Below are 142,906 nucleotides of genomic sequence, written 5' to 3' on the forward strand. Positions count from 1 at the left end.
AGAGGCAGGGCCCATTTCTCTCCCTGGGTCTGGGATGTCATAGATGTGACACCCAGGAAGCTTGAAGAAGCATTTGCCTTACTTTTTGCCCCTCTGCAATTACCTTAAAACCATGGCTGAGCTCGCCTGTTGGAAAATGAGAGGACCCAGTGACCCTGTCACTCCAGCCCACCCCATGACATGTGCATTAGGCTATCTGAGACCAAAAGAGCTGCCAGTCAAGTCCAGCCTAAATTGCTGACCACAGATGCATGAACTAAAGAAATATTCGTTGGCGTTCGTTTATTTCATTAGTTTGTTTTAATGCAACATCTCATGGCACTAGGTAAATGAAACAGCAGCAACCCCAAAAGACTGAATGAGGGGGCCACCCACCGCCAACTCCACTGGGTTCCCACATGACCGAGCAGTAAGCTTTCACTGTGCTGTCACATTGAGACTCTGGGGTTTGCTTGCTACCTCAGCAGAGCTGGCCCTCTCCGGGCTGAGCCACAAGGAACCAGGATCACGGGCCCCCTCCCAGACCCTGTGCCTCAGAGGCCCCAGCAGAGGGGAGGTGGTAGACAAAGCCAACTGTAGGAATAGCGACTAGCCTCCAGCTCATGGAGGAGAAGAATTGGTGCGTTTTCTGGAAGCCCATGTGCTGGTAGAGGGCCCGGGCCGAGTGCTGCAGCATGGAGGTGATGAGGATGACTTGGCTGTACCCGTGGTCCCGTGCGAACTGGAGGGCAGTCCTGACCAGGGCCTTCGCTATCCCCTGGCCTCGGTGCTCTGGGGCCACACACAGGTGAAACAGCTGCAACTTCTCCTTCTGCAGGGTGGCAGGCAGAACGCCCATAATGCCCACCACCTGCCCCTCAGCTTCAACCACCCAGAAGCAGGAGCCAGGCTTACCCAAGTAGGTCTTGGTGATGTCAGACATATCCGTGCGCAAAGACATGACTATAAACTTGGTCCAGGGGTATCTGGAGAGGAATCTCAGGGCAGCGAGGAGGATGAGGCTGGCTACAAAGGCCAGGACCCAGGAGCCAGAGAGCAGGAAGAGGGTGAGGGGCACCCCAAGCAAGAGCACCAGGGTTCGGGGTAGCTTCAGGATGTGGCAGAAGGTGGTGGGGATGTGCTCACTAATTCCCTGGGAGAACACTTCCAGGACCCGTGTGCGGTCGTTCTCCCGGTATTTGCGGATGTGATAAGGAGCCATGGAAGACTGCTGAGCCTGAATCTCAAAGTCCATGAGAGAAAGAGAGAGAGCTAAGTGTCCCTGCACACCTTCTGGGCCACCCTGGGGAAGAGAGAGGAAGTCAGATGAGTGTCCCATCTCTGCCACCTCCCAGGAGTGGGGGAGACCCCTGCTCATGGGCATTTCTTTCTGCTTTTGCCCAAAAGGATGTAGGCCACAGCCACTGGGAGAAAGCGTAGGGTCAGGACGATTTGCATATGATCCTGGCTCCGTCCCTTTCTAGCTGTGTGACCTTAACATATCACCTAACTTCTCTGAACCTGTTTTTTTCACCTGTAGAACCGGATCAAGTAAAAACCTGGCTTCTGGGATTGTTTTGAAGATTTAATAAAGTAACATACAAAGCTCTGATATACAAAATACCCTCCTCTCCACCCTCTTTCCCCTTTTACTGGCTCACTTAGCTTGTTGGCACTTTGGGGCGGCACCATGCAGCAGCCAGACCATGTGTCCCCAGACCTTCAGTCCCTCTCCAGGAACCATACATTGTAGGAATCCTGTGTTCCCAAGTAAAAGTTTCAACAAAGACTCCTTCCCCCTTGATTGCAGATTTTTAGGCTGCTGGGGTTGTGTAAGAGTCAATCACCAAAAAAGAGGCAGCCTGGACATCCAGAGGAGAGTCTGGGGCTCCAGGCCTCTCTCCAAACACTGTCCTTTCTACCCGCATCCTCTCACCTGCTACCACAACGGCCTTGAATGTCCAGAGCAGCCTCGGAGTGGCCTCCGCTCTCAGCCTCTGCCTGGCATCCAGGAAAGACTGCCCAGGGCCTGCTCCACCACCAGGGACCAGGCCCTCCCTGGATGGCCACCTCATTGGCTCGTTCTTGCACCTGAGAGGCTGGGCTCTGACCGAGCAGGAAGTGCATTCTCCGCTCACTCTTGTGATCATCAGAGACTCAGCCTGGAGTGGGGAAGCGGAGTCTGGAACAGCTCAGGGGGCCTTGCCCTTGCAGATGGCCTTCACTCTTCCTCCCGTGGTGGTTAAGGCCTGGAGTTTCTCCCAGCAGGCACCTTGATGTGCTCTGGTGTCCACCCTCAGCCCCTCCACACAGCTCCTAGAAGCCTGGGGTTGCAGGCCTCACCGTGTGCTGTCTTCATGAGCTAGAGTCCAGGCTGAGCACGCAAGGGGCGCTCTCCTTGCCTAGGCGTTACCTGGTCTGAGGAAGACTGACCATGGGCAGTTCCCTGCACTCATCTCACTAGGCTCCATCTGCGTTCGTTCGTTCGTTCCTTCGTTCATTCATTTATTCATTCACAGTACTATTACGTATGATGCAACTACTAGGTGCCTAGCGTCCTCTTCAGCTATGAGCAACAGTGATACACAGCGACGGGCACCAGTACCACGTGCAACTGGTGTGTGTCCGATCGTTAGAGCCTGTGCCATCACAGCTGTTAAATAGTTTGCGTTGAGGTGAACTAAAGCAGGGAAAAACAGAAAATCCCTTCTCCGTGGAACGGATATGCTGTCGAAGGGGCTGCTTCCCTCCCCAAACTGAGTTTGCTCCTCTCCCCACGTGCCCTCACCCTGCGGCCCAGCTAAGCCCCTCCCTCTATATTTTCACCTTTTCCTGAAGCCGAGACCACAGATCTATCTACTCAAGCATTTGTCGGTAGTGTCATCAAATGCTGATCCGGCCACGCGCCGTGGGGGCGATTGGGCTAGGGCACAGCGCCCGGCAGACCCTGGTTTCCCGTCCTCGAAGCTCCTCGCGAGATTCCGGGGATTGCGCGGCCCGCGCCACCTCTCACACCTGTGACGCGCGCGGGGCGGAGAGGTGCGGGCCGCAAGAGAGGATTAATAAGGGTTCCCGAGGAAGGACACTTGAGACGAGACCAGAAGGAGAGGTAGGCCTGAGCAGGGCTGAGTGAAGGAGAGCGTTTTAGGCTGAGGGAACAGAGGCGTGAAGACCCTGAGGCAGAACAAAGGCAAGGTTTCCAGGGAAAGGTGGCCAACATGGCCACGGAGAGAGGGAGGGAGCGGTGAGGATGGCAAGGGCCCGTGCGTGTGAGGTCTGTGCCCCGGTTGTGGAGTTTGGACTCTACTCCGAAAGCGACGGGAGGCCATTGGTCTGCTTTTAGCTGAGGAGTAACCTAGGCAGGCGCGTGCACCTGTTGCTGTGGCTACAGGTGGAGAGTGAATGGGAAGAGACAGTTGAAGCGCGCAATCCCTGCCCCCCACGGGCTAGACCGTCACCGCAGCTGATAAAGGAGCCTCGGGGTAGCGATATGCAGGATGCAAGCAAGAGCTTCTGACCAAGGAGGGCTAGTGGCAACAAAAATAGAGCCCTGCTCCACTCACCAAGCCGTCAAACCACCCCCCTCCCCCGCCCCCCCAGAGCTGAGTCTGGCCAAAGGAGAAGGTACCTATTTCTTACTTGCTCAAAGACATGACTCCCACTGAACTGTGCATCCAACGGGCAGCATCTGTATGAAAGGGGTGCCTTGTTCTGTGTTCACCAGGAAGCCACGTGGGCTAGCAGAGGCCCTACAAGAGTAAGTGGTGACTTGGACCAGAGTGAGGCAATGGTGAGAACCAGCCCACCTGTAGGTGCATCTGGGGACAGAAATGGCAGGAGTCTGCTATTAACCAGTCAAAAACCTCATAGTCAAGCTGAAGGGTCAAAGGTCTGTGGTCTGTCCCCACATTCTCTTTCTCTGTATTCTCTCTGGTCCTCTGTAGCATCCTCAAAACCCAGTGACCTTGGTTTACATCCAGGCTTTTCATCCTCACAGCCATGAACAATGATCGTGAGGATTTATTGACATGAAAAAAAAAAAAGTCAAAATGTAACTGCAAGAAATAAAGGATTATAAAGCCGTAGGTTTTAACTCATTTTGGTGAAAATGTAACCTGAAAATAATGTACGGACACAAGCATGCAGAGAGAAAAGTCTGAGTGATCATACCAGATGCTGGCAGCATCTGTCTCTGGATGGAGGGCCTGTGGCTCATTCTCTGTGTAAAAGATGAAGCCTGGAGTGGGCTGAGGCTCCAGGCTCTTGCTTTCAGATGATTAAACAGAGGCTTGGGAATCTACCTGGCTCTGCCTCAGCCGGATCTGAGAGCCTAGAGGGACCTATCTAAGATCATGAACTCCTAAAGGTAAGGCAGAGGTGCTTATTCTATTAGTTCATGTTTTAATTAACTTTTAGTGTATATAATTCAGTGGCATTTTGTACACACACTGTGTCGTACGGCCACCACTTCTGACTCCAAAGCCTTTTCACATCCCAAAAGGAATTCCCTTGCCCCTGTGCAGTCACTCTCTCCACCTGTTCTCTCCAGACCCTGGCAACAACTACCCTGCCTTCTGGATGTTTCATTGAAATGAAATCATGTGATATGTGAACTTCCGTGTTCAGCTTCTTTTACTTTATGTCTTCAAGGTTCACCCATGGTGTAGCATATATCAGTACATCATTGCTTTTCTATGGCTGAATAATATTCCATGGGAGGGATAGACCACATTTGTTTATCCATTCATCCAGTGATGGACATTTGGGTTGTTTCCACCTTTTGGCTGTGGTGAATAGTGCTGTTAGGAACGTTTGGGTACAAGTTTTTGTTTGAGCACCTGTTTTCAGTTCTATTGGTTGTATACCCAGTAGTGGAATTTCTGGGTCATATGGTAATTTTATGTTTAACATTTTGAGGAACTGCCAACATGTTGTCCAAAGTGGCTGCACTGTTTTACTTTTCTACCAGTAGTGAGCCCTATTTTATTTTACTACTTGCCTCAGCAATACTGCCTGGTACATAAAAAGGGAAGAGATTGTTGTTATTCACTGAGAAATCAGATGCCTGACACTGTGACGAAGCTATTTTCCTATGCTCTGCTATTTGATATTCATGACAACCAAGGACAAAGGTTGGTATTAATGTTCCCATTTTACAAATGGGAAACCAAGGCCAGAAAAGCTGAGAGATGTCCCACCCAAGACCTCATAGAGTCACTGTTATTCCAAGAGTTGTGGATTGGAGAACATGTCACTAAAACCCCACACTTACATCTATGACACACATTCCCTACTACACCAGCGCAGCCCAGAAATGGGCCAGTGAGATGGATGATGGTAAATGAGTGGCATTACATTTTGGAAGTCTCAGGGAGAAGAGAAAATCAATTCAATTACATTTTAATTGAGTTGGCAGAATCTCCTCTAACCTCTCGTCGGGGCTCCCAGTAACCCAACATCAGGCCAATGCCCTGAACTTTTACTGAGAACTCATCACTTAAAGGAGACGAGTGAAAGAAAATAGTAGCAAATCATTTCAAGGGGAAAGAAGTAGGTAAGAGCATCCTTGGTAAGATGCTCAGAAATCCTAGGTCAGTGATTCCAGCTCTACAGAAATGTTCTGTAACCTTTCAATTCTCTGAGAAAGTGAGAAGGTCTCAGGCCCCAACACTCAAATTAGGGTAACTCCAGCAAATTTTATGCAGATGATGAAAGGGACTAACTCTGAAGGTGTGGGTGGGTAGAGGGGGATGAGAGGTGGTGTGGGAGCCAGGTATGTTATTGCCCAGAGGCCTGAAGCAAGGTAGGAGGGTGAGGTGACAGGAGCCTGACCCAGGAGTTGAAAGGTTCAGGGACAAAGCCAGTGCACCTGACCTTACAGGGAGGGGTCAGGTTAATAAATACCCTGGCCTCACTCTCTTCCCCTCTCCAATCTGGGCCTGGCCTCCCAGTGGCCAAACCCAAGCAGAAGCCAAGAGACCTCTTGCTGACATACAGGTCAGCCACCTGGAACACAGAGAAGAGGGGGTAAAGGTGAAGAGAGATCTGGAGGGGAACATGGGAGATCAGCGGCCCAAAGGACTGTGAAAGCATCAATGACAGGCAAATTCGATGACTACAAACTGCTTATTCTAAGACCGGCCTAACTAGGTTATGCTTTCCTCATTATTGTGATGTGACTGCAGAGTGGCTGCCTTCAGCAAAGCCAAGAGCAGGGAAGTGGCTGCAACGGGGGGTGTAGAATGGCACCTTTCTGCTCTGAAGCCTTTAATGAGTTCAACTCCAATAATTCCACTGTAGAGAAGCTATGTTAAAGAGAACCATGTACAAATGTTTATTTGCAAGTGAAGTGAAACATTGAAAGCAATGTAAGTGCATAAAAATAGAGGAAGTATGTATGTGATGTATTACACATCAATAAAAAGAATGTGAGCACGATGGCAAGGGAGGGACAGTGGACTGAGGTGTTAGGATCTGGGGTCACATAGATTGGAGTTTTAATCCCGGGCAGAGGAAGAGAGGTCTTTGCAATGGAGATGTCTGGGGGAGCACCAACCACCTTAACCGAGGGACCAATCTTTGTATCACCAATAATAGGGCCAACTGACATTGCCTCCTGATGATATGCAATGGCAAGGACACAAAATCTAAAATATTTAAGTTGACTTAAATCATGAACAAATCCAAACTGTGTGGAATTTTGAAAGACATCTAGGGTAGGTACTCTTCAAAAAATGTCAACATCATTCTTAAGATTGTTGTAGATTAGAGACTGAGATGACAGATAAACACTATAGGCTGAAGAAACATGTCTGCAACTCACTTTCAAATCTTGCAGCAAAAGTGTGTGTGTGTACACAAACCTGAGCTCAGGAGAGCACTAGCAAGCAAATGTAGCAAAATGTTAACAACAAATAGTGAATTCACATGAAAGGTACATGGACTTTCACTGTATTATTGTCTGTTCTGTAGGTTAGAAATGGAGTTCAGAGACTAAATCTGTTTTCTTGCTGGTAAAAAAAATCTCTTGGGATTGTAGTAAGGACTAAATGAGGTAGTGCATATACAATGCTAAGCACAGTGCACACAAGAAATGTTAGCTATGTACATATGTACTTTATTATTTATGATCATGATAGAAATCACTAAGTACTTCTACCTCCCTGCTTTCCAGCATGGGGCAAGATCACACTTCTCCGTTCCTTGTGAGGTTGGCAGGGCCATGTAACTGGCTTTGGAGAATGAAACATGAGATAAGCAAACTGGGTTCCTGAGTCACTATCCTGACTGTTTACAGATTCACACAATCTGGCTATGTAGACTGAACAAGACACAAATTTTTGTCGTGTGAAGCCAATGAGCTTTAGGGACTGTAATCAAAGCCTAATCTAACCCAGATATCCACAAAGCAAGGCCCTCAGGTCAAATCCTGTCCACCACTTGTTTTTGCCCATAAAGTTTCACTGAAACACAGCTATACTCATCATTTATGGTCTGTGGATACCTTTGCACTATGATAGCAAGAGTTGAGTAGATACAATGGAGACTTTATGGACTGCAAAGCCGAAAATATTTACTATCTGGCCCTTCACAGAAAAGTTTGCTCACCCCTGACCAAGCCTGTCTTGACTGCTACGATCAAAATATAAAGTGAAAAAAGAAAACCCAAAGCATTTATAAAACATGGCTTTATACTAGCTCTATGACCTTGAGCAAGTTACTTATTGTTTCTATAATCTTTTAGTTTCCTGGGTGTAAAATGGTGGTAATATTAAGTGTTTACTTTATAACATTATGATGAGTAAATACTTGGAACCGGGAGGCTTGGAAGGGAAATACTAGATTAGCCGGAAGTAAGGGCAGGAATATGAGCTGATGAATATAAAATCACTAAGGCAAGAACCTAGTAAAAATCCAGTTATTCCAATTAAATAAAAATAAACCTGAATAGAAACAGAAGACTAGACAACAACAACAAATAATAGCAACAGTGGTTATCTTTCAAGATATTAAGAAAGAGGACTAGGAATGGTTTGTTATACCATTCTGTGTTTTAAAATTTTCCATAATTGAACACGTTTTATTTTTTTTAATTAAAAAAATTTTTTTAACATTTATTTTTGAGAGAGAGAGACAGAGCATGAGCAGGGGAGGGGCAGAGAGAGAGGGAGACACAGAATCTGAAGCAGGCTCCAGGCTCGGAGCTGTCAGCAGTCAGCACAGAACCTGACGTGGGGCTTGAACCCACGAACCGCAAGATCATGACCTGAGCCAAAGTCAGACACTTAACCAAGTGAGCCAACCAGGTGCCCGTTTTTTTCTTTTAATTTTTTAATGTTTATTTATTTTTAAGAGAGAGAGAGAGGCAGAGTGCAAGTGGCGGAGGGGCAGAGACAGAGGGGTAGACAGAATTGGAAGCAGGCTCCAGGTCCTGAGCTGTCAGCATACAGCTAGATGTGGGGCCCAAACCCACGAACTGCGAGATCATGACTTTAGCGAAGTCAGACACTTAACCGACTGAGCCACTCAGGTTCCCTGAACATACACATTTTATAATCAAGAAAGAAAAATCAATGTTTTCTTATGAAAAATCTTAATATTTCTGTCATTTTACAAAACATCTTTTGTTGACATTCTACAAATGATACCATCCAACAATGTTCCAATACTTTCTTCTTGTGAAGACAGTTTATATATCTGTGAAAATAAAAGATGAATTATGACATGCTAATATATTCATGCACTACTAGTTTCCATTATACAAACATATATAAGTGAAATTATTTATCATTCAACTACTGGGATAATGACATGAAATCACAAATCACGAATGTGATTAAAATATGTAAAGTAGATGGCAATTCATCATTTATGTCAAAAGTTCCCTTTAAATTAGTTATGGTAATAACCCTCTACACAGAGAAACTGAATCTGTACCAATTTTTAAAGCATACGACAAGATATTAAAGATCAAGCTTACACAGTATATTTGAAATGTAAAATAAATATAAAATGTATTCTGCACTTTTTTTTTTTTCTTCAGAGAGACAGCACGAGCGACAAGCAGGGGAGTGGGAGAGAGAATCCCAAGCAGGCTCCATGCCCAGCACAGAACCCAATGCAGGGCTTGATCCCATGACCCTGGGATCATGACCTGAGCTGAAATCAAAAGTAGGGCACTCAACCAACTGAGCCACTAACGTGCCTCTGAAGTTATTATTATTATTATTATTTTTAATGTTTGTTTATTTTTGAGAGAGACAGAGCAGAGTAGGGCAGGGAGAGAGAGGGAGACACAGAATCCGAAGCAGGTTCCAGGCTCTGAACTGTCAGCACAGACCCTGACACAGGACTCAAACTCGGGAACCAGGAGAACATGACCTGAGCTGAAGTCAGAAGATGAATTGACTGAGCCACCTAGGCATCCCTGAAGTTATTTATTCTTAATTAAAGAATGCTTTTATCAACTAAATTTCTAACTAAATTTTACATAAACCAGCATCTTCTTTTTTTTTAATTTTTTTTTAATGTTTATTTATTTTTGAGACAGAGAGAGACAGAGCATGAACGGGGGAGGGGCAGAGAGAGAGGGAGACACAGAATCCAAAGCAGGCTCCAGGCTCTGAGCTGTCAGCACAGAGCCTGATGCAGGGCTCGAACTCAACGAACTGCGAGATCATGACCTGAGCTGAAGTCAGATACTCAACCGACTGAGCCACCCAGGCGCCCCTATAATCCAGCATCTTCTAATTCTTTGCATCTGTAACTATTTTTCAAGTAATTTTTAATTACATTAACCTTTCTTAAAGAAAAACAAAAACCAGAAGGATCAGTGATCAACAAGCAAACAACATCAGTATTATTCTTCATCTATCACACTTTGTAAAAATACAGATTTACAAACCTTTTTGACTTCTGTAATATTTGTTATGTCAGGTAGATTTTTCAGAGAAACTTGATGACCTTCTACCTGAGATATTAAGTCTTCTTGATTTATTTGTTTTTCTCCCTCTTCAATGTAAACAATTAGAATTGAAGTGTCATTTGCTGAGATACCAAATTTTTTCAGAGCTTCTGAAATCTAAGGAAAAGAACAACAACAAACAATAACCAGTAGCTTCTGTGTCTGAAACATCCCCCCACAGGCCTCCTTTTTCCTTGGTCAGGTTCTTATTTTTCATATCCTAATGATTCTACCTACAGTGTTTCTCTTCAACAACCCTTCTTGACACCACCACATCTGCCTCTAGAGTACTCTCTGCTCAAAACTGAACCTTATTCCTGCGCAATCAAGCCTACTTCTTGGCGTATCTTAACATCAACACTCCCTCCCTCTGGCCCCAAGTGACCCTCTAGCCATGCACACCCACCTTCTACCCAGACTGGACCATATGGGTGTCCACCATTTCATACATTTTTTCCTATGCTCAAACTTTGTCCTCAGCCTGGAGTGTCCTCATCCCTCAAGGTCCAACACTAATGTCACTAATGTCATCCTTTCTCCTTACAGGAGTTGCTTCTTTGCTGTTTCCATTGGTTTGAAGTATTATTCCCATTATGTCACTTATCTTAGTGCATTTGGATTTCTGTCTTGTTTACCTGCCTTCCTCAGGAACATATTTCTCCTGCCCTAGAACTGTAACCGTAAGAGGGACAAGCCCAGCAGATGTTTACTGAAGTGAAGTTTCTCAAATTATTTCAAATGATGTCAAAGAAACTATAATTATCTGATAATTTTTTCTCCAGGTACCGAGGAACTCTATTATCATGCATTCTATAAACTTTATAAAATTTCAAACATTATTTTAAACCATGCTACGGGTTTCCTAATTGTCCTTTGGATGATGTTAGTACCTTGTTGTGTTCTTAATAGTAGTAGTAATACTAAAACTTCATCAGCAAAATTTAAGTTATTTTTTTCATGTGCCACAGGTAGAATATCTTTAGCTCAATAACTTTGATTACTACCAGTATTTCAAACCACAAACTCTTCCTGAGCCCTGGGTATATGAGTAAGCCTGTGTTAAAGGCTGTTCCCAGTACCAGGCAGGCTTCTGGTATATGGAAAAGACATGGATTCTATCCTTAAGGAGTTATAGGGAGAGTAAAAGATGTGCATGGTAACACACAAATATCCATGCTTAATGTTTTGCCATTTAAATTTATATATCATTTAGAGGGATCTTCCTGACCCTATATGGTAAGAAGGACAGATAAAACTATCCTCATCTAATGTAGCTAAATTTTTCTTTACTCCTATGTGAAGTGACTCCAAAGCTTATTTGTCTAGGAAGAGGCAGTGCTAAACCTCAATCTTTCCAGACACTCTTCACTATTACAGCCCAACACTGGGGAACACACATTAGCACAACACAATCAACATAAATAAAGTAAAATCCATATTAATTACATTGTTATTTGGGGAAAGGTTGAAAATAATTTCAGTCGATAGAGTTTTTGTCTTCATTTTTCCCAGTCTGTAGAGATGAACTGCTTTGTTTGAGGCCACAAGTATCTGAAATGGATCAACAATCTACCAAAGAGAACATAAAGAATTACACACGGAGAATCTGGAGCACTTGGGAGACACATGCTGCCTTCTCTCTTGGTAACTCCAATGTCAGGCTGTTTGACTTCATCACAGTTTCTATGGACTATATTTTCAAAATTGCTGGGTGTTCAGTAAATCATAGAATGTTAAAGCTGCAAGGAACTTAAATAGTAAAAATTTAAAAAAGAACATTGGGGGGCGCCTGGGTGGCTCAGTCAGTTATGCGTCCAACTTCAGCTCAGGTCATGATCTCGTGGTTTGTGAGGTCAAGCCCCGCGTTGGGCTCTGTGCTGACAGCTCAGAGCCTGGAGCCTGCTTCAGATTCTGTGTCTCCCCCTCTCTCTACCCCTCCCATACTCATGCTCTGTCTCTCTCAATAATAAATAAATAAATATTTTTAAAAATTTTTTTAAAGAACATTGAGCACTAATATGGGGAAAGGCCATAGTCTAAACATTTTACCTGTATTATTTTAATTCTTAAAACTACCCTATGAAATCAGTATTATTATTCACACACAGTAGATGAGGAAGCCAAAGCAAAGAATGTTTGGGTTTGAATTCCAGCTGTCACTTCCTACTGAGGGACCTTGGGCAGATCCCTTAGTTTTATCTGTTAGATGCAGATAATCATAGTAGTTACTTCATAGGGTTGTTGTGAAGATTAAGTGAGTTAGTATACGGAAAGCACTTAGAACAATGGCAGGAACAGAGCAAGCATGGTACAAAGGTTGCCTACCACTTGCTCAAAGTCATAATAAGTGCCAGAGCTGAGATTAAGTCCTAGTAACATGGTTCCACAGTGTGTGCTCTTAACCACTACAGATGCCTCCTGTGCAGAGATTTTTCTAGTTCAAATGAGTAAATGAAGCTCCAGGCATTTGCCATTACATCAGAGCCAGAATACAACCTTTCATATCTCCTGGGAAGGGCCTAGCACTTTGGCTTCTATTCACTATTAAATTCAAGGTTGGCTCAATCTGACTCCACAGTTTAGACAAGAACTATTTATCCAAAGATGACAATTTTAGGCTAACCTGTAACATCATGAAAAATTAACATATTATTGGAGTGCCTGGGTGGTTCAGTTGGTTTGGCATCCGACTTTGGCTCAGGTCATGATCTCTTGGTTTGTGGGTTCGAGCCCCACAGTAGGCTCTGTGCTGACAGCTCGTAGCCTGGAACCCGCTTCAGATTCTGTGTCCTCCTCTTTCTCTGCCCCTCCCCCACTCATGCTCTGTCTCTCGGTCTCTCAAAAATAAGCATAAAAAATTTTTTTTTAATTAACGTATTCTTAAATGCCCCTTTATAGCTCATTTGTTCTTACTTGTACTTACCACTTTAGGGTTTATTAATGCACCATCAATAGCACCTTCCATGGCCTTTTTTCTCAAGTCTCCAGCATTTTTTACATCTTTAAACAACAGAAGGGTCACCCTGCATTCGGGAAATAGGTCCAGCTGATGCGTTAACTGCATTTCACAGACAAGCACGATTCTAAAAGACCAAAAGACTTCATCTGTTTAAAAGCTAATGGTATAATTCAACTAATAAACATCCTCAGTAACAAATATAACAAGATGACAGAACTGTTACACTAGAAGAATCCATCCCAAAAGCACATTTGGCATCCCCATGAGATGTCTACCAACCCTGCTGAGTTGTTCCTAGCTTCCTTTACTGAAAGACCAAGGTTGCTGCCTGCTTCTCTGGTTGTGCAGGCAGGCAGGCTTTGATGCATGGCTGAGGGGCAGCTTCTCTAACAGACAAGTAGGAGCAGAATATCAGGAATTCTTTAGGCCACGGATTACTTATGGCGTTAACGAACCGTCACTCCAACTTAGCCTTTTTAGCTTTCTGATCTTCCCATTTTATGTATATTTTAGCAGAACCTAGACACAAATATTAAGAAAATTTTATTGAAGTACAACCCTTGACTCAAAGATACTCATTTCACACATGACATTTAAGGAGAGAGGGGGTACAATTATTTTTAATGTTTTATTTATTTTTGAGAGAGAGCGTGAGCATAAGTGGGGGAGGGGCAGAGAGAGAGGGAGTCACAATCTGAAGCGGGCTCCAGGCTCAGAGCGGTCAGCTTACAGTCTGATGTGGGGCTCAAACCCTCGAACCATGAGATCATGACCTGAGGCAAAGTTGGATGCTTAACCAACTGAGCCACCCAGGTGCCCCAGGAGGGGGTACAATTATTAAAAAATCAATACAGGCCTTTTCTTAGACATAAGTTTAATAAGGACAAAGACATAAAAGAAACATAAAGGACAACTTGACTAACTAGAAAGACAACCATATCCTTGAACTGAAAATCTAAGTATTGCAAAAATTTGATCTTTAAAACAATTTCAAAGTGTTAGTAAGTTATTTGGGGGTGGCAATTTGGTAAGTTCATGTTATCCTTTTACTTGGTAGTTTCCATTTCTAGCACTCTTTTCAAGGAATAATTAAAAACCTGAAAATGTACGTAATAAGATGCTCCTCTCATCATCCTAATAGCAAAAAGTTGAAAACAAACTAGCAAATAACAGATTTGTTGCAACTAAACAAGCACTAAAAACTGTCATCTTGGAGACCAGTTAATTTGTGTGAAATAGCAATAAATAACATTAAGTAAAAACATCTGATTGAAAAACAAAACACAGGAGCACCTGAGTGGCTCAGTCAGTTAAACATCTGACTTCAGTTCAGGTCATGATCTTACAGTTCCTAAGTTCAAGCCCCACATCAGGCTCCTCCCTGGCAGTAGGGAGCCTGCTTGGGATTCTCTCTCTCCCTCTCTCTCTGCCTCTCCCCCACTGGCATGCATACTCTATCTCAAAATAAATTGTAAAAAATACATAAAAAAAGAAAGACAAAACATAAAATGTGGCATAAACTGTGGGCTTTTCAAAAAGGAGCATAAAAAATATTGAAAGGAAGATACACCAAAAAGTTATCTCAGACTTGGTGGAATTACATCTGACTTTTTGTTAGGATAAAAAATATATGTGTGAATAATATCCTGGCACACAGCAGTTCAATCTTTATTGTCATAGTAACATCCAATGGGGAAAAAAATGATACAGAAAAATATAATGAATACATTCCCAATTACACAAAAAGATGCACACAGAAAACAAAAACATGAAACACACCAAAATATGGCCATCTTGGGTGGCAGGATTATTGGTAACGTTTATCATCTTCTATAAAAAAAAAAATTGCACTGAATTTTCTACAGTAAGCACACAAAATAAGAGTACAGATAATCAGCAAGGAAAAAAACTTTCCATTATGTTTTTATACTAGGGGAAAAAAGGTCCCCTTGATGAGGTTTTGGGGTGATAGTGGGGTTCACAGCTGATGGTCAATAAAGAATTCATGAAGATGTCTTTGGTACAAAAGTGATTTTATTAAAGCATGGGAACAGGAATCCAGGGCAGAAACAGCTGCACAGGGGTTGTGAAGAGTGGCTTGTAACATACTATGAGTTTAGGGGCGGTAAAGTCAGAAGGGAAGTTTCCAGAGACTTTCTTATGCTAAAGACTCACAGATTACGGGAGGCCTAGCTATTGTTAAACTAAGTTGTTGTTGTTGTTTTTCCCCTCTAGCAAATCATTAACATTAAGACAGCAGGGAGTTCCGGGACTTTAGACTATTGATGGGATTACGTTTCTTTAGTAAACTGGTACAGACTCATCAATTTAACCATTTGTTTTCTGTCCTTTGTTCTTGGGTAGACAGGGGTGTCCATAGAATGTCACACAGATCCCACTGGGGTGGGGGTGTGCTAGCTTATATTTTGCCCTCATCCCGCCTTATGGTCTCTCATCAGCCTAGCAAAAGTCAAAACATAATTCCCTCACTTGGGCCAGAAACTTAGAATCATCGTTGCTCTCAACCACAGCAAATCCAGAGTCATACTCCTAGCTCCCATAGTTACTCTCTAGTCTTGACGACTTTACCTCTTAAGTACCATTTTGACCCGTCCACTTCTCCCCAATACCCACCGCCCCCAGCCCAGGCCGCATGTCTCAACTACAGCTGTGGCCTCCTAGGGGTGGTGGCCTCGCAGTTCCAGCCCTCCTTCCATCCAACTTCCACCTGGCAGTAAGAGCGATCCTTTCAAAACGTAAACCATATCTCGTCCTTCCGTCTCTCTTGTGATAAAGCTCCCACTTAATGGCAGGGAGTTTCAAACCCTCCAGTCGCAGCCCTCTCGCCTGGTGCTGCTGCCAGCGCACCTGTCTCCGGACCGCGGTCTTTCCGCTACAGCCCAGTGGCCTCCCCAGTTTCAAATGCCCAGGCTCGCTCCCCAACTCTGCCCCTCCGACAGGTACAGCTCCTGACTTCTTCCTCCTTCCCTTCAACTCCGTTTAAAAAGTCCATTTACCAGGGTCCCAGGTCCTCTTACACGTGCTCCTCAGCCCTTTTCATCGGTTTGGTGAATCCTCCTTCAGCTGGGTAGCACTCAGAGAGCATGAGCTTGTCACTGCCGTACTGAGCCCCCGGGGCTGGCCCTCAGCCCGCCCTGCCAGAGAGGACTCACCTGCGCACTCTCGGTCCTCCCGGAAGGCCTTCCCCTCGGAAACAAACCCCTCACTTTGCGGAAGCTGGGCCGCAACCACGCAAGTCCCTCCCCAGAAGCTCCTTCCCCAGCTTGAGAGACGCCAGCGGACGCAAATGGGAGCCAGGGCCCCATCTGTCACTTCCGGCTATGGGGACGGTAAGGATCCGGGGACCAGACGCTGAGGTTTCAGGGCGCGACTCAGCCTTTCTCCAACGCGTTTTGGGCGTTGGGGGAGACATCGGTTTCTTCTTGTGCAAAGAGCAGTGTTGGCCAGGATGAACTCCACATTCATCTCAGCTACAGTTCTTTTCGGGGACGGACGGAACTTGTTTCCTTCTTGCAACGGTGCGGTCATTTAGGAAAGCTCTGGAGTGGACCGCGATTTGCTTCGGGTACTTAAGAGGTGACAGTACGTTGATGAAATCAACCTCTTCCTGCTTCTAGCAGGCTCAGAAATTTGTCATCTCTAAGTGTATCAGCCTCCAAGAAAGGAGGTAATCCCCTAAACAGGCTGCAGATAATTATTTTCCATGTTTTTTGTGGTTCCGGTTCATCTTGGTTCATACTTTTCTTTACACAGGAAAACAGGTAAATTTACACAAGTAAATAACAAATATACCGGTCGGGTGGATATGTGCTATGGTGAAAAAATAAAGGAAAGGGAGGAATGCCTGGCCGAGGTTATTGCTATTTCAAATAGGATGGTTAAGAGCTCACCAGAAAGGGCCCTTTGAACAGTAACTGGAGGAGGTCTGTGTAACTGGGAGAACAGCATTCCAGGCAATAAAGAGAGTTCAAAGGCTCTGAGACACATATGGCCTTCCCCCATTTAAGGGATAGTAAAGAGAAGCATGGGCTTGAACACAATGGGAATATATAGATGTAAAAGATATTAAAAATTTTTTTTAATGTTTATTTATTTTTGAGAGAGAGCATGAGCTGGGGGGTGGCGTGGGGCAGAGAGAGAGGGAGACACAATCCAAAGCAGGCTCCAGGCTTTGAGGTAGAGAGGCTCCAGGCAGAGAGCTCGTGGTGGAGTTCAAACCAACCCTGAGATCATGACCTGAGCTGAAGTTAGACTTAACCAACTGAGCCACCCAACTGCCCTCTAAAAGATATTCTGACAAAAGACTGGTATCCAGAGTACATAAGGAACACCTACAACTCAGTAAGAGAAAACAACCTAATTAAGAATGGGTGACAAATTTGAACACTTTATAAAGGATCTGTGATTCAGGCCAATAAACACATGAAAAGATGCTCAACATCATTAGTCATCAGAGTAATGCAAATTTAAAACATAATGAGCTACTACTACACACCCACACAACTAAAATTTAGAAGACTGATAGTATAAGTGTTGTCAAACATAATTGGTATCCTCATATATTGCTGATCTGAATTTTATAAAATAGTATAACCACTTTAGAAAAGAGTGTGGTAGTTTCTTAAAAAATTAAATGTAGATTTACTTTGCATTTCATTCCTTTGCATTTTCCAGGAGAAAGGAAAACACGTACCTAACAAAAGTTTAATACATGAATGTTCATAGCAACTTTACTCTTTTCTTTTTTTTTAATGTTTATTTTTAAGAGAGAAAGAGTGCAAGCAGGGGAGGGGCAAAGAGAGGGAGACACAGAATCTGAAGTAGGCTCCAGGCTCTGTGCTGACAGTACAGAGCCAGATGTGGGACTCAAACCCACAAACCATGAGATCATGACCTGAGCCGAAGTTGGATGCTTAACAGACTGTGCCACCCAGGTGATCTGCAACTTTACTCTTAATAGCAAAAAACTGGAAACAACCCAATGCCCAAGAACAGATCAGTGGACAAACTGGTAAATTCATACAATGAAATAGTAACAAAAAGGAATAAATTACTGATGCTTGCAACAATATTTGCAACATGGATGAATCTAAAAACCTCTGAAAAAAAAAAGCAAGAAACTAGAATATAATATATTACTGAATGATCCCTTTTCTACAAAACTGTAGGAATTGCAAACTTATTCTAGACTGACTGGAAAGCAAAATAGTGGTTGTTGGGAATGGAGGAGTGGGAGACCTGGATGGACTGGAAAGGACGCCAAGGGAATCTTTGCTGTGAAGCCTGTCGATGTTCTGTTTCTTCAAGTAGTGGTAGTTATAAAGGGAGTATGACTTTGTCAAAATTCATCAAACTATGCACTTAAAAAATACATTTTATGGACAATAAATTATGCATTATGCCTCAATAAAGTTGATTAAAAATAGACATTTAGGGGCGCCTGGGTGGCGCAGTCAGTTAAGCCTCCAACTTCAGCCAGGTCACGATCTCACGGTCCGTGAGTTCGAGCCCCGCGTCAGGCTCTGGGCTGATGGCTCAGAGCCTGGAGCCTGTTTCCGATTCTGTGTCTCCCTCTCTCTCTGCCCCTCCCCCATTCATGCTTTGTCTCTCTCTGTCCCAAAAATAAATAAACGTTGAAAAAAAAATTAAAAAAAAAAAAATAGACATTTAAAGAAAAGTCGCTCCGTTTATAGCAGCTTATTTATAACCACCTAAAGCTGGAAACAACTCAAATATTCATCAAATGAATGGATAAACAAATCATATATCCATACAATGGATTACAACTTGGCAATAAAAGGGAACCAACTATTGTGCCATAACAATAACATGGATGGATCTCAAAATAATCATGCTGAATAAAAAAAGTCAGATATAAAAATAGTACATACTATATGATTCCATTTACATAAAACTACAATGATAGAAAGCAGATCAGTGGTTGCTTGGATTGGGGGCCTTTCCATCAAAGGAAAAAGGAAATTACAAAGCAGCACAAGGAAACTTTGGGGTAATAGATAGGTTCTATATTAATTGTGGAAAGGGTTTCATGATTATATACATATCAAAAGTATCAAATTGTACACTTTAAATACTAAGTGCTCGTAGGGATGTGAGCAACTGGAATTCCTATACCCTGCTGATGGGGATGTAAAATAGTACAGCCATTTTGAAAATGGCTGACCTCACAGCAGCAGTCTCCCTCCAAGGGAAATAAATGCAGATGTTCACACAAAAACCTCTATACAAATGTTTATAGCAACTTTGTTCAAAAGTCAAAAACTGGAAGTCCATCAACTGGTAGATGGATAAACAAACTGTGGTATATCCATACAATAAAAAACTAACTCAGCAACAAAAAGGGAATCAACTATCCATCCCCCTCAATGACATGGACAGATCTCAAAGGCGTCATGCTATTTGAAAGAAATCAGATCCAAAAGTCTACATGCTGTTTGATTTCACTTACATGACATTCTAAAAAAAGGCAAAAAATACAGAGACAAAACAAATCAGCAGTTGTCAGGGCCTGGGGTTGGTGGGAGAAGTTAATTACAAAATGATATGAGGGAAGTTTTGGGCATGATGGCAAGGTTCTCAACTGTGGTAGTAGTTATAAAACAGTATATTTGTAGAAACTCAGAACTGTACACGAAAAAAGGATGAATTTTACTGTTAAGTCATCTCAGAGATAAAGATGATCCCTTTACTACAGTTGCAGGGGAAGAGATCACTATGTATCATGAAATTAGTTTAAAAGACCTAATTTGGTGTTGGTTAAATGAGAACTTTCACAAGATTATCAACCTTGTTCTCTGCAGTATATAAATATGCATATCTGTATGTCTTGTATAAATAGGTATATCTGTTTCCATCTGATAAAATGATTCTAATCTTGGAAGTGTTATGTGAATAAATGGGTTTTGAAGACACCAAGACTTCAAAAACTATTCCCAAGGCATGTGAAAATTACCTCCAAAATGAATGCCTACCTATAAGTCGGTAGACTATCCTTGCTAAATTGTTAACTTGAATATAATTGACATTTCTCTATTCCTAAAGATAGGATCTCAATGTCACATCAGTGGAAGAGCTCTGGTACTTCCCATTCTCATATGTATGGTTGAACAATAGTTAAAAACTGTGACTGCCAGGCAGTCTGTGTGGCTCAGTGGGTTAAGCATCCAACTTCGGCTCAGGTCATGACCTCACAGTTTGTGGGTTCGAGTCCTGCATCAGGCTCTGTGCTGACAGCTCAGAGCCTAGAGCTTCCTCCTCTGCTCCTCCCCCACTTGCACGCTCTCTCTCTCTCTCTCAAAAATGAATAAATGTTAAAAAAAAAATTAAAAACTACAGAAACTGTGACTGCCAAATTTATTAACAAATGCTTGAGTATCTTACCTAGGTCCTCTGGAAAGCAAAACCTGAGGCAAGGATTAAAGTGCTGATGTTTTATGTGGGATATGTGCGAACAGACTGTTAGGAAAAAAGGGAAGTGAAGCAAGGAGAGAGGCAAAGCAATGTGAGGTAATGGACTGCCTTATAGGCAGGCTTCACGGTGAGCCAGGAAGACACACAGGTTGTTGGCATATGTGTTCACTCCGTGGGCTAGAGTTCTCTGGAAGGCTTGAAAGGAAAACTTTTCCTGACGGTAGTCCACAGAGGAGAGAAAGGAGGGGGAAATTTGCTTGCCAGGCTCCCTCCTGCCCTCTGTGTTCCATTAATTAAGGCTCCCCACAGTGGGAGCTGACTCCTCCACTCTTCTGATCATCCCTTCAGTGGCAGCTCAGAAAGCCAGATCCTGTGGCCTGCAGTATAGCATCTCCTGCAACTCTAAAGTAGATAAATGACATAAGAGAGAGGGCTGGTGTAGAGGCTGTAAGGGCCATGCAGGCCCAATGTAACTTGGGCTCTTGTAGCTTAGGGAATGCAATAAGGTTTGCTGGCAAGGCAAAAAAGGAGAGTGTGGGCCAGGAGGGAGATGGCGCCTTCTTCTTCTTCTTCTTCTTTTTTTTTTTTTTAAGTTTGTTTATTTATTTTGGGAGAGAGAAAGCATACAAGCAGGAGAGGGGCAGACAGAGGGAGAGGATCCCAAGCAGTCTGCACCGACAGCACAGAGCTGACACGGAGCTTAAACTCATGAACGATGAGATCACGACCTCAGCTGAAATCAGGAGTCAGACACTTAACTGAGCCATGCAAGTGCCCCCAGATGGCACCTTCATGAAGGAAGAGGGGATTGAGGGAATCTGAGACTGTTTGGAACCTGTGTGTCATGTAACAAGAGATATAAATGAAATGAATGCTAAATAGTGATACAAGATACCTTGTAGGAAAAGGAATGATTCAATAGTGGGTAGAGTTGGGAGAGAAGACTTTACTGAGATGGGCTTCAAGAAAGGGAATGATTTGCTTATAGACGCTGCAAAGCCATTACAGGCAAGGGAACAACCTGGAAGACAAAGACATGGTACCCATAAATGTTCAACAGAATGTACTCAGGAAATTGCCTGCACACTGAAGAATGGAGTAGAATATAGCAGAGTTGTGGTTTTTTTAGTGTTTATTTTTGAGAGACAGAGAGACAAAGCACCAGTGGGGGAGGGGCAGAGAGAAAGGGAGACAGAATCTGAAGCAGGCTTCAGGCTCTGAGTGGTCAGCACAGAGCCCGATGTACGGCTCAAACTCACAAACTGTGAGATCATGACCTGAGCCGAACTCAGATGCTTAACCGATTGAGTCACCCAGGTGCCCCTAGCAGAGGTTTTAAAATCAGCTCGGAGTCAGATCACAGAAGGCCTTGACAGGGAGTTGGACATGGACTCCAAAGGCCACGACCATCCAAAATTTCCAAGAGGGGAATAACACAATGAGCTTGTTTTCAGGACATAATTCTGGGGGCAGTTGTTAGAACTACGTTAGAAAGGTGGTTCAGACAGGTTCCTAGATGGGGTCTCCCTCCACATCAAGAGTGCTTGTGGCTGACATTACAGGGCCAAATCATGACTTAGGACGCTCAATAGCCCATGCTCCTGGACATAATGCATAAAAATCAAGCTTACCAGACTGAGGATTAACCCCAAACCCAGTTTTATTGGCAACAGAGGCTCATTATACTGGCTGGACTGAACTCCTATCTGTATCTATACTTCCTACCCAAAATGAAAGTAAAGAAATTTTTACTGATTAAAAACTCACAAGAGAATGGGAGAGATACCAAATGGTAGATGAGAGAGAGAGAGCAATAAAATTATTGTCAAATGGAGAAAAATAAAATCTAAATGCGTGTGGCAAGGGGTAAGTAAACAAAAAGCAAATTGACATTATTACAACTCCACCATGAGACAACCAGAGCTGCCATCAGTTTTGAGGGCTTCAATCTTTTTTTTTTTTTTTTTTTTTAAGTAGGATGCATGTCCAGCACAGACCCCAACAGGGGTCCTGAACTCATGACCCTGAGATCAAGACCTGAGCTGAAATCAAGGGTCAGATGCTCAACCAACTGAGCCACCCAGGTGTGCTAGGGCCTCAATCTTAAGTACAAAAAGATGGGCAAAGGTCACCAAATATTTCAATAACACCTCTAATATGAGAGACAGGCATCAACAAACAGACAAACAAAAAGAAAACAGGTGATTCAGGAAACAGAAGGAACCTAAAAATAATTGATAACTTTGGAGAGAGAGAATACGTTCATTTAAAAAAAAAGTGCTTGGAAAAAAAGGCATTCAGAACATAATATATGGAAGGTAGAAAATAAAGCTGAAGAAATTCTCCTGATTTAAAAAAAAAAAAAAAAGCCAAAAAGTTAAAAATGGAAAATAAGAGGAAAAGAATAATTAATTTGGAGGTACATTAAAAAAAAATCCAATGTTCAACTAATAGAAGTTCCTGAAATAGAAAGGATAAAACTGAAAGAAAATTTCCCAGGACTGATATATACAACTTGCCAGGCTGAAAGGGCTCACTAAGTATATAGTGTTGCAAATTTTAAAATACCCACATTTTTAGACATATGAAATTTCAGGACATTTGAGGTAAAGATCCTAAAGTTTTCACAGAGAAAAATTACAAGTCACAAATGAAAGTTCAGGAATCAGAACACAGGGTTTCAAGAGCAACAACAAAATGTGGGAAACAATGAATAAATGCATTTAAAAGTGCCTACATACAAGTCCATAGCCTAGCAAATTATCAACTGGGGTTGAAGAATAAAATAAAACCCATTTCAGACATGCAAAAGTCTTGAAAAATTTACATCCCATTAACTCTCCCTGGGAAGCTATAGAGGGATATATTCCCCCAAGCAGGGAAGTGCACCATGAAAGTCTCAGCTATGGGACCCAGGAAATAAAAGAGGGGTATAAGAAATGACCAGAGTGACAGTGAAAAGAAATCCCAGGACAACAGCTATGCTCCAGATATAGAGAACTATCAAGCTTCCCATCATGGGCTGAGTTGTGCCATCCCCCCATTCCCAACAAATTCAAATGTTGAAGTCACCCTAACCTTCAGGACCTCAGAATGTGATTTGGAGGGTCTTTATTATTATTTTTAATGTTTATTTATTCTGAGAGAGACAGAGTATAGCAGGGGAGGGGCAGAAAGAGAGGGAGAGAGAGAATCCCAAGCAGACTCCACACTGTTAGTGCAGAGCCCAACACGGGGCTCGGACTCATGAACCAAGAAATCATGACCTGACTGAAATCAAGAGTCAGATGCTTAACTGACTGAGCCACCCAGGTGCCCCTGGAGATAGGGTCTTTAAAGAGGCAATACGTCAGGGCACCTGGGTGGCTCAGTTGGTTCAGTGTCTGACTTCAGCTCGGGTCACGATCTCACAGTTTGTAGGTTCGAGCCCCACATTGGGCTCACTGCTGTCAGCCTGTCAGCACAGAACCCACTTATGATCCTCTGTCTCCCTCTCTCTGTTCCTCCCCTACTTGCGCTCTGCCCAAAATAAATAAATATTTAAAAAAAAATAAAGAGGTAATACGTTTAAATGAGGTGGTAAGCATGGGCACTAATGCAATACCACTGGTGTACTTCTAAGAAGAGGGAATCTGGACAGTCACAGATGGAGGACCATACCAGGACAAAGGGAGAAGACTGCTGTCTGTAAACACAGAAGAGACCAACCTTGCTGGCACCTTGACCTCAGATGTCTGGCCCCTTGAGCCGTGAGAAATAAATTCCTGTTGTTGAAGCCACCCAGTCTGGTACTTTGTTAAGGCAGCCTGAGCACACGAATATAGCATCCAACCTGGAAAAGACCAAGAGGGCTCCAGGAAAGTTTTCAAACAAAAAAAGATCTGCATCTATCATATCCGTATGAGAACGTTACAGTGGTGTTGGGATTTGGGGGATGAACCAGTAAGAGGTGCAGGGAAAAGAAGCAAACAAACAAGGCAAAATGAGGACAGAAGCTATAGAAGAGAGGAACAGAATCCTGGCATGCTGTGGCTCAGAGGTGAACAACAGCTGCCTAGTAAACATGAACCTGGAATACTGACTGAACCATAAATTGGGAAATATACTGAAGGGATGAGGGAATAGAAGTGTGCATGTGGGTAAGTGATGTGCACAAACTAAATCTTCATCTTCCACAGTGGGAGGGTAACAGGTAGCATCACAAATGGAAAAATCAACAAGTGGCTAAATAAGCGTAGTATTTAAACATGGAGGCAATGTGCTTGCTTCGGCAGCACATATACTAAACATGGAGGCAAATACTAGAAGATAATGCAAAACTACTCAGTGTTTGGGGAGTGATAGCCGGGGGTAGGGCAGACAGGGAACTATCCTTTTCCATGGTAATCTCAGTAGAACTATTTGAATTTTTTTTTTTTAATTTTTAAATTTATTTATTTATTTTGAGAGGGAGAGGACACAAGAGGGGGAGGAACATAGAGGGAAGGAGAAAAAGAATCCCAAACAGGCCCTGTGCTGTCAGCATAGAGCCTGATGTAGGGCTCAAACTCACGAACCGCGAGATCATGACCTGAGCCAAAGTCGAGAGTTGGATGCTTAACTGACTGAGCCATCCAGGTACGCCAGAACTATTTGAATTTTAAACTACTCATACATTTTTTAAAAATAAAAATGAAAACTCTAAAAGCTTAAAAGTTCCCTGAAGACCTCTGAAAAAAAAAGGGAGTCGCTGGTCCCTTTTGCCAGAGGTCTTAACGATGGTGTGGTGCGAGTGGAAGCCACAACTCTAGTGTGGTGCAGAATGAGACATGAGATAGCAAACGGAGACTAATTTTTTTTTTTTTTAATTTTTTTTTTCAACGTTTATTTATTTTTGGGACAGAGAGAGACAGAGCATGAATGGGGGAGGGGCAGAGAGAGAGGGAGACACAGAATCGGAAACAGGCTCCAGGCTCTGAGCCATCAGCCCAGAGCCCGACGCGGGGCTCGAACTCACGGACCGCGAGATCGTGACCTGGCTGAAGTCGGACGCTTAACCGACTGCGCCACCCAGGCGCCCCTAATTTTTTTTTTTTAACAAACCATGTTGACAACTGAAAGGGAAGGGGACAGAGGGCATGATAGGGTCACATGTTTCGAAGGTAGCAGTACTTATAATGATGGCACTTGTGCTGGCAATGTCCTCCTTAGAAACTGCTTGCCAAGGAAAACTATCAGCAAAGCTGGATTCCCATACCTGCCCCTGCTTGTTCTTTCACGCCTCACCAGTTGTCTTGCTCCAATTTCAGTCCAAGTGAGCCTTCATGATGTATCCTGGGGAACAATTTTGCAAGAGCAACCTTTTAGCAAGAAGAACTACATGTGTCAGGCACAGGAACCTGTCATGAGCCATCACTTAGATGAAGGGTAGCAGCCTGACTGAGCTAATTAGACATGGACCAGGGCACTGGTTGAACTAGAAGAGCACTTCCTGAGAGTCAGGTTCCACACGTTGGTATGTAAAAGAGCATAAAGAAAATACCTATCACATGCAGCACAAGACATTCTAGGATACAAATCTTCAAAGTCAGAGGCTTTAAAAAAATGAAGCCAGGTTGCCCAGGTATTCACCAAGTGTCTACAGAAGCTTGGATGTCATGTTAGTGAGGCACCTTCTTGAGCAAACTAAGGTCTCTGGCTTCTTTGCAACTCAGAATATTTAACACCTCCCAAGTGATCCATCTGCATGTTCCAGAGGTATACCAGCGGAAAAGAACTTAGAAGTCAAGATCAAGGCACCACTCTGCTGTGAGACAAGTGGAAAAAGATCCCAGTAGGTTTATGTTCAACAGAGAAGCAATAACACAAGGAGCCATGCTTGTCGTCTACAAGTTTTCCTATATCTCAGGCTTTAAATGTTGTATCCTCTTCTGTTCATTAAAGAACTTTTATGGTCTATAAAAGTTTTCCAGTTTTCCAAATAGTTCTACTCAGTAGATAACAATTACCCTGTCAGGCAAATTCCCCAGCATTCTGGTTTCTCAATCAGTTTCTCGCCCAACTGATAGTCAATTCCTAAAAGTTTACCCATTCCTGTGTTAGATGGCATATCTGACAATTCAGTGAAAGAAGCTGGTCAAATCCTACAACAGGCTTCCAAAGAAAGAAATGTCTAATCACAAAAATACAATTACTAATTTCAAGTAGTGATTAGGCTCTAAGGAGATGGTTGGACTCTTAGGTAGATTGTAACAGAAATCTTGAACAGTTAGGGGGAAAAAAAGATACCCTTAATGATTGGGTCATTAATAGAATATGAGAAGAACACTAAAAATTTCTGCACATACACTCCTATCACAAAATTGGTCAGAAGGAAATCATGGATAAAGAAGACAGCATTTTAAGTTTTACTTAATTATTTCGAGAGCGAGGGCGTGAGAGGCGGGGGGGGAGGGGGGGGGAATCCCAGGCAGGCTCCACACTGTCAGCACAGAGCCCAACGCACAGCTTGATCTCACAAACCGTGAGATCATGACCTGAGCTGAAATCAAGAGTCAGACATTTATTTTTTTTTTTTTAAATTTTTTTTTTCAACGTTTATTTATTTTTGGGACAGAGAGAGACAGAGCATGAACGGGGGAGGGGCAGAGAGAGAGGGAGACACAGAATCGGAAACAGGCTCCAGGCTCTGAGCCATCAGCCCAAAGCCTGACGCGGGGCTCGAACTCACGGACCGCGAGATCGTGACCTGGCTGAAGTCGGACGCTTAACCGACTGCGCCACCCAGGCGCCCCAAGAGTCAGACATTTAAATGAACCACCCAGGCACCCCAAGAAAACAGAATTTTTGAAAAATAATTCACGAGGGAAATTCTTTATTACTTTATCAGTTCTAAAATATCATCTTCTTTAAAAAAATTTAAGACTGAATGACAGATTATTTCCTTTACTGTTGTAAATACTGCAAATTTCTCATCAAAGAGGTAAGTATCAATGTAATTTTTCCTTAAGTTTGAACACATGAGGGAGGAATGAAGCAGATTATAAACCTCATTTGATCTGATCTTATAAAAAGTCACTCCAGCTGTCTTCAGTCTTGCTCTATCCACAGAGAGATTTCCAGGATAGGTTTGTGTCATTCGGTCCATCCACAATAGGCTGGATAGGATAGTCCGTAGTAAGTGCCAGGATACCACCTTTTATTCTGGGCTACTTGACTGGCATTTGGCATTACATTCCAAGAGTACCTCAATTGTGAATAGTCCTCTCCAGGGGGCCCAGGAGGAGGGATATGGCCTCTCTGGGAAACGTTTTGATTCTGTGAAAATTTTCTTAAACAAACAAACAAAAAAGCAATTAATTATTATTAGTTTAATAAAATATATAAGCTTTATAAAATAATACATAGATATTCTGGCTCTACTGTTTTCTACCTGTATAACCTTAGCAGATAAGTTGCTTAATCTTTGGATTTCTTAGTTCTTTATAAAATGGAGCCAATACCTTCCATCTTCATGGGTTGTTTTCAAGGTAAATTAAGACAACATAATTAAATTACCTACCACAACACCTTGGCACATGGTAGGTTTCCAGGAGCCATTCCACTTTTCCCTACACAGATAAATGCCCACACTTTTCTAATCAAATAGTTTCTCCCCAAGTCTGGCAGAGTTGACATGAGACAGAATAAGGTATTTATTTTTAAAAACAGGAAGCTGCTTTCACTTTAAATACATATGTAAATTAGTTATAAAGTATAGAATTCTAATTATGGGACATGTAACAAATTTGGAAAATTAAGATTGAAGTTTAATTGTTTCAAAAGCAAGATCAGTAAATATATCATACTGGAGTTTCACTACTTTCTCTATAATCTGTATTTACTCTTAAATAAACCCTTCCTTATTCTGTAAACTTTACCACTATTAATGCAGCCTAAGAATGCAAGATCCTTTTTGGTAATCACATCAAATTGTTGGCTTAAACTAAGTTTAGAATCAATGAAATTTTCTAAGGCATTTTTCAACTGCCTCTGAAAAGTCACATATTCCCCCATCTTGTACTTGATTTTTCAGCTCTAAATGCAAAATATGGAGCAAATGATACCTCCTGGTTGACACTGATCACCCAGAAAACGTCAATTCCTCACCATTGCTATGTGTTTGCACTAAATTATGATATAAATTTCTATTTCAATTCCAGAAAAGTAGACAGAACAGATACCTTACTGACTGCTGCAGATCTTGGGTCTGGCTGTGGAAATGCCAAGAAGGTACTGGATAGCCTTGGGTCTGATGTAGGTTATACCTCTGTCCTTGGTTAACAGACTTAATAGTGGTGTGGACTGGTTCCATCATATGTGTTGCAGCTTCAAAACCACTTGATCTGGATACACTGGAATCCCAACTCCTCAAAGAGAACATTTCCACACGGTATTACTGGTTTCCAAATTTAGTAGCCAATTTAGTAACTACATTTTGGTCCATGAAAATAACAATGCCATCCTCCCCCACTTCTCTCCTTGTTTAGATTCCCCAAGCAAGTAAGTAAGCCTCAGGGAGAGTGGATATGTACAACTGAAATAATCTACAAACATATCTCCCTAACCACAAACCTCACATAAAAAATGCAACGTACCTTCTGATGGGGCCCTTCTGAAGGTCTTCAATATAGTTTTGTCTTTCCAAGCAATGTCCACGGCACCTATTGAATACTGAGGAGTGGATGAACTGTTAGAAATAACTGTACAAAAAGCAAGTCTTTTACAGAGAAAGTAGATCAAAGCTGAAATCCACTGACGAATTATTCAAGCTGTTATACCTCACTATTTCCAGATACATCCCTTTATAAACTTTTGGCAAAAGACTGTATTATGTCACAGCAAATGAATTACAAACATTTCTTTTTTCCAAAATTTGAGAAATACATCCACATTTCCCCCTTCAACTTTTATAAAAAGGGAAAAATAGTGACAACACTCATACTTACATTCAATTGCATCATCTGGCCTCATGCCTTCTACATCAATCAAATATCTAACAAAACAACATAACTGAGTCATTTATATGTAAGAAGAAAGAAATCAAGTTTATTCAAAAGAGGTCCAATTTCATTTACAAGTACAGATATAAAAACCCTAAGAAAGTATCAGCACATCTAATCCAGTAATTATTCAAGAATGATATACTATGACCACAAAAAGACTTCATTCCAAGGATGCAAGGATGACCCAACTTTAGAAAATCTATTAATGTAATTAACAATTTAGTTAGTAAGTGAAAGAAGAAAATACAGGACCAAATTGGTACTTGTTAAAAAGGCATCTGATAAAATACAATAGTCCTTTTGATCAAAATGTTTTATATACTAGAAACAGAAGACTTACTTAATGTGACAGAGTATTTATTAGGAACCAACAAATAGGAAAAAACAAATTGGGAAAAATATTAACATCGTATCTAAACAATGCTATCTAACCAACTGTAAAGGGCCAGAAGCTTAGGAGTCACCACCACTGTCAGCCATTTCTTCCTCACCCTCATCTTCAACCCACAAATCCTAAAAATGATATTACCTGAGTATCTCTAGAATATGTCCACATCTTTCTACCAAAATGACCACCACACCCTCGTCCAAGTTACCATCATGCCCTGATTTCTACAAAAGCCTAACCTATCTTCTTGTTTCCACCTGCAATGTAATCTCTACTCAGCAAAATAATCACTTGAAAATCCAAATTTGATTACATTCTCCACACCCTTAAAAAAAAGTTCAATGGTTTTCGATTACTGTGAAGATCAAGTCTAAAACCTTAAACACAGACCTGCGTGATCTAGTTCCTCCCCACACTCCATTTTAAACCTTTTTTTAAGTAATCTCTACATCCAATATGGGGCTTGAACTCACAAACCCAAGATCGAGTTGTATGCCCTTCTGACTGAACCAGCCAGATGCCCCTACAGCTCTATTTTAAACTTAAAAAAAAAAAAAAAAAAAAAAAAAAGTAACCTCGGGGTGCCGACGTGGCTCAGACGCATAAGCATCCAAATTTCAGCTCAGGGTCACGAGATCAAGCCCCACGCTGAGCGCCCCAGAGTGTGGAGACTGCTTAAGATTCTCTCTCTGTGTCTCTCTGCCCCAACCCCTGCTTGCACACTCTAAAATTAAAAAAAAAAAAAAAAAAGTGAAAGTAATCTCTCTACACCCAACGTAAGCCTCAAGTTCATGACTCCAAGATCAAGAGTCACATGCGCCTCTGAATGAGCCAGCCAGGTGCCCCTCCAGCTCAAACTCATGACCCCGAGATCAAGAGTCACTTGCTCTACCGACTTAGCCAGCCAGGTGCTCCCCGCTACCTTTTTTTTTAAACTTCAGCTCCATTTTAACACCATACTTCCCATGGCCCAGCCTCTCTGGCTTGTTCCTCCAACACAGCATACGCTTTCCTATTATCGGTCCTTGCTGTTCCTTATGCCCAGAATTCTCTCCCCAGAGTCCCTAATAGGTTAATACCTCATCATCCTTCAGATATCAGCTCCAACATCCCCACAGAAACTTTCTGTAATCTCCATGCTAAAGTCAAATCCTCCCTATTAATATGCCCTCCATGAACCATGTCCCTCTCCTTCTTGGCATTTGTCAGAGTTGTAATTCCACATGCATTTGTGTGATTCTTGCATGTCTATTCTCTCTCTAGACTTGTTAGAGTTCCCGAAGGCCAAGTCAAGTCTCTCAAGTCTTACTGCCAGCGTCTAGCACAGTGCTTACACATAACAGATGCTCAGTAAGTGTTTTCTGAATGAACAAATAGAAGTCAGTCCAGTGCAGCAGTCCTCAAAAAGCATAAAAGCATCAACTTCTGATTCAGAAATTCCATTCTAAAATTATCTCAAAAAATAGCATATACATTCAAATTTGTTCGTATAGGAATGTTCAATAATTCAATGTTTTAAATATCAAGAATTTCTGACTTTTATGTTCATCAGTAAGCAAAGCAATACAGCCTTTAAAAAAGAATGAGGGGCACCTGGGTGGCTCAGTCAGTTAAACCTCCGACTTTGGCTCAGGGCATGATCTCGTGGTTCATGGGTTCCAGCCCAGTATCGGGCTCTGTGCTGACAGCTCGGAGCCTGGAGCCTGCTTTGGATTCTGTGTCTCCCTCTTTCTCTCTCTCCCCCTCCCACACTTGTGCTCTGTCTCTCTCTCAAAAATAAACATTTTTAAAAAAATTTTAAGAATGAGGTTCCCAAATACTTTCACAGGAAGATGTCCACCATGTTATATTATAAAACAGGATGTCTAAATATTATACCGTTAAATTACACACATATGCTTATTATCTGTCTGCATTTTTAAAGTCTGAAAAAATACGTATTCACTTATTACTGGTGGTAATCTTTGGGTGGGGAGCAAGACTTCTTTCTATTTCATACATTTCAAAGCTGACTGCATTTTTTGCAACTGGCTTGCACCTACTGTTGTACACGAAGCAACCTAAACACAGTCTGTCTCTTGGGGTTGGCAACTCACCTGCAGATGAGATAGCCAGTCCTGTTTAAACCATGAGTACAATGAACACCAATAAGTTTGTCTACAAAACAAGGAATACAGAGTTAAATAGGTGATGTAGATACACTAAAAACAAGTTCTCCAATTTTCTTTAGAGTACCATTTATTAGTTACCATAGCACTACCACTACCCTGAAAAGGAATAGCTGATGAGAAGTGAGTTATTTTAGGAACACACTAATAAAGAATCATCTAACATAAAGTCAAAATTCATGGTCTGGGAAATTTTGCTTCACCCCTCTTACATGCAGTTGTGTAAACTGGAGACGGCCTGGTCAGGTAAAATGGCACCGAGACGAACCCAGCTGTCTTAATCTAGAATGCCTATCAGTAACTGATTAAATATAGAAAACGGGAGTGAAAAAGAAAACAGGCCACAAGAAAAATGAAATTTGTTTCTGAGTGAAATGAATGGAATGCTTTACTTTCGATGCTGAATATTAAAAAGAATAGTTTTGGTGGGACTCATGAGTTCCCAAAGCGCTTCCATTCCTCTGTCATTTGCTGCTCCACACATGCCACAGGCTATGTGCCCGTGAAGCCCCCGGTTGAGCAGCACTGTCGGTATTTTACAATGAAAAAAGCAAGAACGGGGGTGCCTAGGTGGTTCAATCGGTTAAGTGACTGACACTGGCTCAGGTCATGACCTCATGGTTCATGGGGATCCTGCGTGGGGATCTGTGCTGACAGCTCGGAGCCCAGAGCCTGCTTCCAATTCTGTGTCTCCCTCTCTCTCTCTGCCCCTCCCCTGCTTGTGCCCTGTCTGTCTCTCTCTCTCTCAAAACTAAACATTAGAAAAATTAAAAAAGAAAGAAAAAGTGAGAACTGGAGACGTAAGGCCAAGCTGCACAGCAGGCAGACAGAACAAAGACTAGGATCAAGTCAAAGATTTTTCCAACTGTGCCACAGTATTTCTTAGTCCATCATTTAAAAAATTATATAAGGGGGTGCCTGGGTGGCTCAGTCGGTTGGGCGGCCGGCTTCGGCTCAGGTCATGATCTCGCGGTCCGTGAGTTCGAGCCCCGCGTCGGGCTCTGTGCTGACAGCTCAGAGCCTGGAGCCTGTTTCAGATTCTGTGTCTCCTTCTCTCTGACCCTCCCCCGTTCATGCTCTGTCTCTGTCTCAAAAATAAATAAACGTTAAAAAAAAAATTTTTTAAAACTATGTAAGAAGTTAAATAAAAAACAATCACGTGTAGTTGATCTTGGCAAAATTTATGTCTGTGACTAGGAAGTGTCTGGTAGGAAAGCACATGGCCTCCCCTGCCTGGGTGACCACCTCCCTACCTCTAAATCTCATCTATTTCAAGTGATTCTCCATATGGAAGATGTTAACTTAAAATACAAACTCGTAGCGTTGCTCCCTTGCTGAAAAACCTCCATTTAGCACAGAATAAAGCCCAAACTTTTAACACAGCATTTAGAACTCTTCATAAACAGTACCATCAACCTGGCTCTCCAACTGAACTGTAAGCCCACAAGTATTTGAACTAGGACTTACAAGGACCTACGTGACCCACCTCTTCCTGCCCCTGCCAACCTCCCAGATCCCATTTTCTACTGCTCTGCCCTCACACCTTCCACATTCCAGCTACACTGGCCTCCTTCCTATTCCTCAAACATGCTGGGCACAGTCATGCCTCAGGGACTTTTGCACCTACTATTCCCTCTGCTTTGGAATACTCTGTCTCCCCCACCCCCCAAATATCCAATGGCTCCTCACTCCTTTTAAGGCTCTACTCAAATGACATCTTAATAGAGAGGCCTCCCCTGATCACCCAACACATTCCCTCACTTCTGTGTCCTATCTGTTTTTTTCCAAAGCACTTCTCACCATCTGACATTTCAGAGTTACTTATTTATCCCCCTCCCCCACTAGAATGCAAAGTATAGAAGAGCAGGAGCTTTCTTCTGTTCCTGCTTCCTAGAACAGTGCCTTCAGCTTTGAAGGTGTCCTCTAAATACCTGTTGAAAATGAACATATGAATTCTACACCCTTTCACACGACCCTCTAGTCACACCAGAGGCTGCCGCTCCCCGGCACAAGTTCACGCCCTGTGCCTTTTGCACTTGTTCCCCAAACCTGGGCTGTCCTTTCCTCATTCTGGCAAAGTCCTCTTCCCCACAGCCCAACTCAAATGCTCCTGTCTCCTCGGTCAGGCCTTCCTCAACCTCTCCTCCATATTCCTGTTGCACTTAATTCTTTTGTTATAATTAATCCATTGTCTTAATTACCACATGTTTATCTTCCTAGGGAAGTTTCTAATGAACAGAGAATGCTATCACCTCTGTATCCCATGCCCTACCAACAAACCTCAGTGTTTACTGACTCCATTTATTTTCTGAGTCTCTACCAGTTCTAGGGAGTGGACAGTGTAGTGTCCTCCTCTTCTTCAGGGAGCCTGGAATCTGTGGGAGGGGATGCTTAGAACAGAGGTAGACAAAATCGATCATAAACAAGGTCCCCAGACTGCTACAGCAGAGAGCACAGTGAAGTCAGCACCATACAGGCAGAAGACCAACATGGTGTAACACGTGAACAAACAAGATTTACAAAAGTGTTCACGTGTACTCATACGGATCTTCTAACCCTCGCAGAACAGATGGAATACTATCTACAGTTCCACACAAAGGAGCCCTGAAGCAGCGAGTAGGCTGGCCGCTGCACCCTAACATCTTACACAGTCATGTTTCTGACACAAGTTAATATAAATCAGATTATTTACCTCCTCCATAAATGACGTGGCTGTCAGAAGCAAGGCCAAGCCCATGAAGTTTTAAAGTTAAAGTACAGGGAAGACCTGGGAACAAGGCTTAAGATATTTAAGTGCTAATGCCTGCATTAGGCAACCATGTTATAGTGTGAAAAATTATCTTAAAATTCTTGCCTCTTTCTATCTGTCATCTCCCAGCCCCTATCTTCTCACCTGCATCTCTATTCTTTCTCCCCTACTTCCTGTTTGTGTGTGTATGTGTACATATGTGAAATATTTACTGTCATATTTATGTAATAAAGCATACACTCCTCAAGCTAAATTTAGAAAGAGAACAAAATGAACACTTTTTCCTGCAGGTCGGAGGCTTTTCAAAGACAAAAGATTCCTCAGTCTTAAAATATAGCAAATACCACATTCTTTCTGATGGCCAGGTGCCGGAAATAGTTAAGTGGATCCTTAAAATTAAGACACTAATAGCTTAATAAGATCTATTTTCAACAGAGTAAGGTAGATCTTAAAGCAGAAATAAGAAACACCAGCCTTTTAAAGTTCTTCCTGTCTGAATAAGAGGTGGTAGTGTCCTTCCTCAGTTGTACCCAAAGTGGAAAAACAGCAGAAACATCTTAAATACGCATGATGAGGATGCCACTGCACTGATGCACTTTGCTTTGCTTTGCTTCTAGGGGTCTGTCTCATTCCAAACCTTTTCCTTTTGTTGTCTCTTTTATAGACCCTAAGACGTTGAGATTTTTTTCCCCTTGTTTTCAGTGGAAGGTCACACAAGCCACACTCCCATACGCTCTGACGCAATACATCAGTTCTTAACCTTTCCCCTGTAACTCTCACCTCTGAACCAATGAATAAAAGAATGTGTTTATTTTATTATGTATTTCCCATTCAAAAGTTTTAAAGAGATGAGTAAGCTAGTTCACATTTCTCATTAAAACCACTTTTCAAACTAAACTGTTTGTGACCATACAAGGAAAAACTCACTCTATTAGCACCATCTGACATTTCTACCTTAACATTATCAAATGCAACAGGCCTAATGTTAAAACTAAAAATTCCAACCCCATTCAAAATGCATACCAATGTTCAAGTAAGAGGGAAAAAAAACAACAACAAACTCACCATTGTCTTTATTTTCTTTCAAAAACTCATTAACAGCACATTTGAATTTAAAAATAGTGTCATCATCAGGCACCTGATGCCCAGTTGTATAAATTTTTAAGTAAGGAATAGTTTCTGGTAAGTCCTATAAGGCAAAACCATGAAAATGCATATTATTTCATTTGTAAGTAAAGAATTAAAAATTAGAGAACCAGAATATAAGCCAAGAGGTTACAATAAACATAGTTTGTCAGTAATTCTGATAAAAAAGACATTTTTTCCCAAGCTGCTTCAACCAGGAAGCATCATCTGATTTTTAGTAAATCTACAGAATGAGGGGGAAAAAAATGAAATCTACAGAATGGGTAGTCAATAGGATACAAAACTGAAAGCCAAGTCCATTTAAATGAATGCATAAAAACTAAAAATTATATGAATAGTTCTACTTAATATTTTATATTTTGAGAGTCATAAAGCCGCTGTGATTTAAGTAGAATAGTAGAATAGAGTCAGAAAAACTTGGATTTGAACTGTGAGACTGAGCAAATTTCAGGCACTGTTGAGAGCTGGTATTCTCAGGGGCAGGAGAAATCAGACACCAATAAAAGAAGAGGTTAAGGGGCGCCTGGGTGGCTCAGTCGGTTGAGCCTCCAACTTCAGCTCAGGTCACGATCTCACAGTACGTGAGTTCGAGCCCCGCGTCGGGCTCTGGGCTGATGGCTCAGAGCCTAGGGCCTGCTTCCGATTCTGTGTCTCCCTCTCTCTCTGCTCCTCCCCCGTTCATGCTCTGTCTCTCTCTGTCTCAAAAATAAATAAACGTTAAAAAAAAAAATTAAAAAAAAAAAAAAAAAGAAGAGGTTAAGTGAAAATCCTATGGTTCTGAATTTAAATGGAAAGTACCAACATGAATCTATGACTTATTTATATTAAAAACAAACACATATTTCCTAGCTCTGATCACAGAAAAAGCCTACAAACAACTGATGTCATATTCAGGAGCCATACTCAGAAGCTCCAACCGGGCAAAGATAGGTAGGGCCTCAATTTGTGCCTCAAGGAGAATAACTTCATTGAAGTCCAAAATGATACAAAAAGTAAATAAATAAAACTCATTGGTCACCATCAGAGGATATTAGTGGATCAACTCATTATTTTGACACCTGTTAAATAAAAGGAAAGAAGCACATGCCTCTACAACTAGGCAACCAAACAGATGATGAGGGAAGCTTCTCTCGATAGAAATATGCCCAGCTAATAAATGAACAAGGGACAGAATTCACTATTTTTGAAGCCCCAAATGAATTAATGGATGTGGGTATCAGTCATCAGTGACTGTAATACCACAGAAAGAGATAATCACTTACAGGTCTCCACAGAAGAACACATCAAAACCTATGAAACTGTCTCACAAAAAAAAAAAATTAAGTCTAATCTGGTCAAGCCTCTGGGTCCAACTACCAATTTACAGGAAATAAAAGACTGAAGAATATGTTAACACATGGGGAGGAAATCATCAAATCTAGATAGAACAAACTGGTTTCTTCAAAAATTAAAACTCAAGGGGGGAGAAAAAAGTATGTGAGAGAGATATGGAAGGAGAACTTACAGATTAAATAAGACTTCAGAGACCTAATAATCAAAGGCAAAGGGTGAATCTTATTTGGATTTAATTCAAACTTTTTTTTCTTTTTTTATGTTTATTTATTTTTGAGAGAGAGAGACAGAGAGAGACAGAGTGTAAGCAGGGGAAGGGCAGAGAGAGAGATAGGGAGACACAGAATCCAAAGCAGGCTCCAGGCTCTGAGCTGTCAGCACAGAACCAGATGCAAGGCTTGAACTCACAAACCATGAGATCATGACCTGAGCTGAAGTCAGACGCTTAGCCGACTGAGCCACCCAGGCGCCCCTTAATTCAAACTCTTAAAAAACATTTTTTATAACATTTAGAAGAACTGAAAATTTGAGCACTGACTGGATATTTGATGTTAAATAATGACAGTAAGGAATAAAAGTCGTATATTTTAAATATATATACAAAAAATGTACAGGTGAAATTATATGCTATATAATACATGGGATCTGCTTCAAAATTATATGGAATGGGGTGAAACCAGAAGGTGTACAGATGAAACCCGACAGCATCAATTAATAGAGATTAAAGCTGGATGAGTTCATGGGTGTACAATGAATGCCCACAGTATTATGCCTACTTCTGTGTATGTTTAAAAGTTGTGGTAATTATTTAAAAAATGACACTGGAGGGGTGCCTGGGTGGCTCAGTTGGTTAAGCGTCCAACTTCAGCTCAGATCATGATCTCACAGTTCTTGAGTTCAAGCCCCACATCAGGCTCTGTGCTGACAGCTCAGAGCCTGGAGCCTGCTTCAGATTCTGTGTCTCCCTCTCTCTTTGCCCCTCCCCTGCTCATGCTGTCTCTGTCTCTCTCTCTCTCTGTCTCTCTCAAAAATAAATAATAAAACATTAAAACCAAGAAACAAACATGCAAAAAACGACACTGGAAAAGTCTGGTGGTCTCAAAGGTTTCTAAACATAGAACTACCATATGATCCAATAACTGCACTCCTACCTAGACATGTAAAGGAGGTGAAAGCAGGAATCTGAACAACTATTGGTACATCAATGTTCACAGCAGTATTATTCACAATAGCCAAAAGGTGGAAACAACTCAAGTGTGCATCAACATGTGAAGAGATAAACAAAATATGGAATATTACTCAGCCGTGACAAGGAATGACATTTTGTTACATGTATGAAACTTGAAAACATTATGTTTAGTGAAGTAGGTGAGACACAAAAGGACAAATATTGTATGATTCCACTCCAGAGAGTAGCATACAGGTTACCTCCGCAGGAAGAGGAAATGACATTATTGTTTAATGAGTGCAGTTTTTGTTTACGATGATGAAAAAGTTTTGGTTATAGGCAGTGATGATGGTGACACAATGTTGTGAATGTATTTAATGCCACAGAATTGGACACTTATGAATGGTTAAAATGATATTTACGTACAACTGGCCACACACACACACACAAAAACAGGAATAACTGAATTTAAGTGTCAATTCTTCCTTTTTTGAGCCTCAGATTCATCATCTGTAAGATAAGCAGTTGTGATCATCTATCCTCTGAGCTTAGTGCAGAGCAAGCACTCAGGAGATACCAGTACTACTATACTTCATCAGCAAAGGACTGTTGTGAGGATTAACTATGATAAGGTATGTAAAAGTACTTTTTAAATGGCAAACTGTTTTACAAATCTATTTTCTAAATTTTTTTATTTATTTTGAGAGAGAGAGAAAGAGCATGAGCAGGGGAGGAGGGCCAGAGAGACAGAGACAGAGAATCCCAAGCTCCGCACTGCCAGCAAAGAGCCCGATGCGGGACTCGAACTCACAAAACGTGAGATCATGAACTGAGCTAAAACCAAGAGTCAGACGCTTAACCGACTGAGCCACCCAGGCCCCCTACAAGTATTAATAAACGTTTAGTGTTACTGTCGTCCAAGGCCATGAAATTGGTCAGAAGGATAATTCCCTCACACTGATATGTCACATGGGCCAACAGATTATATGGGGTTCTGTTTTTTATCAGAGATATTAGGAAAAGGAAAGCATAAAACTTAGAGCTAATAGTGGTCGTTTACCATGATGTTTACATGCTCAGTCAACTGCTTAAAATAAGTGCTAAAGACACAGTGGATATTTACTTCTATTCTTTTAGGCTGCTACTATTCTTACTAAAAATTTATTTCATTTTCAAAATATGGAACATGGAAGCTTATAGAATTTCTTAAGTACACACAGAGCCAACATTACAGTTCAATTCATGTCTTTAATCTCATTTTGAGACACCAATTAGAAATATGTACTTAAGGAAACCGTTAACTTCCTTTTTTGAACTATTACCCGTGAAAATAAGCCAGGATTCACCTTAGTGTAAGATGATAACTACTGAATTACTAAGAATTATTATCGTATTGGAAAGTCGGTCCTTTTCAGTTAAAGGTTCCATTTACCTCTGGTTTATAATAGCGATGAGTGTATGTTAAGTCAATAATCAGTCCAAGTTCTTCATTCTGTTTTTGGAGTTTGTTAAAAAGATCCAAGGGGGAAAAACGTTCTTCTGGAGCAAGGTGCTTTTCAAAACTCTGTTAGAGAGAATGAAAGAAAAAGCAAACATGTGCTTAAAATCCTTTTCCATGTATTCCAGCCCTGTGATGCTAACACAAAATGAGATTCAAAGAAAAGTTTCCACTCTGCTGGAATTTATAAGCTAGATTACAATCTTTTCTTCCAGAGATGAGGCGGGAGAAAGTAAGCTCATTTCTATGTATTTATTTCTGTGTTTATTTGTCTCATGTTGATCTCCTAACCAGACTGCAACTGCCAGAAGGCAGAGACTGCATCAGTTCTGTCCAGCAAATCTTCAGCTCCACCTGGCGCATCTATAACTACTTCTAAATACTTCCTGAATACTTCTCTATATGAAGGGTGGCTTCTATTGCTAAATATTCTTTTACATATTTGGCTTATTTACCTACTCTGCTCATTGATCTGTTTGGTTATTCAAATGTCCGCCACATACTTTTTTTAAATTAATAGACTAGTTTTTAGAGCAGTTTTAGCTTCAGAGCAAAACTGAGCAGAAAGTAGTTTCTTCTTATACCCTCTCTCCTGTACCCCACACAACTTTCCCCACCATCGACATTCCATACCTGTAAGGTCCATGTGTTACAATCGATGAACCAACATGGACATGTCGTTTTCAAAGTCCACAATTTACATTACAAATCACTTTGTGTTGTACAGTCTACTGGTTTTGACCAAAGAATAACGACACGTGTTTATACTTACAGTATCACACAGAATAGTTTCCCTGCCCTAAAAATTGCCTGTGCTCAACACTTTTAACACAGCTTCCTATTTGACAGGGCTCCATGATCCCCTTCTCCCAGTATTCTTCTTTTTCAGAATTTTCCTGGCTATTTAGGTTTATTTTTCTCTATGAGTTTTAGAATCAATCTATTTGAGATGACGTTAAATTTATAATAAGTTAACTTAGGAAGACTTGACAGTTTGATGATATTAAGTCTTCCATGTAAAACTGTAAAAGTGTTGAAGAGTATATTAATTACAATGAGGCATACAATCTCTCCAGTAAGCTTCTTGCAGACTTGGAGCTGATGAATCAAATATCCTCTCCAGTCACGTGAACAACAACTAACTTTAGGAAGCCTTCCTGTCTGTTACCATTGCCCCCTCCTTTGAATTCCTAGTTATTTCTTGCCATGGCATTCATGTGACACTTGACATACTCTATTTCGTATTCCGGTATGCATAAGAAGTGACTGTCAAGTGACTGCTTTTCTTTGGGTGACTTCCATAAAACACACAGGAACTCAATGTCACGTTTTGCTTCCTAACTCTACAGCATGAAAAGGAACTGCACTGGCGGGGGGGGGGGGGGGGGAGTGTTATGCAGCTCTGTAATCCCCTGTACAGTGCCTAAACAATCCCAACGCTGAGCCAGATAACCTGAGTATACAGAGCTAGGAGGAGGCTTTTTGTCATGACATCATACAGGAAAGATCTGTGGCTGTGTGGAGGAAGGGAAACGGAAGAGTCTTCCTGTTGTCTACCTTGCTGGTGTACTTTCAGGCAAGGGGCTAAGCAGGGGCCCTTGTGGAAGCTCGGGAATCCACTTTTAGAGACCATTGGGTAAGGAGTTGAGGAATCAGGACAACTGCACAGAGAAAAGGAGGAATATAGGAGATAATTCGCACAGCTCCAAATGGGGGCTGGGAATGTCCATTCAATAAATATTTGTTAACGTTTACTATATGCCAAACATTATGCTTGGTGTTGATGGATATGAATAAGAGCCATAAGATTATCTTTATGAGAAGACTAGTTTTTAAGTCCAGAGATGCAGAAGAACTGACACAGTACATGAAAAAGGAACCCTGACCTATGAGTCACAAATTAAATAAAATCTCAACACATTCAAAGTGGCTTTTCCAGATACCAATCCATGCTATGCCGGGCAGTTTCATGAGTCTCTTCTTACCTTTTTTATATTGGTCAAATGCTTTCCTCACCTATTCCTTCCTCAGTTCTAACAAAGACACAGTTTTCAGAGTTTCCATGGTGAAATCGCGACCTTGCTAATCAAGGGCTTTTTATTTTTTAGTTATGATGATGGGAGTGAAGTAGTCTACCATTTAGTAAATGGGAGTCACAGATGCTAGAAATCTTGCCAAATTCAGAACAGTCCTACAAATGTGTCTCACACCTGAATGACTTTTGAATGTCCTATTCAACACCTCATACAGGTGAAAAACTGCGCATAGTTATCTAAGCCTTAGAACCTAACTCCATTTCACAAATAAACACAAGAGGTTTTCTGCAGAGTTTTAAAGTACATTGAATTTTCCAAGATAGTAATCATGTTTCAATCACGTAAAAATTGTACTTTGTTTTATTTGAAAATCTACTAAGAGCTGTTCACTATCATGGAAATTTCTGACAGGCAGTAAAACCCACCTAGATCGGTCTGCATTTGCAGTGTTTGTATTCATGCTGCAAGTAACCAACTACTTTTTTATTTCTAATATAGTCATGCCCAAACATTTACATATTGAAATTAATTACATATTACTTTATTGTAAGTTACTTTATCTTATTTAGTGTTTACATTATAATTAGAGCATAGGTTGACCTTTTTTCTTTAAATTTAAGTAGCGAAGTGGTATTTAACTATAACTATTTCAGGATACTAAAGGGGATACACAACGTACTTGTTATTAAAAAGGGAAAATGAAGGGGCGCCTGGCTGCTCACTCGGAAGAGCAAGAGACTCTTGACCACAGAGTCATGCATTTGGCCCCTGCACTGGGTAGATTACTAAAAAAATAAAAATAAAAAATAATGAATAAAAACTTTAAAAAAAAAAAAAAAAAAGGGAAGATGGAGCATGTCAGGGTTGAGAACCAGCATTCTATATCACGAATTCAGATTTGTGAAAGAATACTGAATTAACTTTTGCTTACCTTTTTCAAAGGAACTTTGAAAGCAATGAAACGAGTCCCAGGCATCCGTTGTCCAACTGGAAGATAGTCTTTCCACCTATTAATACATTTTTTGTTAGCCGAATTTTATGTTAGCCTGTACCCCAGCATAGAATGATGGCTCCTTGTAAATGGACACCATAGCCCACCCAGACGTTCCCCTCTTCTCCCTGCTTTGAATTTTGCTGTTCCATGTACTCAACCCCACCTAGTAACAACTTATACTTTTCTAGACACAGGCAACAAAACAGTGCACAGGTCTCAACAAATAAGGAACATCGAAAACCAGACTTGTCCAGTATTTTCGTATCCCCGATAAAACCTAGCCCAGTCCTGAATACTCCGGTGTCATTACTGTATACCTGTTGATTAAAAGTTTAAATTCAATTCTTTGACTTGACAGTTTATTTTCAGTCCTTACACAACTGGTGCCATCAAATGCAGTCAGTAGGGAACTTCAAGTTCACATTTTAAAAGAAAACCTGATAGAAAAGGGACTGTGAACTTCACTTAATAATGTTAGGAGTCACAGTGAAGTCATATTTGAGCTGACTTCTGTAGGATGAGCTAGTTAACTAAGGTGAATTCAGTATAGCTGAAGCATAGAAAGTGAGGACAAAAGTGGCACAAGATGGGGCTGGAAAAGCAAGGGAAGAGTCTAGTCTATGCAGACTCTTAAAGACCATGGTAAAGAGTTTCTTTTTATTCTTAAAACCATGTTTTTGATTGATGTTTACGGGCAATAGTCCAACTAGTCTATTAAAAAGACTTCCTGTGGGGTGCCTGGGTGGCTCAGTTGGTTGAGCGTCCAACTTCGGCTCAGGTCATGGTCTCACGGCTCACGAGTTCGAGCCCCAAGTCGGGCGCTGTGTTGACAGCTCAGAGCCTGGAGTCTGCTTCAGATTCTGTGTCCCTCTCTCTCTCTGCCCTTCCCTCGCTCATGCTCTGTCTCTCTCTCAAGAATAAATTAAAAAAAACATTAAAATTAAAAAAAATAAAAATAAATAACAAGACTTCTTGTGTGAAGAATGGATTGGAAAGAGACAAGAGTTAGATATATGTACACTACTTAGGACCTAACTGCAATAGGTCAGGCAAGTTCTGTATTAGGATGCTGACAGAGTAAAGATATTCAGGAGATAAAATGAAGGGGAGTTGATGTAGGAGATGGGAGGAAAGGAAGATTTCAAGGAATAAAAGAGTTCAATGTACACATGAGAAAAGTCTTAAAATTAATCATTTGCACAGGAGCTATCTCAGATGAAACGTGTTAGGAAGCAAACCTATGCCCTCTGTGATTGCTGGAAACAATATAAATCAACTTTTTCGGAGGAAAGTTCGGATGTACTGGTGGTTTTTTTCCCACTCAAACTTGGTCCTCATTACTCACGTTTGCTGTGTCAAAACAACACAGCTCGAGGAACCGAGGGAGACTCCAATTTGGTAATTAAGGGGTGTCCCCGACACTGGCAGTCAGTCCCATCTTAAAAAGCCATTCCTGTGCATTTTAACAGAGAAGCAATGGCCAGAGCCTCGCTTTTAACGGAATGGGGAGAAATCAGAACCCAGCTGCTGTGGGCGGAGCAGCGTGAGGATCCATGCCTCCCAGCTTGGGTGGACGGGCCAAGCGCGTCGCGGGGACAGATACAGGTAAGAGACCACAAGACAGGAGCCCAGGCCGCCGAGCGCCCAAGTGGAGGGCCACGCCCAGGGGCCAGGGCAGATTACCTTTCCGGGACGTGGTTTCCGCCCCTCTTCTTGGTGGAGCGACGTCCAGAGTACGCGCGTCCTTGGCCCCAGGCGCCGCGGGCATGATGCCACTGGCTCATGTAGGCCCCAAGATGCCTCCCACCCAACAGCAAGAGAATCAAAGCCGCCAGTCCAGCGCCTACGGTGCCAGAACAAGATCCCGGAGCGGAAGCGCCTAGGCAGCAACCCACGCAGTTCCCAGGCCCCTTGCAACTGCGCACGCGCCACCGACAGTCGTGATGACGTCAACACGCTGGCTGACGGAGAAGTTTGATTAGTAAACAGGAGTCAGAGAGCGACAGTGCCCTCCTAAGCTGGGGGTCGGTAGCGCAGGTTCGATGAGCATGTAGGTACACCAGAATTCAAATAGTACAGGACATGGAATGAGGGTTAAGTCCCAGTGCCCCAGTTCCTTGTGTGGTTCTTCCAGGTATTTTCCAACTGCTTACATTCATACTTATTGTATATATATATACAATACAATATATATATATATATATTTGTAAATATATGGATATCTTTCATTTTGTTTTTTTTTTTAATTTTTTTTTTCCAACGTTTTTTTATTTTTGGGACAGAGAGAGACAGAGCATGAACGGGGGAGGGGCAGAGAGAGAGGGAGACACAGAATCGGAAACAGGCTCCAGGCTCTGAGCCATCAGCCCAGAGCCTGACGCGGGGCTCGAACTCACGGACCGCGAGATCGTGACCTGGCTGAAGTCGGACGCTTAACCGACTGCGCCACCCAGGCGCCCCGGATATCTTTCATTTTGTACAAAAGCAGTATAGTATACATATCCTACAGTATATCTTGGGTACTGATTTTCCCAGTCAGTTTATGCATACATCCACTCTATTACTTTTAATGCCTGCTTTGCATAGTATTTCATGGATTATAAGAGCCATAATCTATATAACCAGTCCAATAATTGTTTTCAGGTTTTGTTTTGTTTTGTTTTGTTTTGTTTTGTTTTGTTTTGTTTTTGGTCCTCTGTAACAGGCTGCAGTATGAATGCCCTTATATATGTATACAACTATATCTAAATCCCTAGAAGTAGAATTTCTGGAATGAATGATATGTTGGATTAAGATTTGGAAGGATACTTCCACATTACCCTCCAAAAATATTGTATCAACCTACACTCCCACTCACAGTGAAACTTTTATTGGGTTCTTATCATACACCAGGTATCACATTAGAGGTTGACCTTAGGTCTGTAGGGTTTTAGAAAATACAACAAACAAACAGACTGAAAGACAGGAGTGGGAGCTCAAGTCTAAGATTTCCACACAGTATCAGGCATAGGGAACTGTACCTGCTAGAAAAAGTCTGAATTCTGCTATAATTTAAACAGCAAAGGACAGCATGTCCTACAGTAGGTATGGAGACAGACTAGAGTACTAATTCCAGGTTAAACTGTAGATAATTATAATAGCTAATTTTTCGTTATTTGTATTCATTAGTTTCTAACTTGTGAAAGTGTCTTACATACACTTAGTAGTCTGGTACTGGGTAAACTGAGGGCCAGAAGGGTCAGAGTTATTGAATAAATGATCAAATGAATGGATAAAAAGATCACTATCTTTAACGTTTCTGGGACAGTCATATTCTAACCAAGTTTAAATCCACAAGCATTTACAATTCGGAAAACTTACACATAATTTAAAACAGGTCAATATTAGCAAATTGCTATTTGGAAAAAGAAAAGGTGTAAGTTAGCACAGCGTATTTGCAAACTTACAAATAGACACATTCAAATTTGGTGCTAAATCATAAAATATTCTTTTGGAATTTATTTAAAAAAAAAACAATATTCAATAGGCATTCAGTGGCCAAAAAGTATGAATGGTACATATATCTACAGACATGAGAATATATAAAATGTGACGTAAGCCTATCAGAAACCATAAGGTATATTGGTCTTGCACTTCTTATTTTTTAATTTTTAAATTTTATTTATTTATTTTGAGAGACAGAGAGAGTGAGCAGGAGAGGGGCAGAGAAATATGGAGAGAGAGAATCCCAAGCAGGCTATGCACTGTCAGCATGAAGCCCAATGTGGGGCTTGCACTCACGAACTGTCAGATCATGAACTAAAGAGAACCAAGAGTCAGTTGCTCAACCGACTGAGCCACTCAGGCACCCCTGGTCTTGCACTTCTAATTTGCTACAAGACACAAACTCAGTTATAGTTCACGCAAGAAAATCCAGATGTAGGCATAACAGGATTTCCAGAAAATATGGGAACTAGAAAAGAGTAGGCCTTTGGATGGGAGTAGGTCCAACATGAGGTAAAAGAGTACCTTGGGATGCCTGGGTGGCTCAGTCAGTTGAGCATCTGACTCTTGATTTTGGCTTGAGTCATGATCCCAGGGTCGTGGGATGTAGCCCTGCATCAGGCTGTGCTGAGCATGGATGCTGCTTAAGATTCACACTCTCTCTCTCTCTCTCTCTCTCTCTCTCTCTCCCCCCCTCTCTCTCTGTCTCTCTTTCTCTCTCCCTCTCCTTCTGCCTCTCTCCTCCACTCGCTCTCTGTCTCTAAAAAAAGAAAAAAAAGAAAAGAAAAGAATGCCTTAATAGATATGTAGTATACTGGAACGGAAAATATAGGAGCAAGGGATATTTGGAACACCAAACAGCTGAGTAGTTGACACTAACAAAATCTACTAGTATCTGGTAGGGCCCCAGGTACCAAACCTCAGGTGTTTGAGGGATTCTAGTCTTTAACCCAGTCAAAAAGTAACAAAAGGGGAAGTAAAGGAGAGCAGTAGCAGTAGCAGATGGAATGGATATGTTACACCAAGACAAGTCCTATTTATCCCAATGTCTGCAAAATGCAGGGAGAGGGTCTATAGGATAAGACCATACTCTAACCACAAATATAAGACTTTAGGTCAGGATAGGGCTTGATGCTAAGTTCCAGAGTGTTTGACTAAAGCTTTTTAGGTTATTCCTCCTCCATTTTAGAAATTAAGATGATTCTGTAGGTTAAGTCAAATGGCTGAAAATCTGGAGAGAAGATAGAGAGGCTGGGAGCCAGGAAAGGCCTAACTAAGGGTCTGCCTAAGTAGAACTGAATGTTGGAACTAGATATTTTAATATGTAAATATTTCACTGCTACCACAATTTGTGTTACTACACTTCCTCCAACCTTACAGCACTCACCCTAACCTGCAGTAGCTATAGATTCCCTTGATTTCCATAGGAACATAGAGAAAAGAGAAACTGGTCTGGCTTGCCTATTATTTCCTATATATTGTTAGCCTCACATTATATGCTAATATCATAGAGGTAGGCTATTTGAGGTATGAGTCTTAGAGAAAAAAACGCTGGAAAACATTTATAAGCTTAAGCCATATCTCTATGCTGCAACACCCCTCACAATTTCTTCTCAGATAAGCATCATCCCCCATCACTGAACAAACTCATATCTCATAATAGGAAAAGTAGGCCTATAAATGAAACATTGTCTCTGGAGGTACCACCTGTGAGCTATCTTCTTGTGGGCTCTTGGCATCTTCTATCACGTACCTCCTACTCTTTGGCCACAGGTACTCTTTGGCCCAGAAAAGTCCATAGGTAGGCTGATCTGGGCACTCCTAAAAGCTTACCACTGAGGAAAATGACTTGATCCATAGATTTCCTCCCCCAAACCAGCTTACTTCACATAAAAAGCATTGGCAGCTCAGAACTAACTCACTTCATCACAGGGACAAGAGTGGTTAGTAAGAAAAGTACCAACCCGGGGAACAAAAACAGAGGTAATCCAGGCCAGTTCCAGCTGGCTGCAGACATCTTCCTTATGCTTGGGTGCACAGTATAACTCACCACAGGGCCTTTCTCATGGACCCTTTTTAAGTGTCCACAAAATCCAGCAGGTTGATTAGTTCATGATGCTTCAAAAGAATCATCAAGAGAAAAACATGCGATATGTCTTACAATGCTGGATACCTTAAAAATACAAGGGAAAAAATATAGAAAAAATGGAGCATTTAAAAACAACTTATATCCTGTGAACATACCGATCAATGATATACATGAGGTAATATGACACAAAACAAAGTGAAAAAATATATTTAAGATTATTCTTTTTAGTGTACAGTATTCATGGCAAATGCTGCACTATCTAGTTGCATAAATAAATGTATTTATTTAACAAATATAAGATATTAAACACTAATATATGTTATATAAGTTATATTATAATCAATATATTATATATGCATTGATATTATCATTGTTATGTCAATATTATGTTAATATATAAGTACAGATTTACACTTATATGTATATAATTGCATGTTCTGTTACTATAAAATGAGGCCAAAATGTGTCAACTTGTTTCTCACAGAAACCCAAAATCCACACGAGGCTCTTTTTTCCTGTACCCTTTCACTTTGCATGTTCCCTATTCTCAATGAATGTCCTCTTCTTTGTGTAAACTATTGTACTCTTCATTTTGCCCGATCTTGCACCCAAGCATGGCAGGCTTGGCAGAGAATCCTAGAGGCCCAAGATTCCACAGTGGCTGTTTGCAAGGGGGGAAGAGGCTATGGTAACTGCCACACTGGATACACTTACGTGAGAATGAGAAAGGGAAAGTACCCTGAATGCCCGGAATGCCTCTCACATATAAAATAGCTGGATGGGATTTCAGGATGCCTGTGTGGCCCAGAGATGGAGGGAGCAAATTATGGGCAAAAGAATTGCAACCAAATGCTGGAAAAGGAAAGATTTGCAATCATCTGTGTCTTCCAACTCTCTGGTATTTGCTTCTAACGGGCAGAATTCATTCTGCAAAGCATCAGGCACTGAACAAAAGACTCCTGCTGCTGGAGGTTGACAGGAAGTAACATCCATGAGTGTAAGAATGCAAGATCAAGACCCCTCCCACAAACAATGCCTATGATGAAGGAGAGGAGAAGAGAGATCTAAATTCAACCTTGCCCAGCACAGCCCAGTCCAAGGAAGGTAGGATTCAAGGAGACGAGCCTTGCACCACATTGTTCCCCACAAACTTCACTGAAGCACTGAACAAACTTCATCCTACTCTTTAACCAAGTTACAAAAAGAATTCCTTAATTCCTTCTTTTGCTCCTTAAAAGCTGCAGTAAGTTTACTAATCGGATCCACTAATATTATTTCAGAGCCCCTCTAATTGTTCAACCTAGATGTGCCTTTCCTTTCTAAGGATGTTAGTTAACTGGATATATAATTGTAAATGTAGAATACAGATGATAAAATATAATCCATAGACTATGAATAACTATTAGTTCGTTATATTAATGAACACCTCTAAGAAACATTGAGATGATTTCCCTAAGATAAGAATGTAAGAGAAAGTGAGACTATCACATCTGTCTTATAGGATTAGGTACCACTTAGGTGTTGTTTTAGTTCTCCTGCCACTCCTTCCACCAATCCCGTCTTCTTGTTGGGAATCTGACCTCCCTATTGGTTACCTCGTACCTTTAAACTGCCTGCTTTGTGACATCATTCTCCCACCAAACCCCCACCACCTGGTGGAATCTTGGGGTTTCCATGGAGTCACCTGTAAATAAATTTGGATCATCGCAAGTGACCAGTGACCAGTGACCGGTGACCGGTGACCTTCGTACTGGACACATGCACTCTTCGGCTTCAGCCACTCAGACATCCTCCAGTATCGTCTCCTCATCCCTTGTATCCGGAGTTGATGTTTCCTCTTCTCTGACCATGTCTGGTAAGGAAAGAAACTTAAAAGTTTTTCATTAGATTTTACTTTTGCCCCTAAATGTATTAGTAGATTCAAAATAGCATAGAATCATGGGAGAAAGTATTGAACTAAAACTCTGGAGACCTCACTTCAGTTTTGACTTTGGCATTTATTACCTGTGTGACTTTGGACAAGTCATTGACTCCTGAAACCTGTTTTTTCTTCATCTGTTATATGAGGATGTTAGATTGGTTGTTCTCTCTGGTCCCTTTCTTTTCTAATACTGAGTCTTAAAGGGCACCCATGTAGAAAATGAAATCAGAGGCTTGTTGAAGAGTGTTTCAACAGAAAGAGAGAAAACCTAGGTTATGTAGAAAACTAGCAATATTTACCAAGATATTTCATCTGTTAACAGTTCCTCCACTAATATTTTGACTTTAGTATTTTTAATTTAGTGCTGCTCAAAAAGTCAAATTCACATGTTTTCTAACTAATGTAGGTGTAAAGGGAAAACAGGAAAAGAGGATGGAGGAGAGTGGGCTCTAGGGAGGCAAGTCTTGAAAGGTAAGGAAGTTTAGGATTGTTTCCCTCAGCACAGGCTACCAGGAACCAAGGAGGAAGGGAAAATGTAAGAATGAAAGGAAAGAGCATAGAGGAGCTCTCAAGGGGAGAGGGTGGGGGAAGAGGTAGTTTAGGGTGGAATATTGAAGGAAACCAAAGTTTTTAAATTAAAGCAGAAAGAGCATAAAATGAAATCTGCTTAAAGCAGGGCAAAACAAAGTTGATTTTAGCTAATACTTACATTAAGAGACTAGGAAGGAAAGTAAGGCCGGAATTGGGCATCACCAGGAAAAGCAACTTACAGAAAGGTCGTACTCAGTTGTTGTTTGCTTGCTTTTTTGTATTGCCTCTCTGAACACAGATGGCACTGAAAAGTTTTGAATGTAAACATTTTAAGAAATATGCTTTAGAAATGATGCTTCTTAAAAAAAAAAAGAAATGATGCTTCTTATCCAAGAAATTAATAAAAGTGGCTATCTAAGGGGCTGGAGGAAACCGAATATTAGGTTTTATTTCATTCTGCTTTTCTAAGCCATGTAGGTGTTTTGCCTATTAAAAACAAGACTCAGTTTATCTAAAAATTGGTATCTCCTAGACTGAATCATAAGGACTAATTCCTTTGTGTGATAAGTAGGTTCCAAGTCAAGGCTTCCTTTCATCTTTTCAGTTACTTTCTTCCCAACATGGAGCACACATCTGTTTTCATATCTCAGCAACCTAAGAAGAAAAGTCAAGCCCCACATCCCTAATTCCACATTTATCTAAAACAGTTTTGTAGAGACCTTTGGGTTTTCTTACATTAAACATTTTTGTCTGTCTGTTTGATTTCAGCAATGGTGTGTTTTTATAGGCTTTGGGGATGACATTTTCCTGAATGCTGAAGATGATTAAAATATATTTTTAGATAAATAGAAAAACCTCCCTGATGCTTTTTAAATGTTCTTCCTTTTGTTATATGATTATATTGAAATATACATTTGTATTAGACTTAGTATCTGTTACTTGCTGGGTAATATTGGGGAAAATGGGACTGAATGCAGTAACAATTCCTTTACACTTATTTTCCTCTCTGCTTTGTACCAGATTTCATTGTAATACTTGTCTACAAAAGTTGTGGCTACCTATTCATTCACATTTATGGCATTTGCTTCTTGTTATGCAGTTTTTACTGATCTATCCTTGTCTGTATGTCCTGGTTAGGCATTCATTCAAAATCACCTTCTGTTTTTGTGGGCTCCATTTTGTTTAGTAGTATTCAGCAAAATTGGGTAGGCAATATTCACTTCTGTAATATTGTATGTATGATAAAGAACTTGTTATATCAGTAAACTTATTATGCCTTGATGCTTGCTACATATCCCAGTTTTCATTAATATCTATATATTTCTTCTTAGTTCTGTAATGTGTGTTTTTCATGATTTTTCTGTCTTTTCGGAACATATCTTCCTTCATATAAATCATATGTAATGTATCACTTTTATTCATGTGCGAATTATTACTACTATTACTACTATTACTACTATTACTACTATTACTACTACTGTTGTTGTTACTATTACAACCACTTTATAGATGAGTAAACTGAAGCACAGAGACAGCTTAAATAACTTGATTCTATCAAAAAGCACTTTTTGAGAAACTTAGTTTCAGGTAGTCATTTTGAGGTAGGATCAAAAACCAGGCTTAAGAAGAATGACCCTTAAAAAAAAAAAAGGTTTTATTTTTAAGTAATCTCTATACCCAATGTGGAGCTCAAACTCACAACCCCGAGATCAAGAGTCACATGCTCCTCTGACTGAGCCAACCAGGAGCCCCACGAATGACCCTTTGAATTTACCAGCTGGACTGAGCTGTATGCGAACTGCACAAGCAAAACAAGACCCTGAAGATTACAATGGTAATAGCTGTATCAGTTTCTAATGCGGGAGGAATCTACATTCATTGTATTTCTCCTGGTTTCTGGCAGCATAATGCTCAGAGTAGGGTCCTGGCAAGGATGTCACGATTATTAGTTTTTATAACCTGGTAATGAGACCTAACATAATGGGAGAACTTGAACAAGTCAGTCTGACCTCCCTGGCCTCAGTTTCCTCACTTGTGAAATGAGAATATAGAACAGAGGTTCTCTCAGGACCTCCGAAGACGGAAGTGCTTCACTTCTAGGAAACAGTATGTGAGTGGATGCTGGTGTAGGCTCAAGGGAAAGACAGGGCAGGGAGAAGGTTGCTTCTTGCTTATGGAATGATGTACGAAGCACACCACCTGGGTCTTCCACACATCTGTGCCCAAGTTGGGAGCACAGGCAGTTAATATAGAAGAGTACCTACCAAGCTACTTCAGCCCTTACAACCATCTTAAATGGTTTGATTTTTGGTATCTCAGCAACTATTGGTATTAGAGGCTTCTTGGTAGCAACAACTTTAAGATAATGTGTTTCCTCAAACATAGTGAGAATTGATCCATCTCCCTGATTCTTCATAACCCTCTTGTTCCCTACAGAAAATTTCCAAAATCCATCTTTACTTGGAACTCCAAACTCTCTGCAGCTCTCTCTCCCTGTGGTGAGCAATGCAGCTTCCCTAGCAGGAAGTGTCTACAGCTTCTCCAGAGTCTCTGCTCCAGCAGTCAGTTCGGCATGGCTACTGCCATCAGCTTCTGGCACTTCTTTCCAGCCACTCATGGGTAGTGCCTACCTTTACCAACATTCCAGTACAACTATGTTGTCTGGAGTTACTGCCCAGAGCCAGATCTCCACTTCAGCTGCTTCCTATCCAGGTATTTTTGAGTGGGATAGCACAGGGAGCACTGAAAAGAAGTCATCTTCACTTGGAGACTTCACTGTGACTGTCACTGACCAGGACACGGCTGTTTCTTCCATATCTATGGCAGCCCAGTATGATAAAACTTCAGAGGCCAATAACATGGTCCCTCTGTATCCATCACTTTCTGCCAGCCTTGTTCAGGGAACACCATCTCAGATTCCAAATCAGGGACACAGCCTATCACTTCCCTACCAGGAAGGAAGCCAGGTATATTACTATAATCAAGGCACACTGGGACCTCTACTGTCTGGAGAACTTGGTCCCTACCTGCAGTCCTATGGCTCTGTGTCATACATGGGAAGTAAGGCCTCTGCCCCCCAACCAGAAATGGTCATGGTACTAAAGGAGGTTCAGCCCACAAATGTCCCACCACCAGCCTCCACCTCTGGAATCTACTACTCTGTATCTGCTCAACCCATCACAGAAACAAGTTTTCAAGGTGAGTAGAAATAGCAAGAGGGAAAGAATTAAGGTCGGCATTCAAAAACAGGGTCAAATCTTCAGCCAAGTAGTAGTGAATCCACAGAGAAGCAGAATTTAAGTCCTGAGACTTTAATAACCACTACCCTCACTCAGTGCTCTCCATTTTCAGACTCTGTATAAGAGCACTAAATAGGGGTGGGAAGGTGGGAACACTGAAATGGCCATCTATGCTACAGGTACAAGGACCCCAAGTGCATACACAAGGGCTACCACACTTTTCACTGCCCTAGCTGATCAGTCCCCTGTACTACCACACTGTGATGAACTCCCTTCCCTGATCTATTGCTTCAGTCTCTTTGGAAAGCATTTCAGAACTCTTATTGTGATAGTGCCAATTTAACTTTCCCTCACTTCCTTAATTTACACCAGGATTTAAGACCTTGTGTTCCGAGATGCTGTCCAAAGCAAGCAGGCAAAGAATCTATCCTTATATATTTTATCAGAAAGAGCTCCATTCCCTCTCCTAGTCCATGGTGTGAAGTGTTCTTATTCTCTAAGGAAAGTGGGGAGAATTGCAAGGATTCTATAGGCTTTGTAGAAACATTTCATAATTTAAAAACCACTTTAGCCTCTTATTTTACTTAAACTTTGTATAAAATACAAAGAAAAGCAAGAATCAATGACATCAAATGATCACTGGTAAGAACTAGAAGTCATCTCCTATCTCCTAGCACAGGGTTCTGTCCATGATCCTTAAGAAGAGCTGGTAGAACCTCCTTGCCTATTGCTGGAAGGTGCATGATTTCTGTCTGGTGTCTGGGGGAGCATCTCACTTACCAGGGAATGACTTCTTCTTTGATTTCTTTGTAGTGATGGAGACTTCCCTGGGGATGGAGACTTCCCTGGGATTGCAATCTCCAAGTCAGACATTTTGTCTGCCACAAACTCCAGAATTCCCCAAGTCCTGCAGTAGCAGAAATATCCAGGTACTTGAAAGCAACCCACCTCCTGAGCTTGGAGACATCTCAGTGATAGCTCCTGTCCAGAGTTCCAGTAATCTGCTGGCACTGCCTCCAGCTCCAAGCCAGGAACAAACTGAGAATAAGAATTTGAATGATACTAAAACCAAGCTTTCAAAGCCTCTGGATGCCTACCAGATCCCATTAGAAAATCAAGATCCTCCACTACTTCCTTTAGAAATTCCTGATATTCACCAGCTCCTGGCCTGCATTGATCCCCTTGGCCAAGAGGAGCAGTCTGGTTCTGAAAACACTGATCTGGGAAAAAATGGCATGAGTCTTGAGGACCAAGGGACCCTTGAAAATGGGATTGAATCTAGTGGTGGTTTCGCAGACATCACTACTCTAGTGGATGATATTCATCTTCCCCAGCTCTTTAATTCCTTGAACGACCTTGATCAATCCAAAGGTCCCAAGGTGATCAATGCCAAAGATACCAGAATCATCAAGTTGAATGAAGTGCAAGAAAAGTCAAGTGTCATAAAGTTGTCCTCTGATCAAGCCAGGAAGAATAAACACAAAGCTGCTGAGACTATCAATGGTGTTCCCAAGACCAAAATCCAGTCAAAGGACCCAGGATGCCTGTTAGGGGAAGAAGTGGTTATTTGCAATGCTGGAGATAGTGACAGGGCTCGTGTGAATGCAGCCAAGCATTCCAACAGCAAATCTCAGAAAGCTGCATCCAGCAGGATCAGCAAAACTAAGAGCCATGGGCAGGAAAAGACCAAAAGGAGCAGAGAAAACAACCCCAAGAAAGCCGAAGAGAGTAAGCAGTCAGGGAACACAGTCAAGGCAGAAGAGAAGCCAACCATTCCCAAGATGAAGCGGAGGAGAAATCAACCTGAGCTTAGCCAAGAGACCTTTAAAAAGCCTCGAAGCTGCCTAGGCATGCACATGTTGGAGTCCGTACAGATTTTTCACGCGCTGGGGAAAAAGAATGATAAGAAAATCAGACTCTCTTCCTCGTGGGCCCTGGGAAACTCCAGCAACCCTAAAGTTACCCAGCCATCTCCAGTTATCAAACGATGGCTGGACACCCCACGTGAGGGTAAAGGTCCTGAAAAAAATAAAGTCAAAGTCCAGAAACAAGACAGTGGTGCTGACACAGAGTGTCCATCTCCATCCCAGTATGAGCTGCCACCTCCTGGGAAGGTCAAGTTGGTGCCTTTGCCTTTTCCAACCTTGGAGAAGCCTCAAGCTCGACCTGTTCTTCGGAGGCCACACTCTCTGGCCTCACGTCGGTCTGCTGTGGCTTACCCTGCCCGGCCAGGGTCCACTAGCTCAGCTCAACCTATTGCAGTCAATTCATCCCGGCCAACCCTTGTCTCCTTGACAGGTCCTGCCAGACCAGCTCGGCCAATTTCAACCAATCCAACCCGACCAGGTTTGACCAACCCTACCCGGCCTAGTGTCCCTCATTCTGCTGCATCCAGACCTGCACCCTACAAAACGTCATCCTGCACCTCTCTCCAGCAGGAACCCATTCCTACTGCTGTGACCAAACTCCAGTCCCCACCCAAACCTCACAATCAATTTCTACTCCAAGACTTCCGCTTTCAACCTATTCCATGGAGAAAACCCAATGTTCCTGAGCCAGTAATGTCGAAGCCCATCACAAAAGAACAGAGGCCAGAGCGAGAGGCCATGAAGTGGCAGGCTCAACAAGAGCGTGAGAATGCAGCCAAATACACCTCTTTGGGGAAAGTGCAGTTTTTCATTGAGAGGGAAAAAGATATGGAAATTTCTCGATACTATGGCTATGCAATATAAGAGCTGCTACGTTTGTTGGTACCACTCTGGGTACCAGCCATTTATCCATATATAGATAGATAGATATAAATTTCTCTATTTATTCAGATGTATTTTAAAACTTAATAAAACATAATAAACATAATTAATAGATGAGAAATAAAGAAGACTTTTTAGTTCTGAGATACTGTTAACTGGGGGTTTTCTTTGGTGGGGGTCGGGATAAAAGTCTGCATGAGAAAGAACCAAAAGTTGGATGGGAGAATAAGGGAAAGGGGATAAGAAGAAAAGAGGAAGGAACTTGGTCCAGGCCACGAAGGCTGAAAGGGGAGAGATTTTCTAGGTTTATAAAAAGCAGGAGTGGGGGAAATGGCAGAAGCAGGGTCTGAGGTTAGGGTTAAAAGAATAAATAGAATTGAAGATGACAGGAGATGAATCAGTCTAGGTTGACCAGAATAAATGTAAAGCCTTTTGTGGAGGCTGGCCTTACATCTCATGTCCACCCTATAGTATTTTAGAAGACAAGAGATTCAAGACATACCTCCAAAATGTTTGGGTTGTCCTATCCATCTATGACTATAGCTGGGTAAGGTAAGTACAAATCATCCATCTACTGGATGGATGGCAAGGGCTCACATTTATCCTGGGGGCAGCTGATCACTGGAGCCAAGCCAAGCCAACTGCTGTAGCAGGAGGTCCGCCGAGAAGCAGGAGGCATGCTGAGAACAGGGCCTGGGATACAAATCACTGTTTATTAAACACCTACGCACCAGGCCGGTGAACGCACTACTTCAGTTAACCAACACAACGACATGCAACGCTAGTACCACGGTGCCACTTTACTAGTGAGATTCAGCAATGGGCTTAGGTCACACTGCGGGCAGAGGAACGAGGCTTCAATTGGAGGCTTATATATGGCTCCAAAGCCTTCAGTATTAGCAAGCGCCAGCAGATGGCCAACCTGGCTTTCAGATCAGAGCATCCGGAAGTCACATGGTGGTCGAGAGCAAACTTCCGGAGGGACTTAAACGTTAACCAGGGGGGCCTGCCAGGTCGTCCTCCATCGACGCCGGTGTGCGTGCCCCTTTCTCTAAAACTGACCAACCGAAGCGCAGGAGGAAAATCCGCTGGAGGGGTCCATTCCCACAAGGTAAGAGCGGTGGGCACATGAGGGAACTCAGTAGCGCTCCAACGGCTGTAGCACGCAGGTGCCAAAGGTCTAGAGGTGCTCCTTAGGACTTGGTGGGACAGCTAGAAAGAACTGGGGGGTAGAGAGAGTGAGGGCGTGGAGGGGGTGGGGCAGGAAAGGGAATGGAGTGGGGGGAGGGGAGGGATGGGGACAACGGAAAATCACCATGGAAAAATTGGTAATTTGCTTTTTTTTTTTTTTGTAATTTGCTTTTTAAAAATTATCTTGTATTGAGATATAATTAACATAACATACAATTCACCCTTTGAAACTATAAATTCAGTGTCATTAGGACATTTACAAGCATGTACAACCATCACCATTATCTAACCCATAACATTTTCATCACCCCAAAAAGAACCCCCCTAGACCATTAGCAGTCACTTCTCATTCTCTCCCCCCCTCCACTGGCAACTGGCAACCACTAATCTTTCTGTATCTCTGAATTTGCCTTCTCTGGACATTTCATAGGTGTGAAATAGTACAATATGTGCCCTTTGCGTCTGACTTCTGTAATTAGCATTATGTTTTCAAAGTTCATCCATGTCCTAGTGTGCCCACTTCATTGATTTTATGACTATAATATTCTATTGCATGACTCTGCAACATTTGTGTATCCACTCATCAGTTGGTGGAGATTTGGGTTGTTTCTGCTAGTATTTTACATTTATTGAGAGTTTCTTCACTCCACTTCACAGATAATGACATAGGCTTGGAGAGTGTCAAAAGTTTGCCCAAGATTAAGAGCTAGCAATTGGGGGTGTTGGGGTTTGAACTCAGGCAGTCAAAATTCAGAGGTAATAAAGTCACATGACAGAACAAGCTACAAAAGGTATTCAATGGAAATACCCAGCTGCCCATTTCCCTGCCCCCTTAGAGACATCTACTTTTGCCACACTGTATGTGAATCCTTCTAGAGATACCATTTGTCTCAACATGAATGTATCACAATGTATTGACTAATTTGCCCCACTGATTTAGAATGTCACTTTTAGAGCATACTAACTTCTTGTATGTATTTGTATTACTGTCTTCAGAGTTGTCCTGACTTTTTTGCCTACCTTTTATATTTGCCATTTCTCTGGAATTCTTTTTATCTTCTTTTTCATCTTTAAAAGTTTCCCACTTTTCTTATTTGTTTCTCTTAAGGCATTATCCATTACGTTCATTTACTCTTGTATTATTTTTAACTTAAGTCTTTATTTCTGATTTTTTTCTTTTATTTTTAATTCTGTCTTGAGCTCTATCATCCCTCCTAATTCTGATTTATGTTGGTCTTTCATCTTTTTTTTTTATTATGGTAAAATGTACACAACACAAAATTTACCATTTTTTAGTACACAATTTAGCTATTTTTTTTATAAAGAAATTAATTTTTTTAATGTTTATTTATTTTTGAGATACAGAGAGAGACAGAGCATGAATGGGGGAGGGTCAGAGAGAGGGAGACACAGAATCCGAAACAGGCTCCAGGCTCTGAGCTGTCAGCACAGAGCCCGACCCGGGGCTCGAACTCACGGACCGCGAGATCATGACCTGAGCCGAAGTCGGCCGCCCAACCGACTGAGCCACCCAGGCGCCCCACAATTTAGCTATTTTTAAGTACACAATTCAGTGGCATTAAGCACATCCATGATGAGGTGAAACCATCACCACCAACCACATTTAAAATAATTATGTCAAAAAATTGAACAGGACTCCAGAAAGATGGAAGCAGCAGCATGGTTTTTGGATGTCCCCAGCCGTCTCATGGAAATATATCAAACAAAAACCAAATACCATTTCCAGAGCTTTTTCATCACCCCAGACAGAAACTCTGGAGCTATTAGATAATAACTTACCTCTCCTTCCCTCCTTCACTCCACATTCTTTCATCTTTTATGTTGTTCCTTCTAATATCTTTTAGCTTGTTGTGAATTTTTTTCAATGTTTATTTTTGAGACAGAGAAAGACAGCATGAGTGGGGAAGGAGTAGAGAGAAACAGAGAGGGAGACACAATCTGAAGCAGGCTCCAGTCTCTGAGCTGTCAGCACAGAGCCCGGCGTGGGGCTCGAATCCGTGAACTGCAAGATCATGAACTGAAGTCAGACACTTAACTGACTGAGCCACCCAGGCACCCCATCTTTTAGCTTGTTTTGAAATAGCATGTTCCAATTTTGATCTGTTTTGTGGTCCTGTCTTTTTGGACTTGCTTTCATTTTCTGAAGGGATGCTATTCTGCTCATTTTCTTATGCTACCTTTAGAGGCCGCTTTTAGACAACAGGCTTGAGTGATGGAATGTAGAAAGGGCCCACAGTGACCACCTGGTGAAATAGAGACAAAAGGGCCCACAGTGACCTCCAACCCCTGGGCCGAATACAGACTGGCCCATCAGGTGACCCACATCAAAATATCCATAGGCCCTAACCAACATGTGGGCTACTTACAACCAAGCACAGTTAGCAAAAAGGAAAAGTTCCATATGTCTCCATACCTCCTCACCTTCCCCTTTTAAATACAGCCCCCACACACTGTCTCCTTGCAGACAGTCTCTCCTTTGCTGTCCTGCCCACTGCTCCCTTGTGATGTGTTCAATACACTTCTATCGCCTTTGTTCTGCCTCAGGGGAATCCTTTCACCTCCAGTGCCACCGGCTTCCACCTGGTTGTTGCCCCACATGTGGAGACCCCCCCCCCATTCTATTGTGTAGGACTTGATCTCAATCTCATTTCTGTTATCCACTTTTTAAGTGAAATCAGTATTAATGCACTTTGAAAAGGAGTTGTGGTTGAGGATCACTTTCCTAACTTCACAGAATTTGTTTTTTGTTTTTTGTTTTCTCCAAACGTAGCGTTCAAAAACGGATGGCTTCTTTCTGAGGTTTCCTGGCTCTGTTCCCTTCTCCAGACTTTTATAAAGACATTTCTCTTTGTGTCTGTTGTTGCTGTGAGAAGTTTCTCCTCTGGGGGGGTCACATCTGGAAGGGAGCTCGGGCTGCTCCGTTTCAAGACAGAGGTGGGGCGGGGCAAGAGCACCCCCAGTCCTTTAGACCCCCTCTGGGGCTCCTTGTACTTCCTCACTTTGTGGGTGGACAGGACTGCACCACCGGGTCTCAGCTGCTGTTCTCAAATTGCGAGTGAGTACCTGCTGGCAGGTTGAAGTCTTCCTGCCCTCAAGGCCATCAGATGCTTCCTCCAGTCTGCGACTGCCTCTGGTGCAGACACCAGAAGCGGGCAAGTCTGTGCCTCTTGATGGTACTCTTCCCCACTGTTGTGTGTGGGTCTCAGCCTGTCAGTAACCAATGTGGTTGAACCAGTCCTCTGGTTCTTACTATGATTTCAAGATGTCCTTTAGCAGCAACCACCAGGAATGTTTGAAAAAATAGAGGTTTATTCCTTACACAGTACACCTGGGGCCACACAGTGAGGTCTCAGGTAGAGACAGAGCACTGGGACCAGGGGTTCAAATCAGGACCAGGATCAAGGGTGGGGGCCTGGGGTTTCAAGGGCTCAGTCCTTAGTGGTGAATTTAAAATAGGAGTGGACGGGCATGAAGCCTACTTAAAAAATGGGGTGCCTGGGTGGTTCAGTCAGTCAAGCGTCTGACTCTTGATCTCAGCTCAGGTTTTGATCTTAGGGCCATGAGTTCAAGCCCTGGGTTGGACTCCATGCTAAGTGTGAAGCCTCCTTAAACAAAACAGAAAACATGGGAGTGGGGATTTAAAACACAGGGAGAAAGAAAAGACAAGTAGCCTCAAAGGTCAGTTATTGAAATTGACCGAGATTTCTACGTCAAAGAAGCCTCAGTTAGGGGAAAGTGGCCTGGCTATTTATCCCATGTGTGGCTAGCACTGTGTTTACTGGGGTAGCTGTCTTTGAAGTGGATGCCTCTTTGAAATGAACTGGCAATCAAAGCTTAAGCCAGGCATTACAAAAAAGGAAAAAAGCAACTGTTAGGGCTTATGTTACACCCACCCTCTTGTTTTGGGGAGTTTCTAATTTCACGGTAAATGCTACCAGTGGGCCTTTGGTTTTGATCTATTTCCATGAAAGCCTTTGGGGAGATTCAAAAACTACGCTGCTGCCTCGTCTTTCTGAAATTCCACTCCATCATTTGACATAACTATTTTTAATTTGGGGGTTCTGTAATTTTCAGCTCCTCAAAGGAGAGCCCAATTTGCCCTATCCTCTTTAGGATTCTGGCTCGGACAAGGCTTTCTAAGTCTCCTCTGTCTAACATGGAACCTCATGTCTGTATTTGCTCAGTCCATGTTTGGAATTAGAAGTCAAAACATGGGTGGAGGGACATTTGACCACCATGAGAGTAGAATAAGCAGGTGGAGGGTCTGGCGGCAGGCCCTAGTTGGGAATGCACGTATTTTCCTTCCCTTTTTTCTTTCTTTTTGTATTACTTCTCTAAACATGTACAAAATGGAACCACCAGTCTGCACTCGTCCCCAGCAAAAATTCTGGTCCATGCACTGCTTTCTTCATCTTCATTTCTGTTTCCAGAAAAAGTATAAAGACACTTTGCGGTCTCTCTTTCCCTTCCAACTGCACATCCAGAACGTCAGCACACTCCATCTGTCTTACCTTCAAATTGTATCTAGAACTTGTCTACTTCCAACCGCTTTTCTCCATTGCCACTCAAGTCCAAGCCCCCATCATTCCCTGTCTGGATTATTGGCAGAGCCTCCTAATTCAGAGTTCTCAAACTTTATATATTCACAGAGCCCTTGGTGTCTCACCTATAGGCTCAACGAAACACTTAACAGTCCCATTTATTAAGTAGTTAGGTGCCAAAAAGGTAGTAAGGATTTATGCCTGTAGTAGGCTAGATAATGGCCACCCAAGCTGATCAGGTCATAATCCCTGAAACCTGTTAATATCACCACCTTATTTAGAAAAAAAGATCTTTGTGTATGTGAGTAATTAAGGATCTTGAAGGACGCCTGGGTTTAGCGGTTCCTGAGTTCAAGCCCCACATCGGGCTCTCTGCTGTCAGTGCGGAGCCCACTTCAGATCTTCTGTCTCCCTCTCTCTGCCTCTCCTCTGCCTCGCACATGCTCTCTCTCTTGCTCTCAAATGTTCAAAAAGAAACATTTTTTAAAAAGGATCTTGACATGGAGAGGTTATCCCAACTTAGCAAGGTGAATCCTAAATGCAATCGCATATGTGCATTTATATATGTATGATGTCTATGCCCAATGTGGGGCTCAAATTCACGACTCTTGAGTTTAAGAGACACATACTCCACCGACTGAGTCAGCCAGGTGTCCTTCACGTGTGTCCTGAGAAGATTGAGGCAGAAGGAGATTTGATACAGATAGCAGAGGAGAAAGCAAGGTGACCATGGATGCAAAGATTGGAGTGTGACAGCCAACAGCCACAAGAAGCTGCAAGAGGCAAGGAATGAAATCTTCCCCAAGAGCCTCTGGAAGGAGTGTAGCCCTGCTTACACCTTAATTTTGTCCCAGTGACACTCGTTTCAGACTTCCGACCTCCAAAACTGTGAAAAAATTAATTTCTGCTTTACGAGGCACCGGGTTGTGGCGATTCATTAGAGCAGCCACAGGAAAAATGCTCCAGTAACACAGCACATTGTACAATAAGACGATGCTCCAACAACCAACTAGACGTCTGAAAAATAATAGCTGTAGGAGAAAAGAAAGATATTCTAATTTCACTCTTAAATAAGCACATTTACTTGCTGATGGAGGGTGTGTCACTGTTGGGCACTGCACAACATCTCAAACCTCGGAGTTAAGTCGAACACCGCCAGCCTCATCTCCTGCTCCACACTGATTTTCAAAGATTTATTACAGGTACTGCCGAAAACCCAGCTTCAGAAAGATATGACAGCACTGAAAGGAAAATAGTATGACCTAATGTTGAAACTGTGAACCACCCATTAGCTGGAAGCTCACATGGTGTCTGACAGATGTCAAGTATTGCTGTGAACCCTTCAAAAATTTAGAAAATCCCGCTACACCCTGATGAATTTGCTGTGGCATCCTGGGGGCATCCCAGCATACCTTATGAACACAGTCCGTACTGGCTTCTCAGCTAGCACCCTTGCCTCTCTAAAATTTGTCAACACAGTCACCTTAATGATCCTTTCAACACATAAGTCAGATCTTGTCTTCCTTCTGTGACAGCCCTCTCATGGCTTCCCATTTTTCTCAGAGTCAGACCCAATGTCCCCACAATGGCCTATAAGATCCAACCTACATCAGGGGTCAGCAAACATCTTCTATAAAGAGCCAGACAGTAATGTTTGTCTTTGTGGGCCAGATTGTCTCTGCCTCAGTTACTCAACTCTGCGGTTGTATCAGGAGAGCAGCCACAGAAAATATGTGAGCAAATGGGCATGGCTGTGTCCCAATAAAACTTCATTTACAAAGATGAGTCACAACATAGTTTTCTGACTCCTATCCTACAGGACCTACTGCTGTGGCACCTTTTGCTCATCTCCACTCCAGTCACTCCGAGGCCTCACTGTTCCTTGTGTACACCAGCAAGCTCCTGGCCCAGGGCCTTTGCACTTGCTCTTTCTTGCCTGGAATGCTTTTCTTAACCTCCAAGTCTTCACTCAAAATTTTTCAATGAGGGTTTTCCTGACTACACCATTTGAATCGCAACTGCCTCCCTGTGCTTCTCTTTTCCTTCAGTCTGTTCCATTTTCTCCCATAGCGCGTAGAATCTTCTAACATACAATGTAATTTACTTGTTTGTCATGATCATTGTTTATAATCCATCACTCCCTCACCTATCACTAACATGTAAGATCTTTGAGGGCATTGATTTCTGTTTTTTGTCTGCTTTATTCACTGATATATGTCCAAGGCCTTGAGCAATGTTTGGCACATAGTGAGTACACAATAGATATTAGTTGATTGACTGAATGGATACTTTTCAGAGTATAAACATAGGGGCATGCGCTTTTTAATCTCCCATTCAAAGTTATAGTGCCGCTTATATGGCAGTATTTTTGCAAAGAAATGTATAAACCAAATACAAAATGATAAAATCCCTCAACCTGAAGTGTCCAATTCAAATAGCCCTATAATTTGTTATGTGATTTAGCCTTAGTTGAAATTTATAATCTTCAGACTGTCAATCTTAACCTAAAACAAAAGGCTTTGGGTTATTAGGAACCAAATTATATAACTCACAGCTAACTAACAAATACCAAAGGAATAAAATATGTCTAAAATTGATCCCTTCTGTATAGATTTAAGCATTAATTATAACCACACACACACACATTAAAAACCTTTTCAAGCATGCATAAAACTCATTTTCCCAACTAGACATTTTTCTTGGCAATGAAGATACCAGTCTTCAAACAAACTATAGGTGGAGCTCCAATCCTGATTCAGCTTGATGTTACCAATTTTACCACAGCTGTCTTCTCAAGGAACAACACTTCATCAGGTGACTCCAACTTCAGCTCAAAAGGAACACAATTCGCATGCATGTGCAACGTTGCATATGTTGTAATATATAAGCGTTAAAGATCCCGGTACACTTTCTGCATTCCACCCCCCTTCTTTGGGAACGCTTCTTTCTACATTCTACATCTTTTTTTAAAAAAGTATTTACTTTTAAAATTCTGTTTGCCATTTTATATCCCCAATGGGTTCACAGCAAAAATTTTAGCTGTGAACAATTTGTCTTTAGTACACATTCCATTTCTGCTTTCAAAGCACCCCCATTCCCTAGCAATGCTCAAGATAGGCTGCTTCAGTGTTTCAGTGCATGGAGTTCACCTAGAATCCCCTCGAGAAACTTAATCTTTTAAAGATTTTTTTTTTCTCTTCTGATGGCTTTGGGCCCTCATCCATGAGGGCCTTAAAACAACAGAAACTGAGTTTTTCTTGTTGTTATTGTAGACTCGTTGCCTGACATAAGATCCATGAACATGATACATGCTCAATAAATATTTGCTCAATTAATGAAGGTGTCTAGCCTTGGAGGTTTTCTGTTCCTAGTTCTTCTTTGATGTTTATTTTTGAGAGAGAGGGATAGACAGAACATGAGCAGGGGAGGGGCAGAGAGAGAGGGAGACACAGAATCTGAAGTAGGTGTCAGGCTCTGAGCTGTCAGCATAGAGCCCGATGCAGGGCTTGAAGCCACGAACTGCGAGATGATGACCCGAGCTGAAGTCAGACGCTCAACCGACTGAGCCACCCAGGCTCCCCTCTGCTCCTAGTCCTAACTGCCTTTTAGAGAAGACTTGGTCCCAAGAGCATAATGGCCACTGTTTTTCATTGTTAATTTCATTATAATTGGCCACCCATCCTTGTAATTAATTTTGGGGACAGTGAGACAACATTTATTTTAACAATATTTGAACATTCAGCAATCTTTCTTGAGTGTCTTCTGGGTCCCCAAGCTATTCTAGGTACTGGGATTACATGTGCGAACAAGTAAAAAAAAAAAAAAGCTCCTATCTTTCTGGAGATTATATTTTAGGGGGGAATTAAAGACAATAATCAATCCAGACCATAAAAGACCAAAGCAGACAGTGGTAAGGACTACAAAAAGAATTAAAACAAGAGTGAGTGGTAGAGGGTGATTGGGTGGCTACTTAGAGTGTGTGGTCAGAGAACATGACATGTAAACTGATAAGTGAATGTTAAGATGGAGTCAGCCAAGTGAAAATCAGGGTAAGAGCAGTCCAGGAAGAGGAAACAGCTGTGCAATGGAACGGCAGATGTTCAGACAGTGTGGTGGAGAGCAGTAAGCAAGAGGGAGAGTAGAAGATGAAGTCTGAGAGACAGCAGGGACTAAGTCACTCTATAAACCAGGGTGAGGAGTTTGGATTTTTTTAAAGTAGGTGCCACCCAGCATGGACCCCAATGTGGGGCTCGAACTCACCACCTTGAGATCAAGACCTGACCTGAGATCAAGAGTCAGATGCTTAACTGACTGAGCCACCCGAGTTTGGATTTTTAATTCCAAGTGCCATGGGAAGTAATTGGAGGGTTTTTAACCCAGGAGCAATAGAACCTGATTTTTGTTATAAAAGCGTATTAGCTGCTTCTGTAAGATTGCACTGAAGTAGGTAAGAATGGATGGCATTCCTGTATTAGTGAGATTGCCCCTCTAGGTATGTGACTCACCACAGAGGTAACAAGGAGGCAAGTGATACGTGCCTAGAGTCTTCCTTGTTTTTATCTTTCCCAGAAAGCCCATCTGGACATTTTTCTCTCTACCCTGAAGCTATATATTGAGGTAAGAATTTTGCCTTTTAGGAGACTTTTGCTGCTACCCAGGAATGAGCAGTTAGGAATAAACAAACAGGAAGGCAGGAGTCTGTGACACCGAACTTTGCACGAGGTCATATGGAGAATGTTATATTCAGGGAAAATGTACTGACTAGGTACATCTGGGCACCAGGAAGAAAGACCACCTCACTTCCTAGTTTGGCCTTGGCCCTCCACGTGAGCTGCCGAAGCCTAATTGCTGACAGAATAGCTTGATGCTTAGCCTCCAATCTTTGGGGCAGGAGTCCTCCTCAGTTTTGCCAAGAAGCAACGGAATTCTTGTAGCATTAATTTCCTGGATGCACATACAAAATCGTCCAGTTTGTAGCTTTTCCCGTTAATCAGGAATGTCATGAAGAATGTCAGATGTTCACCTTGGCCAGGGTTTACTTGCTGTTTCCGATACCTCTAAAGCCAAGAGTGCTGACCAGTTGCCCCAGAGGCCAAAAATTGGTCAATATTTACAGATTCCCTTCCTGAATGAACGAGATCCTGCTTACTACATCCTCTCAGCCATTATCTTAAGAATTGCCATCACCTGGGTATATCTCCTTTCTAATATCAAGGACAACCTGTGTGTGGTGGTTGCTGTGTTTGTGATTGTGCACACCCCTCTCTTATGTGCTTCCCATTCATGGCTTCTTAAAGGCTTCTCATCATAGTCTTAACATATAGCATGTTTGTAAACTCTGTTAACTTGTTACATTAAACATTACAAAGAAAAACCACCACTTGGAGACCGTGCTTAATGGCAGCAGCTGCCCCTGTTCCCCACCCCACCAGCTCTGCTTCTGCCTGTACTTGCACCATAACAATATCCACCCACTGGATTTGTTCACTGCTGTATCCCTAACAACCAGAACAGAAGCTGACACATAGTAGATACTCAACAAATATTTACTGAGAGATTGAATGTGTTGGATTTTGTCCTGTGTTCGCTCCTGCCAAGAGTCCAACTGCACTGTATGCCTTCACTATGACCAGCACCCTCAGTGCCTCAATTTCTTTAGGCTCTACCCACTATGTTTACATTCTGAAAGGAAAGAGTCAGTAGAGAAAGAGTTTTGAAGACAGAACAGAGTGCCCTTTACAACTGTCTTCCCAGAGTTATCTTCAGAGGATCCAGGAAAATTGATAGTGGATCCTTGCACTGACATGCCTATTTAATGTTTATTATTTTTGAGAGAGAGACAGAGAGACAGAGAGCAAGCAGGGAAGGGGCAGAGAGAGAGGGAGACACAGAATCAGAAGCAGGCTCCAGGCTCTGTGCTGACAGCACAGATGCGGGGCTTGAACTCACAGACCATGAGATCATGACCTGAGCTGTAGTCAGCCGCCCAAGTGACTGAGCCAGCCAGGTGCCCCTGACATGCCTATTTATGCTTTAAGGGAGAAAGAATCTGGCAAGTGCTTTCAGCCCTAAGTCTGGAAAGCCAATGACCACATAGAATCACTTTGGGAAAATCCCAGACACACATACACAACAGAGGGCCAGAGAAATTAGAGATCTGGACACTGACCTGGTGGAAGGGCTAACACCCGTGCAGGGGCTTTAAGCTAGACTTTTGAAGGATAGGTCAGGTCATCACATTAACGAACTTACAGACAGGGTCCCCAAATTTGGTGGGTAAAGTATCCTCAGAGAGCACAAAGTTTCAGAGCGGTGATATAAAAAGTCTCCTGAGAGAAAATGAATAGCAGGCTTGAAGAACCTCTTGGGAAAGAGACTGTGCATATATTCATACATACACACATCTGTATACAGAATATGCCACTGTTTGGTGTAAATAACTATTTGGTGTAAATAACTGCCTGTCCTGGCTGTAGGGGCAGGAACTGTGTCATACAGATCTTTGTGGCTCCATTGCTTTGCACAGTGACCCTTGTAAACTAAACACTTGATTTCAATAAATTGTGTTCTAACATTAAAAAGTTAGTCTTGGGGTGACTGGGTGGCTCAGTTGGTTAAGCAACCGTCTTCCCTTCCAGTCATGGTCTCACCGTTCGTGGGTTCGAGCCCTGTGAGGGGCTGTGTACTGACAGCTCAGAGCCTGGAGCCTGCTTTGGAGTCTGTGTCTCCTGCTCTCTCTGCCCCCCACCCCCCAAAATGAATAAACGTTAAAAAAAAAAAAAAAGTTGATCTTAAGGTTTTTTTCTAGGCAGTAGAAGCCTGATACCTCACACTATCAATTTTGTGCAGGTAGTGACAAAAGCAAGCTGAAGTTTTAAGGAGTTTTTCTTTCATGGATTTAGAAACCCTGGTCAGTTTAGCCAGGTACTTGAATCAGTAATTCCTTCCTTGAATGTTGATTTGTGAATTTGTGTGAGTGTGGTATAGGGGCTATCTGGCAGGAAACTCGATCCCAAATCATTTTAATTCTAAAAACATAAGTTAGCTTGGCCATTGGTTCCTTTAATTACTTGGCTTTCCCTTTCTTCCTTGTTGCTTTTCCTTTACCAAGATGGCCGACGTGGAGCCCTCTTCTCATTGGTCGTATTTTCGCAGGTGGCGGTTCTAGCCCCGCCCACCAGCTCGCCGCCCTGGATCCGGTGTTCCTGAGAGTATAATGAGTAGATCAGCGGGAGTAGGAGGGGCGGGCGCCGGATGTGACGTTTCCGGAAGCTCCGAGTGTCGTCCGCGGGGACAGGTGGGGAAGGGTCCTGGGAATGGGGTGGGGTTGGGCCACTGAGCTTGTTCGGACTCTGAAAGGGAACGGCCGCCGTGAGTGTGGGGCCTGCAGCCTTCTCCCCCCGCGCCCTCTGCCCGGTCCGCCGCGCGCGAGACCACTGATGGCTTCTGTCCCAGCCAGGCCCAGTGCATCCCCGCCTGCCGCGCTCCAAAGACCCGAAAACCTTGAATAATTTTGCCCTGGGTTGACAGCTTGGGTTTGAGGGCCTTCAAGAAGGGGGCCTCAAGCAGGTGTCAGGAGGTCCCTCTTTACTGAATACACCACCTCTGCGCACTCCTGCTACTTCCCTAGACCTCCTCCTCTCTTCCCCCTTGTTTGCGGGTGCCGCATTTCCTCTTTGGAGGGTTGCTCAGCCCTGTAGTACTGCTGGCCTCGGGAGGGGGTTCCATCCGCCTAGAGATCCTCTTCTCAAAGCTACTGAGGCGCAACAAGCATCGTCTGCTTCAGTTAGTTTTAATGGGCTCTGGACTGAGTTTACTAATGAGGCAACCTAGGAAAGTTTTAGCAGCTTTCTGAGCCTCTAAAAAGGCTTTGGGGAGATGGAATGCCTCTGCATCCTTGGTCGTCCGCACAGTTTTTGGACTACTCGTAAGGGTGTCTAGATAGGAAGCTTGGGGGAAGTGTGACCTAGAGATAGAATTGGCCAAGAGAGACCTCTTGGGAAGGGACTGGAGTGGAAAACAGAAAAGCAGTGGCTAGACAAATGAAACAAATGTGTGGATTTCTGGACAGAATCCAGGACAGAATCCTGACTGGAGGAAAAAGATCTCTGTTGGGAAGGAGCAAATTTAAGATCGAAGACAAAATGGGTTACAGTAGACTTAGGGCCTTGAATTCTAGTATATACAGTTTGTATATACCAGAACGTGCTGGCTAGGGTGTGCTGTAACTCAATGTGTAACAAATACCCAGATTCTTTTTGAAAATGATGGTAGAGTGTTATCTGATTGGAAGTTGGAATCTGATTCTAACAGCAGAGTGTCTAGAAAGATTGTAGAATTACTGCGATTTGAAACACAGGAAGGGAAAACTCTTAGGGTTTTTGTTGGTTTGTTTTTTGCATTCCCAGTTACCTTTGTGCCTGTTTGTTGTTTGAAGAATGCTTAGTCTTTGAAGATAGATTTGAGTAAATTGTTTTGTTTTGTTTTGTTTAGATCTAAATTCCTTACCCTGATGTGATGAATGATGTTGTGGATTGACTGGAATAGTGGTTTAGTGAGCAGAACTAGGATTGTGAGCATTTGTTCCCAGACCAGTTCCCCTCACCTTGTATTCAGATGTGAAAAAGTACACCATAGAAAAATGTCAGTTACTCTCATTAAATACAAATGATCAAAGTTGAAATCAGTTAAAAATCTTCATGAAAGTTCATTGAGCATACAATGTCAGGTACTGGAGTAGATGGAAATGGGTAGCTGGTAGGAGAAATAATGCCAAAAATATAAGATACCATCCTTCCTTTTATGGCAGGGCCACCTAATGGTAGAGAGAATGATTAACTTGAAGAGTAGAACCGAACACCCGTTATAGTTTACTCCCTGTACCACGTAATTATGGCACAGAGATTGTAGGCTTTTGAGTCTGCCAGTACTTCTGTCATTGTGATGTGGGCTTCCTTGAGGGTCTCAGCTTTCCTGTAGGAAGGAGACTTTCTTCGATACAAGCCACAGCATATGGTATTTTTCTCTTAATTTCTTCATAAGGTAGAAGTTTGTGGGATAACCAGTTACTGTGTACTAGGCTGTGATGGGGACCATGGTGCTGATGCCACCTGTTTTTTCTGTCTCAGAACTTCTTGGTCCTGATGTCTGACCATGGAGACGTGAGCCTTCCGCCCGAAGACCGGGTGAGGGCTCTCTCCCAGATGGGTAGTGCAGTGGAGATAAATGAAGACATTCCACCCCGACGGTACTTCCGCTCTGGAGTCGAGATTATCCGAATGGCATCCATTTACTCTGAGGAAGGCAACATTGAACATGCCTTCATCCTCTATAACAAGTATATCACGTAAGACACCTCCAGGTTCCTTTTTCTTTTCCGGTGACTGATGCCTCACTCATTCTGCTCATGTGCTCATTTATTCTGCCCAGAATTGCTAAAAGTAGAGAACTTTACAACATCATTAGCATTAATCATTTTTGCAGGCAGCTCCTACATACCGACTGTCCTTGACATAAAGAGTCATGAGTACTGAAAGTGTTATTTTCATGACTCAGTGATTTCATGAGTAAGAGACCTAGCTTTTTTGGCCTGTGCCCACATGGCCCAGCTGTTAGACAAGGGAGATGATGGTTAAACTACACATGTTTTGTATTGATGAGTGTTTTTCCTGTCCTCTATTGAGGCAGCTAATCATAGCATTATTGCTGAGGGGTAGCAGAGCCAAAATTCCTCACCTCTACTTATTTTGTCACAAAGTGAGTGATTCAGGAAAAAGGGTTCTCTTCTTAACCTTTATTATAGTCACGCAAATCATCAAATAAGTATTGACCGCCTACAGTTCATGTGACTCATCATAAGACCTTTCCCTTGAGGTACTTAGCTTCTTAGGGTAGGCAGCATAAATAGATGTCAGTATAATTAACAGGGACAACTTCTAAATCCCCAGTGATAATGAAATGATGTGTAATTTAGGAAGGGAATACTGTTAAAGGATCTCATTTATAATCTCTGGTCTTGTTCTTTTATAATAATACCAAGGCCTTTAAAAAAATAATAACTATAATGTGTGTGTATGGCTCTTCATAGTTCCTAAGGTATTTCACCTGCATTATTCCATTTGATCTTCATAGCTGTGTGTGCATTGAAAGGATACATTGTCCTTCTATTCTACATGTGAGGAAATATGCTCTGGGCTTAGTGATCTGCTTTGTTCCACACTTTAGAGTGACAAAACTCAGATTTCCTAACTCTTTTTTTCAACGTTTATTTATTTTTGGGACAGAGAGAGACAGAGCATGAACGGGGGAGGGGCAGAGAAAGAGGGAGGCACAGAATCGGAAACAGGCTCCAGGTTCTGAGCCATCAGCCCAGGGCCTGACGCGGGGCTCGAACTCACGGAGCGCGAGATCGTGACCTGGTTGAAGTCGGACGCTTAACCGACTGCGCCATCCAGGCGCCCCACCTAACTCTTAATTCAGGATTCGGTCTACAACGTAGGCCCTGTTTTTGTTTGTTTTCTTTTTGGTAATGTTCTGTGAGTTGAAGCTAGAGTTGAGACCATAGTGTTGAGCCACACTGACTACTTTTGGTTATTTTTAGGTATTTTTTGAAAAGGTAACATGTACATATGGTGGAGAATTCAGAAGGCACAAAAGGATATATATATACATTTAAAAGTGAAGTCTCCCGATCACTTCTCTTTTCCCCAAAATCTCAGTGCCCCTCCCCGGAGATAGTCACCCTTACTAGTTTCTTATATGTCCTCCCAAAAATAATCAATGTAATTCAATTGTATCATGTTAAGTTTTTGATCCCATACTACTCCGCAGCAGGGTTTGTCAACCTTGGTATTATTGACATCTGGGGTGGAATAGTTCTTTGTTGTGAGTACTGCCCTGTGCATTGTAGAGTGTTTAGTAGCATCCTTGGTCTCTATCCACTAGATGCCAGTAGCACCCCTCCCCCTCACTGAATTGCGGCAGCAGAAATGCCTCCAGACATTACCTGATGGTCTCTAAGGGGCAAAATTGCCCTGGTTGAGAACCAGTACTCTAAAGAAAAGTAGCACAGAAGCAGACTTCCTGGGATTCGTACTGTGATTTTAGAGTCCCTTTAGTAGAAAAGGGACTGCTGTTGTCTATTTTAAGTTTAGAAGTAGTGCCTGTGTCCTCAGAGATCGTGCAGTCCATCCATGCCATCGTGCCCTGTTGTGTGACCTCAGTGTTGATAAAGTTTCATAGAGTTATAATTGTATGTAATAATAATATATAATTATAAATTTTGCCTCTCTTTTGCTATTATGAGTGTTTTTATTCCTTGGCACAGTGGGCACAAAATTTATTTTCCCGAGAAATCTCCTTGACTACTGTCCCTTTCTTTTGCTGCTAGTAGAAATAATATTCCTGAATATTTCCAGTAATCTTGTGGAGAGTTCTTCCAGAATGAGGCCCCTGGGCACAATTCTTCAAAGAATCATAATTGAGAAAGTTAATTAGAATCACAGAATCACTCTACCAAGTATTTTCTGAAGGACCTTCTGGATTCTGTTGCCCCTTGCCCTCAGGCCATATTCATTCAACAAATATATATTGCATACACCTGCTACCTGCTTGGCACCGCTCTAGGTCTTGGATATATAGGAAGTAACATGGCCCCTGCCTTTACTGGTGTACCTTTCTAGTTATAGGAGAAGACAGTAAACAGGTAAGCAAATAAACATCTAGTCTCAAAGTAGGGCAAATGCTGTGAAAGGAACAAAGAGAGTGCTGTGACAGAAAATAACCAAGGGTGTCAAATAGAGTAAGGTCTGTCTGAGAAGGTAAGATTTAAACTGAAAGTTGAAGGTTGCCATAGAGTTGGTCATTCCAAGAGCATAGACCAGAGTGGTTAAAGCAGGTGTAACTGCATTCAGAAGCTCTTGGGTAGGAATTACCTTAGTGTGTTCTAAGGATTGAAAGAAGATCATCATGTTTGGAGGGTAGCAGTTGAAGGGGGAGAATAAGATGAGGCTGAGGGCAGGTGGAGCAGAATCATGCAGACCACAGTAAGGAGTTTGTATTTTATCTTGACAGCGTTAGAAAGCCATTGCAAAGTTTTAAGTTTTAAGAGAGGTTATGACCTAATCTTACTTATATTCTGAATATATAAATTGGGGCTGCCATGTTGCAAATGGTGAAGGGTGTGTTAAGAGAAGGCAGGGAGATTAGTTAGGATACTCTTAATGGCAATTCAAGAGAGAGGCTGATGGCTTGGTGGAGTGTGGCAGCATGGAAAGAAGCAGGTGGATTTGTATTCTGGAGGTAGAGTCTATGGGACTTACTGACAGTTTGGGAGGGATGATGGTATCAAGGTTGATCTCAGGTTTCTGCCATGAGTAACTTAGGATGTGCTGGCCTATTCACTGAGATGGGGAGAACGGTGTAGAAAAGGGGTTGAGTAGAGAGGATATTCAAGAATTCAGGCCTGGTTTTCTTGACATGTTAAGGTGTTAAGTTTAGGAAGCTGGATGTACCAGTCTGAAGTGAGGAGAGGTCTGGGTTGGAGATACAAACCTAGGAGTCCCCTGCATATAGACAGTTCTGAAGCCGTGATAACCGCTGAGATCTTCTGGCATATAGGTCTTAATCTGGGGTCCTGGAACCCCACAGGGATTCAGAGGTAGAATCTGGACTCCATGAATTCGGTTGGGAAAAACTTTTCTTGTTTCCACTAACCTCTAACTAAAATTCAGCATTTCCTTCAATTTTGCACAGTAATAATAATATTCACAATGTCACCAATAGAAATCACTATTTTTATATCACATTACAATTGATGCTGATATCTCGAAATAGCGTTTAACACTTGCCACTGCTTCTGAATTACAGTACTGTTATTGAAGCCACAGTTAGAGATCCTTTTTAAAATGTATTAATAATATATTAATAAAGAAGCACATGTTACAATTTTTATATTTTGAAAACTGTATTTCAGTAGAATTGGCTTCTTTTGTAATCCTTTATGTTTTGTATTATATCTTTAAAAAATTATTCTGTGGGGTCCATGAGCTTCATCAGATGCCAGAAGGATTCCTGACACATTCAAAGATCAAGAAAGCTTAATAATAAGACTGTAGAATAGGGGCTCCTGGGTGGCTCAGTCGGTTGAGCATCTGACTTTGGCTTAGGTCATGATCTCACCACTTGTAGGTTCGAGCCCCGCGTCGGGCTCTGTGCTGACAGCTCAGAGCCTGGAGCCTGCTTTGGATTCTGTCTCTCTCTCTCTCTCTCTGCCCCTTCCTAGCTCATGTTCTGTCTTTCTCTCTATCTCAAAAATAAAAACATTAAAAAAATTTTTAATAAAAATAATTAAAAAAAAAAAAAAGACTATAGAAGAGACCTGAGGTTGGTTGGGGAGGGAGGGCGGGCCAGCAGAAGAGACTCAAAGGGAGGTTTGAGAGGCAAGAGGAAATCCAGGAGAGAATGGTGCATTTGCAGGAGAGTGACCAGGCTGTGTGAGAAAGGGTCAGATGGGATGGGTGAAGTTTTGGGTTTGGTGTCGTGATGTCATTGGTGATCTTCGTAAACAGTTTCACCACAAGGACTAAGAAGACATTAGATTGGAGTGGGCTGAAGAGTCAGGGGACAATGAGAAAGTAGAGACCGTGAGTCCCGTCCAGAGGTGGGCAAATATTTTCATAAAGGGCCAGATAGTAAATAGTTCTGGATTTGCAGGCCATTTGATCTCTGTCACAACCTCTGTCTTGTAGTGTGAAAACAACCATTAGATAACACATGCACGAATGGGTGTGGCTGTGTTCCAACGAAACTTCATTTACAGACACAGATGGCAAACCAGATTTGACCTATTAGCTGTATTTTGCCAAGCCCAGGCATAGATAACTCTTTCGAGGAGTTTGGTAGGAAGAGTGAAGTGAAAAAATGAGGAAGTAATTGAAGGGGGACAAGGAGTATGTGAATGTGTGGTGTGTATTTTAAGATGGGAGATTCTAGAGCATACTATTTGCTAATGGAAAGGAACCTGTGAAGAAGGAGAGGCTGATAGTACAGCACAAAAAGAGAATTTAACTGTCGCAGTAAACTCTTGAATAGGCAAGAGGGGGTAGGATTAAGAGTACTTAAACTGATATTGTTCTGTGACTTGGGGTTGCTTTGAGTGACACGAATATCCATGTTAACAGCAAGATCAATATGGGGAGTCTGTCCCTGTACATGGTGCCCACTTACAGGACCATTTAATATGATGAAGTAGGCCCTGGAGGAGAGCTCAGTGAGAAGATGGTGGCATGAAGCAGCTCATTTACTTAATTTGCTAGATTCGGAGTTTAATTTGGGACTTTGTTGGATTGGCTTGACCTGAAGCGAAACGTGTAGCTACCTTCATTTTTCTTGCAGGTATCTTCAAGACCCTAATTCTGATTCTGTGAACTGACAAGCTGTAGGAGTTGCAAAAAAGTTCTGGCTTAATATTCTCAGTCTGTTTTTCCACCGCATTTTACTTGGTTAGATTCTTGTCAGTAACAGTGGCTCACTTTGGCAATTATTACTACTGAGGAGGGAGGAGGGAAGGGAGCAGGCATCTACCTCACCACTCCTCTGCCTCCCCCACTATTGCAAGTCATTGTTCTAGACCTTTTGTGGGTACTTCAATTCCGGATTTTAAAAGGCATGTTTGTTCTTTTCCCTGGGCAGTTCAGGCATCTTAATGATCTGAAGCACATTTCCCCCCCAGAGTAGGCATGCTTTGCCTTTTGCAGACCCCAGTATAGCAGGATCTTCAGCATATTAAATCAGTACATATTTTCATGATGAGCACAGACAATAATCCAGGCAGTGAATTCTTTCACAGCTTTTTATGGTCATTGACTAGGCTACACAGAAGGGAGTTACAGAGGACTTAGGCACTTCTCGTCTGCTGTGTGAGCCTCCTATAACACAGACCTGCTTTCTGAAAGTCGTCTGTCACCTGCATTGACAATGTTTTCCATTGGGATTGGGGCTTACAGACTGAAGAGGGTTTTCATCTGTGATCGTGCTCACTTTGCTCAGTAACTTCTAAGATAGGAAGAAATAAGAGGAGTGTCTTTTAGCCATCCATGTTACAGAATTTCTGCTTGGCTTTTTAAATTAGTTTTTTTCTCAAACTATCCAGCGAGGGAAATATTAAAGCAAAAAGAAGAGTCACATCCCCCAGAGGTGACCACTGTCCTTTCTTGTGTGTCCAGGAAAATGTATATGTCTGTGCAAGCACATAGGCTCACACGTTTATCCTTTTTTTCTTAAAGCTTGAATGAGATCATACAATATATTCTGTTCTACAGCTTGCTTTCTTAACAGTCATATCTTTCCATACTAGGACATACTGATCCATCTCATTCTCTTCAGGGCTGTTTCTTCTGCCTGGAACGGTCTTGTCCCAGGTCTCTTTATGGCCTCCTCCCTTCCAGTCCTTAATTAAATGCCATCTTCTTGGCGATGCCTTCCTTAGCTGCCCTATCTAAAATCTTACTCCTTCTCCTGTCACTTCCTATTCCCCTTCCCTATTAATGAGTTTCTCCTGGCACTGATTATATATATATTGTTTTGTTTTATTGTCTGTTCCCCCCACTATAATGTACACCCTCTGCTGGGAGGGATTTATGATTGTTCATCGCCAAATCCCCAGCCTTTACAGTAATGCCTGATCCCATAGTAGATGCTCAGTAAATATCTGTCGAATGAATGAGTGAATGATTATGTTGTTTTTCACATTTGAGTGCAGCATAATTTATTAAATATTCCCCTATCAATGGGCATTTAAGTTTTCATTTAAGTTTTTCTCTACTTTTATGACCAGTGCTATATTGAATAGTCTTATATCTTTGTACTGTTGTGTACGATAAATTCCTAGAGGTGGAATTGTGAGTTTAAAGGATATACAAATTTTAAAATTTGAATAGTTGTCTCCCCTCCCCACCCCCAAGAAAATTACAGTCCTGTGATAATACAGCGTATTATCAAATTACAGCCCTGTTAAGGGTGTCTAAGGACACCCATTTCCCAACACCCTGTGTATACTGGTTATAATCAACCTTTAAGCCATTGCCAATCTGATATATGGAAATGGTACCTCATCTTAATTTGAATTTCTTTCATTATAAGTAAAGTTGAATACCATTTCATATACTTACCTTTTGTGTTTCCTTTTCTGCATATCTCTTTTTATCCCCATCGTCCTAATAGTTTGCTTTGCTTGTGTTTTTGCCAACACATCTTTGCTTTGGTACGTTTCCCTTTCTAGGCTGCAACCAGATCTAACCCAGAGAACAGTATACCTCTGGGCCACAGGTATTCTACACCTAGAACACTTCTAGCCCTGGTGTTCACATCTTCATCTGTTCTTCTTGCTCGCAATTTTTGTTTATTTATTAGTGAAAAACAATCATATAGCATACAGAGCAATCATAGTAGATGTTGGCTAGGTGCAAGGCACTGTGCTCAGCACTTTTTTTTTTAATCTCTTTAAGTGTCACAGCAACCCTATCAGGTAGTACTAGTTTGTCTCCATATATATAACTCATATATATATATATATACACATATACATATACACATACACACACACACACACACACACACACACACACATAAAGAAGCATAGTGAGACTGAGTAACTTGCTGGAATTCACACAGCTTGTAATGGCCAAGCCAGGATTTGAGCCCAGGCAGGCTGCAAACTAAACGTTGAGCACTATTGACTCCTGTACAGGCAATGGGCAACGTTGCCAGTTCTGTTTTCAAGAGACCCTTCTGCCTGTATGTTCCCCATTCAGAAAATTGACTACAGTTGTGGAAACAAGAGAAACGTATTCATGTACAGCTCTAGAAGTTTCATCTTTACTTATAAACTAGATTCCACTGCATGGTTCAAATCAAAATGACAGAAAAAGGCGTATGGTGAGAGGTTTCACTCCCACTCTTGTCCCATCTGCTCTATTTCCCCTGCCGTCTACTTTCCTTAGTTTCCTGACTTACTGTGTACTTGGAAGTAAATGTATGTATACGTACACATACGGAATTTTCCCCCTTTCATACTTATAGCATACTATATGTACTTTTTTATACTTTGGGTTTTTTTACTCAGCTCCTTCAAAGGTTTTAAGACCATTTTATTCCTCAGATATTTATTGAGTGCCTCTTCATCCAGGCACTGTCCCAGCTTTAGAGGGACATGCAAAGAAGCACAAGACACAGGAATCTCTGGCCTCAGGGACTTCACAGTTCTTCAGGCTGATAGCACAAGTGAATATAAAGTGTGGTGTTTATACGACATGGTACTATATTGGCTGATTCGGGCTTTCAAACAAAGCACATGTAGCCTGCTAAAGTTATGAACAGGTACCTTGGTCTTTTAGGGCCAAGGGAGAGTCATTGAATTATAGGTCTCTTGAACACAAGAACTAGTCTTACTTATCTCAACATCTTCTTAAAGACTCTATTGGTGAACAAACAAATCTGTATTTATTTTAAATACAGACTTCAAGGAAACTTTTATATCTTTTTCATGAACTCAAAGGGAAGTGTTTTAGAATCATTTTGATTTTAGAATTCATCCTTGGCTGAAGGGTCTTGTCAAATTGGATTGAGATAAAAATTTCATGTGCCTAGTATAGAACCAAGGGAGGAGGGCTCATCTAAAAAAAGTTTGCTTTGGGGTGGCTCAGTTGGTTAAGCGTCCAACTTCGGCTCAGGTCATGATCTCATGGTTCGTGAGTTTGAGCCCCACGTTGGGCTCTGTGCTGACAGCTCAGTGCCTGGATCCTGCTTTGGATTCTGTGTTTCCCTCTCTCTGCCCCTCCCTTGCTCATGCTCTCTCTGTTTCTCAAAAATAAATATTAAAAAAATTTTTAAATAAAAAAAATGAAAAGAGTTTGCTTTGGGCTTCGGGATGGCTCAGTCAGTTAAGCGTCTGACTTCAGCTCAGGTCATGATCTCACAGTTCTTGAGTTTGAGTCTTGCATCAGGCTCACTGCTGTCAGCGCAGAGCCCACTTCGGATCCTCTGTCTCCCTCTCTCTCCGCCCTTCCTCCACTCTTTCGCAAAACTAACTAAATAAAAGCATTAAAATTAAAAAAAAGAAAATAAAAGGAGTTTGCTCTCGTGGGGGTCATCTTTCCCCTTACCGAGCTGTCCATAGAAAAGAGTCAGTTAGTCCCAACTAGTACAGTATTTTAGAACTGTGGGCAAACTCCCCTCAATTGATTTGTTTTGGGCCTTAGCTTGTATATATTACAACTTCTATTAAAAGACGTCTTTGTTCAGTACCCTCCCCCCCCCCCCCCAACAGTTCTGGACATTCCAGGACCATGTGGAGGCAGTGTGATACAGTGGTTAGAAGAGCAGACTCTGGAACTGGTCTTCTGGCTTTGGAATTCTTAATCTACTACTTTGGGTTGTGACAAGTTGTGACAAATACTTCTTTGTGCTTTCACTGTCCCCACATAGACATCATTAATGTTAGAGATCTGTGAATATTTTTCCCACTGAGCTTTACAGCCAGGGACAAAATGTAAAGAGAAAATCTAGCTCTTATATTTCTCTAAGAACTTTTTATCAGGACCATAATGCAAATTACAACGTAACACGCACATAATGTATACACAACACATGTACCATCTAAGCATCTTAGTGCTTAGTATGATGCAAGGAATATTCTGCTTTGAAGGAGGATGGATCCCAAAGAAAAAGAAGCCAAGGTTAAGGTCACAGGGCTAATCATAGAACATGGGTTTCCTGCCCTTGGCTGCCAAACTGTTATTTGAAGAAGAATTTGTGACAGAGGCCCTTTCCTTTGGAAGCCTGTCACTGTAATAAGAAAAGAATCTCTTTGGAGGTATATTTTTGGGCACAAGGTAGGTTTGCTTTTCTCCCCTCATCGTTTTAGTTGTGGGAGTCTAGTGCTTCCTGCGCACCTAATTTGGGAGAGGAGGGAAACATAGGGTTGGAGGTGGGTGGGGAACATGGTCACTGGGTGTGTATTATCCCTCCCCTGAATGTCTGGAAACCCGTCTTGCAGTGGGTGCAGGACAAGGGAGTCGCCTTGCTTCAGAGTCTGTTGGGCATTTTCTTTGCATGATAATCATTCTGATCCGTTCCTTTAGGCTCTTTATTGAGAAACTACCAAAGCATCGGGATTACAAATTGGCTGTCATTCCTGAAAAGAAAGACACAGTAAAGGTGGGTCTTCACTCTCACTGTTGCCCATCTAAAAGCTTCAAAGCAGCACAGACTAACTTCAAGGTAAAAGTAGTGGTGTCTGCATCTGAGCATCAAATCCGCCAACAGGAAATAAGGCCATTTCACCAGATCAGTTGTGAAGTAGCAGGTATGGGACAGTAGGGGGTATTTTGCATTGTTTTTGGAAACGTTGTTGCCATTGCCAAGTTGTCTTAAGTCACTTTACTTCTCTACTTCATTAGCTGGGAATTATCCTAATTCTCAGTTTTTGATTTTTGTGTCTCAGAAGTTAAAGGAGATTGCATTTCCCAAAGCAGAAGAGCTGAAGGCAGAGCTATTGAAACGATATACCAAAGAATATACAGAATATAATGAAGAAAAGGTAAGCATATAATAAAAAGGAAATTATTTTGCTTTCTTAGGCTGTGCCCTAGGATCGCGATACAATATTTTAACAGGTCTTGTGATTTTAGTGTCATAGTTTATTTTTTTCAGCAAAGGCAAGAAACTCAAAAGAGTAGAACACAAGTGTTTAGGCTGAGGATTCTAACATATTTAGCCTGCTTGTCCTGGAGGGTGATTTGAGGGACAGAAAATCTGTTGCTTATGTGCTATATCTAGAGGGAGAACCTAAGAGCAGTGAAACATTTCACTGAAACGTAAGTTTTTAGATCAGTGAATTTTGGGGGTATTGATTCACATTTGGTTATACCTGTTTATAATACTTGTTTTTCAAGCTATTTTCAAATGCTTCTTGTTAGGAAGAGTTAGTTAGAGCACGTGGAGAAACTCCCAAGGCACTGCCTGTGGTCTGTGTCAGATGTGAAATTCGCACTGCCGGCAACTCCAGATTATTTTGTAGCGCTCTGCTGAGCCCTGTTCTGGACTCTGATGTTGAAAATCAGCAGAGAGGTAAACAGCCATGAGGCATATATTTCTAAGGTACCAAGTGAGTGAAAACCTTAATGAGGGTGATTGTTACTTGATGTTTCTTGTTAGTTTAAAATGTCACTTCGTACTGAGCTAGTCACCAGCTCAATTTTGGAGGCTTCCTTTTGGGTTAAAATTCTGTAAAGACCCCCTTACTTCAGATACAGAATGTATACATGGTAGAGTTAGAGAATAAAACTGCGTCTGATACAGATTATGCAGCGCGAACAGTAAGTTGCATCAAAATTTCAGTTAAGAAGAAAATGTCTTAGTAAGAGCCATTGGGGAAGGGTACTGAGGGGGTCGGGACCGTCACTGTCCTTGAAGAGTAGGTCTGCCGTGGCCTGGTAGACACAAGCGGTGACCACTTGGGCAGACGTGAGCTGCCGAAGGAGGCACAGATTCCGTGTTGGGAAATTGGGCCAGAGCAGGGGCACGCTTTAGGAAATCCCTGCCGCAAAGCCTTGTCCCCCCGAGATGTGAAGTCACCCAGGTGTCAATTGTTAAGCCTAACTCCTTTCTTTGCAGAAGAGGGAAGCGGAAGAGCTTGCCCGGAATGTGGCCATCCAGCAGGAGCTGGAGAAGGAGAGGCAGAGGGTGGCACAGCAGAAACAGCAGCAGTTGGAGCAGGAGCAGTTCCATGCCTTTGAGGAGATGATCCGGAACCAGGAGCTGGAAAAGGAGCGACTGAAAATCGTGCAGGAGTTTGGGAAGGTGGACCCTGGCCTAGGGGGCCCACTGGTGCCTGACTTGGAGAAGCCCTCCCCAGATGTGTTCCCCACTGTACCTGCCACGTCCACACAGCCTGCGGACTGTAATACGGCGGGAAGGCCTGCCAAGCCACCCGTGGTGGACAGGTCCTTGAAACCTGGAGCGTTGAGCAACTCAGAAAGTAGTGAGTCCACTTGTTCATGCCCTCTTCCATGTCAGGGGCAGCCAAACAGAGTGTCATTGAGGGGGGTGCCTAAGATTACCTCCATTATCCCACTCATCAGGCTCTGGTCACAGAAGCCCCTTTGATCTGTATTGCCATACTGTGTCCTGTCACGCTGGCCATAGTATGTAAGTGGCCTTTGCTTAAGCCGTGTAACTTACCTGGCCCCAGGTCGATATTTGGAAGAGCTCACAATGTCCTTGAAAGTCAGACCCTCAGCTTTTAAGGATTATATAGAGACTCGAAATGTTCAGTGAACCGGAGACCACTGTTGGTTCTCTGGAAGGGAAATTTCATAGCGCCACTTTACAATTCAGCAGTTGGCCTTTAAAAAGTGAAAAAGGGTTACCGAATGCTGTTTGCCCTGGAAGTGTTCCCAATCCTTAAGGAGCTTGGTCATGGTAAATACTATATGTAGTCAGTGATAATTCAGTCTAGTCATAACAGCTATTAGCAGTCTTTCCTCCTCTCACCAAAGCTTGCCTATCTGAGAAAATAACAATAGTGGCAAAATGATGATTATACCTTGATTATTAGAATAGATCTTTTGGGGAAGGAATTTCAAGTATCACATGAGGAAGTCAGCTTTGCAGAAGATCCACTTCAAAGGGCAATGTGAGAGTGGGCAAGGGGTGCCAGACCCCGAAGCCTGGCCTTTAGGTTTCTCCCCACATACTTGGCAGGCTAATCTCCCACCACTGCCTCTTCCTTCACATGTATTCCGTGCTCCAGTCAGATTGGACTCTCATGTTCCCGGAGCAGCCCCTGGACTAGCTTATCCAAAGAGGTGTGTTAATATTTGCCCTGAACCTAAAATCTCCTTTCTCTATTTCTGCCTTCCCTGCTCATCTTAAAGTTTTGCCAGGTCTCCTTCCCTTCAATCAGATTGATTCTGTTCTTGAAACTCTCAGGGCTCTTATTATCTGTAATGCAGTTGACATCATTTACCTGATAGTGTAGTCATTTGTCAGTAACTAGATTTTAACTTTTTACTGGTTGGGGCTTGAGTCTTATTCATATTTGTGTTCCCTGGAGGTTAAGCACAGTGTATGCACTGGAATGCACTCAGGAAGTGATTATGGAATTGAAAGGAAAGGACTGTGCCAAGCCTTAATTCAGAATCCTCAGATATTGTCATCAGACTATCATGTGACTGTGTGGTCCCTGGTTTGTTACCTCTCCAGCAATTCAGAGCTCGCTGTTGAATGTGCAGAAACAGAACATCCTTTTGCACTTAAAAAATTTTTTTTGTAATCTTTATTTATTTTTGAGAGAGAGATGGAATGCGAATGGAGGAGGAACAGAGAGAGAGGGAGACACAGAATCCGAAGCAGGCTTCAGGCTCTGAGCTGTCAGCACAAAGCCTGACACAGGGCTCGAACCCATGAGTGGTGAGATCGTGACCTGAGCCGAAGTCGGACGCTTAACCGACTGAGCCACCCAGGCACCCCATGTACTTTTTGTTTTTTTTTTTTAAATGAAAAGTGACCATGAAAAACACCCTAATTTGAGCCTGTGGGCTCTCTGTCAGGGCTTTTCCGTGGTGTCCAGGGACTGGGCCTATCCTTGGCATTCTGAACCAGGCTTATAAGCTGCTCTGTGCATTCATGCCTCTTTTGAGGACCAGAATGTGTTTTTCGTGGTTTTGTTTTGGCACTTTAGCGTTCTTCTAAATGAATAAATTCAGCATTAAGTAGTTATCCAAAGTATTTTCTGTTACCCAGGATATCTCTGGTGTATTTCTTTATAAGTCATACTCTCCAATATTCTTATCTGAGATAAAAGACTTAAAATAAAAATAAAAGCTCAGTGGAGTGAGGAGGTTATTTTTTTTATCCTCTGTGTTAGACTGTGACAGAAAATTCCTGGATAGCTCAGGAACTTGTTTGTTTTCTTTTGTTTTTCAGTTTTTGTTTTAGTTTTGAGTAGGCTCCACACTCAGCATGGAGCCCAATGTGGGGATAGAACTCATCATCCTGAGATCAAGACCTGAGCTGAGATCAAGTGTCAGATGCTTAACTGACCAAGCCACCTAGGCACCCCAAGAACTTGTTTTAAGTAGTAGTTTACCCTCGTCTTGAGTGATCAAAGCCTGTTTTCTTAAAGTAATGTACTTGCAATGGCTGTGCCCACAACCCTCTTCCTTCTGTCGTTAGGCTGAGATCCCCACTCACTGCCCATAGTTCGAGGAACCCCAGTGATTTGGCTTTGCCCTCCCAGGACTGCCTACTCTGGGGCCTGCTTGGGAAGCCTCTCCCTGTGGTCTTACACTTTTCTCCTTTCTCCATTACAGCTCCTACAATCGACGGACTGCGCCATGTGGTGGTGCCTGGGAGGCTCTGCCTGCAGTTCCTCCAGTTAGCCAGTGCCAACACTGCCCGGGGAGTAGAGACGTGTGGAATTCTCTGTGGAAAACTGGTAAAAAACAAACGTTTTCCTGAGCTGAGCCTGTTTCTTCCCCCTTGGCCTCCTGTGACTCTGAGAGAAGATATCCAGGGTCAGTTACTCTTTGCAACGATCCCTCTGCAGAAGGAACCATGGATAGCATAATGCATTGTTACTTTGGATTTGGTGACCTTGCATTTCATTGATTTTCTCAGTCCCTTGAATCGAACTGATTATTTTAATTCTAGTAGTAAGAAATAGCTAATTCTAAACTTGGGAGACCAAGAGTCAGCGTTACCTATATATCAGTTTCTGAGTACCTGCTTTATGGTAGGCCTGGGAATATAACATATGTAAGGCTATGAGCCCAGCATGTGTCCACAAAACCTACCAAAGCATTTTGGAGCAATGGGAGCTACACCCCCGAAGAGAAATAGCACGCTGAATGGTATACGCAGTAGAGCACTAGGGGTTGGGAGGAAGGAAAGATCACTGAATAGAGGCACTTGAAGAACCCATTACTAACTACTGAATGAATAAATGAGTGAAGGCAATAGACTAACACTGAGCCTTTGAGGATGAGAAGGACTAAGAGAAACAGTAAGAGGGAAGCTACCCTAGACATGAGCAAAAGAAGAGAAATGGTACTATCCTGGAGCTTCTTGGGAATCACAGGCAGACACTTGTGGCTGCAGCCAGAGGCACCTGTGGCTTTGCAGAGTGTCTTTTGCAGTGCACGTGAGCAGCTAAGGTTGGGAACCGCTGAGGTGAGGGACTCAAGGAGCACAAGGACTCTTGCTGGGGTGGGGAGGGCCTTCGCTTGTGTAGATGTTTAACTTGCCACGGCTGTGACCACGTGGGGTTGCACAAGTGCCAGGGAGTGGTGACAGGCTGTTTTTCTCCTTTGACAGATGAGGAATGAATTCACCATTACCCATGTTCTCATCCCCAAGCAAAGTGCCGGATCTGATTATTGCAACACCGAGAACGAAGAAGAACTTTTCCTCATACAGGATCAGCAGGGTCTCATCACACTGGGCTGGATTCATGTAAGCAATTCCGAGCTCTCTGAGGGTTAGTCCTCTCTTCTCTCACCATGTTGTAAACACACTGCTTGTTTCTTTCTTTGAGCAAAGTGAATTGCGTGCAGATTATTTAGATGAAGGTTTTTCCTTCCTTCAGATGCAGACTTGACGTTCCTAGCATACTTGACTGCTTCCACTCCAGTATTGATTTCTGGGAACTACTTAGGGCTTTTTCATTTTCTTCATTTTAAAAAAATGGTTTAATGAAAATGAACTTCTTTCCCTAAAGTCCCAGTTTCCTTGTGAGTGTGAATGGTGATAAAATGCTGGCCTAGAGTATATGTGGATATTGACTGTGGAGGTTCTGCCTACTTCATACAAATGGTGTTCCTGAAAATATCCTGAAAATATTTTAATGAACCAAGGAAGTTAATTAATTCAAATGCTTGCATTTGGTCTTTGTTAAAGCATAAAGCAGCATACACCTTTATGTAAACCAGTAGGGTCCTTAATATAGTGGATTTTCAAGTGTCTTCTGTAGCCTTCTGGTGATATTTAGGTAAAAGGTAATTCTATCCCTAAAGAGTATTTCTGCATTTTCCTTCCTATTCCTTTTCAGCCGGTCACTCCACAAACCAAGCTACTTTTTGTGTTGTGTGATAGGCTTACATACAAGCAAGTCAGTTCGTTTCTGGATTTGGGGAGATTACACATACCTGTATGTTACAATTTGGGAAATACTGACCTGGGAGGCAGTCCCATGTGCCTGTGTCCTTTCTCCATTCTGTGACATTAGTATTTGCCTTCTATTGTGTATCTTCCATTATAGTATATGGGAAGTAGAGAACTTTTTTCTTATCTGCTGGGGGATACAAATTTGAGAAAGACACGACTTTAGTCTCATAAAGTAGATTAGACAAAGAGACAAGTAGTAAGTCTTCCCGGGAGGCAGAATGTGCCAAGTACCTCGAGAAGTACAAACAGCACAATCAAATCGAGGAGGGAAGGACTGCACCTGGCAGGATTTACTAAGATTTTGACAAGATAGGCTAAGGGAGAATTCCATATGCAGGGGGCAGCACTGGAATAAGCAGACTGTGTTCCTAAGACATTGAGGTCCAGTTTGGGGTTTATGTCAGGAATCGTAGTAGATAAATAGGCTTTAATGTGATACATTGGAGCAGTGTTCTTGGGGGGAGGATCTTGGGTGGAGAGGCAGAATAGTTCTGCTTTTTAGTAAGTGGGGAACTTTTAAAGGTTTTTGAGTAGAGCAATGAATGATATGATCAAAGTCATTCTTTAGTATATCTAACATAAAGGCAGTTTTAAAGTAGGTCGAGGCAGGGAGATCATTTAAGAGGTTAGCGTGCTGATAAAATCTAATGATGAGAGCTAGGGTGATGGCATTGAATTTGGGAAGAAGATGAATGTTGAATTTCAGAGGATGTGGGGAATGAGTGAGAGGATGATGAGTAAAAGCCAGTGATGACAGAGAGCAAGCCTGACTCACAGGGCTGGCAATGATTATCCCATAAGCAGAAACAGGGGCTCCAGGAGGATAGCTTACTTTGGAAGCAGGGCTAATTGTGTGTTCAGTTCTGAGCATGTTGAATTTAAAGTGTATGTGAGACATTTTGTCAGTGGAGGTAGTTATCAGGCAGTTTGCAGTGTGGCTGGCGCTGGGGGGCAGGGTCAAGGTGGGAAAGAGATCTGGGAGACCTCTGCATAGAGCCGACCTGAGAAGCCTTGGCACTGGAAAAGAATGGAGAGCAAGCTTGGGGGCAGGCCACCCAGGGGAGCGCAGGGAATAGTTGGTAATGAAGCAAAGAGGCGTGAGAGCAGGGCAAGGACAGTGTAAAGGCACAGAGCCAGAGGAGGAAGAGCACTGCAAACGTTTAAGAAGTAATGGGGATCGAGGATGTGGTCATGGTGAGACGGGCACTAATTTTTTTTTAAGATTTTATTTTTATGTAATCTCTAACGCCCAACATGGGGCTTGAACCCACAACTCTGAGATCAAAAGTCACGTGCTCTGCCAACTGCGCTAGCCAGGCACCCCTACACACCAATTTTTTGAAGAGTTTAGCTCACGGGGAAAGGAAGAAAATGGGATGGTGGCTTAAGGAGTAGCCAGGTTGAGAGAATATTTGCTTGATTTATGGTTTAGCATAAAGGCTTGAACATGTGTTTTGTTTTGATTTTGTTTTTTTGAAACCTTTGTATTTGAAATATATAAGAAAGTACATAAGGGTAAATGGATATTTCAGTGAATCATGAAACAAAACATCTGTGTACGTGCATGACGCAGGTCAAGAGATAGAACATTGTGAGAGGCATGGTCCCACCCCCATGCTCTTGCCCTGTCCGCTTCCCCTCTGATACAGGCAGTCTCTCTCCTGACTTTTCCAGAAGTCCTTTGCTTTCTTTATAGTTTTACTACCCTAAATGCATATCCCTGAACTCAACAGTTTAGTTTTGCCTGGTTTTGAGCTTCATATAAATAGAATTATATGATACACATTCTTCTGTATCTGGCTTCTTTTGCTCAACATTTTTAAGGTTTACTTACATTCTTGTATGTAGTTGTTTCAATATGTTTGTACACCCAGTGAGCCAGCAGAGCTTAGTGGAGCATAGTGGAGCCAGGAGAGGAGATGTAAAGGGGCAGAGACAAGGGAATGCGGAGGTAGGAAAGTATTAAATCAAAAGTACAAAAAGGGGGCTCATCTTCATATGGGGGAGAAAACACTCATCCCTCTGAGACAGAATTGAAGGAGGAAAGAAAGATACAGAGATTTTGGAGGTCTGTTTGGAGAGGTTGACGGAATTCCTTTCATTCAACAGTGTTGCAGTCTAGATTCACTGCCTGGCAGGAGGGAGACGGGTGGTTTTAGGAACTGGAGGAGATGGGGGAAAGTTTGGAATAATCACGGTTTAGACTGCAGATAGAATTCAGCCGCAAATGAATAAAAGGATTTCTAAATCAGGGTTCAGCTAGGAACAAATTTAGAGCCGAAGTTTATAGTATTTCAGCTCTTTTCCCCTATGATAATTTCTGTGCCATTCCTTCCTAACTGGAGATTAAAAACAAACAAGCAAGCAGGCTGTAAGGTTTGCTCAGATCTTAAAATTGGCAAGAGAATTATGCAGAAGATCAGTTCTTCCTTCTCCACTTTGCCAGCTGTAAAATCAGGTTCCCAGGTCAAAAAGTTTGTATGGTCATGTATTGATCACCAACTACTGTGTGAGCCTCCAGTCCAGTATTCGGGAGACTCCTTCATCTGGCTTCAGCCCTGCCTTAGCTCGTATCCCTGTCCTATGGCTGCTCTGCTCCCATCCAGGCACCGAGGCTGCCCCCAGCATCTGCTGTTCTTGTTCATTTCTGCTCCCTTGGTTTATTGTTTTCTCTTCATAAAAATGCCTTCCTCTGTCTCCAGCATGATGGACAAAACTATTTTTTTAAAGAAATCCAATTGTTAAGGGAAGGAGAAAGAGAAAGCACAATAGAGGGGAATAGAGACTCAAGACAGGGTTTTTTGATTTAGTTTAACAATTATTTATTGAGCTCCTATGTATCCCTATATTGTCTTTCTACTTTAGATCAGAGGCCTGGATCAGCTTGTTCCATGGCCTCGTTTGTTCCCAGTTAAAATTCTTTGTTCTAACTGTGGGATGAAAGGTGTTGGCACAGGCCTTTTGTCCCTAGCAGTCTGTAGGATCATATTATTAGGTAGAAACTATTTTTCCTTTGTAGTCACCAAAGTTCTTACCTGCCCCATTAGGATCTGCGTGTGGATTTGCTGTCAGCACTCAGCTAACACGTTCCTGTCCTGCAGGCCTCTTCCACAGTGAGCTGGTGACAGCATTCTGTGGGGTAGTGCTTCTCAGATGATGCTGCACATAAGAATCATTGAATGGCTTTTTAAAATTTCAGGATGGCTATTTCTAGGGGTGGGGCACAGGAGCCTGTGCTTTTGACAGGCTCCTCAGGAGCTTCATTTTGTACATGGCAGGTTTGAAAATGCTGATCAAGTACACTTATTTATTTTCTGTGCTTTCTGTCAGTGAAGGTTGGTGGTCTTTTTGAGTCCTATTGGGTCGTCTTTTTCCATTCTTGTTCTCTGTGGTCACACCCTTCTAAGATTAACATAAGGCATTATATGGTTATTCATTTGTATACAAAGAATGTGTTCAATAAAACATTAAATGATTGAAAACAATAGAAACTGAATGTACATTTCGATGGTGCTTTAACTGATTACCCTCAAATTTCAGTATCTTGGTCCTTTTCCCAAACAAGATAGGGTCCTTTGTATGATGTAACTACTATTGTCCCCTGCTTCTCCTATCCTTGGATGGTATGCTTTAGCCATAGGACAGCTTTTGTCATTGCCCGTAGAGCTCCACACTCATTCTTGACCTTTTAACACTTCTGTCTGGAAGAGGAATCATTCATCCAACTGTGGTTTGTTAAGTCCTTGACTTTTATCATTTTGAAATATTGGACAGCATATACCATCTATTCCAGAATGGATGACTCTCCATTGCCCTGAGAGAGCTTGTGAGGGGCCAAATAAGTCTTGATGATCAATTAGAAATTATGAGTTTCCTCTCATACTCATGTTAACCTATATTTGTTTACAGTGCTCAAAAGTAATGAACTTCAGGCATACCCTCTTGTGGCTGCCAGTGACTTTGTACTTGTGAGGGGATTGTGGCCAGCTATTGAGAACCATTTGGGTCTGTTTCCTTTATGGGCCAGGCTTGGCTGTTTCACTCAGAGGGTCTCAGACATGTTTTTCTCTTCTCAGACTCATCCCACGCAGACCGCCTTCCTCTCCAGTGTTGACCTACACACTCATTGTTCCTACCAGATGATGTTGCCAGAGTCAATAGCCATTGTTTGCTCCCCCAAGTTCCAGGAGTAAGTACATAGATGTGGTTCTGGGCATTACAAGGAGACAGTGGGGAAAAGCCTCCAAGGAAAAGTTCTCTATTTGGAAGACCTTGTTCTGTGTAAAGTATATAGACTGTGGTATTAACTGGCTGTTCTAAAAGGTTTCCTTTTAAGCACCATATCCGGATACTCCTACTATTCTTGTTTAAAAAGATATCAAATCGGGGCGCCTGGGTGGCGCAGTCGGTTAAGCGTCCGACTTCAGCCAGGTCACGATCTCGCGGTCCGTGAGTTCGAGCCCCGCGTCGGGCTCTGGGCTGATGGCTCAGAGCCTGGAGCCTGTTTCCGATTCTGTGTCTCCCTCTCTCTCTGCCCCTCCCCTGTTCATGCTCTGTCTCTCTCTGTCCCAAAAATAAATAAACGTTGAAAATAAATAAATAAATAAATAAAAATAAAAAAATAAAAAGATATCAAAGCAACAATTTCAATGCTTTTCTAAGAAAAGGACATAAGAAATTTGAAGTGTTTGACTTGAAGCAATGGGAATTTCAAAAGACTGATGTCAGATTAGAGAATTTAAAATCAAACAAATTATCTCAGTTAAATTCTTTTTCATTCTAAATCCTGTTATTTACTATGAATTCTCCCAGCAAAACTAGTGTGGTGGCAGTGATGAGTCATTCCCTAACTCTGATTCATTCACCAGAAAAGAGACCTGTGTGCCAGCATAGTTTTGAAGCTGTCTCAAAATGAGTTCTGTGTGTGTGTTTGGGACTGGGTAGACACCTTTGCTTGATTTGGGCCTGCTTTTTCTTATTGCAGAACTGGATTCTTTAAACTAACTGACCATGGACTAGAGGAGATTTCCTCCTGTCGCCAGAAAGGATTTCATCCACACAGCAAGGATCCACCTCTCTTCTGCGTATGTATCTGTGTAGAAGAAATCAGGGCTGTGCTTCAAGCAGGGAGGACGGTCAGAGCTGATGAGGTGCATTGTGTTTTCTGACCCACATAGAAGATCAGCCTCGTCACTTATCTTTGCAAATCTTCCCAATAAGGACATACATGGGAAGCAGTGTGGGATAGCAGTGGATTTGAGTCGTAGCTCTGCCATCGAAGGACTGTCTGACTTTGATCAGACTTCATCTTCCTGGGCCTCAGCCTCTTATCTGTAAAGGGGAATGACAATGATGGTAATACCTACTTGATAGGGTTATTGAGAGGATTAAATGAAGTAATATGCAGAAAGCACCTGGTGCAGGAGCTGGCTTGTTAAATGTTAGGTTTTTTCCCTTCGTCAACACCAGTTGCTAAGCCTGTACTTCGATAAGGGATTTGAATTCAAAGGAAAAAAGCCATTTAAGATAGGTAAAATATATTTGATTTTGCAATTTTGCTTAAATAATAGGGATTTTTATGACCTTTCTAGGAAGCTTGTTTTCCTAAGTTGTATTCTGTGAATAAAAAGTTTCAGTTGCTGTTAGAGCAGTATGTTTCAATTTGCCCCTCAAATCTAATGTGATAGGCTGCTTCACTCCTTGCTGGCTGTGGGATGTTATTTCTTTTGGGTTCATTAAAAAGTGACCAGTATGGAAAAGGGACTCAGAACCTTGTCACATAAAAGGAACTGGGGATGTTTAGAAGTGAAACCTCAGGGAGGCTCTGAAAACCGGCTTTAAGTTTCAGAAGAATTGTTGTATAGAAAGGTATCGAGTGCATTTCTTAGGACTCCCAGAACTAAAACTAAGACCTCATGGAATGAGTTTTCAGCTGAGCATGAGAAAGCACTTTCTGACAGATCTGTTGAAAAATAGGTCAGTCTGCCTTAGAATGTAATAAGTGTCTAGGTACCAGGATGATGAAACAGAGGCTGCAAGAAAAGTGCCCAGGTTTTCTGTTATAAAGGCCTCTTTGCATGCCAAAAGTAAGTGTTCCCCATGTGTCAGAGGGTACGCTATATTAGCTGGTTGACATAGTGACCCCCAAAAAACTAACGAATTCAGCAATTCTTTCAAATAAGTCTGTATTTTGTGAATGTCTCTAGAATATACATTCATTTGAAAAGTGAATGAAGATATATGGGCCCACGTTGATTCAGGCTATGTATAGGTAGGGATTAGAAAGTAACTGATTCCCAGACCCCTTACCATAACTGCCATTTAAGTAGCAGCCTGGCTTCCAGACTGGGAACCGCTGGTCAGAATAAGCATGTTAAGTAAGTTTTAAACAAATGACTTCTTGGAATTTTTTAGAACTTTCTCTTTCTTTCTTTTTCCCTGTTGTAGAGCTGCAGCCACGTGACTGTTGTGGACAGAGCAGTGACCATCACAGACCTTCGATGAGAACTTGACTTGAACACCTCCCAAGAATTATAAAACCATACCAGTGTACTGTAGCCCCTTAATTTAAACTTTCCAGAAAGCTCTGAAAGCTTTTTTAGACAGAATTGAAAGTGAGTATCACCTGGGGGAAAACTGATTTTCTGTTTCTGGTTTGAAAAAAAATAATTGGCTGTATTTCTTAGGCAAGTATGGAGAATAGCATGACCATGCTTAGACAACTTTTCAGTCTGGCTGCAATTAAAAAATTAAGTTGTTAAAATGGTGTAGTGAACACTTACATACCCTTTGTTCTAGATTCACCAGTTGTTAACATTTTTTTTCTTCTCAGCTAGCCTTCTGGTTTCTCTGCCAACTTGTTTATTGTTTACCTTTGGAATTTTTAAGGGCATCTCTGCAGAAATTTGGAAGCCATTTAGAAAATCTTTGGGTTTTTCTGTGGTTTATGACAATATTAATGAAGCTTATTACATGGATGAGGGACAGCCCACCTTGACCAGATGGTGGGGCTTGAAAACCCTGAAGAATGATTTTTGTCAGGAAGTATTGTTATTTAACAAATATTTCAGGATATTTTTTCTTCTACAATAAAATAACCATTAACTTATTTTGTGTGTGTGTGTGTGTGTGCCTAGAGTGATCTGTTTGATCAAGTGTTGTCTAAACAGGCTAACTGAAAGGTCTGGTTGTTTGGGGAAAGGTGAGGGGAAAATGGAATTTGAGCTGTGCTGGTATTGAAGGTGTGTCCCAGTTCACAGTGAACTGTTGAGTGGTTTTTGTCTGCCTGTTGCGTCTTCCAGGGCTGTGAAATTCTCTGTTCTTTTGGTATTGTCTCAAGTGGGTCATCCCATTCACTTCCTCCGTATGCCCTAAAAGCTTTCAGCTAAAGATAATAGAGCCTTTGTTTGGAGTGCCAGGTTATACCAAATGAATGATTACATTCCCTTGCCACCCCACCCTACCAATTTTATGATATTGTTTATTCTTTTCTGACTCAGGCAACATTTAGGAAGGGGTTTGAAACTGCAGTTGATTCTATATTTTCCTTTCTATGAGCTGAGCCTAGCGTTGTAAGGTGGCCTAGAAATAATGGTACTGCTTGTGACCCCTCAGGTGACGGCAAGAGGGTAAATACCTTGCATAAGAGAAACATGTTTCTTTTTATATTAAAATTCTATAGGAAAAATTCTGCAAACGTATGAAGTTTGGCTTCATTTTGAAGTTTTGTGTCCTGAATATATTAAGTTCTTTATCACTTAGGTTAGTGTCCTTGAACTTTTCCCCTGGAAGAACCAAGTCTCTATATTCTTCTTCTCTTGCGTTCTTAACTCCCAGGTATCAGAAATTCTTTTTTCTGTAGTTCCAGTGTAAATGGGAACATGGGGCCAAGTGAGTCTGGGAAGGAGGAAGAGTGCCTGTCCTATCACTGCCTTCCTTTCCCTCCAGCGGCCTCAGAGGCAGCCTGGGCTGTTCCACCTTGCCTTAACAGTCCTGTCATTGCCCCAGTTTGGTACTTTCTCGGAAATTCATCCTTTTCTTTCCATGCTCAGGGCTTTATTGCCCCTTACTTGGACTAGTGCAATAGTAGGTTTTTACCAGGTCTCTCTTCTCTCTCTCTCTCTCTCTTTCTCTCTCTCTCTCTCTCTTTGGTATTTCTTGACTCCAGTCTGTTCTGCCCAGTACAGTCAGGAGAAGCTTCCCATATTACAGCCATCCTCATGTTTCCTCTCTTGCTCCAAAACCTGCAATATCTTTGCATTGCCTAAGACCTAAATTTAGCCTTTACTCAGAACTTTCTGCATATGGCCACATAACGCTCTTGTCCCTGGCTACACATTCAAATACACATTAAAAAACTGATGGGGGCGCCTGGGTGGCTCAGTCGGTTGGGCGTCCGACTTCGGCTCAGGTCACGATCTCGTGGTCCGTGAGTTCGAGCCCCGCGTCGGGCTCTGGGCTGATGGCTCAGAGCCTGGAGCCTGCTTCCGATTCTGTGTCTCCCTCTCTCTCTGCCCCTCCCCCGTTCATGCTCTGTCTCTCTCAGTCTCAAAAATAAATAAAAAACGTTAAAAAAATTTTTTTAAAAACTACTGATGCTTGTGCTCAACCCCACACCAATGAATTCCAAATCTCTGGGGCGGGGTCCCAGACAGTGTTTTTTGTTTTGTTTTTCTTTTGGTCTCTAAAGCTGCTAGGGTGCAGCCAGGGTTGAAAAGCACTGCAGGAGTCATAGTTCAGGGGCCACTATACCTAAGAATTGGGAGCTCTCTTATCCATCTTTACACTTCAAGGACATTCTACAAAAGTTTGTTGAACCAAAGTGAACTGAATATGTCATGTGTCACAACTGCATTGATCATTTACTTTTTACCAAATGGCCACTTTTCTTTTCTTTCTTTCTTTCTTTTTTTTTTTTTTTTGCCTCTGCACCTGTGTACAAGAAATCTCAGAGGCTGCCCAGGAGCAGAAAACCAGTCAGCAAATGCCCCCTTTGCACCTGCTGCAGTGTAGCCACTCTGCACAGGGTGGTTTCAGTGTCTCTTCCCCTTAGCTCTGGGGGAGAGATGTGGTATCAATCCAGCACCCATGGAAGCAGGGGGACAGGGCAGGTGCATGAAAGAGAAGAGGAGCCAGAGTTGCAGGGAAAAGGGGAAAGGATTCTATATTGTGAATAAAAGGGAACCAGACCATGAAACCTGAGGAAAGCAGCTTATATTGAAAAAGTAGCAACTGCTCAGTGGAGAGACTGATTCCTGAGCTCCTGAAAGCCTTTCCGCTCTCCCAAGCCATAGGAAGGAGCACCATGCATACTGGTCTGGGCTGAGTAGGGAGGGAGGGCAGTGTCTGGTTGCTTCCCAGTTGGCTTCAGAGGCATCGACCCTCCCAAGTGCCATGGGCCGGGTGCAGACAGACTCTGGGGAAGCTGTCCTCCTGGGATTCGGGGCAGGACTGTGTTTCTTCAGATGATCATTTTCACGTACTCCGTTAAACATCACCAAAGAGGAAGAAGAAATCACTTAAGCCTTTAAGAAAGAAATCACTTGCTTTGTCGGGTAGCAGTCACCTTAAAAGACAACATGGGGAGAAGCATTCCCTAGTGGGGCTAGTGTGGTGGATATTTGTTGCTTGAGAGGCTAGGGTCTCAAATTTCATTTTGGCACCCCCAATTTTAAAATCACGATGCCTACCCCCTTTGACTGTTGATTGCTACTTCAGGGTTTTAGCTGTGCAGGTGGAAGGAAAAAATTTTTGTGTGGGGGTTGGGAGAAATGGCAACCCCTGAGAATGAAGCTTTAATGGCGTGAAATCCCAGTGAATCCCGCAACTTTGGGCTATATCAAATAGATTTTGAGAACAGTTTTAGGACCAAACCAGTTGTTTCCTAAAAAACATTTGTCAGTTGGTATTGTGTCTCCTGACTCCTCCCCCCGGTATCTCAGCGTTTTAACCCCACCTGGGTTTGGAGACCAGTTTGTCTAAGGATCTTTCACACTTGTGACCAGGAGTGGAACTTCTGAGTCAAAGCTCATTTCTTTTTGTGAGGAGCTTTGCCTGGGCACTGAGAAGGCCTGTTTGGATCAGGACCACTGAAACATTATTCTCTGGAGAGGAAGTGCCACTCCGAACATTTAAGACCTCACTTTGAGGTCCAGCTCTTTATTCACCCACAAGTCACTTCCCAGACTTTTTAAAAAATCTATAAAATGGGGTCAGCCTGATACGCCTACCCCAAATGAAGACAAAATGAAATCCATGTGCAAGCCCGAGAGCCGTAAAATGCTATAAAGATTGAAGGTACCTGTTTTTGGTGTCTCCAGAAATGTTGCTTCTACCTACTAGACTTTTATACCACACAACTTCCAGCTAGAAGACTCTTGAGCCAGATCCGCATTCTTTATCACTGGCTGGACCTAGGCTCCAAATAGCTTAACCTCCCACTTGGTTGTTCCAGCTACTTTTTGAGGTGAAAGAAGAGGAAGAGAACTTTGACCCTCTTCATGAAGTCTGCGTTCCTTAATCCAGGGTTGAGTTTTTGGGTTGACTTTAGCCTACTTGGGGTTAGAAGCAGGCTTATAGGCTGTGTCCAGTATCATGCACTGTGCCTGTTGGATCCAGAATCCAGGCCAGTTGCACTGCACAGCCATGGGCTCTTGTGTCCTTCTTTGGCGATCAAACCTACTTCCTATAGGTCTTTGTTCAAGTTCTGCCTCCTCTAGCTCCTTCTCTCACTGGTAAATTCACTCTGAGGGTTCCTTCTTTGAACGCCAGTGGCATTTATAGGCTGTTTCCCATAACTTGATTGCGGATTTTTTTGCTGTTTCGCAGTGTTTTCTCACTGTCTTCCTATGTAGGTCGTGTCTGAACTCATGTAAATTCTGTAAGGGCAGGGATCATGCTTGTTTTCCAGCACTGTGTTGAGTGCCTTTCAGTCAGCGTAGCACTTCCTTACTTTCTTTTGCTTAGCCCTTCCTTGAAATAGAGTCTTTGGTGTTGAATTGTGTGTTAGGAAGCCAGCTGGACCCGTGCCCTCATTGAGAAGATCTGTCTCTACTTTGCAGGAGGCCATCTTAATGCCTTGCCTCAGATGTTGCTTTTGGGGCCTGTGCTGCCACCCCAGTGTCACCTTGTGCCGAAGGTTTGAATATGAGCAAGAGCTCTCAGCAGAGGGAGCCGGCAGTTGAGCTCTCTTCCAACTGCCAGGACAGATGGTTATCCTGCCCAACAGGCTCCATTCTCTGGGTAGTCAAGAGAAGATGCCAGGAAGGCTGAAAGGGGGGAGGTCAGAGAGGCAGGAGGAGACCAGGAGATAGCGGCACCACTATCTTATCACAGAAGCCAAGGAAGGCAACAGTTTAAAACAAGTGGAGTTGCATGGCGCCAAATGGCTCAGGAGGGGTTTTCTGGGCTAACGACCAAGATGAGTTCATGGGATGTGGCAGTTGGCAGTGGTCTCCCCTGACAACCCCATCTAAAGCGCCTCCACCCCATCACTCCACCACACCTTCCTTTAACTCTCTGAGTAGCACTGTCATTAGCTAAAATCATCTTGTTTATTTCTAGCTTATGTATCTAAAGTATACTCCTTGAGAACAGCAACTTTGTCTTGTCCACCCTTGTATTCTCAGCTCCCAGAATAGTGGCTGACACTCAGAAAGATAGGAATACGTGCACAGACTTGCCCAAAGTCACCCGGCTACTAAAGTGGAACATCTTTGGAGGTGTTGGGGGGAACAGAGCAGTAAATGTGCATATGTTTTGAATACTGATTTTAAAGATTGTACGATTTAAAAATTCACAAGTTAATCATAGAACATTACCTCTTAGAAGGTAAAAGAAGGAAAGCACGTGAGAATAAAATCTGCATATATAGCCATTTAGTTATTTAGAGATGAATGATAATGCAATATCATAGGTGAGAACATCTAGAATTTCTACAAAGTGTACAGAGTTGGAAATTAAGAACTTTAAGTGCTTTCACTATTTAATAAGAAAGAATAAAAAAAAATGAATCAAGCATTTGATTCAAATGAGAAAAAAAGAACAAAATATAGACCAGGAAAGCCAAGAGAAAAGAAACACATACCATAGCAGAAATTATTGAATTTTAAAATAGGAGAATTGGTAGATACATTCATAATGTCATTTTTTGAAAAAACAATGAAATAGTCAAAAAGGAAAAACACAAAATTAGAAATGAACAAGGGTATACAACAAATGTATAAGAAAGTACTATGTATAACTAGGTTAATGAATTTGCTACTTAGTGAAATAGGTGATTTTCTGGTAAAAAAAAAAATTATAAGTGTGAATGAAACCAAATTGTCTTAATTATCTTAAGCTAAGTGGAAGACCCGAAAGATCAATAATCAATGAAGAAATGGAGAAAAGTGTACAAGTATTATCTCCATATGCTTCTATGAATGAGTTCTTTCAAACTTTCAAGGAACAGGTAATTCTCATGCCATTTTCTTTATCATATCACCATTCTGATTTATTTTAATTAATTAATTATTTAAATTGAGGTATAATTGACATACATTATATTAGTTTCAGGTGTACAACATACTTATATGGCATTTGTATATATATTGCAAAATGATCCCCACAATAAGTCTAGTTAGCATCCATCACTATAGATTGTTAGAATTTTTTCTTGTGATGACAGTATTATTAATTATAGTTGCCACATTGTACATTATATCCCCATGACTTATTTATTTTATAGCTGAAAGTCTGTATCTTTTGACTCCCTTCACCCATTTCACTCACCCCCCCTCTTCCTCCTCTGGCAGCCACCAATCTATTCTCTGTACCTATGAGCTTGTTTTGTTTTTTAAGATTCTACATATAAGTGAGAGCATATGGTATTTGTCTCTTTCTGACTTATTTCACTTTGCGTAATGCCCTCAAGTTCCATCCATGTCGTTAAATGGCAAGATTTCATTCTTTTAAATAGCTGAATAATATTCCATTGTGTGTGTGCATGTGTGTGTGTGTATATATATATTTCACAGTGTGTAAATGATTATGTGTATATTACAATTTAAAAATTCTGTTTTGTGGCTGAATAATATTCCATTACAGATATATATGTATATGTAAAGGATATATATATATATATATATATATATATATATATATATATATAGTTTAATCTGTTCATCCATCAGTGAACATTTAGATTGTTTCCGTATGATGGCTATCATAAATAATGCTGCAGTGAACATGGTGGGTGCGTATATCTTTTTGAGCTAGTGTTTTCATTTTCTTCAGATAAATACTCAGAAGTGGCTGCACTGATTTATATTCCCACCAACAGTGCACAAGGTTCCCTTTTCTCCACATCCCTGGAATAAACCCTACTTGATCATGGCGTATGATTCTTTTAATGTATTGTTGAATTCACTTTGCTAATATTTTGTTTAGGATTTTTGTATCTATGTTCATCAGAAAATTGGCCTTCAATTTTCTTTTCTTGATGTGTCCTTGTCTGGTTTTGGTATCAGGTAATGTTGAACTTTGTAAAATGAGTTTGGAAATGTTCCCTCCTCTTCTGTTATTTTGGAAGAATTTGAAAAGAATAGGTATTAATTCTTTGAATGTTTGGTAGAACTTACCTGTGCAGATGTATGGTCGTGGAATTGTGTTTGTAGGGAGTTTTAAAATTACTGATCCACTCTCCTTACTAGTAATTAGTCTATTCAGATTTTCTCTTTGATTTGGTCTTGGAAGATTGTATGTTTCTTAGAATTTATTCATTTCTTTTACTTTGCCCTATTTGTTGACATGTAATTATAGTAGTCTCGTGATCATTTGTATTTCTGTTATATCAGTTATAACATCTCCTCTTTCGTTTCTGATTTTATTTATTTGAACCTTTTCTCTTTCCTCTTGGTGAATATAGCTCAAGACTTATCAATTTTGTTTACCTTTTCAAAGAACCAGCTGTTGGTTTCATTGATTTTTTTCCTATGTCTTTTTAGTCTCTATTTCTGCTCTGATCTTTATTTTCTTTTTCCTACTAACTTTGGACTTCATTTGTTCTTCTTTTTCTAGTTCCTTGAAGTGTAAAGTTAGGTTGTTTGAGATTTTTCTTGTTTCTTGAAGTAGGCATTTTTTGCTGCTAACTTTTCTCTTAGAACTGCTTTTGCTGCATCCCATAAGTTTTGGTATGTTGTATTTCTATTGTCATTTGTCTCAAGGTATATTTTGCTTTTGCTTTTGCTTTTGATTTCTTCACCAACCCATTGGTTGTTTCGTAGCATGTTGTTTATCTCCACATATTTGTGAATTTTCTAGTTGTCTTCTTGTAATTGATTTCTAGTTTCTTACCATTGTGATTGGACAAGATGCTTGGTATGATTTCAGCCTTTTTAAATTTGTGAAGATATGTTTTGTGGCCTAATATATGATCTATCCTGGAGAGTATTCCATATGCACTTGAGAAGAATGTGTATTCCATTGCTTTGGGATGGAATGTTCTGTATATATCTGTTAAGTTAATCTGGCCTAAGTTTTGTTTAAAGCTGATGTTTCCTTATCGGTTTTCTATCTGGATGATCTATTATGTGAGTGTGTATTAAAATCCTCTACTATTATTGTATTGCTGTCTATTTCTTCTTGTAGGTCTTTTAAAATATTTGCTTTATATATCTAGATGCTCCCAGGTTGCATGCATAAATATTTACATATGTTAAATTCTCTTGTTGGATTGACCCCTTTTATCATTATGTAGTGCCCTTTATCTCTTATTACAGTCTTTGTTTTAAAGTCATTTTGTCTGTTGTAAGTATAGCTACCCCAACTTTCTTTTGGTTTCCATTTACATGGTACATCTCTTTTCACCCCTTCATTTTCAATCTGTGTATGTCCTTGCATCTGAAGTGAGTCAGCATATAGAGGAATCTTGGGGTTTTTTAAATCCATTCAGTCACTCTGTCTTTTGATTGGAGAATTCTGCCCATTTATTTAAAGTAATGATTATTGTGGTAAAAAATCACATAACATAAAAATTGCCATCTTGACCATTTTTAAGTGTACAGTTGAGGACTGTTAAGTATATTCATATTCTTGTGAAACAGATCTCCAGAACTTTTATCTCTCCTTTCCTCCCTCTCCCTCACTCCCTGGCGACCACCCTTCTATTTTCCATCTTAATGAATTTGACTTCTTTGGATACTTCATATAAATGGAAGCATACAGTATTTGTCTTTTCATGACTGGTTTGTTTTACTTACCATAGTGTCCTCGAGATTCATCCGTATTGTAGCATGTGTCAGAGTTTCCTTTTGAGGCTGAATAATATTTCATCGTGTGTATATATCATTTTGTTTATCCACTCATCCATTGATTGACACTTGGGTTGCCTCCACTTGTTGACTATTGTGAATAGTGCTGCTGTGGACTTTGGTGTATAAATATCTCTTGCTGTTTTAACTGTTGTAGAGCATGGGAAAATAAGAAAACCAACATAACTCATTTTTATGAACACAACCTAATCATGTACACACACATATATACACACTTCACACTGCACTCAGTAATATAGATGCATGAATCCTAAATAAAGCACTAATGAATGTATCCTTATAGTAAAGGAACAATAACTACCAGCATTTATTGTCCATCCCGTGATGCATTAGACCTTTGAACACATTAGGGTTCTAACCACTGGGTGGTTCAGTTGGTTAAGCATCTGACTTCTGCTCAGGTCATAATCTCACGGTTTGTGAGTTCGAGTTCCACATCGGGCTCTGTGCTGATGGCTCAGAGCCTGGAGCCTGCTTTGGATTCTGTGTCTCCCCCTCTCTCTCTGCTCCGCCTCCGCTCATGTTCTGTCTCTCTCAAAAATAAATAAATATTAAGAAAAAACTTAAAAGAACTTAGAACACATTAGGGACACCTGGGTGGCTCAGTCGGTTAAGTGTCCAACTCTTGATTTTGGCTCAGGTCATGATCTCACAGTTGTGAGATTGAGCCCCATGTCATGCTCTGTGCTGGGTGTAGAGCCTGCTTAAGATATTCTCATTCTCTCTCCCTCTCCCTCTCCCTCTCCCTCTCCCTGCCTCCCTTCCTTCCTCCCTCCCTCCCTCTCCCTTTCCCTCTGCCTCTCCTTTGCTTATGCGTGCTCTCTCACTTGTTCTCTCAAAGAAAAAAAAAAGAACTTAGAACCCAATACCTCACTCAGCTAGTAGGGCAGCCCAGATATCCAGCTCCAGAGCCCTGATGCATTTGGTGAGTTTGTTGAGAAGATAACGATGGCCCCATAAAAGAAATCCATTAATATCACATTTCACAGAAGTAGGTCAAAGGAAAAAAAACCAGACTTAAGAGTCTCTCATGGGTAATAAAGTACTTGAAGATGAAAATCAACACTTGTTCTTTATTTTTGAAACTCCTCTAATAAATTAGGAAAAAAAGAAGCGTTATTAACATAAATCTGAAAGAACACCCAGCATCATTCTTTTTTTTTTTTTTATTTTAATTCCAGCATAGTTAACATACAGTCTTACATTAGTTGCAGGTGTACAGTATTGTGTATAACAGTGATACAACACGCTCAGGATACCTCATTCTTAATAAAGAAATAATGTTGTCAGGGATAAGACAGACCCATTCTAACCCCTATTCTCTCACAGTATCCTGAAAGGATAATGAGCCGATGTAATGAAGCAGGATAAAAAATTTACTATTGGAAAGGAGACACAAGTTTTAGCTGCAAAGTATCTACCTAGAAATCTAGAGAGAATCAATCCTGAAAAATGGTTAGACCTAATAGAGAGCAGCAGTCATCCCCTGAAAACGTCTAACATAGCTTTCCAAGCACAAGAAGCCACCAGTTGTGACTGAGAGAAAGAAATCTCATTCATCCTAGCAACCAAAACTATAAAATACCTTGGCACAAAATTAACAGGAAATGTGCAAGACATACAGGAAGAAGACTACTAAGCTTTGCAGAAGGACATGAAGAAAATAAATGGGAAGGCAGATAGGCCATATTCCATGAGGGGAAGACTTCGTGCTTCAAAGATGTTCATTCTTTTTTCATTGATCCGTAAATTTAAAATGCAAGTCTATAACAACCTCATTTTTTTTTTAATTTTTTTTAACGTTTATTTTTATTTATTTATTTTTTTTAATTTTTTTTTCAACGTTTATTTATTTTTGGGACAGAGAGAGACAGAGCATGAACGGGGGAGGGGCAGAGAGAGAGGGAGACACAGAATCGGAAACAGGCTCCAGGGTCCGAGCCATCAGCCCAGAGCCCGACGCGGGGCTCGAACTCACGGACCGCGAGATCGTGACCTGGCTGAAGTCGGACGCTTAACCGACTGCGCCACCCAGGCGCCCCTTCAAACCCATACTCTTAACCACAATGCAATACTGCCTTCCTAAAACATACATAGATACACGTATTCATAAAACGATGAGAAAGAAGCACACCGAAATATTAATATTAGTTATCTGCAGATGAAGAATTATAGCGTGATTATTCTTTTTTTCCCTTTCTATTCTTTTCTTGAATTTTCCAAATATTCTGTGGAGAACAATATTGCTTTTATAATTGAACAAAAAGGACAATGCCTGCTATTTTCAGAAACCAAAGCTCCACTGCCCCTTCAATGTGGGAATTTGGCCAAGATCTTATTCTTGGACAGCATCAGTGAAAGGGCCTTGGGAATGCTCTTGGGCGCAGCAGCAGAGGCATGTCATATATGGAAACCTTCCATTAGGATGACCTCACTACTGGAACCCATTCAACATAAACCTTGCCTGCAAGAGCTAGCAGAGATCTTTGGACAAAACCTGGAGGGTGGAGAGCTGAGAAAGAACTGACCTAAAGAAGAGAGAACTGGGCTTTTGGACTGTAGAAGTCCTCTGTATCCATTCGGGCTCAGCGGGTCTCTGTGATTAGTTCCTAGGGAAGGATTACTTTCCCCATCTCACTCTCCTCCAAAAAAGAACTCCTGCAATGGCCAAAGGGTTATTTTGTCTTTTTCCTGGGCCTGAGTGAGAACGTAGGTTGTTACTTGTGTTGGAGAAACAGTAATGGGTTATTAGTGGGTGAAAGAAGTGGAAACATCACCTAGACTAAAGGAAGTAAGACTATTCTTAGATATTCCTCAGCCCTTCCCCGTGGTTATTTCCCGATTCCTGGCAGTCTCCTCTCTTTACCTCTCCTTGCCTTCAAAACAGCACTGGTGCCTTTGCCACCTTGAACAGCTCTTAACGGCTCTGCTTGCCATGCTTAAACATCTGTGTCTAGAACTTGTCTCACTCAGCCTAATGTTCTATACTTTTCCCATGGCTTTGGAGTTAAAAAATTTTTTTTTTAAGTAGGCTTCATGCACAGCACAGTGCCCGACACAGGGCTTGAACTCACAACCCTGAGATCCCAACCTGAGCTGAGGTTTAGAGTCAGCCACTTGACCAACTGAGCCACCCAGGCACCCCTTATATTATTCTTAATTGAACCATGGTAGACTCAGGATAAGTTTATACAAATATTTTAGTTCCCAGTCTTAGTGTTGTTGTGTAAGCACAAGGCCTCTGATTATGGCCTTTGGAACTTAAGTGTGGCCTGGGAAGAAACCATATAATGAGAATGGAATCCTGTGTTAGTCTGAACTATTTTCATTCCACTGGCAGAAAGCTCAATTCAAACTGGTGTTCAGGCACAGCTGGATCTAGTGCCCACTGTCATCAAGATTCATTTTTTTGTTTTGTTTTAAAGATTTGTCTTTTTATTTTTTTTTTATTTTTTAAGGTTTATTTACTTTTGAGAGAGAGAGAGACAGAGTGCATGCAGGGAAGGGGCAGAGAGAAAAACGGAGACACAGAATCCGAAGCAGGCTCCAGGCTGTGAGCTGTCAGTACAGTGCCCGACGCGGGGCTCGAACTCATGAGCCATGAGATCATGACCTGAGCCAAAGTTAGACGCTTAACCCGCTGAGCTACCTAGGCACCCCAGATTCTATCTTTTTTTTAATGTTTATTTATTTGAGAGAGAGGCAGACAGAGCACAAGCAGGGGAGAGACAGAGAGAGAAGGAGAGAGAGAATCCCAAGCAGCCTCTGCACTGTCAACACAGCCTGACGTGGGACTTGATCTCAGGAACAGTGAGATCATGACCTGAGCTGAAATTAGAGTCAGTCGCTTAACTGACTGAGCCACCCAGGTGCCCCTGTTTTAAAGATTTTGTTTTATTTTAAAATCTGTACACCCAACATGGAACTTGAATTCACAACCCAGAGACCAAGAATCACATGCTCCACCAAATGCCCCGAGACTCATTTTGAAGGATATACTCAGTGTTTGTTCGTTTAAGTAAGTTTTCCCAATGTGGTAGCTTTGATGGCTTATATACTCAGTGTTTGTTCATTTAAGTAAGTTTTTCTAATATGGTAGCTTTGATGGCTATAGGTTTATATACTATATAGGTTTATATACTATTGTTTTGGTGAGTCCAACAAGAAAAAGAAAACTTCTGTGTCCAAAAGTTCCCAAAAAAAAGTCCTGGAATTGAGTTGTTGGGTCATGGGTTTGGTCATGACTTCATCCTAGGACCAATCACCAGGGCCAGGGGGTTAGAATATTCTGATTGGCCAGTCCTGAGTCATGTGCCTATACACCATGTGAACCACATGCACTGAGAGTAGGGGAGAATTCATCCTCCAAAGAAAAATCACGATGACATCAAGAGTAGAAGGAGGAGTGGATGCTGGGCGAGCAAAGACAACAGATGTCTGCAGCAGGTGCCTAGGAGAAAAAGCTAGGGCCTACCTTCACCACTGTGGGCAGTGTGACCTAAGGTGAGCAAACTAAGACAGAACTGGGAACACCAAGTGCTACAAGCTTTAGATAATAGCACCAAAATTATGAGGTAGTGACCCCTTCACTCCCAAAAAGGTGTGTCACACATCCAGGCCATGAATCTTTCATTCATTTAATTTGCATTTAGTGAGAGCCTACTTTGTGCAGAGCACTGTTCAAAGTACACAGAAGTAAATGTTGTGCTGTCTTTAAGGAGTGAATAATGGGGTAAGACAAAGGAGCCATACTCCCATGAAATAGCACGAGAGCAATATCTTCCTAACTGATGAGCATACACAGGATGGGCAGCAACTTCGTGTATGGGTGTTGAGGGGACCCAAGCAAGGAAGAGATGAATGTTTTCACTTTATTTATCCTCTACTTTTATAATTTAACTCATACTCTTTATAATTTATTTGTACTCCACCTTTAACTGTTTCAATAAATATTTACCGTATGCCTACTAAGTGCCAAGTCCCCAGACTCTAGATACCAGTAGAAAGGTTTTCCAGGATATGTAAAATATTAGAAAGAGAAAATAAATCGATTGAACATGGGGGCAAGTGAATATAGAATACAAGGATGCAACGACATGGATCCAGTAATAGAGCAAAAAATGTAATCTGTGATCAATTACATTCCCAGTATAGATGAGCCACATGATGTGTGATGTCACAAATAATATAAAAATTTGTTCAATGAACCCAAGCAACACAATAGAGTGTTCTGTTTTGCCATGTAAAAGATGGCACAAGATATAGTAAAATATGTGCATATTATATATATAACATAGTAAGGTACAATATGTAGTAAAGCACAATATATAGTAGAGAGTAATTCTGCTGGAACTCAGGTGGGTGCAGGCGTTGGGGCAGTATAGGGTTCAGCCCAAACAACTAGCTGTCTGCTAACCTAGCTTAACCTAGATGGTGGACTGCATGAATTTTAAACAACTCCAAGTTCCTTTTCAGTGACATTTTAATATTTAATGACAGTGAACTTGGAATTGTAATCTTTGGCAAGTGCTTGGGGGTGCAGCTGCCAATCTTTATTGGTGGCCGAGTAAGATCTGAGGCTCTCAACTTTCAAACTGTTTTTGTTCTGTTTTAACACAGCTCACCAAAGATTTAGTAAGACAGCCTGTGGGTCACTTACTACATCGATTCCCCTTTCACAGCAGAAAAGGAACTGGCAGTAACCACAAAGGGTGTCTGTACAAGCCAATATGGGGAGTCAAAATTTGGACTATGTGGTTGTCTCCTTATTTATGAACTTGGGAAAAACATGGGAATACCTACATGGGGAATACCTACCCAAAACCAATCTTCGAGGTTTTGATCTTGTAGCCTTTCTTTCTTGCCATAATTGGCTAGCAGGGTCTGTTGTATATTCTTTGTCTAGGAAAATAAAGCCCTGTCATCAGAGTAAAAAAGAATATCTTCCTTCCTTTTTTTTTTTTTTTTTTAATAGCAAGGGGCTATGCAACCGGCCCATCCAAAGATAGTATCAATTTTTTTTTTTTTTTAAATGAGTGGAAAAGTACTGGTGTCAGAATTCATCCTGGATCAGCCCTCAGGAAAACTGTCCTCCCCCCACCGCTCTGGCCCATGAAGTAGAATAGCAGTGCTGAATCAATTTGTCCATGGCCCAGACTGAGGAAAGGTCAATAAAAGTTGCAGATAATTTGATATTATTCTTGCCACTGTAGGGCAAAAATTATAGCAGTGACCTGTGGTGGAATTGCTTTTTAAAGCCTATCGGTTCCTTATATCCAATGCTCATCTGAGAATCCTGGATTTTCACCCCTTGTTAGAGAGCTTTATAGAATTAATAAACAAATCGACATTTAAAAAAAAATTTTTAACATGTATTCATTTTTGGGAGGCAGAGAGAAACAGAGTGTGAGTGCGGGAGGGGCAGAGAGAGAGGGAGACAAAGAATCTGAAGCAGGCTCCAGGCTCTGAGCTGCCAGCACAGAGCCCAAGGTGGGGCTTAAATCCACGAACAGGGAGATCAGAACTGAACTGAACTGAAGTCGGACACTTAACTGACTGAGCCACCCAGGCACCCCACGAATCAACTTTTAATTTGAGTTAGAGGATGCCCAGGTTGTTCTCACTCAAGAAAGATAAACTGGATTCTGGGTTTAGCTCAACACAGCTAAGTCCAAAGAGTAAAAAAAATAAATAATAAACACAATCAATAAAACTGGGGATGGGAGCCCATTGTTCAAGAGAAGTATTAACAACTCCAGAAGCAAAAAGTTGCTCATGGGTGCTTTATTTAGATCGAGTTTTTAAATTGTCTGGGCAGTGAATTGGGCTCTAGTCAGAGATCGGCCTCATATTTATAAAAATTGGGACAGTTGACTTTGTTTCGTGAAAGCCAGAGGAAGTGAACTTCCCAGGTGTTTGGTCCCACACAAACTCAGTTTCCAGAATAACAGCTCAAAACCTTCCCGAGTCTGCTGTTGTTGCCAGAGTCCATTCTCACCACAAGGTGTTATTGAAGTAAAGTATTTTTAAGACGGTGAAAAAATGTATTCTAAACTTTAACTTTTATGAGGTCCTGAGTGGCCTTTTTCTATTTTGGGTTCTCACAGCTTCTTCATTTGATGTGTTAAAGGTTATTTCAGCTAGCCAAGAATTCTTAAACCAAATGTAGGATAAGCAGGACCTGCATTTGCTATAACATTTTGAAATTAAGACTGATTCTAAATTATCTGCACAGTGTTGTGATGAGAGAACCTCATCTTCGGACACTTCTAGTAGTTCTCGGCTAATCCCAGGTTGCAAGTATATTTTTCCCCTCAGCACTAGGGGAGGGCATAATGCTGAGGTTACGAGCGGGCTCCAGAGCCAGACTGACCTGGGATGGATTCCTGGCTTCCTCACTTACTGGCTATGTCATTTCAATAAGTGTCTTAACCTCTCCAGCTTCAAAGTCCTCAACTTTATGAAATGTGAATAATACCAGGAGCAAATGAGAGAATGCATACGCACAGAGGCTTAGGACAATTTGGGGCACATAGACACAACTCAATAAGGGGCAGTATTGATAATAACAATCATAGTAATAACGATGAGGCCTAAGCCAATAGTTTGCTGTGAATCACACTTTGGGGACAGGGGAAACATCTTTCTCTTGCCTAGAGAGATGGGCAGAGGATCCTAATACCCCAGGGAAACCATAGCCCCTGATCACAAAATGAAAGGGGACAGTTCCTGCTTTCATTTAAAAGCCACACTTCTGGGTGGGCAGGTCCGAGTGTCAGGGAGATCTTGACTTTTAAAAGAACCATCTAGCAGGAAGGCTATCAATCCTGCTTTTAAAGCCCTCTAGTCCCATCCATCCCCCCGTCCCTGCCCCACTATAACTCTCCTCCAGCTCTTCCTATCTGAGGATGAAGGTAGGGACTTGGGACACCACGCTCCAAGGGTTGATGGGAAGGACAGGATGACTGTAGGAGTCAGAGGAAGGCACTGCCTGATAATAAATAAAGGAAATAATGGGGATCCTGGGGGACTTCCCAGGCCAGCCCAAGGTTGAGACACTTAGAAAGTCTAAAGGGGTACAGTCTGTTTCTAATTCCTCCAGGGTCAGGGTCATCCCAGAGGGAAAAGGAAGGACATGTGTCTTTTTACTTAGATGTATGGTAGATTTCAACATTCTCTCCTTTGGCTGTTACTTCTCCATTTAGCACCGACTGTCAAATGCTGGCTTTCTCGTAATGATCACATGTGGAGTTTCCCGTGGGTCCCGTGCAAACTGCACCATTCCACCCAAGTTCACACTTCCTTGATATGGGAAGTCTGGCCTAGTTCAAATGCTCTTATCCTCCCTTATCCCCACCTTCTCCAGTGATACACCCACATTCTTTCTCTTGGGTGGGGCATTGGCAAGAACACTCCAGTCCAACCACCTTCCCTGTGCCCATTGGTCCTATGAGGACACCCCAAAACTGAGGGTGTCCAGTCTGCTCCACACTTCCCCACTGTCTGCCCTATTATTGCCATCCCACTAGCATCTTCAGGTGGGCTCAAGGCAGATCAGTACAGCCACTGCCCCAGTAGACACCCAAATGGAAAATGCAAACTGTTATGGGCACCTGTATCCTCCAAACCGTCCTCTTGGAATCCCCCCTTACTTGCGGGGATACAGCCCTCCTTCTCCACAGAATAATCGAAGAATCCATTATGTCACTGCTCTTCCCCAAGGCTGGGGACTCAGCTGGGAAGACTCAGTCTACTTCTTTCTCTGCCTTTCCCACATAGACACCTGGGGGTAAGGACACCAGAAAGTAAGTTGGCTGAGCTGCCTCTCAGTCAGCCCTGGGGGAGGTGTTGGGTTCCATTTCTGGCCATCTCCTAGAACCTATTGTTTGCATTTGGAGCCATAGCAACAATTTCAGGGAAACAAAAATGTTCACTCAGCAGTCTGTACCAGATAAGATTTAATCCTGTTATTCAAATAATGTATATCTTTCTTGATTTTTTTATCTCCTTGTTCTATCAGTTACTGAGAAGTTGTGTTACTTCCAGTATGATTGCAAATGTATCCATTTCTCCTTTTTGTTTAGTTAATTTTTGCTCTCTCTCTGTCCGTGTGTGTGTGTGTGTGTGTGTGTGTGTGTGTGTGTACATACAAGTGCTACTAGGTGCATACAAATGTGGAATTGTTACATTCTCTGGTAGACTGCTGTCTCTTTCCTTCAGGACTACACCTTGCCTTAAAACATACTTTGTCTCATATTGGTATAACTTTCTTTTGACTAGTACTTCTTACTTTCAACTTTACTGAATCTTTGTATTTAAGATGCATCTCTTGTAAGTAGTGAATTACCAGTTTGATATCATCAAATATCCAAACTATCTTTAAGTAGGAATATTTACTCAATTTAAGTTTAGTGTAATTACTGATGTATTTGGGTATAAGCTCACCACTTACAATTTGTTTTCTTTTTTCTCTCTTCTTCCAGGAAGATGTCTTCTCTGTTAAGGTCATTGCTGCCTGGATGAGACCCATCCCTTTTGTGGTAGATAATCTGCATAATTCAAAGACTACTGATTTAAATGTTAGTATCATCTTTTCTTTTTTTTTTTTTTTTACAAGATGCATACTAAAATTTTTTTTAATATTCATTTTATTTTTGAGAGAGAGAGAGACAGAGTGCGAGTGGAGGAGGGGCAGGCAGAGAGGGAGACACAGACTCTGAAGCAGGTTCCAGGCTCCGAGCTGTCAGCACAGAGCCTGATGCAGTGCTTGAACTCACACACCACGAGATCAGGACCTGAGCTGAAGTCAGACTCGTTTAACTGACTTAACTCGCTTAACTGACCGAGCCACCCAGGCACCCCACTGTTAGTTTCATCTTTAAAATACTTCCAGAGAAGGTCACCTGGGTGGCTCAGTCAGTTAAGTGTCCAACTCTTGATCTCATCTCAGGTCATGATCTCATGATTTGTGAGTTCAAGCTCTGCTGACCATGCAGAGCCTGCTTGGGCTTCTCTTTCTCTCCCTCTCTCAAAGTAAATAAATAAACCTAAAATAATAGTAATAATAATAATAATAATAATAAACCTCCAGAGAAACACCTACATCAATGTTTGGCCACATATCTGGGTACTGTGGCCTAGCCAAGATGACACATAAAGGTGACCATCAGGTCCCAGTGGAAAGAAAGCCCAGAGTGTTTGACAGGCCCCTCCCTACGGTGGCTCTGAACTCCCTAGCCCCATAAGTCTGCCAGAAACATTGATAAGTTTCTTAGTCTCTTAGTTACTGCTTCTTGCTCAACTTTTTTTTTTTTTTTTAAGATTTTATTTTTAAGTAATCTCTTCACCCAACATGGGGCTTGAACTCACAACCCTGAGATCGAGAGTCGCATGTTCTTCCAACTGAGCCAGCTAGGCACATTGCTTTTTGATCAACTTCTTCTTCTTCTTCTTCTTCTTCTTCTTCTTCTTCTTCTTCTTCTTCTTTTTAATTTGAGAGAGAGAGAGAAAGAGAGATAGAGCACGCTTGCGAGCCAAGGAAATGGTCAGAGAGAAAGAGAGAGAATCTTAAGCAGGCTCCATGCTCAGCACAGAACCTGATGCAGGGCTTCATCCCACGATCCTGGGATCATGACCTGAGCCAAAATCAAGAGTCGAACACTCAACCAACTGAGCCACTTCTTGGTCTCTTCCCTGTGCTGCTCTAACATGGAAGGATGTCTCCAGAGGAAGATGGCACAGAATATCAGATTTGCCCAAATGAGATTCCTCTCTCTAGAAGACTGGCCTTTTATGTCCTACCTGCTTTGGTAGTTCTGGGTGACTACAAACAGGTATGTTTTCATAGTTTATTTTAGTGGGAGGATCATTGAGATGCTGAAAAGGGCATTTTATGAAATCCAACTCCCAATGAATAGCTCTTAAACCTAGAATGGAGCAATATGTCCTTAAGATGAAAAATAATGCAAATTATATTGAATAATACTAGAGTAGGGTCCTCAGTGTTGTATTGGGAAAGAAGATGCTTCAATATTACCTGTGTAGCTAACAAAGCACAGTCACCTGGATCCCCCCCTCAGACGTAATGAACCAAAACCTGTGAAGGTTGGAGGGGATGGGTTAAGAACACTGAAGTAGACACATTTTCATTAAAGACAAGAATGCCATTTGTAAGGGCAAAACATTAAACATTGTTCTGAAAGTTCTAAATAGTGTAATAAAAATAAGAAAATAAATCAAAGGTAGAGATATTGGTTGAAATATTTTCAGATGATAGATTATCTACCTAGGAAAGAAAAACTTCAAACTAATGAGTTTAAGATGACTAGATAATGTGTGTATAATATATATGTGTACATAATAAAATGTTTATATTTCATATACGTCAGTAATGAGTTGGAAAATATAACAAAAATGTATGGGGCACCAGGATGGCTCAGTCAGTTAAGCGTCTGACTTTGGCTCAGGTCATGATCTCAAGGTGTGTGAGTTCAAGGCCCGATAGGGCTCTGTGCTGACAGCTCAGAGCCTGGAGCCTGCTTGGGATTCTGTGTCTCCCTCTCTCTCTGCCCCTCCCTCTCTCTCTCTCTCTCTCTCTCTCTCAAAAATAAATAAGCATTAAAAAGGAAATATGACAAAAATGTTAATGTAGTAGCAAATAGGGGTGCCTGGGTGACTGAGTCAGTCAAGCATTCGACTTCACCTTAGGTTGTGGTCTCTCAGTTTGTGGGTTCAAGCCCCTCGTAGGGCTCGCTGCTGTCAGCGTGGGACCCACTTGGGATCCTGTGTCCCCCGTCTTTGCCCCTCCCCTGCTTGTTCTCTCTTCCTCTCAAAAATAAAATAAACATTTAAAAAATACATATACAGATAGTAGCAAATAAAAATACAAAAACCTAGTTAAGAAAAACAGAACTGTGCAGGACCTATATGATGAAATCTTGGTGATGTTATTGAGGAAGATAAAGAAAGTTTTGAATAGGTGGAAAGACATAAGTGGAAAGTCCAACAGTATAAAGATATAAACAGTATATAAATTAGTATAAAATTCAGTGTAATTGCAGTTAGGATCTCAAATTTTTTAGGGGGGATTTGGTGAAAGAATTTCACAAAATGGTTTTAAAGTTTTTCTGGAAGAACAAATAAACAGTAATAACCAAGAAATATTTGAAAGAGAGTAACAATGCAATATTTATTTCTGCATATATTAAAACCTAGAGCTGAATGAAATAAGTCATACAGAGAAAGACAGATACCATATGTTTTCAGTCTTATGTGGATCCTGAGAAACTTAACAGAAGACCATGGGGAGGGGAAGGAAAAAAAAAGTTAAAGAGGGAGAGAGCCAAACCATAAGAGACTCTTAAAAACTAAGAATAAACTGAGGGTTGATGGGGGGTGGGAGGGAGGGGAGGGTGGGTGATGGGCATTGAGGAGGGCACCTGTTGGGAGGAGCACTGGGTGTTGTATGGAAACCAATTTGACAATAAATTTCATATTTAAAAAAAAAACCCACTGGTTTAAATTAAAAAAACAAAAAACCCCTAGAGCTGTATTTGAAATGGTGAGATACAGGGATGCCTGGGTGGCTCAGTTGGTTGTGCATCTGGCTCTTGATTTTAACTCAGGTCATAATCCTGTAGTCATGGATTAAGCCCCGCATCAGGGGTGTGGGCCCTGCTCGAGATTCTCTCCCTCTGCCTCTCTCCCACACTTGCACGCTCTCTCTCTTTCTCGAAAAAGAACAAACAAACAAACAAACAAATAAAGTGGTGAGATGCTAACGCAGAAATAAGTAGGCAGATAAAGGAAGAAAGCAGAGTGCAGAAAGAGAACATTTCAAATCACGGAGATGGTGTTGACTGGTTTGTAAGTGATATTGACTAGTTAACAAATAGTGTTGGGTAGTAGCTCTTGGGGGAACAGAGAAGACAGGAAAGTCTGAACCTATCTCATAGTTTATATTAGAATAGATTTCAGCGGGATTCAGTAGAAGTTTCAGTATAAGATACGAAATAACAAAAGCGTCAGAATAAAATGTAGGTGAATATTTACATAATTATGAGTTGAGGAATGATTTCTTTAAACATGGCCCAAAGGTACATACCATGAAGGGTAAGGCAGATATTTTTATGTCGGAAGTTAAAACTTTATCAGAGTAGTTTGATATCTTGGGAGGATTATTGACTGTGAGAAGTTACATGAAAATCTGATTTGGGTATGGCTACGTGGGTGTAAAGACTCACTGCACACTTAAAATTCACTTGTCTGTATGTGTGTTATTCTTCAATTAAAAAAAATTTAAGTAAAACTTCTGGTTGGAAAATACCAAGAAAATAATTTTTGAAAAAATGATAAACTAAGAATAAATATTTGCAACATTCACAATATACAAAAGGTTAATTAATATCTCTAATATGTAGTTCTTGTAAATCAATAAGAAAAGATTAAACACCCTAATAACAATTAAAAATGCACAAAACCTAATACATATTGACAATAAACAAGGAAAGATGTGTAGCTCATTGATAACCAAATAAATGTAAATTTAAACCCAAGATAGCATTATTTTTTACCTATTAGATTGCAAAGATTAAAAGGTTTGATGCTCTTTAGCTAGGTTATAAGGAAATGAGCACTCTTGGGGCACCTGGGTGGCTCAGTTGGTTAAGCGTCTGACTTTGGCTCAGGTCATGATCTTACAGTCTGTGAGTTCAAGCCCTGCGTCGGGCTCTGTGCTGACAGCTCAGAGCCTGGAGCCTGCTTTGGATTCTGTGTCCCCCTCTCCCTCTGCTCTTCCTCTGCTCACACTCTGTCTCTCTCTCAAAAGTGAATAAACATGAAAAAAATTAACAAAAAAAAAGGAAATGAGCACTCTTGTACTTGAGTGGGAGAATAAATTGCAATTACTTTCTGGAGGTCTGGCTTAGCAAAATGATTTATTTTTTATTTTTTATTTTATTTATTTTTTTAATTTACATTCAAGTTAGTATATAGTGCAACAATGATTTCAGGAGTAGATTCCTTAGTGCCCCTCACCCATTTAGCCCATCTCCCTTCCCACAACCTTCCAGCAACCCTCTGTTTGTTCTAAATATTTATGAGTCTCTTGTGTTTTGTCCCCCTCCCTGTTTTTATATTATTTTTGTTTCCCTTCCCTTATGTTCATCTGTTTTGTATCTTAAAGTCCTCATATGAGTGAAGTCATATGATATTTGTCTTTCTCCGACTAATTTCGCTTAGCATAATACTCTCTAGTTCCATCCACGTGGTTGCAAATGGCAAGATTTCATTCTTTTTGATTGCTGACTAATACTCCATTGTATATATGTACCACATCTTCTTTATCCATTCATCCATCGATGGACATTTGGGCTCTTTCCATACTTTGGCTATTGTTGATAGTGCTGCTATAAACATTGAGGTGCGTGTGTCCCTTCGAAGCAACATACCTGTATCCCTTGGATAAATACCTAGTAGTGCAATTGCTGGGTCGTAGGGTGGTTCTATTTTTAGTTTTTTGAGGAACCCGCATACTGTTTTCCAGAGTGGCTGCACCAGCTTGTGTTGCCACCAACAATGCAAAAGAGATGCTCTCTCTCTGGATCCTTGCCAACATCTGTTGTTGCCTGAGTTGTTAATGTTAGCCATTCAGACAAGTGTGAGGTGATATCTCATTGTGGTTTTGATTTGTATTTCCATGATGATGAGTGATGTTGAGCAGCAAAATGATTTATAATTAAAATGTGCATTCTACTTGACCAAGAAATTTCTCCTTTTGAAATGATCCAAGGAGATAACCCCACAGGTACACAAGCATAAGTAAAAACATACTTATTGCAGTATTGTTTATAAAAATGACAGATTGGAAACTAGTTAGACAGCCAGTCAGAAAAGGACTGGTTCAAGAAATACATTGAAGTATATACAGCCAGTAAAATAGATGTTGCTGAAAATATATATACTTATGGACACAGAAAAAAGAAATTCCAAGACATTGTGTTAGGTAACAAAAGTGGGATTTGTTTATTTCTTCATGTAACAGACATTTATTGAGTGCCCACATATGTCAGGCCTTCCTCTAGTCACAAGGGATACAGCAGTGAGAGAAAAAAAGTAAAAGCAATTACTGCCTTCCTGGATCTAATATTCTAGTGGCAAATGAAAAATAATAAAAACTGAAATAAATTATGTAGTTATAAAGCAGCATGTACAGTACAATAGCATTTTTCTAAATGTGTATTTGTATTGAAAATGTCTGCAAAGAGTTTAATTCATAGTGGCTTTCTGCATGGTGGGGATTTTCATTTTCCACTTCATACTTTTTTTCCCCTGAAATGTTTTGAGTGAGTATTCCTTTTTAATCAGAAGAAAAGAAATGAATTTCTAGTTTGACAAAAAGAAAATGGCAAAAGAGTGTCTGAATAAATTATATTTGCTATTTCCTTCCCCACAAGAAATGAAAAGATCAACAACTCCCAAGTGGAAGAAACTTTTTGACATTAGAAAGAAGTGCTCAGTTACATATCAAAGCCACAGTGATATGGACCAACATTGCTGCTGGGAATGCAAAATGGGTACAGCCATTGTGGAAGGTTGTTTGGAAGTTTCTTACAAAACTAAACACACCCTCACTGTATCATCCTACAGTCACACCACTTGGTATACAAATGGGTTGAAAATTCACGTCTATACAAATACCTGCTCAAGGATGTTTGGAACAGCTTTAAACTTGGAAGCATCTAAGATGTCCTCCAGTGGGTGATTGGATAAATAAACTTGTGTGTCCATCCAGACAGTGGGGCTGTTATTCCTTACTAAAGATAAATGAGCTATCAAACCATAAAAAGACATGAAGCAACCTTGAATGCATATGATTAAGTGAAAAAAGCCAATCTAAAAAAGATTCACAAAAATAAAATAAAAAATCAAAAGGCTACATAGTGTGTGATGCCAACTATATGACATTCTGGAAAATCAAAACTATGGAGACAATGAAACAATCAGTGACTGCCAGGAGTTGGAGTGGGTGAATAGGGATGAATGGCTGGAACACAGAGGATTTTTAGGACAGCAAAACTATTCTGTATGACACTGTAATGATGGATACATGTCATCAGACATTTGTCAAAACCTATGAAAGGCACAGCATCAAAAGTGAACTCTAATATAAACTATGGTCTTTGGGCAATAATAACATGTCAGTGTATGGTCATCGATTGTAACAAATGTACCAATCTGATTGGGGATGTTGACAGTGGGGGAGGCTATGTGTGTGGAGGGGTAGGGCATATATGGTAAATCAATGTACTTTCTGCTCAATTTTTCTGTAAGCCTAAAACTACTCCCCAAAATAAATATTTGTTGTTGTTGTTATTATTATTGTTATTTGGAAGACACAAGAGATATCACCTCACACCCATTAGGATGGCTGCTATCAAAAAATGTGGAGAAATTGGAACACTTGTACACTGTTGGTGGGAATGTAAAGTGGTGTAGCTGCTGTGGTACACACTGTGGTTGTTCCTAAAACAAACAAAATAGAATTACCATGTGATCCAGCAATGCCACTTCTGGATATATGCCCCGAAGAATTGAAAGCAGTGTCTTGAGGAGGTATTTGTACATTCATGTTCATAGCAGCATTACTCACAGTAGACAAGAGGTAAAGATAAACCAAGTGTCCTTCAATGGATGAATGAATGAATAAATGTGATATGTACATGCAATGGAATATTACTCGGCCTTAAAAAGGAAGGAAATTCTGACCCATGCTACAACATGGATGAATCTTGAGGACATTATGCGAAGTAAAATGAGCCAGTCACAAAACGACAAATACCGTATGATACCACTTACATCAGATACCCAGGGTCGTCAAAGTCACATGAACAGAAAATAGAAGGGTGGTTGCCAGAGACTAGAGAAAGTTGTTGTTTCATGGGTACAGAGCTTTATTTTTGCCAGATGAAAACGTCATGGACATCATTTGCACAGTAAAGTGAATATACTTAACATTACTAAACTGTACACTTAAAAATGGTTAAGATGGTACACTTTATGTTATGTATAGTTTACCACAACTAAAAATAAAATAATGAATAAAAAAAAAAGAAGCACCCAGCTTTCCTGAGAATGTTATGAAATACAGACAACAAAAAGGAAAGACCTCTGATTAAAGAAACGCCAATAAGGTGCATGCTGCCAGACAAAATCAAAAGGCAAATGTTAAACTGGAAGGAAGATACATATTTGCAACTGATGGGATAGGCTAAAGGCTAATCGTAATCACTGATGAAATGTACCAAGAACTCTTATAACTCAAGAAGATTAAAGTGAACCATCCAATGGAAAAATAGACAGACATGAACCAGCCATTCTCAGAAAGACCAAAAAAGAAAAAAGTTAATAAATGCCACATGAGTTCATTGTCATTAGTTATTAAAAAATTTTACATTTTAATTTTAGAACAAGAAGATGCCAGGGCACCTGGCTGGCTCAGTCAGTAGAGCATGCCACTCTTGATCTCAGGGTTGGGAGTTCAAAACCCCACATTGGGCATAGAACCTACTTTAAAAAATAATAAAACAAGAAGGTGCTAAGTTTCTCCTTTTGGATTGGGAAAAATTTGAAAGATGTTTCTTTAGGGCACAAGGAGATCCAGAGAGGCTCAGCTGGACAACTATCCACTAACGCAAACAAGATGCAAACATCTATTTCCAATTTTTCTTTAAAAAAGAAAAAAACATTGTATTACTTTTATAAGCAGGCGGGAAAACAATTCTAAGATGAAGAGTCATAGGAAGATTAGCATGTTTCCAAATGTAATAAACAAATATAATGGGCCAAAAAAATAATTGAAAAACATCATTGATACTCAGTGTCTGGTGTGTGAAGAAGGAAGTGGTCTCAGACACTCTTGGCAGGAGTGTAAACTTGTCCAACCTTTTCAGAAAACAGGTTGGCAGTTTCCACCAATATTTCAAATGTTCTTGTCTAATCAAATAATTCTGCTTTAAGAAAATCATCATATAGGTACACACACACATGAAAGCACATAAAGTTTTATTAATTTTGGCGATGTTTATGTAAGTAAGAAATTGGAAATGACCCAAGAGCCCATCAATAGGATATGTTTAAATAATTTATAGTATATCCCTACTGCAGAAAACTATGCTAACATTTAAAAAATTACCTGAACTGATTTGGAAAGACATCCAAGAATATTATTAAGAGAACATGGCAAGTTTCAGAACAATTGTAAAGGGGCACCTGGGTGGCTCAGTCGGTTGAGCCTCCGACCTTGGCTGGGGTCATGGTCTCCCAGTTTGTGAGTTCAAGCCCCACATCAGGATCACTGCTGTCAGTGCAGAGCCCGCTTCTGATCTTCTGTCCTCCTCTCTCTCTGCCCCCACCCTCAAAAAAATAAAAAATAAAAACAAAAATTAAAAAATTTTCTTAAAGAATAGTTGTAAAAACATGTTATAATTCTATTTTTATGAAATAATATAAAAATATAGAAAAATCTAAAAAAAAATTAGCAGGAATACACATCATACTGTTAACTGTGGTCATCTCTGATTCAGGTCTGAGATTGCAGGAGATGTTTGCTTTCTAAAATACACATTTTTGTACTCTTGAGGTTTTTTGCATTGATTTTTGAAACGAGGGGTAAAAAACAAATCTTCAGGGTGGGTTTCCTCATACTACAAAAAATTGAGTACCTCCAGTACCTGGTCTAGCCTCCTGCCTCCCATACCCCTCCTTCTCTCCTCTATCAAAGTCAAGGCAGACTGCACCTCCCTAAGAATTTTCTAAGAGCTTCAATTTATTCAGATAGCATTCCTTTGTGATCTCTGGGCTCTTTGGACCCTGAATCACAACGAACCCCTTTGGATCATAGACTATGGTTTATCAGCTGACTGTGCCAACAAGGTGTGAATGTCTGGCCTCAGTGCTAAATGCTTAGAAGGAAACAGAGCCAACCCTGACACTGCAAAGGGAAACGATGCCCCCTTTAGATTCCTGATCAGGGTGAGAGAGACTACTGCCCTGTCCCCACCCAAGGAGGGAAACTCGGAAGAGGAGCTCACGACGTGGGCATTAGCTCTCAGCTGCCTGGGCCAGTGAGGACTGACAGCACTCTGTCCCTGCTGGACAGCTCCCACTTTATCCGCTGCCTTGCATGCCCCATCCTCTAGTGAGGGCTTTTCCAGGAACTTGAAAGGCTCGGGAAAACTTCCCATGGGGCCTGGAGTTTAGACTTCACACTAAGCACTCAGTTTAATTGTCAAAAGGTAAGTATACCTCATGATGGCTACAGTGTCCCTTCTCCACAGGGGACAATCACAAGCCCTCAAGTCAAGCTTTCCCTAACCTATCCTCTGGGTTTTTTTTTTTTTTTTTTCCCTCCGTATCTACACTTCTGTTAATCCTCAGTTAATGAGGAAGACAGACCTGCACCAGGCCATTGCACCAGGTCACCCAAAACCATGTAGAACTCCCATACGATGTCCCCAGAGTGGGTGCAGTTGTGCCCGTCTGTACAGCTAAAAGCTGAAGGAAAATGCCATTCATACCTGGAAGAGAAATCCTGTGTGCCCTGCTCACCTGCTGCCCACCCCCCACAAGCTCCTTAGTCTTGGGCTGAGTCACCAGGTGGGGGTGGGGGAATGTTCCCGGGGACGCCTTAAGCACGTATTTGATGCACGCTTCTTCTGATGAAGGGTAGGTATCTTGGGCACCCCCAGAGTTTCTGATTCCATCCATTTGGGTGAAGCATGAGAATGTGCATGTGTAACGGATTACCCAGTCATACTGGCACTGCCCTCCAGTCAGGCTGGGGCACTTGGGAATCACTGGGTTTGAAGATGGGGCAGAGTCAGGAAGCTGTGTCAGGACCGGAGCCTGAAGCAGAGTGGGGCCAGCAAGGGTGGGAGGGAGGCAGCAGAGCTGAGGGACATCTCCGAGGGGAGGGGCACCGGGAAGGGAGCCCAGTTGGCTGCAGAGCATGAGGTGGGGTGTCTAGACTGACCGGGGGTTTCTTGCCTGAAGGACCAAAGGGGAAGATTGTGAGGTAGGGAACCCAGGAGGCAGAGTAGCGTGAAGGGAGGGGATAGGGGTTCAGGTTTGGAGGGTCATCTGGGTGGAGATGTCCAATAGGCACTTGGTCATTTCAGTCTGGATTAGACATCAGGTGTGAGGACTGTGGGAATATGGGAGCAGAGGGTACTTGGGACAGAGCTGATGGCTGGTAGTGTAGGCAATGGAACAGCTACCCAGGGAGAGTACATGAGTTATGAAAAGAAGAGCAAGAACCGCAGGACTGTGGAAACTTCTACAAGCCTGTGAGTCTTGTCAGGTGTGTTAAGACAGCTCCCTTGGTCTGTAATTCCCCAAATTTAGGGACCAACAGAGGAAATCCAGCAAGGTAAGGGAAACGATAGGGGACAGTGAAGTTCCAGAGGTGGCTGAAGGTATCCTGGGACAGCCAGGTTGACTCAGCCCAGCATTTAGTAGCTTGTGTGATGGGCAGGGGGTAAGGAGGGCACACGAGATCTTTCTGGATGGCATTTCCCTTCAGCTTTTAACTGTCCTGGGCTTGCACCAGACAAGGCACGACTGCACCCACTTTGGGGCACGGCATGGGTGTCCCAGGCCGACCCAGGGTGGGGTGGGGGGGCTGCAGGCAGCAGGGCCTAAGGAGGGAGGTGTGGAGGGAGGAGGCCCACTGCCATTCTTGGTATGGTTCTCTCTCCAGGAGCAGAGTTGTATCTGGTCTCACTCTGGGCAGCTTATAAGGCCTGGTGTGAGTTTTGTTGATGCAAGTGCAGCATAAAAGGAACAAATCCGCCAGCACCAGGGCTGTTGCCACTGGAGTCCTTTTGCATACATTTCTCAAATGATAATTCACTCTACCCAGCCCCCTTCCCCACCCCCCTAGGCCGATTTATTGAAAAAACCACCTTATATGGTAATATTGTTAACACACCGTCAGCTGGCCTTTTTAGGGACTCTGTTTAAAGAAGATCCGCCTCTGGGGTTTTATATTGCTCTGGTATTTATGCCAAAGACACACCAGCCCTCCGTCACTGGGAGAAGGACCTCTCGTATACTCGGTGAGTACTGCACACACAGCTTCTGCCATCCCTTCCTTTCTGAGGCTGCCTGGCCCCCTGGGTGCGGGAGGTGCCTCCAGATTGGCCTGGCTTCCGTGACGCTGGCTCAGCTCACATGTCAAGGCGCTCGGTGGGCAGTGGGGCCTCCGGGCATGCTGCTGCCTTCCAGGAAAAGGCATCTCTGGGCATGGGGCATGCTGGACAGCCCTGCAACTGGATGGTGGGTGGGATAGAACACCTGTGGTCTCTACTCATCCTGTTCACCTGGGCCACTGCAGATCTATAACCTCATGTCCTTTGTCATGATTCAGAATGTCTGAGAGGCTGTTTTAGGGAAGTGGATGTTTTGCAGGAAAACAGCTTCTTCTCGGGGTATTTGAATCAAAGCCAACAATGGTCCCAGGATCCATGAGATGTCTGTGTTGGGAATGGAAGTGTGTTTTCTTCAGTCCCCTTGTGGGTCTCACTCTCCTCTGATTCATGCTTGGCTGAGATGAATTGAGAATTTTCTCAGTCCTTGAAGGCTCCAGGGTCATTGGGGGATGTGGAAACTCAGGGTTGGGGCATGGGCAAGTGTCCTGTGGCATCATGCAGCTTTAGGGCTGGCGGGAACATGACAGTCATCTAATTCATTCTGAAGACACTGAGGCCTAGAGAAGTTAAGTGACCTGCCCAAAAGGCTCACACCCAGCTGTGAAACCACCTACCAATGCCTTCATCCTCCCCTCTGATCCCCTGCAACACATGCACGCACAAATATTAAGAGGGAAATGAGACCAAGAGGCTGTTTCCACTTTTGTGACCAGAGTTGTGAACATCTGTTTGTGGCTGAGGCAGCTTGGTGCAGTGGTGGAGCTCTTGGAGGCAGACTGCCCAGCTGCCAGAGTTACTTGGTGACCCCAATGTTCTCACCTGTAAAATGGGAGTGCTAGTAATAATACCTACCTGGCAGTGTTGTTGTGGGGATTAAATGAGATAATACATTTATAGGGTGCTCAGCTCAACACTGTTAGGGCCTGGCCCTGAGTGCTTTAAGTATCACCTGCAGGGCTTGTTAAAACACAGATTGTCTTCCACCCCACCCCAGATTCTGATTCGGTAGGCTGGGGTGGGGTCTGATAATCTTCATTCCTAATAAGCTCCCAAGTGATGCTGAGGCTGCAGTTCTGGAACCACACTTTGCACAGGGAGGCACTGAGGGCTTGCTTTTTACTATTCGAACAAGTTTAGACTTTGAGGTTAGCCTTTGAGCGGAAAAGAAACTGAGCTTCCTCTGGTGGAGATGGATAGGTACTTGGAGAAAATGCAATGAGCAATGAGATACTACATGCCAGGTCTGGGATACCAAATGGGCAGTATGACATCATGACTTTGAGGCTAGAGTTTTCTCCTTCCCTTTGTTCATTGCACCAACATTTATTGAGTACTTATTATGTGTCAGGCTCCTGCTCCTTAGGGACAGTGTAGAGGCTTCTGCAATCACTAGGAGAGATGAGCAAACAAACAGATAAAGCCCAGGAGGGGCCGTCACCCAGTCCTGGAGTTATCTGGGAAGGCTTCCTGGAGGAAGGGTACCTGAGCTGGGTACTGATGTAGGACTAGTCCCCAAATCAGGGAAGCATGGTCTTTGGACTGTTGAAGTGGCTCAACTCCACTGAATTAGATTTCAAGACAGGAAGCAGGGACAGTTAAACAGAGGGGCAGGCAGCGCTGGATTACTAAGGCTTCATACACTAAAGGGTTAGGCAATGGGGGACCACAGAAGCGTGACGGCAAGAGATCTGCCCTTTGAAGGGACTGCTCTGTCAGCGGTGAAGAGAGTGGACTGGAACAGGGCGAGAGCGCTACCGGAGTGTGCAGAGGCCCTGAGCTGGAGCATCGCGGTGGCGCGGAATCAGAAATACAAGACCCCAGGATTGGTTGGGAGGGCAGTGGGAGGAGTCGGGTGTTGGGCGTGGCCTCCAGAGTGGGCGGTGCTCTTCTCTCTCGGGCGGTTCCAAGTAGAGGATGGTGATGAAGGCCGCAGCCCCGGAGGTGGAGTCGAGGTGCTAGGGGTCTGGGGTATAGATGCCCTGCAGGCAGTCTTCTAGAGCCCGGGAGAGGGGTCTGGACTGAGCGGATCCGGCAGAGCAAGAGAGAGAGAGGCGCAGGTAAAAGAACAGGCCCAAACGGCAGATTCTTGAGGATCAGAAATATTACTAACCAGAAGTCATTTTTAATTTAGTTAAGTATACCAACGAAGTCAAGATAACAAAGTTGATTAGAGGTGCTGCTGCTAGAATTTTCCACCGCAGGAGTGTTTTTTGTTAAATTATTTCTCTCTGCCAGGCTAATTGTATGGGTATGTGTGTCTGCAGATTATTATAGGCAGCTGCATAATGTCGTTTGAAGCCCTCACTGCAAAATATTTCTCCAACTATTGTTTGAGGTCCCACCATCTGAGAGGCCTTCCTTTTAGGACTTACATTTTGTACTGAAATGAAAATGCCTTTGGAAAGTGGTGTAAGTTCAGTCTTCCCTTTAGTAATCATTGATTTGTGAAGTGGATGGTTCAACTCCTTCCAATATGACAGACTTCATTATGGGAGCAAGTTCTGATAGAGAAGAGTAAGAGAGGTCATAAGAACTATGGTTTTTGCAGCCCTTTGCAACAGGGTTTGGCAAACTTTTTCTGAGGAAGGCCAGATAGTAAATATTTTATGCTTTGCAAGTCTAAAGGTTTCTGTGGCGACTATTCAAGGCTGCCATCATAGGGATAGCAGCCATAGACAGTATGTAAATGAACAGGTGTGGCTGTGTTCCAATAAAACTTTATTGATAGGCTCTGAAATTCAAATTTCATATAATTTTCTCAAGTCATAGAATATTATTCTTTGGCGTTTTTTGCAACCACTGAAAAATGTCAAAATCATTCTTAGCTGGTGGGGCCCACGAAAACAGGCATTAGTTTGCAGATCCTGATTTACAATTATAAAGCACTTTCGTTTCCACTATTTCTTTTTTTTAATGGTTATTTTTTTTTTTGAGAGAGAGAGAGAGACAGAGAGAGACAGAGCATGAGCGGGGGAGGGGCAGAGAGAGAGGGAGACACAGAATCTGAAGCAGGGTCCAGGTTCCGAGCTGTTGGCACAGAGCCAGACATGGGGCTCAAACTCATGAACCATGAGCTCATGACCTGAGCCAAAGTCAGATGCTCAACCGACTGAGCCATCCAGGTGCCCCACATTTCCATTATTTCATTTGCTTCACAATCCCAGGAGACAGATGCTACCCTTTCCAGGAAACTGAAGGCCAGAGGGGGATTCAGGGGAAGGGGCCATGGGAAGGGGGTACCCTGAGGGAGGTAAGGGGAAAGAAAGGGAAGCCGGAAAGAACTCTGAAGCCAAATCTTGTCTCTTTCAGAGTGACAGGTTGGGGGGCTAACGTCTCTGCCCTCGTGTTTGCCTGAAGGTGGCCAGGGAGATGAGTGAATGAACACATTTTTTGGCACCCATTATGTCTCTGGGTTTTGACCACCCTGAGGGGTGGGGTGGAGCTGGGTTTCTAACTCTGAAGCCCTCAGTGAAGACCAGATGTGCCGAAAGAGCTAGAATAATTCTGTTGGCTTTCTGTGAGCACAGAATGGTTGTGACCCTGGGAAACCACAGTGACTTTGGCTTTGGTTCAGCTGACACACTCAAGCCTAGCCACAGATTACCAGCAAGCAGCTGAGAAAGGTCTAGAATTTCTCTTGGCAAAGACATTCCAGGAGAGCCTGGCTTCATGGTGAAACCTTTCTTCCCAGGCAGTGTGGGACCCCGTGGAGGCCCCACTCCAGGCCAGCAGCCCTACCCCTGTCTTTACCTCTGTCACTTCTCATTTGGTTCTGACTTCAAAAAAGCAGATTTAAATCCAGCTAAAGTGCTGCACAATGGCATTGTTGACTTGACAGCTTTAAGTTGCTTTGTGGCTTGTCTCAGCTGCTGCTCGGCTTGGGAAACAAAGTCCAATCCTCTCCTTCTGTGTGTGGGGAACTCAGCGGGAGACAAAAGGGTCCATTGAAAAGCCAGACAGGCTTGAACTACAAATCACACCAGAGAGGGATGCTGAGGGGACCCCAGAGGGAGATAGTCACAGAGATGCAGCTTTTCCTCTTGGCCACCTTCTAGCTTTTGAGGTGGTTTTCCCTTCCTGGTGGACCACCTGCTAGAACAGGGCAGCACAACTGGTAGCCGACCAGCTTGTGAAGAGAAAACTGTCTCCCTGTGATTCAAATCAGGCCCGTGTGAGTAAGCTGTCAGGAGACTGGACTGTGGGGACCCAGGGATCCCAGGGGCAGGGCAGATCAGGTCTGGAAAGGGGCCACTCGGGTGGTGGTGGGGGTCACCCACTGTTTATTGAGCACCTACTGTTTGCTAAGCACTGAGTTGGTTTTGAGGGCTGTAAATATAAACCCAGACTTAGTCCTGGCATAGGAGGGGTGCAGAGGCTCAGAAAGAGAAGTGAACACAGATCCTTTTGTTTCGGCCTTTTGCTGCCAACGGCTCTAGAGAGATGGAGAGACAGAAGCAAAAACACCAAACATGGAGAAGTTAGGACAGTTTCACTAAGGAAGGTGTAAGCTTCCGGCTTTGGAACCTGTTCTGAGTTGATGCCAGCCCTGCCTCTTCTTGACTGAGACCTTGGGCCAAGTTCCTTCCCTTCTCTGAGACTTGGTTTCCAAATCTGTAAAATAGAAATAAAAACATTTTCCCTTGGGGCTTTTATGAGGATTAAATAGATAATCTATGTGAAGAGCCCCACATTTTTTAAAATTAAAAATACATTTTTACCAAAAATGGAAGCATGGCCAATACTGGTATGTTTCACCTAGCAATGCAACTCACCCCTTTTCTGTTGCATTAACTATTCTGCTCTCCCCATTATACAAAGGTTTCAGGCAGTTAGTTTACAAGCCAATTTATTATTCGACAACTTCCTTTGATATTATGTGGCTTCTAATTTTGGTTATTTTAAGCTGTGATAAACTAGCCCGTAGCCAATCTTTGCATTCACCCATGAGTGTTTCCCAAGGATAAAATCCTGGAAGTGCCTTTGTGGAGTCAAAAGTTATGTACATTTTTAAGACCGGGGACAAGGATTTTCGAATTCCCCTTCTGAAATGCAGTGCAATTTGGCACACCTCTGCTGTGAATGCAAACCCACCTCCCCACACCTTTGCCAGATGCGGGGAGGGGGCAGGGGGCAAGCATCGGACCTGGTGTTCCAGCTAGAGGTGGTGTTAGCTTTTAGTCTGGCCCCAGAGTACTGCTCCCTCTTCACAAGACCCCATGTCCCCCTTACAGATGCTAAACAAGAGCTATCACAGTTTGCTTATTTTGACCCATGTGCAAAACCTCGTATTTACCCTGTTAGGTTTAATATTATTTGACTTGGCTCATTTTCTCTGTTTTTTGAGATCATCTTAGGTTTTGATTCTTCCATCCAACACATTTAATATTATACTCTCTTCCAGCTCTGGAAGTTTGATCGGCACGTACCCCATATTTTCATCCAACGCATTTATAAAAATGTGTGACAGAGGACTGAGAGTGGAGCCTGGAGGAATATTGCTGCCTCCAGGTTGATGTTGACTCATTAATTAACACCTTTCAGTGACAGTAATTCAGGCAGCTGTAAATATGCCTAACTCATTTATTGTTCAGCCCACATGGCTTTATCAATAGGGATATCACAGGAGACAGTCAGATGCCATGATCAAGTTAAGGTCCAAGGTCTCCCACCTTCTTCTGCATTCCCAGCCCACAGCAGTCCCGGGGAAAAAGGGGAGGCTGTCACTCTGTCAACATTTGTTCTTGGTAAACCCTTAGTAATTATAAGAAATCACTGCTTCTTTAATAATGCTTTCTTCTTTAACAGTGCCTTCTGGAAACCTGCCTACCTTGCATATCAAGATTAACTGATGTTTGAGAAATCTGCTTTCTTTCCCTTTTTGAACATTAGAACAAACTTTGCCCATCTTCAGTTTTCTGACATTCCTTCATTTCCCACTCTTCTAACATGGTAGGAAGTTAGGATCTTCTCTGCAATCCAGAAACTGCTCAGACCAGAAACAATATTGTTTTAAGCAGCTAGGGGAGGGTGCTGTCCTTCAATCTCCATCTCATCTCACACCTTGAGTTCCTCTTACCAGTGTTTGGTCTATCTTTGTTACTCTGAAAATCCTTCTCCTTGACTCCCATTGATTAATTCACTCCTTCATTTTGATGACAAACATTTAAAAGCACACTCTGTGCCAGATATTGTGTTGGGCACACTGAAGAATCGTGGGGGGAACAGGACAGACCCAGCTCCTGCCTTTGCAGAACTAAAACGAGCCGGGATATGCAGAGGTGATCATTGCTCATGCAAGTTCAAGGTGCTGTGGGGCCAAGAAGAGGGGCTACTGACAGACTGGTGGGCCAGAGAGGCCTCATGAAAATGCAGTGTCCATGCAGAGGCCTGGCAGGTGATAGGAGTTAGAGTAGCAAACAGGTGAGGGGAGGGTGCTCCAGACCTTGCGTCTCAAGGTCCAGCAGGGAGAGAAGATGACACAGTTCAGAGAATGGAAAGAAAGTCCATATAGGCAGAGTGAGAAGGCCAAGAGGGGGCAAGAGGGAAGGTGAGCCTGGAGACACAGGCCTGGCCAGACCCTGGGGAGCTCTGTGGTCTGAGTTAGAGGGCTGGGACTTGATCCATAGCCATGGGGAACTCCAGGGGGAACAGGGACAGAGGCAGAGCTGGATTCAGGAAGTCACAGCAGCTTCTTCCCTGGTGTCCACTCTGCTTTGAATGTAACAGGGAAGAGCTTCCTTTTAGCCTTAAAGTGTGTTACGAACCTTCTGCTCAGCCTCGACTTTGCCTTTCTGACCTCCTATTCACAAGCCTGTGTCTCTGTCTCCTCCTTGCTTTGTCCACCTTTGATGTGAGGCCACGGAAGAGCCAGGGTCACAGATTTCCATAGCATTTATCTCCTTCCCGGCCTGTGGTCAAATGTTCTGAATGAAGCTTCCAGGGGCCTTCCTCCTCAGCAGCCACCTGTTTTTCCTGGACTGCTGAGAGTTAACCTCCCTGAGCCCAGGGCCTTTCTGTCTTCCACCTGTCCCCCTGGGGGACCCCCAGGCCAGGGGGCAGTCTGCACACCCTTCCCTGAGCTTCTGTTGTTTCTTCTGTGTCACTGAGCGCCAACGAGTGGTCAGCTGTTGTCTTTTAGCCTCCCTGAAAGAAAGAAAACCTGCAACAGATGTGGGAAAAATGAACTCCCTCACCACTTTGCAGCCATCCCAATGCAGCGATGAGCATCAGCGGATGGACTGCTGCTTTCTCCACCCGAAGAGCCAGGGACTGGGCTTCCTGTCCAGAATCCTCTCTCCTCTCAGGCTCCCCTTCCTCCCCGAGCCACTTCTAATGTCCACATCCTATAAAGATATCCATCCTATTAGATTAGTCCCATTGAACACCAGTCATATTAGATTATCGACTTCATTCTGCCTTAATTACCTGTCTAAAGACACTATTGCCAAATATTGTCCTGCTCTGACACGCTGGGGGTGAAGACTTCAACATATGACTTGGGGCGGTGGGGACACAATCCAGCCCGGGACAGCAGGCTCCAGGGAAGAAGTCCAGCTGCCAGGGAGTGGGAGTTCAGGCCCATGTGTGCTCTTCATGGAACTGGGCCCTGGTTGGAGGTGGAGTCAAGCTTCAGAACCAAGAAGCCTGTCTCCAGCATGATTTTGACAAGGTGCTGACTAGTTCTCTTCTCCCCCTGCCCCGAAGGTGCTCCAGCCCCCGGTTCACTCGGCCACACTCACCATGTGTGAAGAGGAGACCACTGCGCTCGTGTGTGACAATGGCTCTGGCCTGTGCAAGGCTGGCTTTGCTGGAGATGATGCCCCCCGGGCTGTCTTCCCCTCCATCGTGGGCCGCCCTCGCCACCAGGTATGTGCTCATCTGGACCCAAGGCTTTGAGCCTCTAGGAGTAAGCGCTGCATGGTGGAGACTACCTGACATGTGTGTGTGCGTGCGTGTGTGTGTGTATGTGTGTGTGTGAGCTTTGTGAGTGCATGTGTTGGGGGTGGGGGGGACTCGCTTCCAGTTAACTAACAGAGCAAGACCCTTCAAATAGAAATATCCAGGACTAAACCCAACATAGCCCAGGCATGCAGGGATGGTATTATGTTTGGCTCAAGTCTTTGGAAGAAACTTGTAAAAAATACCTGCAAGCAAATAAGAGCTTTGCCTTTAAGAAATGTACACTCTGTGAACTAACTTGAGATCACAGGCTACAACAGAGGCAAAATATTTCACCAGGAGGAGCACAAAGGAGGGAGAGATTAAATATGAGCGGAGGGACCAGGGAAGAGAGGCTTTGCAGAAAAGGGAAAACTGAGGGTACGGAGGATCTCCTCACATGCAGAGAAGAGCAGGAGCCAAGATGTGGGGACGTCAGAATGTAAGCAGAGGGTATCTGAGGAGAGCAACTGTGAGCCCTGTGTGTGTGAAGTGAAGGAAGAAGCGCATGGAAGGCCCTGCTCTCTCGGAAAATGACGTTGTCTTAGGAGAGAGAAGAGAGACGAGCCCACAGGAAACCCTCCCCCTTCTCTCCACGCCACCTCCACATTCATCAGTACCTGCCTCACCCATGTCTCATTCTGTCCTGTCTCCAGGAAGAAAGATATCTTTCCCATCTGTGTCCTTCTTCACAGCCCCTCCAGTGCCTAGATCCCCCTAAGTGGAGCCCTCAGCCAATCTGCTTCTTCCTTGTCTTTTGCATTACAGGGTGTAATGGTGGGAATGGGCCAGAAAGACAGCTACGTCGGGGACGAGGCTCAGAGCAAGCGAGGGATCCTAACTCTCAAGTACCCCATTGAACACGGCATCATCACCAACTGGGATGACATGGAGAAGGTATTGGTGGACTCCCCCCTTTTGGTATAATAATCCACCGTCATGACCCTCGTCTCCCACAGGCCTCTGTCCCGTCAAGTGCCTCTAAGATGTGTCTCATAGCCTTCCTTCCTTCTTCGTCCATCCCCCTCGTCACTCCCCGTGGGGCTGCCAATGGCCCTCGTTGGACGGCTGCGATGGCTTCCTGATTTCTTCGTCTCCAGCCTCGCCATCCAGTGAATTCCCTGGACTGCTGCAAAGCTAGTCTTCCTAAAAACAGATCCGATCGTGTCCCTCATCTTCTCGAGAAGCTTCGGTAGCTCCTCATTAACTGACAGTAGCTTCCTAACTCCCTGTCTGGGGTCTGAGGACCTGTCCTACCTAATGCCCAGCTTCATCCTTCCAAACAGCTTTCGCTCTAGCAGGTGCTCCATGCTGCTGCTGCCTCTGTGGGGGCCAATGGCTTCTCTCCCTTTCATTTTTTCCTGTCATGACCTCAGGGAGCTGCATTAATGCCATGTCGTTATGATGATTCTCTAATGAAAGTTCTAAGTAGGACTCTCTAGGGGTTTCTAGAAATGTGTGTGTGTGTGTGTGTGTGTGTGTGTGTGCGTGCACGCAAGAAAATGCAGGGGAAAGGGGGGGGATTTTTAAAAGGTAGTTTGTGATCAACAAAATCACGTGTGGGAAATGCTAATAGAGCCTTCCTAATATTCTTTTGATATGTTCTGCTGACATTTGTCTGAGACTCCTTGTTTTTGCAAGGAGTGCCTTTTGAAGTGCCATAGAATGCTTATCGAACAGACTGCGACCAGAAAGGAGGATGTTGCTGTGAAATCTGTAATACACTCTACTCTTGTCTAAATCCCAGATTCAGTTATTTGGGGTGTGAAGCTTTTACGCTAGGCAGTGGCTAAGAGCACAGACCCTGGAGTCCGTGGCAGGGAGGTCTGGCAGTGGGTTCTTCCTTCTGAGCCTCAGTTTCTCCATTTGTGTAGATAAAAATACTTACTTCATTACGGTTGCTTTGGAGACTGAATTAGGTACTCAGTATGATCTCAAGGCATGGAACACTGTACTCAGTAAATGGCATCTATTACTCATAGTATCTAACAGAATCTAATTCAAAAACGTAATAGACAAAATATTTTGGTATAAAAATATTTTAGCAGTAATTATTTTAGTAATAATAATGTGTGACCTCTTTAAAGAAATTCCTAAACATACATTATACACCTCAAAGAAAAATAGGATAGGGGAAAGCTGTCAAATCTTCCCAAATTCATTTATAGGCTCATTGCCTTTCTAATAAAAAACTCACAATTTTTAAAATTGTATATATATATTTTTTAATTTTTTTAACGTTTATTTATTTTTGAGACAGAGAGAGACAGAGCATGAATGGGGGAGGGTCAGAGAGAGAGGGAGACACAGAATCTGAAACAGGCTCCAGGCTCTGAGCTGTCGGCACAGAGCCCGACGCGGGGCTCAAACTCACGGACCGCAAGATCATGACCTGAGCCGAAGCCGGCCACTTAACCGACTGAGCCACCCCGGCGCCCCTAAAATTGTATATATTTAAGGTGTACAAGCTGATGGCTTGATACACATTTATATATGTAAGAGCCACCACATTCCAACTAATCAATGTACCTACCACCTCACATAGTGACTTTTTTTTCCTTGTACTGAGAACACTTAGGATTTACACTCTTAGCAAATTTCATATACACAGGACAGTATTGTTACCTATAGTCACTATGCTATACATTAAATCTCCAGAATTTATTCATCCTGCATTAGGGCTTTGTACCGCTTGACCAACATCTCCCTGTCTCCCCACCCCCAGCTCTTGGTAACTACCATCCTACTTTCTGCTGCCATGAGTTTGAGTAAAAAAAAAAAAAATCACAATTTTTAATTCTGCAGGGTAATCATAAATAACGTACGTTTGGAGAAATAAATAAGGCAAAATTTATGAGAACACAATGAGTAAGGAAAACTATGAGAAGCTTGCCATGTTGACATATTAAAATATAATATAGTATACAAATTAAAATAGTTTGGTACTAGCACAAAGGTAAAGAGGAAATACATGATAAATGAAACTTTGAACACCAAAGGGAGAACAGGGTTGGTCAACAAATTATTCCAGAACAACTGATGAGTTATTTGGGGGATGGGAAGTCTTTATGGCCCCTACCATACACCATTTCACCAAACACATATAAACTGAATATAAAAGTTAAATATAAAAATTCAAATGGTAAAGAAATACAGCATAGTAAGCATGAGCATTTATCAAATTTCTGGTGAAAGAAGTCATAGAGGGAAAAAATGACAAATGTGATTTTCAAAAAATCATGACTTCTAGTATGTGAAAAACATAACCAAATGTAAAAGGCAAACAATAAGTTGCAAAAAAATTCACAAGAGCAATGAAGATTAATATAAACAGCCAATGTAAATTGATGACTAAAAATACAAAGTCTCCACTGGGCAAATAAATAAAGGACATGAACAGATAATCCACCAAACAGAAATTATAAAAAGTTGCAAATCTGAAAACACTTAAACTCATTTGAAACAAATGTAAATTGTCAAAGTAAAACAATGAGGTATTATATTTCTCTACCAAATTGTTTCCTATATTAAGAGTGAGAACCCTGGATGCAGGTAGGGGAAAAATGGGCTTTCTTATTCTGGAGGAAAGAGTAATTTAGCCTCTTTGTTGGTAAAAAGAAATGAAAATGTCTTCTGGGGTGCCCGAGTGGCTCAGTTGGCTAAGCATCTGACTCTTGATTTCGGCTCAGGTCATGATCTTATGGTTCGTGAGTTCAAGTCCCGTGTTGGGCTCTGTGCTGCAGAGTCTGCTAGGATTTTCTCTCTCTCTCTCTCTCTCTCTCTCTCTCTCTCTCTCTCTCTCTTTCCCTCTCTCTTTCTCTGCCCTTCCCCCATCTCTTTCATAAATACATTTTGTAAAAAGGTCTTCCAATCACCATGCTAATAGCCTAGTAATTCCACTTTTAAAATTCTTTTCTTTGGAAATGCTCTGAATAGAAAAAGGAAATACAATATGTACAAGATAGCTATGATAGGATTATTTATAAACGAAAATCAAAGATACCATGAATAGTAATACAATTAAGTATATGATGGCATATGACGAAATGTTGTATAAGCATTAAAAATAAATGTTCAATTAATTAAAAAGAAATATTTACTATGAAAAAAGAAATTATTTATGTTATACTCACCAAACAGTGGCAGGAAACAAGATTGAATGTAAAAACATAAAAATAGTGTAACAATAAATAAATACAAGTATATGAAATAAATAAGTCATGATAGTAATAAATTTGAAAATGCTCAAAGGTGAAAGATTAGTAAGAAGAAAAAGCCAAAGTGTTAACTATTATTAGATGATGGAAATGTGGGAGACTTTTACTCCTCTTAGAAATAGTTCTATAATTTTAAAATTATCAACATCTCTAAGTTTTGAAGTACTTTGTAAAAGCTCTAAAAAGTTAAGTGAAAATGAAGTGCAGGTATTTGGCCTCAACAGCCATGATTCAGATTCCTGGACCCGGGGTCCAGCCTGGGAACCTGCACCAACAGCAGTCACCCCAGCTCGTTCTGTGATAAAGCGTCTGGGGCCCACATTTGAAGAAATACTGACATCACTCAATTAAGACTCATTGCCGTTCATATCTCTGTTGTGAAACTTACATAGACAGGGCCTTGGCTTCTGCCATGTCTTCTGCCTCAGCTGCCCTTCTCAGCTTCTGGAGACCTTCCTTTGCCTGCAGGGCCAACTCAAATCCCCCAGATAATGAATGCCTCCTCTTTTACTCAAAATGTGGATATATCTTTCTATTTTGTCTTCTTGGGTGTTTTACTCCTCTCTGGGCCTTGAAACCAACATCAAGGGACCATGTCTGATTTCATATCTGTCCTCACTACAGTTAGCACCATCCTAGCACAAAGCCGGGAGTCCACAAATATATGGGTACAATGGAAGCAAATGACCCTATGCCCCGCCTCTGAGGAAATCAGAGCCCTATGTCCCTGCCACTCTGCTGAATCCCTCTGAGATGTAGAGTCCTATTTGGTTGTCTTGGATCATTGGACACGATGAGAAGAAATAGCTTCCTCTAAAGCAGTGATTCTCCACAGGAGCAATTTTGCCTCCTGGGAGACGTTTGGCAATGATTGGAAACATTTTTGCTTGTCATAGCTGGAGAGGTGCTACTGGCATCTAGTGGGTGGAGGCCAGGAATGCCGAACATCCTGTGATGCATAGGTCAGCCTCTCACATCGTGGAATTATCCAACCTGAAATGTCAAAGTGCTGAGGTTGGGAAACCCTGCTCTAAAGCACCAGCCTGGCCAGTAATAGACAGTGATGGTTCAAGCATATCTGTCAGGTTCCCATAGAGAGGTGTGAGCAGGGGGAGGGAACCAGGAAGAGATGTTGAGGCACCCAAGTCCTAGGAACAGAGGAAAGCTCTTACACCCTAAGCCTGAAAGGTGGGTTAGGGGCAGTGTCACTAGAGCTGGAAGAGGAGCCACCCGATAGGAGCCGGGCTCACAGTGAGCCACACCATTGCTTGGAGAAACACCCTGACCTCTCTCCCTCTTCCCACTCTCCAGCCTCTTGCTGATGTCTTCCATCCGCCAAGCATAGCCAGAAGCCAGGAAGCAAGGAATACTGAGAGATGCAATGGGTCTGGCCCCCCAGGGAAGAAAGTCAGGGGGACAGAAGAAGAGTAAAGAGGAGGGAATTTCCTATGGAAATAATCAAGACGCTAAGTATATTGGCTCCAGATCTGAGTCCTGTCTAGGGCCCTGTTGAAAAGGAATGTAAACTCCAAAGGTTAAGCAGAAATTCCCAGGACTGACAGTCTTCTCTTCAGACCCATCCCATGCTGTGGACATTGTGTCATGCTCCCCCAGCATGTACATGCCAGTGGAATTTTATAGGAGACTCCTCACCTCATTTGACTTTTGTCTCATCCAGATCTGGCACCACTCCTTCTACAATGAGCTGCGGGTAGCACCTGAGGAACACCCCACCCTGCTCACAGAGGCCCCCCTAAATCCCAAGGCCAACAGGGAGAAGATGACCCAGGTAAGAGGCCAAGAAGTCTTAAGCATGACACAAGAAAGCAGCATGGATCCCTTCTCCCTTTCACACATCAGTGCAGCAAAAATTTTTGAGGACATGCTATGTGTGTAGTCTATGTCAGGCCCTATGGGAGGTGGGGTGGCGTAAATAGGCACAGCCCTTGCCCTAAATAAGGTTACAAACCATCCCGTGAGCCAAGAGGTGCTGTGATTTCTGCCAGATCATCCTTCATTCTTCGTTGTCCTTTCAGATCATGTTTGAGACCTTCAATGTCCCTGCCATGTATGTCGCCATTCAAGCTGTGCTCTCTCTCTATGCTTCTGGCCGCACAACAGGTGAGCAGCCTGTAATCTGATCCCTTCCTGACTTGATGTGGGGGGGCAGGTGCTGTAGAGAAAGCTGGGCTCCTGCAGAAGTTCCTGCTCAGAAGAATCAAAGGGACAGTCAAAGTCCAGGGAAAGCCCTGCTTAGGGATAACAGAAGGGAAGCCCATGTGGAATGCATTCAGGTCTACCCAGTAGAGCTGGCAAGAATTTATATGAACAAAGCATGACAAGTACATCCAGCGAGGGCTGTTTCCCTCACAGCAGTCAGTCCCTGAGCTTACATACACTTTCTAGCAGTATTGGAATATTTCTGCTCATGCGCCTGTGATGGTGGACATGTATGTGCCCTTGGTATAGAAGGGTGCTCAGGGAAACAGAAGGAACTTCAAGATAGAGCAATTTGTAATGGGGACTCGATAACTCCCATGAACATTGTTCAACATTCATTCATTCAAGTATTCATTGATTCAATGAATGATTGATTGATTGATTGATTGATTCATTGATTCTTCAGACATTTCCCATTACTCCCTACCAGGTGCCAAAGACTGCACCAGGCCATGGGCGTACAGTGACAAATGAGACAGCCCTGCCATCCCAGAGCTAATGGTCTAGTGGGGGAGAGGCAAAATGAAAAGATTGTTTCACTGCTGATGACAAGGACAGTGATGGGGAATGTATGATGGTTCTATAATTCACTTATTTGTTTTACCATTTCTCTATTGCTGGACTTTTAGGTTGTCTCCAGTTTTTATTTTTTATTATAAAATATGCTGTGATCAGCATCCTTGTACAAGTGCAAACTACCGGTCTCTGGATGTTTATTTCGTATCGGGCCCTTACTGAGCCATCTTATTAGCTCTGGCCATGTCTCAGTTGATTCTCTTGGGTCTTCTAGGTATACAGCCTCATCATCTGTAAATAATGACAATTCTGTTTCTTTTTGATAATACCTCTTGTTTCTATTTTCTGTCATATTGCATTGGCTAGAACATCCTTGAGTGTATTAAATAATAATGATACAATAATAATATTAGTGTTCCTCCATAGATTATGATATGGATTGAGATTTATTATCGTGTTGAAAAGCTCATTTCCCTCCATGGTTTAATAAGTTTCATCAGTCAAGAATGTTATTTTTTTTAATTGGATGGTTTTTATGGTCCCTTCCAGATCTAACATTCTCCATGCATGTGCATATGTGTTAGTTTAATGCCAGAAGGATGTGCAAATTATCCAGTCTCCTTAAAGAATGTGCAATTGAGATGCACATTGACAAGTATGCATTACTATGAAAGTGTTTTAAGGAATACAAGAAGGGAAGATGTTTTACTTGCCTTCCAGAAAGCTACCTTCTCATTTTGGAGAATGAATTGATGTACACAAAAAATATTATTCTTGATCCTTATGGTGGGTGAATTCTCTTAGCTGCTAAAGAAAAGTATGGTAATTGAGGATCGTTTGGCAACTGGTCCCAGAAAGATGAAAGACAAGAAGTTTTCATGGGTCCTATCCCTCTGTCCATAGGCATCGTGCTGGATTCGGGGGATGGCGTTACCCACAATGTCCCCATCTATGAGGGCTACGCACTGCCCCATGCCATCATGCGTCTTGACCTGGCTGGCCGTGACCTCACTGACTACCTCATGAAGATTCTCACAGAAAGAGGCTATTCCTTTGTGACCACAGGTATCCAGCCCCTTCCCTGATTCTCACTTGAGCTCAGAATGAAATCTGATCTAGGACCAGGTGTTCTTTGATGAGAAGTCTGTGGCCCCCTGCCCTCAAACTCTTCTGGGATAGATGAGGAGGCCCCTAGGCTGGGGCTGGGCCTCTGGACAAGACCAGGTAGTCAAGGCGGCCTTATTTATGGAGGAAGGTTCCCAACCAAGATGCCCTTGGGAGGGCGACAAACCCTCCTAAGTGCCCTTTCAGAGCATTCCCTGCTTCCCCAGGGACCTGCTACCTCTGTCCACATCCACACCAGGATCAGAGATGGTTTTTACAGTGCTAAATGGTAGCAAAAATCTGATGATGCATTTTGTGTCTTAGGGGCATTTGTGGTTTGTCTGAGGACACAAGGAATAAATAAGGTCTGAATTTCTAAGGGGAAGTTGTCATGCCTCAGTGGCCACCCTGGACAAGAGGAGATCTTAGGCAGGGCCCTTCCTAGATTCTGTAAGATCACAGCAGATTCTCCTACATCTAGCTGTAAATGTGTCCTGTAAGGCCCTCGGGAAGGCCTGTAGCTTTGTCAGGGCAGAGTAAAGATGGCAAGGAGAAAAGCCCATGCGAAGTTTTGCCTGGGAATCAAGATTTTGAACTTGCACTTTAGGAAGAGGAATGAAAAATTAACATTTATCCTAAGAATGAATTCAGAGTAGAGGAGGAGGTTTTCACGGAGATCAAAATAGGACAAACTAACAGAACAGAGTATCTGCTTTCTGTCATTTCTCCTCTTACTAGCTGAGCGAGAAATTGTGCGAGACATCAAGGAGAAGTTGTGCTATGTCGCCCTGGACTTTGAGAACGAGATGGCCACAGCAGCCTCCTCTTCCTCCCTGGAGAAGAGCTATGAGCTGCCAGATGGGCAGGTCATTACCATTGGCAATGAGCGCTTCCGCTGCCCTGAGACCCTCTTCCAGCCTTCTTTCATAGGTGAGGTGTTGCCCACTGTCCCTGCTAATCGAGAATGGGGATGGGGGGGTGAGGTAGAGGGGTGGGGGGACGGAGGGAGAAACACCAGGAGCCATGCACACTTTGTTTATGGTTTATACATAGCCCACATTTTTCCAAGAAGAACCAAAAACACATCAACAATACAACTAGATAAAATCTAATTTTTTAAATGTTTATTTCTTTTTGAGAGAGAGAGACAGATAGAGTGCAAGTGGAGGAGGGGCAGAGAAAGAGAGGGAGACACAGAATCTGAAGCAGGCTCCAGGCCCTGAGCTGTCAGCACAGAGCTCGATGCAGGGTTCAAACTCATGAATCGGGAGATCATGAACTGAGCCGAAGTCGGACGCTCAGCTGACTGAGCCACCCAGGTGCCCTGATAAAATCTGATTTTATTAAAAAAAATTTTTTTTTCAACGTTTATTTATTTTGGGGACAGAGAGAGACAGAGCATGAACGGGGGAGGGGCAGAGAGAGAGGGAGACACAGAATCGGAAACAGGCTCCAGGCTCTGAGCCATCAGCCCAGAGCCTGACGCGGGGCTCGAACTCACGGACCGCAAGATCGTGACCTGGCTGAAGTCGGACGCTTAACCGACTGCGCCACCCAGGCGCCCCTAAAATCTGATTTTAAATAAAAGTATAGGAAAATCAAAATAAAGGAAAAGCAGAATAGGGAATATAACATAAAACTAAGAATAAGGTTAATACACAAAACACTTCTTGGATGGCCCAACATTTAGGTCACTGGGACCAAACCCCACAGTGGTAAACAGAATGGGTCTGGGGGCAGACCTGGTCTCAAGTCCTGATTCTTCCCCTTCAGACCCTGTCCGCTTGGATGCGTTACCTTCTTCAAACCTCAGTTTCCTCATCTATAAAGTATAAATAATGATAGTACCTACTAGATAGGGTTACAACAAGGATTAAATAAGAGAATATTTAATACAAGGACAACTACTTTTTTCGAGGAGTGTATAAGAAGAGATGGGCCTGTGAGCAAATGCTGATAGATGGTGTAGTGTTACATACCAACTGCACAAAGTGATAGAAGCCTAGGAAATCAGTGAAGGCTTCTTAGAGAAGGTGAACATTTGAACAGAATCTTGAAGAATGAGTATCATTTGATGGTATCTGGGGACAGAAGGAGTGCAGGATGGGAATGGCCCACAAGGAGGATGGAAGGCTACCTATAAAGACATGGAGGTGTGAAAGGTCATGTTCTATTTGGGACATGATGGGAGAAGTAGGGGTGTGTGTGTGTGTGTGTGTGTGTGTGTGTGTGTGTGTGTGTTTGCACACAGAGGAAACTGGAAGGAGTTGCCAGACCCCACGAAGAGCATGGTGTTTAATCATACTAGCAATGAAGATCCCTGCAAGTTTTTAGCTGGCAGTGTAGTAGGGCCAGGTTTGTATTTTAGGAAGATTCCTCTAACCTCAGTGTGAAATTCTGTCACATGGGGAAACTACTAGAGGTGGGGGAGACTAGGTAGGTGGGCACGAGCTGGTTGGGCATGCAGGCCTTTCACTGTGGAAAGTCTTGCTGCCAGGCTAAGGTAGCTAGATGTAACCTGTAGATTAGGGGGCTGTCAAAGATGATA

The 142,906-nt window shown here is 42.4% G+C and overlaps 6 protein-coding genes and 1 long non-coding RNA gene across 16 annotated transcripts in view; 4 read left to right on the plus strand and 3 right to left on the minus strand.

Annotated features, from left to right (window-relative positions):
* Positions 1-267: 267 nt before the first annotated feature.
* On the minus strand, positions 268-3,817 carry NAT8 (N-acetyltransferase 8 (putative)). Its single transcript, XM_045446502.1, has 2 exons — positions 1,916-3,817; positions 268-1,282 (listed from the first exon to the last, which is right to left on the minus strand). The coding sequence occupies exon 2, from the start codon at positions 1,232-1,234 to the stop codon at positions 506-508; it is 729 nt and encodes a 242-aa protein (XP_045302458.1). The 5' UTR covers positions 1,235-1,282; positions 1,916-3,817; the 3' UTR covers positions 268-505.
* A 6-nt stretch (positions 3,818-3,823) lies between these two features.
* Positions 3,824-16,225, minus strand: TPRKB (TP53RK binding protein). 8 transcript variants are annotated; one of them, XM_045446506.1, is made up of 5 exons: positions 16,076-16,208; positions 12,867-13,026; positions 11,390-11,512; positions 9,884-10,060; positions 3,824-3,969 (listed from the first exon to the last, which is right to left on the minus strand). In XM_045446506.1, exons 2-5 carry the CDS (start codon positions 13,005-13,007, stop codon positions 3,850-3,852), a joined length of 561 nt encoding a protein of 186 aa, XP_045302462.1. In that variant the 5' UTR covers positions 13,008-13,026; positions 16,076-16,208; the 3' UTR covers positions 3,824-3,849. The 8 variants fall into 8 exon arrangements, with proteins under 8 accessions (XP_045302462.1, XP_045302466.1, XP_045302465.1 ...); XM_045446510.1 differs by having other exon boundaries at positions 12,867-12,966; positions 16,076-16,200; XM_045446509.1 differs by lacking the exon at positions 16,076-16,208 and adding an exon at positions 15,920-16,069 and having other exon boundaries at positions 12,867-12,966.
* LOC123580973 lies at positions 16,166-44,411 on the plus strand. Its single transcript, XR_006703550.1, has 3 exons — positions 16,166-16,252; positions 38,830-38,960; positions 44,326-44,411. It is a non-coding gene; the product is annotated as an uncharacterized LOC123580973 (long non-coding RNA).
* On the minus strand, positions 27,191-44,777 carry DUSP11 (dual specificity phosphatase 11). Of its 2 annotated transcripts, none has more exons than XM_045446493.1 (9): positions 44,540-44,777; positions 42,794-42,869; positions 39,761-39,892; positions 35,748-35,871; positions 31,862-31,922; positions 29,321-29,367; positions 28,970-29,045; positions 28,556-28,738; positions 27,191-27,663 (listed from the first exon to the last, which is right to left on the minus strand). In XM_045446493.1, the coding sequence occupies exons 1-9, from the start codon at positions 44,638-44,640 to the stop codon at positions 27,468-27,470; spliced, it is 996 nt and encodes a 331-aa protein (XP_045302449.1). In that variant the 5' UTR covers positions 44,641-44,777; the 3' UTR covers positions 27,191-27,467. The 2 variants fall into 2 exon arrangements, with proteins under 2 accessions (XP_045302449.1, XP_045302448.1); XM_045446492.1 differs by having other exon boundaries at positions 28,556-28,741.
* A 3,993-nt stretch (positions 44,778-48,770) lies between these two features.
* Positions 48,771-56,981, plus strand: CA3H2orf78 (chromosome A3 C2orf78 homolog). Its single transcript, XM_045446482.1, has 3 exons — positions 48,771-50,283; positions 53,317-54,078; positions 54,933-56,981. Exons 1-3 carry the CDS (start codon positions 50,187-50,189, stop codon positions 56,849-56,851), a joined length of 2,778 nt encoding a protein of 925 aa, XP_045302438.1. The 5' UTR covers positions 48,771-50,186; the 3' UTR covers positions 56,852-56,981.
* Positions 56,982-69,792: 12,811 nt separating this feature from the next.
* Positions 69,793-94,954, plus strand: LOC123580962 (STAM binding protein). Of its 2 annotated transcripts, none has more exons than XM_045446488.1 (10): positions 69,793-69,919; positions 71,751-71,968; positions 81,762-81,837; positions 82,124-82,219; positions 83,296-83,662; positions 85,995-86,119; positions 86,998-87,135; positions 91,923-92,035; positions 92,831-92,930; positions 94,294-94,954. In XM_045446488.1, the coding sequence occupies exons 1-10, from the start codon at positions 69,839-69,841 to the stop codon at positions 94,348-94,350; spliced, it is 1,371 nt and encodes a 456-aa protein (XP_045302444.1). In that variant the 5' UTR covers positions 69,793-69,838; the 3' UTR covers positions 94,351-94,954. The 2 variants fall into 2 exon arrangements, with proteins under 2 accessions (XP_045302444.1, XP_045302445.1); XM_045446489.1 differs by having other exon boundaries at positions 69,918-69,993.
* Positions 94,955-124,141: 29,187 nt separating this feature from the next.
* ACTG2 (actin gamma 2, smooth muscle) overlaps positions 124,142-142,906 on the plus strand; it is a 22,444-nt gene continuing 3,679 nt past the window's right edge. The window contains exons 1-7 of the mRNA XM_045446491.1: positions 124,142-124,270; positions 132,068-132,229; positions 133,070-133,198; positions 138,197-138,307; positions 138,555-138,639; positions 140,158-140,319; positions 141,097-141,288. Coding sequence (XP_045302447.1) covers positions 132,104-132,229; positions 133,070-133,198; positions 138,197-138,307; positions 138,555-138,639; positions 140,158-140,319; positions 141,097-141,288 — 805 coding nt within the window. The 5' untranslated portion in view covers positions 124,142-124,270; positions 132,068-132,103. The remainder of the gene's footprint in view (positions 124,271-132,067; positions 132,230-133,069; positions 133,199-138,196; positions 138,308-138,554; positions 138,640-140,157; positions 140,320-141,096; positions 141,289-142,906) is intronic.

This window comes from Leopardus geoffroyi, chromosome A3 (assembly GCF_018350155.1).
Source record: "Leopardus geoffroyi isolate Oge1 chromosome A3, O.geoffroyi_Oge1_pat1.0, whole genome shotgun sequence".
Lineage (NCBI taxonomy): Eukaryota > Metazoa > Chordata > Mammalia > Carnivora > Felidae > Leopardus > Leopardus geoffroyi.

Bases quoted from the DNA above. Each gene is read 5' to 3' on its own strand.
- CA3H2orf78 (XM_045446482.1), top strand. From the start codon at position 50,187: ATGCACTCTTCGGCTTCAGCCACTCAGACATCCTCCAGTATCGTCTCC. The intron at 50,284-53,316 runs GTAAGGAAAGAA...TGTTCCCTACAG, and splicing joins CTCTTCTCTGACCATGTCTG to AAAATTTCCAAAATCCATCT. The intron at 54,079-54,932 runs GTGAGTAGAAAT...ATTTCTTTGTAG, and splicing joins CACAGAAACAAGTTTTCAAG to TGATGGAGACTTCCCTGGGG.
- NAT8 (XM_045446502.1), bottom strand. From the start codon at position 1,234: ATGGACTTTGAGATTCAGGCTCAGCAGTCTTCCATGGCTCCTTATCAC.
- LOC123580962 (XM_045446488.1), top strand. From the start codon at position 69,839: ATGAGTAGATCAGCGGGAGTAGGAGGGGCGGGCGCCGGATGTGACGTT. The intron at 71,969-81,761 runs GTAAGACACCTC...CCGTTCCTTTAG, and splicing joins CTCTATAACAAGTATATCAC to GCTCTTTATTGAGAAACTAC. The intron at 83,663-85,994 runs GTGAGTCCACTT...TCTCCATTACAG, and splicing joins GTTGAGCAACTCAGAAAGTA to CTCCTACAATCGACGGACTG.
- TPRKB (XM_045446506.1), bottom strand. From the start codon at position 13,007: ATGCAGTTAACGCATCAGCTGGACCTATTTCCCGAATGCAGGGTGACC. The intron at 11,513-12,866 runs GTAAGTACAAGT...TCTCTTTGGTAG, and splicing joins CATTAATAAACCCTAAAGTG to ATTGTTGATCCATTTCAGAT. The intron at 3,970-9,883 runs GTTTGTAAATCT...CATGGCTGTGAG, and splicing joins ATATTACAGAAGTCAAAAAG to GATGAAAAGCCTGGATGTAA.
- DUSP11 (XM_045446492.1), bottom strand. From the start codon at position 44,640: ATGAGCCAGTGGCATCATGCCCGCGGCGCCTGGGGCCAAGGACGCGCG. The intron at 42,870-44,539 runs GTAATCTGCCCT...ATGTATTAATAG, and splicing joins GGAAACCACGTCCCGGAAAG to GTGGAAAGACTATCTTCCAG. The intron at 39,893-42,793 runs GTAAGCAAAAGT...TCTCTCTAACAG, and splicing joins TCAAAGTTCCTTTGAAAAAG to AGTTTTGAAAAGCACCTTGC.